This window comes from Schistocerca cancellata, chromosome 3, assembly GCF_023864275.1.
Source record: "Schistocerca cancellata isolate TAMUIC-IGC-003103 chromosome 3, iqSchCanc2.1, whole genome shotgun sequence".
Taxonomy (NCBI): domain Eukaryota; kingdom Metazoa; phylum Arthropoda; class Insecta; order Orthoptera; family Acrididae; genus Schistocerca; species Schistocerca cancellata.
In genome coordinates this window covers 562,511,545-562,627,635 of record NC_064628.1, presented here as the reverse complement: position 1 = coordinate 562,627,635, position 116,091 = coordinate 562,511,545, and the positions used below count along the sequence as shown (strand labels likewise).

The 116,091-nt window shown below is 42.1% G+C and overlaps 1 protein-coding gene across 1 annotated transcript; it reads right to left on the bottom strand.

The window, feature by feature from the left end:
- Positions 1-15,510: 15,510 nt before the first annotated feature.
- On the bottom strand, positions 15,511-77,693 carry LOC126176807 (para-nitrobenzyl esterase-like). Its single transcript, XM_049923988.1, has 10 exons — positions 77,571-77,693; positions 67,622-67,756; positions 64,987-65,260; positions 61,114-61,299; positions 55,742-55,941; positions 39,150-39,300; positions 38,869-39,050; positions 24,663-24,792; positions 17,723-17,855; positions 15,511-15,900 (listed from the first exon to the last, which is right to left on the bottom strand). The coding sequence occupies exons 1-10, from the start codon at positions 77,631-77,633 to the stop codon at positions 15,732-15,734; spliced, it is 1,623 nt and encodes a 540-aa protein (XP_049779945.1). The 5' UTR covers positions 77,634-77,693; the 3' UTR covers positions 15,511-15,731.
- Between the last annotated feature and the right edge of the window lie 38,398 nt (positions 77,694-116,091).

Genomic DNA, 116,091 nt, shown 5'->3' with positions numbered 1-116,091 from the left:
GTTTTTATGACTGTCCATTCCTCTTCAACTGAACTACTCCTTATTGCAACATCCATAGCCTCAGAGAACTTCAGGCATATCTCTTTATTCTGTAGTGCTTCTTTATCCCACTTCTTTGTACACTGATTGTTCCTGATTAGTCTCATTAGTTTCAGTTATGGTTCATCACTGCTAAATTGTGATCTGAGTCATCTGCTCCTGAGTACACCTTAAAATCCAGTACCTGATTTCGAAATCTCTGCCTGATAATGATGTAAGTAGTAGGGCAAAGCAGGAATCACCGACTCTCCATTGTTGCCCGATTTATTCAAGATTGCGGATCCGAGATGGCGGCAATAGATATGGCAACGTTGCAATGACGAGATGGTGGGAAGTTCAAATTTTCGTCGGAAGATAGGCTAGTTTGGCACCTTCACTAACCTATGCCCACCCCTCCCCTCCCCTCCCCTCTCCACTCCCAGAAAATGGTGGGAAGTTCAAATTACATCAGGAAAAGCTACACACCACGGCTACCTCTAGTAACCTAAGAAGATGTCGGGAAAAAAGGGCACTTGGGCTACCTCTGAATGGCAGTTTTTTTTCCAGAAAACAGAGCATATGCACTGCAAATTTGGAGTATGTAGGTGGAGGCGACTGGATACAATCGATTTCAGTGCTATACTACGCTTCCTGATTAGAAAAATAGTGAATTTGCACTAGGTGTTGGCAGATGTCCTAAATTTACAAGCAATTTAGAACATGGAACGAGAGGTTATGTCATTTTCGGATGGGTAGAAGTGATTTAAAAATCAATAGAATGGCGAAAAATGATAGAAAATATGTGTAAATTGAGGGAAAATACGCTGAAATGCAGGGAAATTGAGGAAGTAATTGCATGTTTTCTAGATGGCGCAGAGCAGTTCTTGTACATGGGGAAAGGAAGTGACAGCAAGAGGAATCCGAGAAAACATCGACATGGAAGTGAAGCGAACTAAGGAAACAGGTGCTTTTTTCCCACTGAGGCAGCATTCTACTGTCTGTCTACTGAGGTAACAGTGATACACGCGAGTCTGACGCTTTCAAGGGAAATAGGAAACCATCTGCATCTAAACTTGCATGCATCTGCGTTAAAGGATAACAGAGAGTGGATGGGGTGACCGATTGAGATGGGGCTGTAACTAGGTACAATTTAATGGCAGCTGATGATGCATTCTAGAGAAGGAGGGAAATGTTGGCGCAGGTCATTTGACCATTTTTCCCGCTGATCTGTCAGGATGCATCAGTCATGTAACATAGCTCGCATCCCACTCATATACAACAACATGTTCCATATTTGACTTACAGCACTGTCTACTGGCGATCGTTAACAGCAAACCTCTCTGTGCCGGCCGCGGTGGTCAAGCGGTTCTAGGCGATCAGTCCGGAACCGCGGGACTGCTACGGTCGCAGGTTCGAATCCTGCCTTGGGCATGGATGTGTGTGATGTCCTTAGGTTAGTTAGGTTTAATTAGTTCTAAGTTCTAGGCGACTGATGACCTCAGAAGTTAAGCCGCATAGAGCTAAGAGCCATTTGAACCAAACCTCTCTGTCGGCAGAGGACTTCCATATCATGTGTGAATAAATGTGATAATCTTGTTTCGACATATCCTCTAAACGAACTTAGATCTATGCGATGTACTCCATTCCTTTGTCGCATCTTGGGTATAAAATCGAGACTTCAGTTTCATAACTAAGATGATTCTAAGTTAGCGATAGGTGTTTGTGAGACACTGCAGTCCCCATGTACATATCTTTTTGACAGATGTCGGGTGTTTACAGAGCTAGTGGCGGCATAACGTGTAATTTGATATGTCGGACGTCGCTGCTATGCATTTATCTGTTTCCTTGCAAGAGTTATTCTCTGCTACTATCATTTTATATAGGACTGATGGGCGAGTGTAGTATAATTTCCGAACCGCAATCGGATGTGTACAGTGGACGCTGTATATCTCTGGAGAGCTACATATTACACTGAACCAATGTTTTAAGGACGTAGTTTCTTCGTTTTACAGGTTTTTACCATAGTTTACCGTAGAGAAAACTGCAAAAAGGATGTACGTCACGCACTTTAGATATATTTCTTACATTGGAATATTAACAGCACTATATTCCACATGACTGATAGGTCAGGAACTCAAGCGATCTAACATTATAGCTTGTTTTAAGTGCGGAACTGTGTAGCCTTGGGAGTGCGTGTGTCTACGTTCTCTCTTACCAATACCCTCCTGGTACTGATCCCAAACTCTAGAACAATACATTGAAATTGAGTGCATAGCTGATTTACATAAAATGATTTGAACTCTGTCCATCTGGAGCTCCATCATGCATAAAAATCGCCCATTTCTTGTTCTTCTTAACCATCTGCTATTATATCACAACACTTTCAAATCTGTAATTATGCACCAATAAGTGGTGGTAACCTCCTCGACATGGGCGCATCTGGAGAAATTTTGTGCATATGGAGGGGCGAGGACTCACCAAGCTCCATTCATTCAAGAGACGTAGAATCTAACGCCTACATCTGGTCAGCTGCAGATTAAATCAGTAATGGTGCTGCAGGGAGTGCTGGTCAAAGACAGTGCGACGGGCCCTTCAAGTCCCCAATTTTATCCTAAGACTGCAAGAATGCTCTGTGACACCCATCCGCATAGAGGTAGATCGTAAATTAAGCACTATGCTCGAGGTGTTAGAAATATGTAGAATGCTGTCTGGTATACTTTGATGATGTATGTGTTCGAGAATTAACAATGAATGGACATACTTCACAGTCATCTATCTACATTTACAATGATACTCGGAAAGTAGAGAAACAGTGATTGCGTACATGACTGTAATATAAGGAATCAGTCAAAATGGAATGCAGAGTCATCAGCTATTCCGTCACTGTGACAGATGAGTTTAAATGTAGAGGTCGTCAGTCACCTTCGGACTGCAGTTTGGAAACTCTCCACAACACTGCCAAACTCTTCCAGCTTCCTTACATTGTAACTGTCTTTTATTTAAAATCATCCATTGTATGTGGTGTGTTATGGTAGCAACAGTAACAACATCATTTACACCATGTGACGTCTAGTTTTCTGCAAGGGGCAATGGATTAGAACATGTTAATATCAGTTAGGAACCTGACAGACCTCGAAGTCATGGCGAAAAAAACAAAATATATAGCAGAGTACAAAGCGTGTTACAGCAGAAAAAAACAATGTTTCAAACAATGACACAGGGTGAAAGGGAGCGTCTCTTGCGACTCACAGTATAGTCTGAGGGATTCGATCATCCTCCTACAATCCATATGATGAAACTTTAAACTGGTCTGTGCAGTTAATCGATACCTGTATATTTAATATGATCATCACATGTGCTCTATGCCGGCATACATGCGGTATTTGTTTTTGATATACAGGAGGAGAGAGATGTGGTAAAAGTCTTATCGAGTTCTCTATTGGGTGAATTTAGTGGAGCTTTTATAGTTAGTAATTTTTCTCTGTTGGAGGGTACAGAATAACGAAAGTTACATGTTGCGGGTGATAGATGTGAATGGACCCTGAGGGGCACGGATCTGTAGAACGTAGTTTGGGGATGCACCACAGTGCAGTAGCCAAGTCCTCATGTTTTTCCCAGTTCCCGTTTGTATTGAATGGTCAAAACACAGCCCTGTTGAAGTAACTCAGCTTTGCCTGTTTCTACATGGGTTGTAGAAGCTTGTAAATATAGCTTTCTTCGACTTCTACTCAGTTCCGACTTACATTGGAACGATCACATGTGCAAAGCTGTAGGGACGGTAGCGCTGAGTCTGAGGGGCAGTTGCAAGATGCATAATGACTAACTAAAACCATGATGGAATTTTACTGCAGCGGAGAGGTTCGAGAAAAGTGACTAATTTTGAGATACAAGAAGCAAAAAATATGAGTAATCATTAAAGGACTTCTCCATCAGATACAATGCAAGTCTCTGGTTGAATGGAAAGACTTGATTCCAAATCAAAGACAGCATTTCTACCGAAAGTGTAGCACTAGTGATCTGAAAAGCTAGTGTGCATTTCTTACGACCTCAATCAGCACACCATTTACTACCGTTTGTGGTCCTTCTCAGTCAGCCATGGCCTATAACTCAGTGGATATATCGCAGAACCTCTGACATGGCATCTAGACAGAATGCATTAAAAATACTGGAGAAATATCTAGCGGTGGCATGAGGGAGTTGCAGATACTGGTTTAATGCCAAACTCCTTAGTCAAATCACTTTCAAAATAAGGTAATTTTATTATGAGGGTGTACCGTTGGCGATGTGTAACCACACTGCTGGTCTGATAATATACACTCCGATGATCATTGTCTATATTCGGTGTCGAGGTATTTGTCTGGAAAAAAAATAAAACATGTCGTTTGGAGGTAACGCCATACCTTCATTTATAAAGCCAGTTTTAACAGGGATAATTGTGTGCACCTGTAGAACCAAGACCGCTTGTGACAGTAACATACAGTAATTGTTGCGATTGGGTTTTTTAACATCTGGCGGTTTGTAAGACGATTATGCCTCTTTAAGACACAGTGGTACCACTCGCAAAAAAACTTATGAGTCACCCACGGCTGATTTCCTCTCAGTAATATTTCGTATCGTCAGCAATCATTTATTGGCGAAGTATTATACTTAGTAGTAGACGATGTGTGATAGGCTCACCTTGAGCATCAGTCTTATAAAGTATGTGTTTCTGTTCTGGCATGTGCAAAGGAAATGACTATGTCCAGTCGTAAGGAAGGTATGGATCTGACGTGGAATACTGTGATAGCAAAGGGAAGAGTATGCCAGGTCATAAGAATGGTAGAGATATTTCTATTTCCAGAGCCACAGCCGTCAGAAGAGGCTATTTCTGATAATTTTCTTGTTGTCATATGTTGTTCAATTGTGGCTGCAATCGTAACATGTAATTGTAAGTATAGTGATCAAATATGTCTGCGACCGATTTCCCAAGATAATTCTGTCTAGGGGTGTGTGGTGTGGTGGTGGTGGCCTGTGGCGAGAATGATTCACGTTACCCATTGATGGCAGAGTCTGTCCAAATGGAGAGGCCTGTTGGGGGTGTAGGCATGTAGCTGACTTAATCGTGTTGTAGGGACAAATAGCAAACTAATACTTAGTATATGTTGGGCAGCTATCGTGATCGCATGGAAATTTGAGAAGATTCAGTATGTACACGTGTTTGTGGTGGACCATTATTCCCTCCCATGTAAACTGTCTGGTTGAGTACTTCTGCACACACTTTTATTTAGTTGAGGGAACATCGATTGTGGTGTGTGCATCTTGCAAGTGAAAGACAGGTGGATGACACATTTGCTGGTTCTCTAGACATGAGGAACATCTTAGCTGACTTTGTAAATTACAGGGATGAATTGCAATCTGTTAAATCACCAACATCGGTATTCACAAGTGTAAATATCAGTTTCCTCTATTTTTTCTTCGACTTTTCACATAAAGTTCTCCACAGAAGAGTAAGTTTCCAGTTACTCAGTGGTTTACAGCATGCTCCACCTCAATAAAATTTCGACTTTCTAGGATATAATTTCAAGTCTATATCTTCGGAATTATGATGTGTAAGCAATACTGCTATGCAAGCGATATTACTATGTGCGTGATATCAAGAAGCATCGCGAAAATGGTATGACATTCTGGCAAACCATGTGAAATTACATATGTTCTTGTAATTCCAGAGTCTGGAGATGAGTGTAGAAAAGCAAGCAAGCATGTCTGAACCAGAAACAGTAATGCGTTTGTGGCTAGGGGAAACGAGCCAGTCTTTGCACAACAGTTCTGAGAGTGACTTCATTCCCCTGAGGGCGCTATGGTCATGTATTGGGAGTGGATGATAACCCAACCTTACGGGAAATATCTAGTACAGCGAGGAGTGTACCTATAGTGCACGTCCTTATGCTGTCTGTCTTCATGATTTATGTGTAAGTTTCTGGTGGCTGATGGCTACATGAATGATGTATCAGGAGCGATTTCGGGTGGTGCAGGAGACACATTGTGTGTTTACTACATCGACACAGTACATGGTGATATATTGCTAAGTTGGAGATCGGTTTCACGCTGTAACATTCAAGTTCCTGTCCTCAGTGGCTGACGAGTGTAATTGAGTAAGAGTCTTTCCGTATTTGATAATCTGTAGGTCACTTTGCAGGGTTTAATTGTCGGTGCAGTATGGTGATCTGTGCAAAATAGTTTTTGCCACTGAAAGTCTTGTCTGCAGAAAGAAAAGACAAAAGCGGACAGTGCTTCCACACATGTGGCATCATTAATTCTGCGGGTAAATGCAATAAGAATCAATTATGCTCCAGTCATTCACAAAACATCTTATGTGCTGGGACATAGGATTGTCTACAAATTGATTTGAACAGGATGAAGGCAAGATATCTATGGAAAGTTCTGAGAAACCGAGTGTTCAAAGACAAATTGAAGTAGACCATCCATCTCAGCCAGGATTGCTGTCACTCATTGGCTGGTACGGTATTAGGACATCTCCAGACCAGTAGCTGCAGGATACCGAAAATTCGCCCCATTTTTCTCTCCTGTAGGACAGTGCTTCGAATTCTGTTTGCATAATTGTTATGATTTCCCCCCCCCTTCTGTGCCTAGACAGTGCTCTCTTTCCAAACAACAAGAATGGTTTTATGATTATTCGTGCTTATGTGAGCATGTACACGCATGATGAAGGCTTGTAGTAGTGAAAACATTTAAAGTTTGTGAGAAAAATGTTTATAGCAGGTCGAACGTTTCATGGCGATCCATCTGCTACACTGGTCAGGTAAGCATGTGTGCACAGCTAGATGCAGCTCATATGTCTCATTAGGATTGCGAGGGAAAGATTTCTATGGCATGACCTGTGAAGTCAGTATCCACAGGTTTCGCATATGTGTGCTAGACTGGTCTCACATGTCTCATTAAGATCGCAAGGGGGGAAATCAATAGAACATATTTCTGTAGCGTGACCTGCGATGACAGTATAACATTGTGAACCTTTTAGCTGCTATGCAAACATGTATCTTGGTGTTGGGCCAGCACTGCACTTATGCGTCATCATGTCAGCAATGGTGCCTAGGTGAACATATATTTCATGAGGAATTTCTCAGGTGTCAAGTATGAAAATGATGCCACAGCCTTATTCTTGCAGGACCCAAACGGACATCTGAGCATGGCTCAGTAGCTGACAGCTGTCTTGTCACTTCATGGGGGCTGCCGGTGCATCCTCACTGCAGAGAGCATGTGCGGTATCACCATGTGCAGTCCAGTGGACAGGAGGCAGAGTGTGGTGCGTGTGCACATTGGAGCCTTTTTTACGAATTTTTTGCTTTTCTGTTGCATTATTTTGTGATCAGATCTGTTGGCTGAGATATGGATTATTTGGACAATTCACAGGTAGTGAGCTTGCCTGCAGAGCGTTTTACATTATTTATTTTGATAATTTTCGACTGGTTTTCGTTCCTGCACTTCAGTGTACTGCATTATTTCGGTGATTTACGAGTAGTCTGCAGGTCTGTATATTGTGTAATGCACTATTTCGGTAATTTGCGAGTTGCTTACGTGTCTGTACATCAGTGTACTACATTATTTTGGTAGTCTACGAGTAGTTTACAGGTCGGTATGCAGTATACTGCATTATTTCAGTGATTTGCAAGTAGTTTGCAGCTCTGTAGGCTGGTACTGAATTATTTCGATAATTTACGAGTTGTTTGCTTGCCTGTGTGCTGTGTAGTGCATTATTTGCACAGTTTAGAATAATTGAGCATGTCTGCAGAGCGTTTAACATGCGTTATTCCGGTAATTTACGAGTTGTTTATGTGTCTGAACATTAGTGTACTGCTTTATTTATGAGTAGTTTGCAGGTTTGCAGATGATTTTCTGTCGCCCTATTCATGTCAGGGAGAGTGTTTCGTATCAGTATAATAAATAAACTACATGAAATTCGACCCTAAATAAACTGTTCCAAGATTAAATAAAGTACACTCCTTCCTCTCTTCAGCTACACAGCGCAGGCTGAAGCGTATTCCCGCCATTTTTCCCCCTCCATACCGCCATATTGCATTATGTCAAAGGAGGGATAACAGCAATCTCAGGTGGCAGTACTGTGTACTGTGTCAGTTGGACTCTGAATCTCATGGTGTACACACTGAATGGAGGTACTGCCTCTGTTTAAATAAAGACTGCCTGCCATTAAAGACTTATGTCCATCCTATCCAGCATAGTCTCAATCCTTTTCTGGCCGTTTTTTCCCTCTCCAGACCGCCTTCTTGGATTATGTCACAGGAGGTTCGATGGCGCCCTCTGGTGGTGGTACTGTGTACTAGGTCAGTTGGACTCAGGACCTTGTTGTGAACTCAGTGGATGAAGGCACAGCCTCTAATTGTTTAAATAAGGACTGTTTAAATAAAGACATATGCCCACCCTATCCAGTGTAGGCTGAGTCCTTTTCCCACCAATTCCTAGAAAGAAGTGGTGGTCAGATGACTTAGGCTAGTGGAGGTAGCCAAAGTACCATTTTCTCCCACGATTTTCTTAGATTAGTAGAGGTAGCCATGTTGTGTTGCCTTTCCTGATGGAATTTGAACTTCCCACCATTTTCTGTGGGTGGGGTGAGGAGGAGGGAGGGGAGGGCAGTGGAGGTAGCGCAATTAACCTATCTTCCTGCTAAAATTTGAACATCCCACCATGAGGTCATTGCGACGCCGCCATATCTATTGCTGCCATCTTGGATTTGCCATCTTGAATAAATTTGGCAACAATGGAGGGTAGAGTGACGTCTGCTTGGCCCTACTACTGATGTAATCTCTTGATATCTCTCTGTAACTCCCAGCCTTTTCCTGTTGTGATTCTATAGCAGAGTGTTCGCTATTAACAGCTGAAATTTGTTAGAGAACTTAATTAGACTTTCCCCTCTCTCATTCCTACTAAGAAGCCTATATTCTCCTACTACTTCCACTCCTTCATCTACAACCACGTTTTAACCCACCATGACTATTTGGTTTTCATATCCCTATATGTACTGTATTACCCATTCAGTATCCTCCTATACTAACTTGCTCTATCTCTTCAGCTTGGGCTTGCGACGTCGACATACATACCTGAACTATTTGTTGTCAGTGTTGGTTTTTCTGTGGATCCTGATGAGAACAGCCCTATCACTGAGCTGTTTAGAGCAACTCTCTCTCTCTGCCATATCTTCCTGTTCATAACGAACCCTTCTCCTGTTACGCCATTTTTTCTGCTTTTGATATTACATTATGCTCATCTGACCAGAAATCCTATGAAGATCAATAAAGTTCTTTGTAACTGTTAACACTGTTTGCACTGAGTCTGACGGCCTGTCACCACCACCATTCCTTCATGCCTAATCATGCTCAGCACTGTACAAAATATACCATACATTAGGTCTACTGTAAAACTAATGCATTCTGGATCTGTTCCTTTTCCCACGCAATTTTAACACAGGCGATTTGTCCTGATGACTGTTTGTGGTGTCACCGCCAGACACAACACTTGCTAGGTGGTAGCCTTTAAATCGGCCGCGGTCTGTTAGTATACGTGGGACCCGCGTGTCGCCACTATCAGTGATTGCAGACCGAGCGCCGCCACACGGCAGGTCTAGAGAGACTTCCTAGTACTCGCTCCAGTTGTACAACCGACTTTGCCAGCGATGGTTCACTGACAAAATACGCTCTCATTTGCCGAGACGATAGTTAGCATAGCCTTCAGCTACGCCATTTGCTACAACCTAGCAAGGCGTCATTATCAGTTGCTAGAGATCTTGTGATGCATGTACCGTCAGACCGACGTTCACCATTAACGGATTAAAGTTAAGTATTCCACCAGCTACGTCCGTTTTTCTAAATTCTAATTTCCTTGTCCTGTTCCAGACCTCACGCCAGCCTGCGTGAGCTAAAACGCATGTCTTTCGGCTTCCTCTATTATTAAGGTGTTGGCTCTCCTGCCAACCCACAACACTGTTAAATAGCTTTGTTTGATTTAGTTCACAAATTCCAACACCTAAACTTTTCACTACAATTACGACCATAGGAGCATAGTCGTTTCTGAATGTACTACTAACCGAAAAGCGACCCTGCTTTCATTATGAAATATTTTCATAAGACTTTTCATCCCTTATATCATCCCCTTAGGAGATGAATTTTCAAAAACATTGAGACATGTAGTTTTTGTTTCTAACTGATAAGTCAAATACCAGTTTGCGTTTATGTGGCTTCCAAATTCCTTTAGAGTTCTTTAATAATGATTTATTTTAAAAAAAGCTTTAATCCACTATTTCACTCCCTTAAGTGTTGCATTTCCAAACAAGCTGAACACTTACGTTTTTATTTCTGACCAAGAACGAAATAATAATTTTCGTAGTTCTAGCTTCAAAATCGTCATATTACTGATAGTTTTCAAAAAAGAAGCTTTCACCATCTATTTCACTCGCTTAAAGATGGAATTTAGAAAAATATCCTTCTTTAAAGAAGCCTGCACTATAACATCAACACACACTATGTTTTCATACAACGAAATATTTTCACAACAATTTTCATTCCTTATTTCACCGCTTTAGGGGTTGAATTTCCAAAAACACAAATTTTCATAGATTTAGCTTCAAAAATGTTTTCTTAACGAAATATTTTCATAAAACATTTCCTCCCCTATTTCACCCTGTTAGGGATTGAATTTCTAATAACACTAAATCTTTTTCGATTTCTATCTGAGTAGTCAAATACAAATTTTCATAGAGGTAGTTTTGAAATGCTTTAGAACTTCTTTAATAACGATTACCTATAAAAAAAAAAGTTCATCCACTATTTCACCCCTTTCGGGATGAAACTACAAAATTGCCAACAAGAATTTTTTTTTTTTTTTTTGTATTTCCGGCCGAGAATGAAGTTCCCGTTTCGTAGTTATAGCTTCAATATTACCTAACTAGCGACTAACTTTCTAAATGTTTTCATCACCCGTTTCGCCTCCTCAGGCGTGTAGTTACGAAAAATTCATTTTTAAAGATGCCTGCAGTGTAATATGAACATCCTCTCCATATTTCAAATTTACATTCTAAGCGGTTTGGTCTGAAAGATGATGAGTCAGTCAGGATATTTCTTTTGTACATTAAGATTAAACGTCACTGATATTTTACTTACTTTGCAGATAAAAGACAACGTTATTTGTACCTTCCTTTGAATCGTATGATTACATAGTATTCAGTCCACCAGTAAGAGAATTCGTGTTAGTGAACTTCCAGCTTAGCTTCCTTCCACAAATGCGGGTTTGTTTCGACCTGTCGGCATGACTCTTAAGACATGCATTGTGAAAGTTTTGACACAGATTCATGTTCCTCACAATAAAATCGGTTTTATATGCACTGCAGGATATCACGACTTATTCACTGACTGATAGGCAGTGATGTCGACCGGCTGAGCAGTAAACTCACAGCATGAAATCTGACACTGGTTGGGCACTTGTTCCAAATCGGGGAATCCCAGGCATGCGCATGTGTAAGGCATTAAATTTGGTAGATACAAGTCATAAAGACTGGTGGCCACTTAAAATTGTCTACGTTCTGAATCAATTTTGTAAAACAAAATGTTATTGGTTATAATAATTTATATTCTCTGAATTCAGAGTTGACGTGAAATTTTCATTGATTCCCCTTACAAATGAGATTTGATGAGATTTTGCCGGACCCCCGCCCCCTATCGCCCCCAGTTTGATCTCACGTAATTAGTGGATCTCCCATTATCTCTGCAGTGTTCTACTGAGTATAACTACAGGAACTTGCAATACAGATTCGGGAAACATAACAACAGTGGATTGGCAAAGCTGCTGGTATACAGAAAATTTCAGTGGATGACTGTTTGCACACAAATTTTTCGGGTATCATATGTGTAAGAAAACGCTAACGTAATATTTCATGAACATTTAACACAACAAACACTTCGCACCACTTTCTGCAGTAGCTGGTGTACATCGTTCTTGGTTTGAGGACTGTTAACGTTTAATTATCTCTACACTATCTACATCACTGCTTTCAGTGCTTCTTTGTTCACAGGAACTGAACTAGCTTAAAGGAAATGAAGTCTGGCTTGATACCATCATAAGCACCACTTTCACCAGTTGATAAACCCAGGACTGCAGCCGTTGTAGGAACTTCATGGGAGTCTTGGGCTCAGTCCGCCATAGCCTGGAAGCTCCACTAGCAGCCACCTACTGGTTTAATATTTCTGCTGTGAATCACGCCGATGAGACAGAAGTGCTACGTGTTGCAAACACGTCGTCTAGTTCGCCTGCTTCTCCTACTACAGAAAACGTCATTGGACGGATGGGGATAGGGAGGGGAGAGGGGGGCAGGTGACCGTAGGAGGGAGGGGCACGTGTATTGCTTACCTTGTCCGTAGCAGTGGATCAGTCACAAGCGTCCCTGTTCGTGTTCAGTGTAGACCGCCCCACGGTAATGAGAATTAGGTTGAACACGAGTAACGTAATACGAGGTTTCGAACTGCGGACTGGTGAATGCGGCCAGTCCTCAATAAATGTAAGCTTTTTGCATGCTTCAGCGAAAGCGGAAATAGAAAAAGAACGTCTACTTAGCAGAGTAAACAAAATGATGCGAGTGACTGGGAAACAAAATTGCCGCATTTGTACGCTCCTTCATTCACCAGTCTTACGAGAACACGCCAAAACATGTGAGACTTTGTGCAAAACACACTAGGGGTTTTCAGATGCCAGCACTATAGGGTCAGCGTAAGAAAGCTACTTCTGCTAAATGTGGGAAAGCGGCATATGAACCTCGAAAACCGCGTTCGTTACCAATGAGACTCATACTGTCTACAGTTGCGAATGTTCATCATTTCTTCAAGAAAATACACAGATAAACAAGCTCAAAAGCGCAATCCCATACGACGAAGTGTAAAAAGCTTGTTCGTATATGAGGTCACCGTTACAAACAAATAATGACACCTATTTGCTATCATGACTAAAAATTTAATACTTTACCATTCAAACAAAACTGGAACTTCCAACAAAGATGCCCATTATGCAAGTACACGAGAAAATGAAGTCTTTTGGTGAAGTTGGTTGTATATATGAAATTACACTGAAGCACCAAAGAAACTGGTATAGGCATGCGTATTCAAATACAGAGGTATGTAAACAGGCAGAATATAGCGCTGCGGTTGGCAATGCCTATGTAAGACAAGTGTCTGGCGCAGTTGTTAGATCAGTTACTGCTGCTACAATGGCAGGTTATCAAGATTTAAGTGAGTTCGAACGTGGTGTTATAGTTGGCACACGAACGATAGAGCACAGCGTCTTCCAGTTGGCGATGAAATGGGGATTTTCCCGTTCGACCATTTCGCGAGTGTACCACGAATATCAGGAATCCGGTAAAATATTAAATCTCCGACATCGCTGCGGCTTCAAATAGATCCTGCAAGAACGGGACCACTGACGACTGCAGAGAATCGTTCAGTGTGACAAAACTGCAACCCTTCCGCAAACAGCTGAAGATTTCAGTGGCCATGAACAAGTACAACCATGTGAACCATTCAGCGAAACATCAGCGATATGGGTTTTCTGAGTCGAAGGCCAACTCGTGTTCCCTTAATGACTGCACGAGACAAAGCTTTAGGCCTCGCCTAGGCCCGTCAACATCGACATTGGACTGTTGATGAGTGGAAACAAGTTGCCTGCTCGTACGAGTCCCGTTTCATATTTTATCGAGCTGCTGAACGTGTACGGATATGGAGAAAACCTCATGAATCCATGGACCCTCCATGTATCAGGTGACCGCTCAAGCTAGTGGAGGCTCTGTAATGGGTTGGGGCGTGTGCACTTGGGCTGATATGGGACCCCTGATACGTATACACGCGACTCTGACAGGTGACGCGCAAGTAAACATCGTTTCTGATGAACAGCATATATTCATGTCCATTGTGCTTTCCGACGGACTTAGGCAATTCCGACACTCTACACATCTAGAATTGCTCCTGGAACACTCTTTGGAGTTTAAACACTTCCGCTGGCCACCAAACTCCCCAGATATCAACATTATTGAGCATATCTGGGATGCCTTGAACTTGCTGTTCGGAAGAGATCTTCACCCCATCGGTCTCTTACGGATTTGTAGACATTCCAGTAGGATTTATGGTTTCAGTTCCCTCCAGCACTACTTCAGACATTAATCGAGTCCATACCACGTTGTGTTGCGGTACTTCTGCGGGCTCGCGTGGGCCCTAGGATGGTATGCCAGTTTCTTTGGCTCTTCAGTGTATCTCCATTCAGTACAGACCGTCCACCGTGTATCGTCTGCCAATGACGTTATTCGGATGCAGTATAGAGGGCATGGTGTCAACACACCGATATTTTGGTCTTTGTCAGATTTTCACACCTTGGAGCGGCTACATCTGAGTCAAGCAGCGCTTCAATTGGCACGATGAGTCTGAACTCACCCCGATACAATCCACCTACAAAGTAAAAATCTCTGGCAGTACAGGGAACTTTTTCAAGGTCCAGAGACACAGCCTCCTACACATTCCAAAGAGATAATTATAGTGCACCCTAAGGCGTATTTATCTGTGATAATTACGTCCTTATATGTATCTATTAACCATCGAGTCTCGTTGGTAAACGTGTCTACATCTGCACTGTTACCAGTGGGACAATCGTTGGCGAGAGGGGGAATATCCAAATCCCCGTCTGACCATCCTGATTTAACTTTCCCTCTTACCTCTAAATTGCTTAAAGTAATGCCACGACCATTCTTCTGAATTGAATACGACCGATTTTATTCCTCATTATTTTCCGACCCGAACTTGTTATCTGCCTCTAATGACTTCCCTGTTTACATGACGATAAGTCTCGTCTTCTTTCTTCACCATTGTTATGTATTTAACACACAAACCAACTACTCTAACTTCCCTGCAAACAGTTTGTCGAGAATGCGACAGTCGTGTTGACATACAAAGTGCAGTCAGTGCCAGATATTTATCTTGTTTTCCAAGTTGCTCTTGATAGACGAAGATTTTCTATCTGAAAACTGTCCGCAGCACAATCAAAGCTGAAAACACTGTGACTTGTGCCTGAACTGTTTCAAGGCGCCCTGTGTCCTAAAGCGTTACACTCGCTCCTCCAAGCTATACAATCACTTTCTCGCTGTAGGAGATTACAGTTTAACTTTAATGAAAAATTAATTCGTCTTTGATTGTTTACACACATTCGACGACCTTTTTCACGTTAATTAAAATGTTCAAAACCAATATGGGTAGAAAATAGATCGTGTGATTGGTGATGCGGTAGACAGACATTAAACTTCGACGACGTTGCAGAGGAATTTAAGGCAGTCGTTAGGCAACAATGACGAAGAACCTTGCACCCTGTTGTCTTGATGGTAACAAAAAGAAGTATACATGCAGGTTGAAATTGAGTTTATTTTTGCATCCACATTTTCATTTCGTGTATATACTTTCAAGGACAGGTTCGTATTTGCATTCTGAACGATACGTTAGAGTGTACGAAGTAGCATTACAGGTACATAACAGAGCAATGATGAAAATGAACTTCAGCTGTGTGATATCTACAGAAGTTTTTGGAAAGAATGACTAATGGGGGTATTATCAAACGCATCACAGTATGTTCTATGGTGCACTGCGTAACGCCGTGTGGCCTGTAGTTGTTGAACACATCTCCCACTAGTGTGTGCCAGGGTACGGCAGAAGCGGCACATTTTGGTTCCAGAAGTCCATGCGTTCGCTGTCCTTATTGTGGGCGAGCGTGAAGTTGGCCTGCATCAGCAGGTAGCTGCGGCTGGTCAGGTCATACGGCTCCCAGACCACGGGATCCGCCTCGGGCGTAGGGTTCCTGGAAGAGTACGAACAGAAGTGTCAGTCGTTCCTGGAAGAGTACAAAACAGGAGTGTCAGCCGCACGCTGGTTTCTTATGCTTTTTCAAAGCTTACATTGGGTCTAATATTTCCTGTCTTCACTTCTTACACACCAAGGGAAAGTCGTGTTTTACATTAAATATTTCCTGCTATTTCTACGAAATCATGGTTTCAGTTGTAGTTTTAATTCGTTCACACTTGTGCCGATAGTGCTACAGCGAGCCGCGCGCAGTGGCTGCGCAGTTTGAGGCGCCATGTCAATCCAAAAGGGCATGAGCATTGGCTTTCGGGTCAATGGTGAAAACATTTCCAAAACGGCTAAGTTTGTAAATAGTTCGCGTGCCGCCGTGCTACAAGTATGCCGTGCGTGGCGAAATGATGCTATCCAAAATTTGCATTGAGGCTATTCTTGTACACCACTGGCCGTAGATGACAGGGCTGAACGATAACTTCAGAGATGTATATTGGTCAACAGACGTGCGACTGTTGAGCCACTGACAGCCCAGATGAAGCAAGAGGCTACCAACAGTGTCTCCTCAACGAGTATTTAGCGAACGTTGCTGCGTATGGATGATGTTTGGTTTGTGAGGCACTGAACTGCGCGGTTATCAGCGCCCGTAGAAAATCCCAAGTTTTACGCAGTCCAGTTTCTTTACATGATCAGAATATAGCCACTGTCACGAATGATGATGAAATATTGAGGGCAACACAACCACCCAGACCCCAGGCAAATGAAATCCCCAAACCGGCCAGGAATCGAACCAGGGACCCCGTGATCCAGAGGTAGCAACGCTAGCCGCTAGACCACTGCTGCGTATGGGCCTCCATGGTAGACCCCTGTTCATGAACCAATGCTGACTACTTTTCATCGGCGCCGAAGGATAGAACTTACACTGACTACTGGTCATCGGCATGAAGGATAGAATTTACACGCCAGTACCGCAACTAGATGTCCACTGAGTGGCGAGTAGCGGCATTTGCCGACGAATAACATCTTATGCTCCATCAGACTGGAACCAACCACTCGGAAGGGTCCAGGCCGGAGGAGTGAGCGTTACGGTCTTTTTAATGTTTTCGAGCATTTTCTTGGTGACTTTGTCATGCTGAAAGGCCAAATAGATCAACACAAATATACATCTAGCCTTGAGGATCCCCCTCCCCCCCCCCTCCCCCGTGCAGTTACTTTTTCGTCGGAGCCATGAAAACTACAAAAGTGTCATACGGCCTGAAGTGGACGTGTGTGATTCAAAGAGCAGCAGGATTAGGTCACAAGACTCCCTGGATTTAAACCGAATGGGTAATCAGTAGGGCCACCTAGATCGGGCTGTCCCCGTGCCAAAGTCCTCAACCGAGTTCTACAGCGCAGCTGGCCATGGCCCTGGAATCCAAATGACTCCATATCTTTCTCGCTACTTTCCAGAATCTCAATGAGTACGATCCGGCTCGTCTCGGATCGGTCCACGCTGGAAAACGGGGTTATTGTGGATTTTGAAAGTTGGTCACATTAATGTGAAAGGTGGTCACATTAATGTGAGTGGACAGTGCATTATAGTCTTCTGGGATTAACGTCTTTAAACTTTGGCACTTTTCAAACTTATGATTACTTTCGTGAGAGAGATTGAGTGAATAATGACAGCTTTGTCTGAAGCGGTTTGAGCGAACAATAGAAAGCTTAAACCGGAAATTCCAGACGTTAATATTGTTTTATAACAGACATAACATCAACAATCTCAAGAAAGTAATAGTAGTGCGAGAATAAGATAATATTTCTTAGCTTACACTTATTTTATGGACACATACCCGAATTTTGCAAAGTTGGTCCAAAGGCGCAAAACATTTCTGCGTACTCGGTCCTCCTCGGACTCGGGATCCAAATTATACTCAGTATCCTTCCGCACAAAGAGAGACGGCAATTCTCCGCTATGTATGACGCCTGAAAAGTTATGTTGATCACACTCCGAACTTTGCTAAAACAATATGAGCATGCAACATGACACGTACCCACTTATAAAAAAAAATCTGTGTTCCGGTTCTGCCTTTTACTGACACTATTATATTAAAGCACTGTGGATGAATATTATGCAGATACGATTACATGTTTCAACAGCAAAAAATTCTGAAATAACTCCTCATTTAAGTGATGGTGAATGTTATCAACGGGGGCACGATCTTTGGTTAAGCACAGAGCCTACAACAGAGTAAAGTATGATGTCAAGGACTGCTTAGCTGACTGATTAATTCATCATAATTAAACTATTATGAATTACATGTTGCAGCAAGAAGTAAAGTACCACGTATATTAAAACACCAGAATTTTGAAAGATGAAGTGCTTTCATTATTTTAGCTTTCACATTTGTAATCTCGATAATTAGTACTTCATAAATTACATGCCGTTGTGCAAAGATTTCCATTTCGCTAAGACTGAACAAACAAGTTATTCGAAGGGGTTTCAGAAACTGTTACACATGTCTTCCCATACTAATACCACTGTGCAACCAGAGTAGCACATTGTTCTTGCGGACATCTTTCTGCTGTGATGCCGATAACAAGTGCTTCACAGTCTGTGATTAAAATGGCGTAGCAACTGGAAACAAACTCCAAAGTTGAAGTGCGCTGGCAGTACGATTCATGCTAACAGAAAATTTAAATAGCTCACAATTTCTTAGTTAATTTCTTTCAGAATATGGACCAAATGCAATGTCGCGCCCAGCCATGGGGCCATGGTGCGAACAATTTGACCAAGGACACACTGACATCGGACATGCTGATAGGGCAATCCTGATCTCGCGCCATGCGGTTTCCATCTTTTCCCCATGCTGAATGAATACATGTAGCGGAAACAGATTTTGCAACGATGAGAACGTTCAGCGATTCTCACTTGGCTCTGAGACCAAGGAGGGGATTTCTACCGTCGAGGAATTCAACGATTGTCAGAACGTCCCGGGCGTTTCTTACAGCGCGTTTGTTGAAAAATGGTGCCATACATCTGAGACACTTTGAATCGTAGTACAGCATTTAATAAAAGTTATTTGACCTCTGTAATAATGTGTACCTTACGGTAACGGATCAAGAAAGTAAGGGAATAGGAGAGTCATATAAATAACAGAGTGAAATTCACTACGTTCGAATAGAACAGCACTGCTCAACCACACAGAAATATCAATACGAGGCCGCCGATAGGTGTAAACATTTCGACACATTTAGTGGGTCATTGCTGTGGGGTATCAACTCCTCTATGGGTGACTCTGCGCAAGCTCAGAGGAAAATGGTTGGAGGAGTGCTGGCCAATGTGCCTGCGTTATTCTCGTAACATCATGTAATAAACGCTAAGGAGGACACAGTAATGCATATCGGTGGTTTGACAAAGCAGTTGCAACCCAGAAATAAAGAGGTTAAGCAAATACGAAACTTGTAGTCTAGGGGTAGCGTCTTTGATTAGTAATCAAAACGTCCTCAGTCACGGGTTCGAAACCCATCTACACTTAAACTTCGATTAATAATCAGCATTGGTGGCCACAGACGTCCGGCATAAGAAGTCACTCTCATTCTGCCAACGGCCTTTTCCAAAGAGCGGAGGAGCGCATAGTGGCTCAGTGCACTCTCCTGACCTTGAGGTGGGAAACTGCCGCTAAAGACGAAGGATCAGCAATGGTCAAGGTCGTGAGGATGCAGAAGGCAATGGAAACCACTGCATTAAAGACACATGTCATTTTCCCAAAGGACATGCGGCCTGTAATTAAAAAAAATATCGTGATGATCTCTGCAGTCGCACAAGATTCCGGAATAGTCCCCCATTCGAATCTCCGGAAGGGGCTGCCAAGGGGGAGGCAACCATGAGAAAAAGATTGAGTGGTCAACGAAATGATGACGTTCTAAGAGTCGAGGCTTTGAACTTCAGAAGCATGATTGCGGCAGGGAAGCTAGGAAATCAGAAAAAGGAAATACAAAGGCTCAATCTATATATACTATAGTGAAATGGAAAGGGACAACAATTTGTAGTCTGATAAGTATACGGTAATATCAGCGAAAGCAGAAAATCGTCTAACGGAGTAGGACTTGTTATGAATAGAAAGGTAGGGCAAAGAGTGTGTTGCAGTGAAGTGTTCAATGATAGAGTTGTTCTTGTCAAAATCGACAGCAAACCAACACGACAACGATACTTCATATACACATGCCGACGTCCCAAGATGAAGACGAAGCGATAGAGAAACTGTATAAGGACATTGAAAAGGTAATACAGTACATAAAGGGAGAAGAAAATCTAATAGTCACGGCGAACTGGTATGCAGCTGTAGGGGAAGGAGTAGAAGAAAAGGTTTCAGGAGAATATGGGCAAGGGACAAGAAATGAGACAGAACAGAGACTAATTGTGTTGTGTAATAAATTTCAGCTAGCGAATAATCTGCCCAAGAATCACAACAGGAGGAGACATACTTGAAAAAGACGGGTGACATGGGAAGATTACAGTTAGATTACATCAGGGTCACACAGAGATGCAGAAATCAGATACTGGATTGAAAGGTGTACCCAGGAGCAGATATAGACTCAGATCACAAAGTAGTAGTGATGGAGAGTAGACAGAAGTTCAAGATAGTCAGGAAGAATCAATACCCAAAAAAGTGGGATACGGAAGTACAAAGGGGTAACAAGACTCGCTTGAAGTTCTCTAAGGCTATAGATACAGCAATAAGGAACAGCTCAGTAGGCAGTACAGTTGAAGAGGAATGGACATCTCTAAAAAGAGCAGTCACAGAATTTGGAAAGAATACCGGTACAAGGAAGGTAACTGCGAGGAAACCGTGGGTAACACAAGAAGTACCTCATATCATCGATGAAAAAAGGAGTACAAAATGTTCAGGGACATTCGGGAACACAGAAATACAAGTCGCTGAAAAATGAAATTAATAGGAAGTGAAGGGAAGCTAAGGCAAAATGGCTCCATGAAAAATGTGAAGAAATCAAAAAAGAAAGGATTGTCGAAAGGACTGACTCAGCAGACAGAAAAGTCAGATCAACCTTCGGTGCCCATAAAAGCAAGTGTGGTAACAATAAGAGTGCAACCGGAATCTCACTGTTAAATGTAGGAGAGAGAGCGGATAGGTGGAAAGAATACACCAAAGTCATCTATGAGGGGGAAGATTTGTCTGATGTGATAGAGGAAGAAGCAGGAGTCGATTTGGAAGACATAGGAGACCCAGTATTAGAATCACAATTCAAGAGAGCTCTGGAAGACTTAAGATTAAATAAGACAGAAGGAATAGATAACATTCCATCAGAATTTCTAAAATCGTTGGGGAAAAGGGAAACAAACTTACGTTTGGTGTGTATTGTGTATGAGTCTGACGACATACCATCTGACTTTCGGAAAAATATCATCCACACAATTCCGAAGACCGCAAAAGCTACCGAGCGAGGTGGCGCAGTGGTTAGCACACTGGACTCGCATTCGGAAGGACGACGGTTCAATCCCGCGTCCGGCCATCCTGATTTAGGTTTTCCGTGATTTCCCTATATCACTTCAGGCAAATGCCGGGATGGTTCCTTCGATTGGGCACGGCCGATTTCCTTCCCTAACCCGAGCTTGTGCTCCGTCTCTAATAACCTCGTTGTCGATGGGACGTTAAACACTAATCTCCTTCTCCTCCACTGCAAAAGCTGACAAGTGCAAGAATTATCACTCAATCAGCTTAACAGCCCATGCATCCAATTTTCTGATAAGAATCATATACAGAAGAATCAAAAAGAAAATTGAGGATGTGCTAAATGACGATCAGTTTGGCTTTAGAAAAGGTAAAAGCACTAGAGAGGCAATTCTGAGTTGCGGCAGCAAAATTACAAAATATCAAGACACGTTCATAGGATTTGTCGACCTGGAAAAATCGTTCGGCGATGTAAAATGGTGCAAGATTTTCGAAATTCTGAGAAAAATAGGCGGAAGCTGTAGAAATACACGGCTAATAAACAATACGTACAAAAGCCACGAGGGAATAATAACAGTTACGACCAAGTGCTCATATTAAAATGGGTTGATGGGGAAGTAGTCATTCCCCCCTACTGTTCAACCTGTACAATGAAGAACCAATGATAGAAATAAAAGAAATGTTCAGGAGATGAATTAAAATTCAAGGTGAAAGTAAATGAATGATACGACTCGCTGATGAAATTACTGTCCTGAATGAAAGCAAGGCAGAATTAGTGATTTGCTGAATGGAATTAACAGTCTAATGAGTGCAGAATATTGATTGAAAGTAAATCGAAGAAAGACGAAAGTAATGACAAGTAGCAGAAATGAGGACAGTGAGAAACTTAACATCAGGATTGATTGTTACGAAGTAGATGAACTTAAGTAATTCTGCTACCTAGGCAGCAAAATAATGAATGATGGACGGAGCAAGAAGGACGTCATAAGCATACTAGCACGGGCAAAAAGGGCATTCCTGGCCAACAGAAGTCTACTAGTGTCAAACATAGGCCTTAATCTGAGGATGAAATATCTGAGAATGTACGTTTGGAGTACAGCATTGTATGGTAGTTGAGTAGTGACTGTGGAAAAAATCGGCGCAGAAGAGGATCTAAGCATTTGAGATGTGGCGCAACAGGCGAATGTTGAAAATTAAGTGGACTAATAAGGTAAGGAATGAAGAGATATCGCACAGAATCGAAGAAGGAAGAAATAAGTGGAAAACACTGACAAGGAGAAGGGACAAGATGATAGGACACCTATTAATATGTCATGGAATTAAAAATGGTTCAAATGGCTCTGAGCACTATGGGACTTAACATCTATGGTCATCAGTCCCCTAGAACTTAGAACTACTTAAACCTAACTAACCTAAGGACAGCACACAACACCCAGCCATCACGAGGCAGAGAAAATCCCTGACCCCGCCGGGAATCGAACCCGGGAACCCGGGCGTGGGAAGCGAGAACGCTACCGCACGACCACGAGATGCGGGTGTCATGGAATTAGTTCCATGGTATTAGAGGGGGCTGCAGAGGACAAAAACTGTAGAGGGAGACAGAGGTTGGAATACATCCAACAAATAATTGAGAACGTAGGTTGCAAGTGCAACTCTGAGATGAAGCGGTTGGCACAGGGGAGGAATTCGTGGCGGGCCGCATCAATCCAGTCAGAAGACTGATGAACGAAAAAAAGTAAAATAAAATAAAGCAAATGTAGCAGGAAGATAGATCGCTGACAACTCGTAAAAAGCGGAACCGATTCGGTTATAACGATAAACGTCTCCTTAACACCAAAAATACTCCAACTCGCTGTGGTAGAGGTAGTCGATCAGTAGGATCGATGGCGTTCACATCTTTCGCTATCGATTCTCGGATTATTGTGTTGTGACACCTTGTGAATGAGATTGTTCCTATATCGGTCATACTCTTGCCACCTTACAAGATGACCACTGATCCGTTACGACGGATGATAGAAGTCAGCGTCGAGTACCAGCTGCCGCTGATGGATGGTCCAGGAACCTAGTATCGTCTCGCCAGCCCGGGGAACAAACTGCTCCAGCTCTAGCGTCGCTTGGGATAGACGGCCTACCGAACCTGCGGTTAGGATCAGCATTCATCACGATCTCACAGCATCAGACATAGCAGTCCAATTGGTGGAAGAACTCGGGCAGTGACCTAGAAAGAACAAACTATTGCAAGAGCGGCATGTGATACACCACGTACTCGCGCTGTGGCCACCGTCGCCTGCGCCATAACCCTCCGACGGGGCCTGCCTTTCGCACCACGGGCGGCAGCCCGTTTACTAAAAGTCACTGACCTGAGCACAGGGCTGATGCAGCGAAGTGCCAAGACACCAAATTCCGACAAAGATGCGGCAACGAGTTGTACGCAGAGGAATAAGTTCTGTTTTATTGCGTCTAGAGACGCCAGAAATGCTCCTCGGTCATCACCCTAACAAAACACTAGGGGCTTCCAGCCAGCAAGTGGATGACCCTTAAATTACTTTGAGAAGTTTCCTCGTGGATGGACATTTTTCCTAAAAGAGACAGCAAATCAGTAGTCTTACGTTTCGTAAGCCCTACTGCCCGACTTAGCGTTAGTTCCCTCAGTTTGCTCGAAACTGTTGCTGACGTCAGATGTGAATCTAATTTTTGCAGAAAGTGGAAATTAATAGAAGAGAAATAGACGAAAGAAAGAAGTAATGTCGGATTATAGACGGTCCAAAACCATGGATGTCACAAGAATGGGGAAGAAATCGGACCTGTCCTCTTCCGAGGATCGAAATGTAATTCGTCGTAATCGATTCAGGGTAACTATGGTACTCCTGCTTGTCCGAGACGGATTTTAAACTCATCGAATCACGATTCCAGAGGCTTAAGCCCTCCACCACATTAAACTATGACTGAAAAAAGTTACAATCTCTGTGTCAGAGTACAGCAATTTGTAAGCAAAACATTTTCTGCCTCAGACAAAATCTGATAACGTGTGGGACTACCTACTCTCGTAAATGGATAAATGTCATTTCGTGAAACCACGTCACCAACTTGGACAGGTAGTACACGGAAGTGACGCGTAGCTATGGGTACGTGTGGCTCTATTCTGAAATAGATGTTTCATCTACATTCACAAACATTTTTATTGCTTCAACGACATGTTACTATGGATAAAATAAAAAGGCATATTTTATGAACAGAAAAATAATTTAAGTGTCAACATTAAGATATAATGCCATGCGTTAAATTATCACTGAAAACATGTATGTAGTCAACCACTTACCCCATTCATTTGTAGGAACGTTAGGCCCATGATAGTCGAATTCGTAGTAATACACTGGTACGTCAGTTAACTGGGTCAGTTTTCTGACCAAGGAATCTGTCGGCTCGAAGAAGGTGATGTCTTCGTTCAGCTGATGCAATAAGGGAATCTTGTTACGAAATGATACTCAAATATTTAAAAAATGCTGCTACGTTAACGAAATAATTAGTAAGTAAAACGTGTAGAAGTGAAAAATCAGTTGCATTTAACGTCTCTTGGTTCTGCAATTTCAACGATCCTGAAATAATCTCGTGTTTAGAAGAGTATTCGACAAAAAAATGTAACATCTGCTTTATAGCTTTATAAATTTAACGTATGTTCTCTAGGAACCAGGTAGACAGTAACTGGGCACTTTGGTATTGACAATAAGCGACTTTTTTTTATTCCTTACTTCAAGCTTGAGTGAGTTTTCATGTACTCATTATGTAATTTACTCGAGTGGAGGCAGAATTTTGAGTTGATCACGTGAAACAGTATTTTATTTGAAACAGAAGATTAATGGTGACCGGGAGAACAACATGGGAAACGTGAATAATTCAAGAGAGTTCATTGGTGATTTGGGTAAGAGATTGTTTTACTGAGTCGTTAGAGAAGCATTATTCCGATCAAAAATAGCTAAAAGATTAATGTTGATAATTACACTTGAATTATTAGAATAGGTAATAGCCTTACACGTTTCAAATAAATTTCGTGATTTTGCGGAGAACTGTCCAGAACGATAATAATCACAGTGAAGTTAGTATTATTGTATCAACACCACAAATACGAGTGCGAAATAGGGTTGATAGGGTTGAAAGGCTCATCAAATGATAAGTGACTGTGTTTGTGAGCTCCTATTTAGCTCGTTCTGTTTTACTTAACATGGCTATTGTCATACTGTTGACTGTCATTGTCATAATGTTGTAATTAAAAGTGCGACCTATAACACCAATAATTACAAGGTTGCTTAATGCAAAGAATTTGCAATATCGTCTGTAAATTTAAAAGAAAATTATTTAGACGAACATTCGTGAAACAAAAAATCGAAGATGATAATCTTGCAATTGACAGTTAATGGCAGATGTAAATGCGCATACAAAATTATTAAAAAAAAGTTAATTTTAAAAACTACAGGCTGCGGAATCGCAGACACCGGGTGATAATTAGATACATTTAAAGAACAGGTGTGCAAACAGTAAATATATGGGAAATTCTAGAAGTACACTGCCATATCACAAATTAGTTACATTTAAATAGGAAACGCAAGTATACAATAATGTCTATGTGGATACAGTGGTACTAAGAGCAAAGCAATATCAGCCACAAAACAGCCTTATTACAGCGAATAATTTAGCGCTGTGTTGTAAACAGTATCGACGGGTTTGCCGCCGGATAACGTTGTACAAATTCCATAATACTCGTATTTTCTCGGAGTCGCTCTCCGACAGTTTCAGGTGGTCCAATCATGCTGGTGGCTAGGTACGACGGACGGTATCGCCACATCGACGCCCCTGTATATAGAACACGCGCGCCAAGAAGTCCCAGAAAGATGACGCTGGGGATAAAACTTTCGTCTTTTCGTAAATCATGGCCTGTACTGTATTCAGATAGTGTTCTGCAATTGCCGACTTCTCCGGTTGGCGTAGGCGTGTGTGACGCTGATGTTCATAACTTCTTTTTCCATGATCAATATTCTGAACAAGTGGACGGTGTCGCCATGTGTAGCTCTCTGTCTCTTTGTGATGGACAATTATTTTACGGAGGACTGGAGAAAAATCATTACAGGCAGTCACTCTCAAACCCTCTTTTTTTTCGGCGGTATGTCGAAGATATATTATTGATGTGGCCACATGGACTTGATAGGTCTCTTCTACATTTAAATTCGCCCCATCCGCATATAAATTTCACAACGGAAGTCACAAAAGATGGTACTTTTACTTTTCTTGATGTTTTGCTACGAAGGAAAGCAGATGGAACCTTGGGACACATGGTCAACCGCAAGCCAACGCATACAAATCAGTATTTGCAGACCAGAAGCTGCCATCACCCGGCTCAATGCGATGGTGGATCATGCGCGTTCAGTTAATAGAGTGCATGTGGTATCGGATCCTGAAAGCCTGTCGACTGAGATACAACATTTGAAGACAGTGTTCCGACAAAACGGTTATTCTGATGATGATGGTTTGTTTACGGGGCGTTCAACTGCGTGGTTATCAGCGCCCGTACAAAGTCCCAACCGTTGCTGATTCCAACCTCACCAATATCATAAATGATGATGAAATGATGAGGATAACACAAACTCTCAGTCATCTCAAGACAGGTGAAAACCCCTGACCCGACCGGGAATCGAACCCGGGAACCCGTGATCAGGAAGCGAGACCGGGACCGCGAGACCACGAGCTGCGGACGGTTATTCTGAGTGACAGATACGTAAGGCATTCAGACTCAAGCGAGTTCACTCTATGGAGCAGAGTAAAGATAGGGAGACGCTCACCACTTTGGCCTTTTTGCCGTAATTTGGTGCCATGCGTCAAGAATCCGAAGAGTCCACGGAAGATGTGGCATATGGTGTGTTACTCAGCCATCTGCGAAAATCAGAAACCTGTTGGGTTTGGTTAACGATGATCTTGGCGTGACTAAAAGTGGTTTGTATAGAATTCCCTATCTTTGTGGGGCGGCATATATATCCCAGATATGTCGCACAGTACAAGAACGCTGTGATGAACATCAGTGTCGTACACTCCTACGCCAACCGGAGAAGTCGGCAATTGCAGAACACTGTCTGAACACAGGAGATTGCACGATTTACGAAAAGACTGAAGTTTTATCCCCGGCATCATCTTTCTGGGATTGCATCATTAAATAATCAATACATATTCGTTCAGCTGATAATCTCATCAATGGGGATGCAGGATTCAACTGAGCACAGTCTGGAAGCTTGCATTGGCTACTATTAAATCACGACGAGAAAATACAGATTTTTCGATAACAGGTTCGTCATAACGTTGGTCTATTACGGTTTTTTAGTGAGTAAGATCTGGCCGCACTCTTAGTAAACATAGTGTACAGCGCACGCGCAGGAGGCAGCCTCTGTAATTTGTGGCAGAGGGCGTTGGAGTATGGCGCCATCCATTGGCAAATAACTGGGTATAAGTCATCTCCACCCCTGCGCATTCCTCGCGCGCGTGTTCTACATACAGGGGCGTCGACGAGGCGATACCGTCCGTCGTAACTAGCCACCAGCGTGAATGGACCACCTGAAGCTGTCGGAGAGTTGCTCCGAGAAAATATCGTGGAATTCGTACGTCATCCAGCGGAAAACCCCTGAAAACTGTTGTATTTTATATTTTGATCTTCCTATTACTGAAAAGCCAATGTGCTTACTGCTCATTACGATTGCAATGTGTTATCGCTCTGTGATTCATATGTATGCACTTTAAATTTCCGAAGGTATGAAATTTATTTTATTATATACTACTGTTTTTGTAAAACTGTTCTTTTGGCATATGTTAAAATTCGACTTGTACTATCACTTATCCTTTGTTATGTTTGTAGATCAGAAGATGACACCAAGTTGCTTTCGAAACCGGTCGTTCTGGAGTAAATAATATTTAGCGATCTTGGTTGCAGAAGAAATTTCTGTCCGTTAAATTGACAGATCACTCCCATCACACAAATGTGTGTAACCTATATTTTACTTTTTGTTGCGCGTTTACTGTATTTTGTAAATGGATGGATTTCCTCTTATGTCTTTCGTTTTTGTTTCATGCTTGACAGTAAGCTGTCTCTTTGGATCAATGTAGTCACTACGACTAATATCTCAGTTCATTAGATCGATGCTTAACTGTGGTTTTTTTTTTTTATCTGGATTCTATCTACGGCACGTATGACACGTAAAGTGTACTCTTTCAGTTGATCCATCTTCACACCAACTGCAAACTGACTGACAGCAGCAACCTACTAATACCACAAGTCTTCCTTCGTACTCATTTTCCTCTCTATCTTCTGTTGCAGGACAGCTGGTCTTACTGGATAAGAAAGACAGCTTCTGGAGAGTTCATAGACGGAGTAAAGCTTGTCAGTACTATAAGTCATTTTCACAGCGCCGAATGGTTCAGTTGGAAGAAAAAAATGGTTCAAATGGCTCTGAGCACTATGGGACTTAACATCTATGGTCATCAGTCCCCTAGAACTAAGAACCACTTTAACCTATCTAACCTAAGGACATCACACAACACCCAGTCATCACGAGGCAGAGAAAATCCCTGACCCCGCCGGGAATCGAACCCGGGAACCCGGGCGTGGTCAGTTGGAAGATTAATGCATACAATATACACTAAGGTGAACAAGAAATCCAGTGCAGCAAAGAGTATTAACTTGCTTCAGAAATAACTATCGCTGATGTGCGCGATTTGGATACCGTGCCTGTCACTAGGGGGACCAATTCCGAGATACCATTACAGTTAGTAATGAACTTGTCAGAGCTGGTGTAACAGTAGTGCATTGTTAGCGCACTGTAGACGGGATCACATATGGCAACCTACTAGGTATCTTAATAGTCACATTGAACGCTAATAATCTGTGTCGTAGGACTTACAGTCGCACCACAGTGACATTCTGTCCCTTGTTGTCAATATGTAAAACTGTTTGCTATCTACTGCTCAAACGTCCAGGTGACCGTATTCGTTGTTCGTCTCTTTCTTTTGGTCAATATTGCACGGCAGCACGTCACTGTCACTTTAGTACTTTCCGTTAATGAAACCATTGGCTGGGGTAGCTGCTGTCACTGAGATAACGATTTGAATTTATGTAAATAAAGCTACTTCCTGACGTATTTTCTATATATGATGGGGTTACCTTATTAGTATGTTCAGTCGCTTTGTAATTACACTATTGGCCATTAAAATTGCTATACCACGAAGATGACGTGCTACAGACGCGAAATTTAACCGACAGGAAGACGATTCTGTGATATGCAAATGATTAGCTTTTCAGAGCATTCACACAAGTTTGGCGCCGATGGCGACACCTACAACGTGCTGACATGAGGAAAGTTTCCAACCGATTTCTCATAGACAAACAGCAGTTGACCGGCGTTGCCTGGTGAAACGTTGTTGTGAGGCCTCGTGTAAGCACGAGAAATACGTACCATCACGTTTCCGACTTTCATAAAGGTCGGTTTGTAGCCTATCGCGATTGCGGTTTATCGTATCGCGACATTGCTGCTCGCATTCGTCGAGATCCAATGACTGTTAGCAGAATATGGAATCGGTGGGTTCAGGAGAGTAATACGGAAAGCCGTGCTGGATCCCAACGGCCTCGTATCACTAGCAGTCGAGATGACAGGCATCGTATCCGCATGGCTGTAACGGGTCGTGTAGCCACGTCTCGATCCCTGAGTCAACAGATGGGGACGTTTGCAAAACAACAACCATCTGCACGAACAGTTCGACGACGTTGGCTGCGGCATAGACTATTAGCTCGGAGACCATGGCTGCGGTTACCCTTGACGCTGAATCACAGACAGGAGCGCCTGCGATGATGTACTCAACGACGAACCTGGATGCACGAATGGCAAAACGTCACTTTTTCAGATGAATCCAAGTTCTGTTTACAGCATCATGATGGTCGCATCCGCGTTTGGCGACATCGCGGTGAACGCACATTGGAAGCTTGTATTCGTCATCGCCATATTGGCGTATCACCAGGCGTGATGGTATGGGGTCCATTGGTTACACGTCTCGGTCACCTCTTGTTCGCATTGACGGCACTTTGAACAGTGGACGTTAAATTTAAGATGTGTTATGACCCGTGGCTTTACCCCTCATTCGATTCCTGCGAAACCCTACATTTCAGGATGATAATGCACGACTGCATGTTGCAGGTCCTGTACGGGCCTTTCTGAATACAGAAAATGTTCGACTGCTGCCCTGGCCAGCACATTCTCCAGATCTCTCACCAATTGAAAACGTCTGGTCAATGGTGGCTGAGCAACTGGCTCGTCACAATACGCCAGTAACTACTCTTGATGAACTGTGGTATCGTGTTGAAGCTGCATGAGCAGCTGTACCTGTATACGCGATCCAAGCTGTGTTTGACTCAATGCCCAGGCGTATCAAGGCCGTTATTACGGCCAGAGTTGGTTGTTCTGGGTACTGATTTCTCAGGATCTATGCACCCAAATTGCGTGAAAATGTGATCACATGTTAGTGCTAGTATAATATATTTGTGCCATGAATTCCCGTTTATAATCTGCATTTCTTCTTGCTGTAGCAATTTTAATGGCCAGTAGTGTACTTCACATAAGGGGTAATCGTAAAGTTACAATTACTATATCGTAGAAAAAAGGTAGTTACATAATTAATTTTCAGTTTGTTTGGAGGTACGTGTCTATAAACTTGGTACACTCTGAAATATCCGTGTTACTGTGCCGTACCACAGCGTAGAGGACCCAATAAAAAGCGGTACAGTCCATGTACAAAGTAGAGTGCTGTACAATAAATCGTTTTGTGAATTTGTAGGAGAAAAAGGGTGAAAAAGTCGATGTTGGGCTGTTGGAAGTGTTCAGCAATAATGCAGTATTATAATACACCATTGGTAAGGTGACTTAGATGCCTCCGGTGAGACCAGTTGCCAAGAATACGTGTTGTTGTAACTACTGTTTGTAACACAGAAACGTCGATGATCCGAAATTTATTGCCGTTGATGACATTTATGATGCTTTACCTTTTCTTCTAAGTATTGATCAATGGTATTCATCGTTTACTGGCTTAATTGTCAACCATGCAGCTATAACAGTGCCATCTTTGACTACGTGAAACCACAGCAACTTCCAAGCACTGCTGATTCTTTTTTATGTTCAGGCTAACATTATTTTGATATTTAGGGAATGTGCATCTCACTAGTATTTCCGGTATTAATTCTTTTAAATCGCATGATAATAGTTACACATTTTTTGTGCCAGTCCAGGCAGTTGATGACAAAGTTACAAACTGTGCATTTGCAGTAGGAGATTGGAGCTTCCAGGGAACAAAAGGATGGGGTACATAAAGCTCTGAGGAAAGACTGAATCCGTCCTAAGCACATTTTAAAGCATGGACTAGCCCAGGGTACTAAGTAAATGTTACATACAGAACAACTGGTTGTTGTATCTAAGGTGGCATACTTTGTGGTGAACTCTCTTTAGAGGTGGCAGTGTGAAGGTCAACATACGATTATAATTAATATCTAAAGTTCCTGACTTCTGGTTAATGTACAGTGTAATAACACTGAAATGCTGAGAAATATGACAATCATCCTCTGTAGATATTAATTTAGCTTCAAATGTCAGGAGCAGTCAACAGTTACCTAGGTTCCTCATCAAGCAAGCTGTAATATTATAATGGTGCGTGAAAAAATTGAGAGAGCTTGACCCGGTAAAATGTCATTCACATTACATCACATTTTACATTATGCTTCTCAGCACTTCATGTGACAAAAAGCCAGTGTACGCATTCTGAGCTTCCATCAGAAATACAAAATCTGATGTGGACTTCAAGTATACAACATCTGTGCAGATTGTTCTGATACTGTCTGAGCTTTACGTATGTTTTTAGATGAAAATTAGCGCTTGATGCTGCAATAACTGAACGTTGAATGGATGTAAGTTGTAACAGAGTTCTGTTTCAAAACTCACAGATGAATGAATGAATTAATGATGACTGCATTAAGGAAACGAAGTGTGACCAAACAAGACTGAATGACGAAGTGGTAATGCGTCCCTTTGAGAAGATCGCTAGAGAAATGAGGGTTCTGGCGGTTGACGCCTGGGACATCACAATCAAGGCGATAGTGGGGAAAATGGCAAATTTCAGCATCTTCCGTGGCATTTTGCACGTGGGTTCTGTGAGCGCTGCACCGGTTCAAACAGACCAGCGAACCGAGGTGACAGAAGGAATGTCGCAGTTGTGGGAAAATGCGGGTTCAGCACCGCCGAGATAGCTGAAGACCTAACCGTCATCGAGCCAGACGATGCTGAAGTTTTTTTGTTGCCACAGTGTGCCGCTAACAGATTACGCTCGTAAGGGGCGTACCGTCACAGGAATTTAATACTGACTTCTCCTGATAGGTTCCAGGAGACTGACATGACAAAGCGTCGCATGACGTTGTTATAGATTTGCTTCCGTTCCACAATAACGCTTCACTTCTTTGTGCACAGACCACGATCACATACACAGCAGCTTTGGGCTATCAAATTTTACGTTAAACCCCATATTCAACTAGTACGGCACCATGTAACGTCTTCCTCTTTCGCCGGATCTAGGAGCCACTGCAAGCCACGTATTTCGAGAAGAACAACGAGGTGATTTTCGAGGTGGAACGTTTTCTACACAGCCAAGACATAAACTGCTGCAGATAAGGTCTCCGCCAAGGTAACTATCGCTGGAAAGTATCTTAATGTGTTTATTGATCATTTTGCCAACAGTTGCAGTATTTACATTAGGCGACTAGTTTCAAATCTCACAGGTTCATTTTCAGGCCTTGCCCAGCGAAGCTGCACTGTCAGTGCCTGATTTTTATAATAAACATCAAAGTGGCAACACATGCTTTATAAATGTCTGCAGAATGAATTCCACAATCCACATGTGCCTCTTACCAGCTCAAAATCGAACTCAGTATACCAGGTTTGAAAACGAATTAGCTGGTTCCCTGTCAACGAAGTGCTGAAACTGAAAAAAAGCTGGGGAATATGTCATAAAGAAGAGTGCGAATGTGGAGGAGAACAAACAACATCGACATGTATCATGATCCTTTCGTGCTGAAACAGCGTAAATGAAAATTAAAACTACGTGACTACCCTTCACTACTGCTGCTACTACCACTTAGTACTACTAGGATTTACAGCCCTTGGAAGGCCTTGGCCTGCATCACAATATCCTGCTATTCTATCCTGTCCATAACTTTCCATTCTCTGGCACCCAACCTTTTTCATGCCTTCTTCAATTCCGTCCACCCATTTTTTTCTGGGACGTCCCTTCCACCGTCTGCCTTGAGCCTTGCCATCAAAAATCTTCTTACATGTTCTATCTTCCTCCATGCTGACCACATGTCCTGCTCATCGCAGTCTTCTTATTTTAATGATAGTGACAATGTCAGGTTTATCAAAAAGTTGTTCTAATACTGCATTCGTACGGACGCGTGAACCTTCTTGATCGCATATTGGGCAGCATATTTTACGCAGAAACTTTCTCTCCAAAATGCTAAGGATGCATTCCTCATTTGCAGTCATGGTCCATTCTCGGCACCACACATAACAACTGGCCCTACAATTGTTTTGTAAATAAGGATTTTATATTTTCGTGATTGAAGTGTGCTCCTAAGCATGGGTAGTGTGGCAAAGTAGCATCTGTTGCCTGCTGCTATTCTATCTTTCACCTCGCTGCTGACGTAATTTGTTTCTGTGATAGTCGATCCGAGGTACTTGAAGTCTCTCACCCTTTCAAACTTCTTGTAGGCTATCCTGAGATTTGGTAGGTTTCGCTGGTTGGTCTTTGCCATATATTTGGTCTTTTCGACATTGACTAACAGGCCAAGTTCCCTTGCACCTCCCTCCAGTTGTTGAAAGGCATCAGCCAGCACAGCGATGTTTCACCCGAGAAATGCGAGATCATCTGCGTATTTTAGGTACAGCTGTGAACGATTACAAATGGTTCCCCCTCTATTTATCTCTATCTGACTTATGACTTTTTCCAGGCAGGGGTTGAATAGCAGTGAGGAGATATTGTCACCTTGTCTCAGTCCCTTCTTCTCTGGGGAATTCGCCCTGTATTTTTACTTTAAAGTTGGTTTTACTGAGGGTCATCATAGAAAGTTTAACGAGCTTTGCCTCTTCCATCACATTCCGCAATGTCACTCTTGAGATGCTACCGTAGGCTTGTTTAAAATCGTTATAAAGCTGATGTATGGTTATTTTTCAAGTAGTATGCGTAATGTGAATATTTGGTCAGTTGTCGATCTATTTCTTCTAAAGCCACTCTGATAGTCTCCAATTCTCTCTTCCACATAGGGAGTAAGCCTCCTAGTTAGCACATATAGTACTTAGCAGGGATATTCCTCGGTAATTCTGACAGTTTAACTTATCTCCTTTTTTATATATAGGTCACATAATAGTCGTTTTTCACTCCAATGGCATGCTCTCCTCCTGCCATATGTTCAGTATTACTTTCTGTATTGCTTTCCACCATATTTGAGAAGTTCAGCCTGGATCTGATCTTCTCCAGGTGCCCCATTATTTTCTAAAGCCTTAATGGCTTATATCACTTCCTCCAGTGTGGGTTCTGGTGTTAAGACCTCTGGCCCATAATAAGTTATTTCCAACAATTCTCCTTGTTCTAATCTTTCTACTTCTGGGTTCAGTAACTCTTCGAAGTATTTTGCCCATCCGTCGAGTATTTTATTACTCCCCCCTATCAAATCCCCTTCTTTATTTCTACATATATTTGTTCTGGCCTGAAACCCAGCCTTTCCTTCTTTAATCTTTTGATACATTTCTCTTCTACTAGCTATTCAATTTCTTCCATTTTTTTTCTTTTCTAGTGCTCTTTTCTTATTTCTGCAAACCCTTTTAGCTACACGGCACTTCTTATTCTAGTCATTCAGATTTTCTCTAGTTCTTCTTTGAAATAATTTCATTCGTGTTATGTTACGCTCCTCAATTCTTCTCATACGTTCTTCATCAAACCAACCTGCCTTCATTTGGGCCCGTACAAGTCCTAAAACCTCCCCAGCTGCCTCGAGGATTGCAGTCTTACATTTTTTCCTCATTATTTCTATATGTTCATTTGATGTGTTGGTATCGTTCTTAATCTCCTCTTCTATTTTCGTCTGATATGCTCCCCGTATTTCTTCTGACTTTAATTTCTTAATGTGAAGACTCTTCTATGTGTGACCTTTATGTTTACCAATAGTGAGATCCTTTGCCTGCACTTCATTCTCACTCTGTGATGGTCTGAACTGCAGTCCACGTTGGCTCCTAACATCCATTACGTCTGATCCGTGCCTCCGGTCAATCAATATAGTTTGTCCATCTGGTGACATTCATGTTTCTTTGTGTATCTTTTTGCGTGGAAAACATGTAATTCTGACAGTCATGTCTTACTTACAGCAAAATCTACAACCCTAATTCCATGGTCATTGAAATATCAATATTTCATGGAGGTTATGTCTTCCTATAGTTAATTGAAATGCCTCTTCTTTTTCTATTTTTGCATTCAAGTCTCCTATTAAGATCTTAACATCGTGTTTGGGAGCCTGATCACACAACTGCTCTACCTTGCTATAAAGCTCATCCCTCTGTTGTTCATTTTCCTCCTCTGTGGGTGCAGGTACGTCTATAATTTTTATGCTGAAAAATTTTCCCCTTAATCTTAATATGGACATCCATCCGTTGATTGGTTCGAAGCGCATTGTAGCGTGTTTCAGTCCTTTAGCGACCACAAAACCTACATCAAAGGTATTCGTCCTCACGCCCTTGTATATCTCAATTATCATTTTAGTAGTACAGGGTGATTATAAATGGGTGATCGTAGGACAATGAAACTTTGTGGAAACATTTATAAGAACAAGCGGAAGAGAAATAACGAATAAATCGTTGAATGAAAACATTTCTGTTTCCACAGAAGAGGGTAACACTTGTTAACTGCGTACCATGTGGTGAGTGCCCATCGATTCTGCCCGGTGTTGATTGAGACAAGCAAATATATTGATACGTGGCTCCAGGCAAAAGGATACGACTCGCAAACAGTAAGTATAAAGTCTGAAGTCAGACGTGATGGACAGAGGTAGGCGGCTGTAGTGAACCGAGGGCACGCTGCGGGTGGCTAGCTTCGGAAATTGGTGTTGTGTACACGGTCGTAGGAGGACAGCGCGAGGAGAGACGGGTGGCCGCTGTCAGCGGAAGACGTATGCTGCAGACCGAGGAAGTCTGTCGGCGCGGGGCTCGTGGTTGTCGCACCGCGTTGTGATAAGGTCTGATCTCTGGCTTGGAATACTCCTTGCCTGTGGAACTAGGGTGAGCATTCCCGAACTTTACAAAGACGTTCTTTGACTGTCTCCCAGATCGTCGTAACCTTGCTCCGTGTTTAAGACTTACATCTGCTTTGGGTTGTGAAGGGGAGGGAAGCTCGAAGACGAGAGTGTGCTCTGTTTTCCCACGCGTAAGTTAGTATCGAAATTTTGGATGATACTGATGTGACTCGGAGTGTCTATGTTACACGCATTTGTGTACACAGTGGCGTTCGTTAAGGTTGGCTTGTGGCAGATGAGCAATGTAAATTACGCAGAATCGTTTTTTTATGCTCTCTGTGAATTACCTACAGTATGGGGAGCCATCTTCAACTGGAAAATGGGGCCTAAAACATCGGCTTTCACTGTTTGTAAGCTTACTGAAAGTTTGGCGTGCCACGTATGTATACCGCTTGGCTCATACTAGGTTACATTTCTTGTAAGATTGGATTTAATTGTTCTTGTACTGGTCAATTAGGCCCGCTGGTGTCTGAACAGTATTTCATTATTCATAACTCATATTATCAGTTGTTCTTGGGCGTTCTCTCCGTATAATACCTGTTATTGCGTCAGTAAGTTAGCTGCTGGGCAATAATCGGTTCTTCTTTGATGCAGTGCTATTTGTTTTAAATATTTAATCGAATTGTTTCTTTTACTCGTCAGTTACGGGCGTGTGTGCTTATGAAATATGTGCTTATTCATATACTCATATCGCCAGTTGTTCTTTGGGGTTCTTTTAGTAAATCACGTCTCGTATAGTAAGTAAATTTGCTGCTGGGCAGTAATGGTCACTTTGTTAATGATGTGTTATTTTGCTTTTAAGTTTTTAAAATAATTGTTCTTTGCTTGGTAAGTTACGACTACCGTCGGTCAAAGTATATTTGCGTATTAGCTGGTAGTTAATAATGGAAGCTTGCTTGAGGCTGTGTTACTTGCTTTAAGTATTTAACCTAACTGTTTTATTGAGAGTCACAGTTGCGTACTCAAGGCTATGAGGTTTTCTATCAATTAATTAACTGTATCACTGGTCAGTCATGAACGTTGTGACCCCGAATTGTAACAAAATAATTAATAAGGGTACATGCAGTTAACACTGACACGACTCTTTGTTGGAATTAGACGCCTTCAATTTCTCGAAAAGAAAAATTGTCTAGAACTTATTGGAGTGAAAGATACTCGTGAAACCCATTTAATTGAAACTGTTCTTCCTAAAGCAAGAGCTCTGTTTGTGCCGTTCACTGCAATTAACCATCTTGGTGCCTTGTCTTATTTAAGAAACAAATGTTTTAATAATCTACGTCTTTTATTGTATTGCTCCTGTAGAGCTCAGTGCTTCCAACTCTGTGACCCCTGTTTCCAAGTATAACAGCCACAAGATTAAGTACCACACAACTTCTGCCCCCCCCCCCTTCCAACCCGACCCTCCACATCCCCTCACCCTTTTATTCTTTCTTGCTGGGTGCGTTTCACCACGTTTACGTTTAAGGCTACACGCGCTGCTCAGTGTGACGACCATCTGCATCAACTACAACCTGGAACCGCACTAGACTTTGCTCTACTGCTGCCCGGGAATGGTGGAGCGTGGAAAGTTCAGCTGCTTGAAGATCACACATTGCGTTTACCATTCTCAGCCCTGGCAGCAGTAACTTTTTCAACAATTTGTGGCGTAATTGTCCGTCGGCCCCTCTCATGAACAATTCCCAGGTAGCCAGTTATTCGAATTTTGGGATCATGTTCTTCAGCTGTGGTGCGCAAAAAGCACCCCTTTGCATTCCTTTAATGCCTCAAACTTAGTGCCTGATACTCGCTAAGAGCAGCAGCGCTGTTGCGAACAGCACTGAGGACATTTCTCAGACTCATGTTAAAGGTCTCCGCTTGTAATGGACGCTGATGCTTGTATTTCAATCCTGCGTCGCCGTACCCGTACCGGCGCCTGACAGAGAGTCACGACACTAACACTACTAACAGCGCAAATCGCGCAGCACACGGTCTGAACATCATTCCTATAAAGGTGGGTACCCGTATAGCAGCATTTAAAAAGACAACCAACCTCTCAGGTTTTCTACAACCAGATCGTTAATTTTCGTGTCACCGTTTTGTTACAGTTATCGTACAGTAGAAAAAGATCACTTAAGTATTGACTCACCTGCACTAATGGCTCTGGATTTTCTGCAGAGATAGTTTCGTTGACAAAATAAAAATTTCTAATTCTCAAGGCAGCTTCTGTCTGCTCTTCGGTTGTCGGTAGGTGAAGACAGGGGCCCACGACTTGCTCAAAATTTTCGTTCAGGTTGGTGATCACCTCTGACTGGCTGAGAATGCTGAAACCTGAAGACAGAGGAGTTAGATCCAGTAAGCGCTCACTTCAGGAAGTAAATTTTGTGCATGTGCTCCATTTGTACTAATGCATAATCATTTCACACTCACCAAGTTCAGCAGAAGTGACACCGATCATGAGAGGCACTTTCGCAAAACGGCCTTCGTTCAAAATTGAAATAGGAGATTCCGTCAGGAAAGCGCTCTCTGTTGGTGGTTCTATATTTGCAGTCCATACGATGGTTGACATATACAGCTTCTCCTGCAAATAAATCCAAAGATCTATGTTACTCTTTTTCTCAGCATAGCATCAAGTGACTGAAATTGCACTAAGGATATCATTATGTTGTGAATTTTTATGAAGGGATCTTTGTCATAAACCGATTTGCATCTCTGCTTCTTAACCCACCAAACGACGTGATATACATTGGTTATTTAGTTCCTGGAACGAAAAAACTTACCACATAAGGAACTTCTCTTCTGTAGTATGGTATCACAGGTAAAATAAATTAAATTTACAATGATACGTTAGTAATATTCAGATAAAATTGTGGTGCAATATAAGAAGGAAGGGACCTCTGTAAACACTTGGTTAATCAATTCAGCTTGTCAACAAAGTAATGTCAAACATAATTCTATAAACAAAACATAAAACTAAAAGACAAATAACTTGAAAAAACTTAGAAAAACTGCAGAAAAAGTTGTAAGGGTGAGAATGAATGTTTACTCTACAGATTAGTGTACGCTGATTTGAAGTTTTCTGCCAGATTAAAACTGTGCTGGAGCAGGACTCGAACCGGGACTGGACAGTTCACAAAAGTTTCAAATCAGCGAACACTCCGATAAAGAGTGAAAATTCATTCTGCAAACAATACCGCAGACTGTGGTTAGCCGTTTCTCCACAGTAACCTTTCTAAGAGTAGAGCTAGTCCCACAAGGTACTTGTGGTAGTAAAACTGTAAGAGCGGCTCTATAGAGCACTTGGCCATAAATGACACTTGTCTCGGATTCAAGTACGGATGGTACCCATGGTTTTAATGTGACAAAGTTTCGAATTATGGCCGCATTACAACTGCAAACGATAGTGAACGAGAAAACGACAGTGGATGCTGAATGATAGAGAAGTTTGTATCGCGAAACAGAATTAATTGCTTAAAACAGGTTTAGAAGAGACCATAACTTTACACGTACAGGGACTGGACGACAGTACCGAGAGAAACTCGTGTTTAAAAGTAGAGAAATTAGTTAAGCCTGCAGATCACGTTATTGCATTTGACCATAAAACACCTGTCTAGTATCTACATCTACATCTACATACATACTCCGCAATCCATCATACGGTGCGTAGCGGAGGGTACCTCGTACCACAACTAGCATCTTCGCTCCCTGTTCCACTACCAAACAGAACGAGGGAAAAATGACTGCCTATATGCCTCTATACGAGCCTTAATCTCCCTTATATTATCTTTGGGGTCTTTCCGCGAAATGTAAGTTGGAGGCAGTAAAATTGTACTGCAGTCAGCCTCCAATGCTGGTTCTCTAAATTTCCTCAGTAGCGATTCACGAAAAGAACGCCTCCTTTCCTCTAGAGACTTCCACCCGAGTTCCTGAAGCATTTCCGTAACACTCGCGTGATGATCAAACCTACCAGTAACAAATCTAGCAGCCCGCCTCTGAAATGCTTCTATGTCCTCCCTCAATCCGACCTGATAGGGATCCCAAACGCTCGAGCAGTACTCAAGAATAGGTCGTATTAGAGTTTTATGAGCGATCTCCTTTACAGATCAACGACATCTTCCCAAAATTCTATCAATGAACTGAAGACGACTATCCGCTTTCCCCACAACTGCCATTACATGCTTCTCCCACTTCATATCGCTCTGCAATGTTACGCCCAAATATTTAATCGACGTGACTGTGTCAAGCGCTACACTATTAATGGAGTATTCAAACATTACAGGATTCTTTTTCCTATTCATCTGCATTATTTTACATTTATCTATATTTAGAGTTAACTGCCATTCTATACACCAATCACAAATCCTGTCCAAGTCATCTTGTATCCTCCTACAGTCACTCAACGACGACACCTTCCCGTACACCACAGCATCATCGGCAAACAGCCACACATTGCTATCCACCCTATCCAAAAGATCATTTATGTAGATAGAAAACAACAGCGGACCTAGCACACTTCCCTGGGGCACTCCAGATGATACCCTCACCTCCGATGAACACTCACCATCGAGGACAACGTACTGGCTTCTATTACTTAAGAAGTCTTCGAGCCACTCACATACTTGGGAACCAATCCTATATGCTCGTACCTTAGGAGTGTGCAGGGGGGCACCGAGTCAAACGCTTTCCAGAAGTCAAGGAATCTGGCATCCGTCTGATACCCTTCATCCATGGTTCGCAAGATATCATGTGAAAAAAGGGCGAGTTGGGTTTCGCAGGAGCGATGCTTTCTAAAGTCGTGCTGATGCATGGACAGCAACATCTCTCTCTCAAGGAAATTCATTATATTCGAACTGAGAAAATGTTCGAGAATCCTGCAACAAACCGATGTTAAGGATATTGGTCTGTAATATTGAGGATCCGTCCTTCTACCCTTCTTATACACAGGCGTCACCTGCGCTTTTTTCCAGTCGCTCGGGACTTTACGTTGGGCAAGAGATTTGCGATAAATGCAAGATAAGTAAGGAGCCAATGCAGTAGAGTACTCTCTGTAAAACCGAATTGGGATCCCATCAAGACCCGGCGATTTATTTATCTTCAACCCATTCAGCTGCTTCACAACCCCAGGGTTGGCTATCACTATGTCCTCCATACGGGAATCTGTACAAGACTCAAACGGCGGTATGTTTGTACGATCCTCGTGCGTGAAAGATTTCTCAAATGCTAAATTTAAAATCTCAGCTTTCGTTTTGCTGTCTTCCATTGCCAGGCCAGACTGATCAGTGAGTGACTGGATGGAAGCCTTCGAGCCGCTTACCGATTTTACGTAAAGACCAGAATTTCCTTGGGTTTTCAGATAGATCTTTTGCTAAGGTATGACGGTGGTAGTGGTTGAATGCTTCGCACATCGCTCTTTTTACAGCAGCGCGGATCTCTACTAACTTTTGCCTGTCCTCATTCTACCGATCTTTCTTGTACCGCGAGTGCAACTGCCTTTGGTTCCTGAGCATTCTCCTAATTGTGCTGTTAAACCACGGTGGTCTTTTCCGTCTGTAACCAACATTTTCGGCACATACTTGTCCAATGCGTGATTTACAATGTGTTTAAAATTTGCCTATAATTCTTCCACGTCCATCGTACCGGAAGTAAATAAAGTCGATTCATTTACTACGTGGGATGCTAACAACTGCTTATCTGCTCTTTCTAGTAAGAATACTCTCCTAGCCTTCTTGACCGACTTTTTAACTTTCGTAACTATAGTCTTAATGACAACATTATGATCACTAATCCCTGTCTCAACTCTGACATCGTCGATGAGTTCTGGTCTGTTCGTGGCTACCAGATATAAAATATTTCCATTATGCGTTGGCTGTCGACAGTTTTCGGATAATGTGTTCAAAAGTAATTCACAAGACAGCTTGTCTGTACCACCTGTAATGAATCCATAGACATCCCAGTCTATAATAGGTAGGTTGAAGTCGCCTCCGACTAATATAGCATGATCCGTGTACTTCTGAGATACAGAATGTATACTCCCTTTGAATGATTATAGAACTGTCACGGTGGAACCTGGTGACCGGTAATAACACCCCACAATTAACTTTATTTCCCCTAGCCCTGTTAAACGTGTCCAGATAAATTCACAATCACACTCTACTTCGATCTTAGTAGACACAATATTTTTGTCAACTGCAATGAAGACACCACCTCCTACGGTGTCTAATCTGTCTTTCCGATACAAGTTTCAAACCTCACTAAATATTTCAGAACTTCATATGCCAGGAGTCAGCCAGGTCTCAGTCCCGAGAATAACTTGCGCGCCACACGCTTCCTGGAGGATAGTAAATTCAGGATCTTTATTCCGAACACTGAAAATTTACTGCTGAAATCTTGATAGCTGAAGTGTCTTTACACTGAGCGAGTCCTGATTTCCCTGGCTGCACGTCGACTAGTGAGTGTTCATCAAGACACCTCGCACTACTGCCTAGCCTAAAAAAATCCCATGTGCACGCCACAAGTACTCTGCTACCCGAGTAGCCACTTCCTTTGTGTAGTGCACCCCTGACCTATCTAGGGGCGTCCTACAATTCCCCACCCAGTAGCTCAAGTCTAGAAATCTGCAGCCGAGACCCTCACAGACGAAGCCTCTGGTTGAGACCCTCGGCTCCAAACCAAAGGACCCCGATCCACTCTGGGAATGATGCTGCAAATAGAGAGCTCTGCTTGCACCCCGCGTGCGAGGCCAGCGGTCTTCACCAAATCCGCCAGCCGCCTGTACGAACTGAGGATCGCCTCAGAACCCAAGCGACAGGCATCATTGGTGCCGATGTGAGCAACTACTTGGAGACGACTGCACCCTGTACACTCGATAGCCGCAGGCAAGGCACCCTCCACATCTTGGATGAGGCCCCCCGGCAGACAGACCGAGTGCACGTTGGAATTCTTTCCGGCCCTGTACGCTGTTTCCCTAAGGGGCTCCATAACCCGCCTAACGTGGGAGCTCCCAATAACCAGCAAGCCTTTGCCCCCGTGTGCCTACCGAGCGAGATGGCGCAGTGGTTAGCACACTGGACCCGCATTCGGGAGGACGACGGTTCAATCCCGTCTCCAGCCATCCTGATTTAGGTTTTCCGTGATTTCCCTAAATCGTTTCAGGCAAATGCCGGGATGGTTCCTTTGAAAGGGCACGGCCGATTTCCTTCCCCATACTTCCCTAACCCGAGCTTGCGCTCCGTCCCTAATGACCTCGTTGTCGACGGGACGTTAAAAACCACTAACCTAACCCGTGTGCCTGCTCGGGCCCTGCTGATGCCCCCGTGTGCCTGCTCGGGCCCTGCTGAAGGAGCGGCCACCTGCCCACTGACAGAATGAACAAGCGAGGCCAGCCGGCCAGCCTCCACATTGGCCCTCCGCCTCGAGCGACGCGAACGCGTTGCAGTCCGCCACTCACCCTGAGGTGAGGGCGGCCCAAACGCGCCGGCTACACTAGAAGGTGCCTCGGCGGCTGAGTCAGCGGACGCAGCAAGCGACACCTGGGGTGTCTCAAGCGTCGCTGCACCTCGAGGTCGCAGGCTGAAGGGGCTGACCGTGGCCAACAGCACGCACAGCTGCTCGCGAACCGCGGCCAACTCCTTCAGCGCCCGCACACAGCACGCACACACCCTATCCATCCTACTGCTAATATCTAACGACTCCGCGAATTTATACTCTACAGCTACCAATAAGCAATATTACTCCTGTCAGATACGAGAATACGATTTTATGTAATTAAATATGCAAGCACACAAACACTCGGAAAGAAATTAAGAATCAAACTACAAAACAAATATGAAAGCTAAATATGCGACTCGCTACTGCCCTACTGCTGCACTGATACTTCACCAGCGGCTGCAGTCTTGGTCAGAACAGTGTTCTGTGCAGATGTGAGCACATTATGTAGGATCTAAGTGAATTAGAGTGTGGGCAAACCGTTGATGCTCATATCGTCGGTGCTTCCGTAACCAAGGTATTCGAAGTGTTTGGTGTTTCAGGAGGCACGATATCGAAAATTTGTGCCGTATACAGGGAAAGAGAAAAAAAGTCATCCGCTATGTCAAATCGCTGATGATAATGTGTGTTGAATGATCGTGACAGACAGTCATGTTAGACGATTCTGGTGAAAAACAGGGGATGATAGTTGCAAAAGTCACTGGGCGACTGAATGCCGTACAAGCGACCCTTACCAACACCAAAACAGAACGATGGGCGTTCCATCAGCAAGGAACTGCGAGGTGAGCTGGTAATTCCAAAACCCACACCAGCGATTCAGTTGCATTTAACCGGAAAACTTAGTGCTGAAGGCATAAAAACTGGATTATGGAGCAATGGAGGAAGGTCATTTGGTAGGATGAGTCTTCTTTCATACTGTTCCCAATTTGCGGCCGAGCTTACTTCCCGAGGGCGAAAAAAGGCAGGGGTTCGGTGATGATTTGTGCAGTCATATCGTGGTATTTCTTGGCCCCCATTGCTATTCTGCAAGGTTGGATTACTGTCTAAATTTAATTCACCTTTTAGGCTGATCAGGTTCATCACAATGCAACAATGTTTGTTCTCCTATGCCGATGTTGTATACCAAAACAAGAGGGCCTATGTTCACACAGCTCGCATCTTCAAGGTCTGGTTTTGTGAGCACGAGGATCAGTTGTCTCACCTCGCTGGCCACCTCAGTAACAACATCTTAGTACTACTGATCCTTTGTGATCTGCCTTGAAGAGAAGAATGCGTGGTCGCTATCCACCTCCATCTTCGTTACCTGAATTTGCGACTATTTTCCAGGAAAAATGGTATAGGATTACCTTGAGAAGCATACAGACGTAAATACATTACCCATTCCGAGACGTCTGGAAGCTGTTTTGAATGGCTATCGGTTGCCTAAACCGTGTTAGTGATGGTGATGTATCGTGTTTTCGGCGTTTCCATATTTCTGTTGAGTGGAATACTCTCTTTCAAATTCTAAAGGTGGCAGGGGTAAAACACAGGGAGCGAAAGGCTATTTACAGTTTGTACAGAAACCAGATGGCAGTTATAAGAGTTGAGGGACATGAAAGGGAAGCAGTGGTTGGGATGGGAGTGAGACAGGGTTGTTGCCTTTCCCCGATGTTATTCAATCTGTACATTGAGCAAGCAGTAAAGGAAACAAAAGGAAAATTCGGAGTAGGTATTAAAATCCATGGAGAAGAAATAAAAATGTTGAGGTTCGCCGATGACATTGTAATTCTGTCAGGGACAGCAAAGGACTTGGAAGAGCAGTTGAAAAGAATGGACAGTGTCTTGAAAGGAGGATATAAGATGAACATCAACAAAAGCAAAACAAGGATAATGGAATTTAGTCGAATTAGGTCGGGTGATGGTGAGGGAATTAGATTAGGAAGTGAGACATTCAAGTAGTAAAGGAGTTTTTCTATTTAGGGAGCAAAATAACTGATGATGGTCGAAGTAGAGAGAATGTAAAATGTAGACTGGCAATGGCAAGGAAAACGTTTCTGAAGAAGAGAAATTTGTTAACATAGAGTATAGATTTAAGTGTCAGGAAGTCGTTTCTGAAAGTATTTGTATGGAGTGTAGCCATGTATGGAAGTGAAACATGGACGATAAATAGTTTGGACAAGAAGAGAATAGAAGCTTTCAAAATGTGGTGCTACAGAGGAATGCTGAAGATTATATTGGTGGATCACATAATTAATGAGGAGGTATTGAATAGGATTGGGGAGAAGAGAACTTTGTGGCACAACTTGACTAGAAGAAGGGATTGGACATGTTCTGAGGCATCCAGGGATCACCAATTTAGTACTGGAGGGCAGCGTGGAGGGTAAAAATCGTAGAGGGAGACCAAGAGATGAATACACTAAGCAGATTCAGAAGGATGTAGGTTGCAGTAAGTACTGGGAGATGAAGAAGCTTGCACAGGATAGAGTAGCACGTAGAGCTGCATCAAACTAGTCTCAGGACTTAAGACCACAACAACAACGACAAGGATGCTGACATGGTGTTTGTGTGTGGAAATGCTGCCAATGTTACTTGTAGAGAATATGGTAGACGATATCCTAACCACGGAGTGACAGGTTCAAGAGTGTTTACTCTGTGTTTTCACTAAAGGAAACTGCGAGAGAGTGGGGCAGTGCCCAGCAGAAATGCCTCATCTGAACGAACGAATGAACTGGGTGTGGAAGAAGTAGGATACACTACTTCTTTGGCAGAACATAGTCCTGCAACAAGAGCACATAGAATTTCTACACGTATCGACATTAGGCATACAAGAACATGGCGTCATTTCGTCTGCATGGCATCACTCACAGCAGAAGGAGTCGAAGACAGACAGTTTGTAGTTTATGGTTGCCTCATTGCAAGTCGCCGAGTAGTCCTACTGATACTCTTCACTGGGGAAGGTAATTTACTCATGAAGGTGTCAATAACACAGAATGGTAATCTGATAAAACTCAAAAGTCTTTGAGGAGAGAAATTTACAGGAACACTCCTCTGTAAATATGTGGAATGGTGTGATGGACAATTAGTTGATTGGGCTGTTGTGTTATCACTGTGAGTTAGAAGGCGCCGCTATCCAGGCTTTTTTGAAAACGTGCTTTCAGCTCTATTGGAAGACGTTCCTTGGGCTACAGCGATGTTTATGTTATTGCAGCATGACGGGGCCCCTTTGCACATTCTAGTCGTCAGGTGTCAGATCATCTAACATTCCCCGGAAGATGGATCGGCAGTAATGATGACGTTTCCTGGCCTTACCTCTTTAGATTTCTTATCTGTAGGGCTGGGTGAAAGGCGAGGTCAGCAGAGAAAAGAATAATCACATGAGAAGAACTGATAGTTCATATTATGAATGTTGCTGCTCTCATACAAGAACGTCAAGATAACCGCAGAAGAAAGACAAGTGATATTGTCAAAAGAAATCGGAAGTTCGCTGCAGTCGCAGGTGGCAGTGTTTGTAAAAATCAATGTCGAACTTAATCACCTGCCTTTGCTTAAGACCACCTGTGTATATTTGTTTGGGTTATATTCTAACAGCTGTGTCTCTTAACCAATAAAAAATGACGACGTCTTATGCGCATTATTTATATGATTTTGTCCATAATATTATCTGGGGAAACTGGACAATTTTTTTATTTCGGCCGTCTCACTTGCACTGACATAAAATTCAGCTTTAGTGTTTACCGGTATCGGACTGACATGTCTATTCTCAAAATACACACCTTGCTATTAACCGTTATCATTCATACAGCATGCTTCCAAAGGCACAAACAGCTTCTATACAGTAAAATATACACTGGGCAACAATTACCCTCATGAATCCCACCCTGTGTGTCTGTTACAACCAACTGACACAACCAACTACATCTTGAAATAGTTACTATTCCTATTGGAAGAAAAAGTATTTAGAACCTCAAAAAAATCACTGACGTAATCCTAAATAACAACGACCTGTCGATACACATATGGGCATCGCAATATCTGTCTGAAACATAAACTGGAACTAGAAACAAAAAGAGATCAGAGCTGTAGCCATTAACACTACTTACAACAGAGAAAGAACACGTTGACAAAAAACATTTCCAAGACATAAAAATCAATTTTTCTTTACACTACATCAACAGCAAGCAAGCAGGAAAGGCGCCTTATTGTCAGAGCCAGAGACCAACAATACAAGAGATGACGTATACGTGGTCGCAAAATTCCATACAACAGTAAATGCCCATGGTGAAACTAGATAAGAGTAGTAAAGATCAAAGGTTGACTTATTCTCTAATGACGCAGCAAGAATATGCGAAGTGAAAGAAAAAAAAAATCACTTCTCACAGCAATAAATAATCGCAGTTTCAGAAAACAAAATTTCGTAATTAATACGAGTGACCAAAGACAAACACTTAACCAGACAAACAAGAATCATAACAAAAATAACAAACCTTGATATACAACACAACACTGCCTACCCAAACCACCTTCACAGCCGTTCCTACATTGTAACAAACATAAAAACAAGCGTGAATGTTCTCAAAATAGATACCGTCAGAAACGTAATTGGAAATCGAGACATTTCCTTTGCATAGCAAAAGGCTCAACCAAAAAACGAACTTCGCCACTCCATCTGGTCAGACTGAGAAAAGAGCTAGCAACCAACTGACATTTCAGAACAAACAACATTTTAAACAATCGGCATTCTAATACTGAAAGAACGACTGAATATCAGCAGATCGTCAGGACACCTAAAATTCCTATAACAACACAGTACATGTCTCTCCTTTTCCATTAATATACAACAGAGCACAATAAATGAATAAGCATGTAGGACAAAAGTAAAATTCAATCAAGAATTCCCGATTTGGTAACACTTCAAATCGTTTTATATAAGTACATGCAGTCATCATCATCATCTTGGACAGTTTCCAGCCACTGGCTGGGTCTGTCGGGAACACAAGCCTCTCCATCGTGTTCTGTCTTTCCACCATTCCCCCTCCTCCACCTTCGTCCAGTTCTCTCCTCCTCTCATCACACATTCTTTCTCTCCCTTCACCCATCTATCCCTTGGTCTTCCTCTGGGCCTCTTCCCCTCCAGTTGCAGATCAAACATCCTCTTTGGAATTCTTCACTCATCCATTCTCTTCATGTGTCCATACCACTGCAGTCTCGATTTTTCTATCCTGTCCTGTACTGGTTCCTCCTTTAGTCTTTCCCTCACATACACATTTCGCAATCTGTCTCGTCTTGTTATACCCAACCTGCTCCTCTGGAACTTCATTTCACTAGCCTGTATTCTACTTTTGTCACTTTCGTGAATTACCCATGTCTCACTTCCGTATGCCAATATGGGGACAAAGTAGGTTCGGTATATAATTCCCTTGGATTTCTGTGGCACCTCCTTGCTCCAAATAAGCCCCCTAATGCATTTGTAGAACTGCCCTGCTTTTCTGCACCTTTCATTTATTTCCATTGCGTTTCCCCCCTTACTTTCAATCACGCTTCCCAGGTACTTGAAGTTCTCTACCACTTGCAGTTTTTCCCCTCCACAAGTTATATCCACATTTGGCCTATTCTTCTTCCTTGTTGTGACGATTATTTCACTTTTCTTTGCAGAGAAATGCATTCCATATTGTGCTGCCGTTGCCTCCCATGCATCTAACTGCTCTTGCACCTCCTTCTCGCAATTTCCCCATAACATCACGTCATCGGCAAAAAGCACCGCTTTCATTTTATGATCTCCAATTGCATCTGATACTTGCTGTAGGACTTCATCCATAACAATAATAAACAATAAAGGCGAAAGTGCACTTCCCTGTCGCAGCCCATTTTCCAGCTTGAACCATGCAGTACGTTCCCTCCCCACTTTCACACAACTCTCACTTCCCTCATACATTTTTCTGACTTTTCGTGTTATCTCTTCATCTACACCTTTTGCGTTCAGCACATCCCAGAGCTTGTCCCTACAGATACTGTCATACGCCTTCTCAATATCCAAAAAGGCCATGATTAAGTCCTTCCCGTACTCATAGTGCCTCTCCTGCAGTTGCCTTACCGCAAATATGAGGTCCGTTGTTGATCTTCCCGGTCTGAAACCGTACTGCTCCTCTTGCAGTCTACTTTCAATACTGCTTCTTATTCTCTTCTCCAGGATCTTTTCATAGATTTTTCCACAGTGGCATAGCAGGGTGATTCCTCTGTAGTTCTCACATCTCCTTTTATCCCCTTTCTTGAAGATCGGGACTATAATTCCTTTCTTCCAATCCTCAGGAATTCTGTTCTCCTTCCACACCACCCTCAGTACTCTGTATAGCCACTGGGTTCCTACTTCTCCCGCTGCTCGTATCATATCCACTGTTACTTCGTCCCAACCTGGTGCCTTGCCCCCTTTCATCCTCTTTATGGCTTCTTCCACTTCATTCCAAGTTAGATCATCAATTTCCCCACTATTATAATCGTCTGCTGCCTTAGGCTCTCCATCGCTGTTAGTTACCCGCTTGGCGGCATTCAACAGATCTTCAAAGTACTCCTTCCAAATCTTTTTGAGCTCATGCATTTCCTCCACAACTCTTCCATTATTATCCATGATCCTCAGGCACTCGCTTCTGTCGTTCCTCTTATTTCTTACCATGGTGTAAAGTACTTTTCTGTTCCCTTCACTGTCCTCTTCTAACATTCTTGTCCATTTTTCCAACCACTTCTTCTTCTCCGCCCTTACTATGGTCTGTGCCGCTTTCTTACTTTCCTTATATTTTACCCTAGCTTCCTCTGTTCGGGTCTGGAACCATTCTCTGAAGGCTTTGTTCTTTCGAAGTACTGCCTCTTTACATATGTTGTTCCACCATGGGGTTTCCCTACTTCTCCTCTTTGTGCTAGTTCTTCCGCACACAGTCTCAGCTGCCTCAACTAGAGCCCTCTTAAAATCTCCCCATTCTTCTTCCACTGTTCTCTGATCTTCCTTTGGCAGCTTCTTCCTGATCAGTGTCTGGTACTGGGTCCTCCGTTCATCCTCTTTCAGAATCCATGTCTTCAACCTTTTCTCCTGTATTTCTGTTGCCCTCCTATCTTTTTTCTCTCTCAGGGTGGCTACCAACAGCCGATGGTCACTGTCTAAGGCCTGAGATGGAATGGCCTTAACATCTGTGAGGCTGCTCATCATCTGCCTATCCACTAGTATATAGTCTACTACTGAAGTTTGGGACCAGTCCCCACTGGGGACTACTTCTCTTCTTGTACCAGGAATTTGCGATCGCCAGCCCATTCCTCTTATATAAGTACATGCAGTAAATTACAAAAATAGTAGAAGAGATAAAATTATTGGAATTTAAGAAATATATCTGCAAAATATCAGAACTGACTTAAAAAGTGTAGCGTTTGGAAGATTTCAACAGACACATCAACGACAAGAACGTATGAGCACAAGTTTTTACCTATTTTCTTAAAAGACAGCGAAAAGTTTTGCTAGTGTTTCCCACGCAAATATTGTCATTCGTTACCTTGTCTTGCGTTCACGACTATTCTACCTCTCTATGGTGTTCTAAACTGGCATTCTAACTCGTTATCTATGTTACTAAATCCTTCATCTTACATTACAGTTAATGACTGCAAAAAATTTACGTCCTATTTCCATAGTAAGCGGTGTGCCAGGATGAATGCCTTACGTAATCATAAATGCGCAAGTGTTTACTCCTTTTGTTCTTCACAAATCAAGTGTTCAAGATAAAAGGTTTGGGAAACTGGTAGCTTTACATCGCCAATGTAATCAAGGGATTTTTTAACGGACTAACCTATAATTTACGATTGCAATCAATTTTTAATGACCTACACTCACTTATCGTGGTGACAAACGGTATCTGCCCGTCGTGTAGTCTGTAGACTAATACTCGAGGACAGTGGTACAGTTTAAAAGTATTATATCGGACTGTTATTACAGTGATTAAGTTCAATGGACGTGCTTCTAACTCATGCAGATTTATTTAATGTAATTTAATTTAATTAATTAATTAATTTATTTATTTTTTGAAAGACAACACGTTTGTCATTGACTATAGAAAATAAGTTATTTCAATCCATGATTGCAATTCCAACCTATCGATCATTATCAAGTGCCACTGCAAAAGCTAAAAAATATACACAATATTAAGCAAAGGGTGTATGTACAGAGCCGCACAAACAAGCCATCAGACAGTAGTACGTTACAAAAATTATGAAAATAACATTACGTACATTTTACTTCAGCACTTATCAGGCATCTAAAAGCTGTGTACAAAATCGTGTAAGGGTTCTCGCCGGTTTCTATTCGATTGCAATTTTGATACGTGATAACGAGCGGAGACAAGTACACTCCCACGCATTTTACATTTGTAATTTCTTTTTATCTCCTGTAGTTCATTCTATCTTCAGAGTGCCTTTCGTCTTGTACCGTCTACTTTAGTAGCGCATCATAACAAAGCGTAATTGATTTTCATATATTTCTCGACAACGTTTTAAGCACCTAGGAATAGTATTACTACTCATACATAAGCTTTCACATAATTTAATTTAATTTCTCATATCAGAGCTTAGCAGTGAGACATATCCTATATGTACACGGTGGTGCCTTCTTTTTTTTCTTATTTTCTTGCATTATACTGTAGGCCGTTTCCGGACAAGCAAATTGTGCTCTCAGTATTTTTTTTAATATTTCATTGTAGATGCAAACAAACTGATATGTAAGATTACTGTTGCCATGTTCTACATGAGCACCCAAAACAATGTAAGGCCCTTGGGACAGATAACATACGTATTTTCACATCATTCTGTTATAAATAAATCTTTCAATTCTGTTTTTTTGCCTCTTAAGGCTATACTATCACATAGCTGTCATGAGATGTAAAATGGTGTCATGACATGAAACTTATAATTGTTATCGCTGGACTGCACTATCTCTGTCAAGTGCACATAAAATATGTATTTTCGCCCCAGCGGCCTCAGTTAATATGTGAACAGTGCGTTAGAACATCGCTTTATAGCGATTTGTGTAAAGGATCTAAACACTGGTGACAATTTACGTAATTTACATCATTTCACTACGTACACAGCTTCGAGCACATTTTATGTTATTGTAGTCCTATACTGAAAAGACTGAGCTCTGACGTCATGTGTACCTTCCTCCACATGGATCCTCTATCCTCTCTTCACATTCACATCCTTCCTTCCCCACATCGAACACCTCTGCACCTCTTACAGTACCGGCAAACTAAATTGTAATAAACCCACTTTCTCCACTCTTTTCACCAACCTGGTATGCTGTCGCGACCTTACAAATACGTCCCACAGTCCCTACACCTATGCACTCTCCATACCCTGTCCGAACGCAACTTCAACCGACTCCTTTCCAGGATAATGAAGTCCGCTTCGATATTTATCCGTCCTTTCAGCTATAGCATTCCCCCTATCTCCATTCATGTCAGGGTTTCCCCCCTGTTTCCTTCTTCATTTCACTACCTCCTTTCCTGTTCTGACTCCAGGGCCTCGCCCACCCACGACTCATTCTTCCTTTCGTCTCTCTCTGTATCCATCTTACTGCCTGTCAACGGATACCATCCAGAGGCTTCTGAACTTATACGCACCATCATCCAAGTGTTTAATCTCCCCCCGGGTTCTTCCCCTAGCGTAGGCCTTTCAGCTCTTTAGTGACAGTGTAGTGCTTCATTTTTACGAAAGTTGTTACTCATTTTAATTTTTAAATTATAATTTGTCCGTTTTTCTCTTTTGTATGTCCACCTGTGAGATTTTTTATTTTCCTTTTAAAACTTTAAATCATGAAAACCACTCTTTATATTTGCAATCACCTCTACATTGCATGTAAAAATCTTGTAATTTTTTCATCCATACACACATTTCGTCATTTCTTTATTAATTTTTGCAAACGCTTTACAGCTGGCAGCCCACACCACGCCCATATAGAGCGAGGGGTATGAAATAACAATAACGGGAAAAAGGATTATTAATCTTATCCAATGCGGATATTTTAGAACCGGTGACTGTATATAGTATTCATTACGTGCTTTAAAGGATAACTTGACATTTTACAGTATTTTTAAGCTAAAAACTAAATGACCGTCTTGATTTGGATACTCTCCTGTATTATTGATCTAATGTATGATACCACCGACCGAGACGTACACGATTAGGATACACATCCAAACAATCACCACAGTCTCACGAAGGGATTGATCACGATGTCTCTTGAACGCTTTCCGTGTGTCGTGTAATCTGCTCCTTGATCCTTCGCCGTCGTTATCAGGATTGAAGGGAGCGGTGTACACTACTCGGCAAGTGTCCCACATTCACTTGTTAATGAGTGCACGTGCATCATCTAAAAATGTTGCTATTCTGTTTCTTGTCGGTATGATGAAAACAGGCTTACATTTTCAATAAGGATTTTCTTCCTTGTTCTGTCAGTGAAATTAGAATTAGAATTTAAGTAAGATCTTCCAGAAATTGGAATTATAACCAAGATTCTGCAGGACAGAGCTGCATTCAAAACTTTATTCGACAAGCATAACTTTGAAGCTAAATCAAGTGTTACATGTAAGAGAACACGGGCAGATGAACATAAGAAGAACCAAAGTTAGAAGCTGAAGTGGTCTTGGGTTAAACAGAAACATCTGCAAAATAGGGTCGAAAAGAAAACACGAAGAAGTACAATGCAAGCAAGAAAGTGAAGGAATAAATTTCAGAATAATATTCAGCCATTAATTGGGTAATGAGGAAATTTATTTAGCTTTGCCCGTTTCAGAGGATTAGATTGATCTCCAAAAGCTTAATATGGGTTTAGTAGGCGGCAGTATCTTCTTCACTGAATAATGCCATGGCACGTCAGAAATGTAAATATTATATGTGATAATTGGAGACACATTGCTGCTAGCACATTTTCTCTATTTACATAAAAGTGATTCGCTTACTGGAAATTATCAATAAGTTTTTATAATTATGACAAATGATGTAAACTTTACGGCATGTCATGACATTATAATTCTGTGAAAACCACATGACATACATTAAACGAATATTAATCTGCTGAAGATGACAGATTAATTAATCTGTTGAACCCGGTAAAGCGAAATAGATTCCCCAATTGAGTAACTGATGACTGAATTTTATTCTGAAATAATACCTCAACTGTCGGTTAAATAGCAGCCACCAGTAAACCGAGCGAGGTGGCGCAGTGATTAGCAGGCTGGAGTCGTATTCGGGTGAATTTCCGTGAGTTCCCTAAACCACTCCAGATAAATGGTTCCTTTGACATAATTTGAGCTTGTGCTCCGCCTCTAGTGACTTCAATGTAGACGGGACGTTAAACCCTAATCTTTCTTCCTTCATTTCAGCTACGAATAAAATCATGAAGAAACGAGATATCAAACACATAACTGTCCAGGCATCAAGGTTCTTTTTATTTCATTATTTGCACCTAGTACTTGGCTTGAAATGGGAATAGGTCTTCAGCGTGCGTGTAACAGATTGTGGCATACACGTACCTCGTCCGTTGTGAGAAGTGCGTCGTCCACCAGTAAGTCTGAGGCGTTGACAGAGCGCAGGTAATCCACGAGCTCCTGGGAGTCCTCCGTCTCCAGCCCCAGCGCGGCGCCCAGCCTGAAGGCGTGGTAGCGGGCGTCCCTCGTCCCGGAGATCGACGCCACCAGAGTGCCGCTCTCGTCGATGACCCTCGAGAAGAGGCCTGCAGCGAGAGAGAAAATACCACACTCGAGGGCAGATTTCTCCTCGTGCACTGCCTGTTGTTACGGCGTAGGGTAGACGCACAGTTATCTTGCGATACCCAGAAGCGGTAATTATATGTGGAATCGACATCCTGTCGTTGAGGTCTCGCTATAGTGATAACTCAGAAGGCTATGGTACCATTTCTGGTGATATTAATGTTCTGCCGGTCATCTAAAGCTTTTAACTGCGACAACTGAAAACGTAAATCAGCTCTCCTAGATACAAAACAATACTGATCAGTATGCCAGCTCACGGGACGCAGAAGACAGCAAATTTTGTACGAAACGGCACCTTGGTTCAATCAATATCTCTTGCTATTTTATTCAGGTTCACTTCGTCTTCTTAATGTTTCTGCTGGATAAGAAATCGTCATCAGGAACTGGCCAGCTTAGTTACTGATCTAAAGGAAATGGAGCGAATGTGAACGGAATTTTTCGCTTTCTTCTCAGTTTGCATGTGATATTACAGAAGACTGTCCGACATTAAATGTGCAGTCGGGTATCATTCACAATGATTTTCGATGGAATGCACTTAAAGTAATGAGGAACCATCAAATGTACAGGAAGTAACCAGTACCTAATGGAAAATGAAAATATATGTACCTCTAAATATGCACGAATGCTGTCTCTTTCGTCATTGTGAAATATGGAAGTGAATCTCCAAGCAACTGTAACATAAACATCTCTAATATTTTTCTACGTAATTTATCTTAATCAGAGAATGGTACGAGAGATCTACATTTACTTTAAGGAACGTTTTAATAGCCAGTATCGCATTCATTATTGTTTATTCCTGACGACGAGTTTCTACAGTTAAGACTGTCATTTTCTGATCTTCAAAAAACCTGTTGTAATATGCATTGCTCCAGTATACCTGTATGACAAATGCCATGTCGATATTGTAGTTGACAGTTTAAAATAAGTTTATCGCAAATATGAAAAATAAGTGCCTTTTAACAGCATTTTTTTATTTGTGATAAACCTGATTTTATTTTAACAAACCTGTGTGGAACGTGCTACATACTATCTATCTACACTAATGTCGACACTGTGTGTGTGTGTGACACAGTCATAGAGGAACAAGACGTAGCAGACCAAGTCTGTTGAGGATCGGAAGATCACAGTCTTAATTGTTGAAACCAGGAATAAATAATATTGAATGGGATCTTGGTTATTAAAACTTTCTTCAAATATGTTTTTTAGTTTCAATGAACAAAGGTTAGAAATCTTTTAGTGACGTCTTCTTAGCTGTTGAATCTCATTAACACATAAATAATAATTACTAAGCAATCAAATGTAGCAGCTACGGAACTGGTGAGTCAAGATGATCCAAGTCCACGTTAGGCATAAAAGAGGACGTAAGGTTGTTTGGACCTGTGAAGGACTTTGGTGTCCTATGAATCGAAATAATTTATAAAATCTGTTTTCTGATTTACAAATTTTCTTCACATTTAAAAATGAAAAACAAGAACAGAAACATATTAGTAGACGTATGAAACAAAACATGGACTTATCAATTGTGCAAATAAAATGAACTAACAAAATGAAGGCATCGACACGCAGCCGCTTAGTACACAGAAGAAGAAGAGTAGGCAGTGCATATTTATAGATTTAGGAATGTTTACAACGCTCCGTGGTAGCTTCTCATTTTAGAGACCAAATTTTGATATGAATTCTATTGGAATTTACCAAACAGCAATATTTAGACTTATTGTGGCACTAGTATGCATTCATAGACCGTAAAATTTAATCTAAAAATATCACTTACATGTAATGCTGGTTCATTTGCTGTTTTCATGAAGAACATAAAAGTGAACAAAGTCTATACACAAAAAACAAGATAGCGCCATATTGAACAAGATTTAAAAACATGTTACCAGACTATTTTCAACATCTATGTAAAGAAGAGCACTTTAGCGTTTTTTTTCTTTTTTTCCCAAGATAAACCGACTACAGTTTCCCAAATATACACGCATCAACAAAAGTTTTGCATCACCTCGTTTCCGAGAGTTCCGTAACCTGTGCAGAAAATTGGAATAGAGATCAACATAAAGATCGTATCTGCCCTTTTTATTGCTCATGAAAACCACATATTGCATGTTGTATCACCATACAGCGAGACCTTCAGGTGTGGTGGTCTAGACTGCTGCACGCGCTGGTACCTCTAATACCCAGTAGCACGTCCTCTTGCGGTGACGCGTGCCTGTATTCGTCGTGGCATACTATCCCCAAGTTCATCAAGGCACTGTTGGGGCAGATCCACTCTTCAACGGTGATTCGGCGTAGATCCCTCAGAGTGGCTAATGGGTCGCGTCGTCCATCCCAGGCATGTTCGATAGGGTTCATGTCTGGAAAACAAGCTGGCCACTCTAGTCGAGCGATGTCGTTGTCCTGAAAGAAGTCATTCACGAGATGTGGATGATGTGGCCGCGAATTGCGTCCATGAAGACGAATGCTCCGCCAATATGCTACCGATATGGTTGCATTATCAGTCGGAGGATGGCATTCACGTATCGTACAGCGCCGTCTTCCATGACCACTAGCAGCGTACGTTGGCACCACATAATGCCACCCCCAAAAGAGCAGGGAACCTCCACCTTGCTGCATTCGCTGGATGCTGTGTCTAAGGCGTTCAGCCCGACCAGGTTGCCTCCAAAAACGTCTCCGACGATTGTCTGGTTGAAGGAATATGCGACACTCATCGGTGAAGAGAACGTGATGCCAATCCTGAGAGGTCCATTCGGCATGTTGTTGGGCGCGTCTGTACCGCATGGTGTCGTGGTTGAAAAGATGGACGTCGCCATGGACGTCGGGAGCGAATTTGCGGAGCATGCAGCCTATTGCACACAGTCCTGTGGCTGCACTAAAGGTATTATTCAACATGGTGGCGTTGATGTCAGGGTTCCTCCAAGCCGCGGTATTGACAGTCTAGGCATAGTTAACTACAGATAACATGAGCCGTGTAACCCCGTCCTGGTGGAATGACTGGAACTGATCGGCTGTCGGGCCCCCTCCGTCTAATAGACGTTTCTGATGCATGGTTGTTTACATCTTTGGATGGGTCTAGTGACATCTCTGAACAGTCAAATGGAATGTGTCTGTGATACAATATCCACAGTCAATGACTATCTTCAGGAGTTCTGGGAACCTGGTGATGCTAAACATTCTTTACGTGTCTATATGTAACCTTTCCATATCATAAACACAATCTGCGGTGCGTTGTTTAAATTCCACATTCCATAGTCCAATCGCACCAGCGCATAGAGTAGGCAGTTACCGTGGAGAGTGAGTGATATGAATTGATTATTTTGTTTGATTTCAAATAGGTAAATTCACACACTACACAACGGATGGATGAGTTCCTTGTTGAATTAACTTTTCCAATTCAAAAGTTAACAGATCTGTAGCGTCGCGGAATAGTAAAGAGTTGGAAACATGGAATATTGTCAAAGTTTCGTTGCCTATGCCGAGAGCCAGCCTGTGTTATGTGGATCACATTGTACTCGGCAGGAATAAAGGTGTCATGAATTAATAATGTTTCTTTGGCGTTTCTGACGCGTCCACAGTCATTTCCTAGCGTCCTGACAACTGGACAGGTCTCCGCTCGGCCTCCTGTACACTGTAGGCTACCGAGACTATCGGGGCATCTACAGACCGAAAACACTTCAACTGAAAACAATGATTTGCAAGTAACATAATAAAGATATTGAAAACAAGTACAGGGGTATTATAAATGATTGAAGCGATTTCATAAATTCACTGTAGCTCCATTCATTGACATATGGTCACGACACACTACAGATACGTAGAAAAACTCATAAAGTTTTGTTCGGCTGAAGCCGCACTTCAGGTTTCTGCCGCCAGAGCGCTCGAGAGCGCAGTGAGACAAAATGGCGACAGGAGCCGAGAAAGCGTATGTCATGCTTGAAATGCACTCACATCAGTCAGTCATAACAGTGCAACGACACTTCAGGAAGAAGTTCAACAAAGATCCACCAACTGCTAACTCCATTCGGCGATGGTATGCGCAGTTTAAAGCTTCTGGATGCCTCGGTAAGGGGAAATCAACAGGTCGGCCTGCAGTGAGCGAAGAAACGGTTGAATGCGTGCGGGCAAGTTTCACGCGTAGCCCCGCGGAAGTCGACGAATAAAGCAAGCAGGGAGCTAAACGTACCACAGCCAACGGTTTTGGAAAATCTTACGGAAAAGGATAAAGCAGAAGCCTTACCGTTTACAATTGCTACAAGCCCTGAAGCCCGATGACAAAGTCAAACGCTTTGAATTTTCGGTGCGGTTGCAACAGCTCATGGAAGAGGATGCGTTCAGTGCGAAACTTGTTTTCAGTGATGAAGCAACATTTTTTTCTTAATGGTGAAGTGAACAGACACAATGTGCGAATATGGGCGGTAGAGAATCCTCACGCATTCGTGCAGCTAATTCGCAATTCATCAAAAGTTAACGTGTTTTGTGCAATCTCACGGTTTAAAGTTTACGGCCCCTTCTTCTTCTGCGAAAAAGACGTTACAGGACACGTGTATCTGGACATGCTGGAAAATTGGCTCAGGCCACAACTGGAGACCGACAGCGCCGACTTCATCTTTCAACAGGATGGTGCTCCATTGCACTTACATCATGATGTTCGGAATTTCTTAAACAGGAGATTAGAAAACCGATGGATCGGTCGTGGTGGAGATCATGATCAGAAATTCATGTCATGGCCTCCACGCTCTCCCGACTTAACCCCAAGCAATTTCTTTCTGTGGGGGTATGTGAAAGATTCAGTGTTTAAACCTCCTCTACCAAGAAACGTGCCAGAACTGCGACCTCGCATCAACGATGCATTCGAACTCATTGATGGGAACATGCTGCGCCGAGTGTGGGAGGAAGTTGATTATCGGCTTGATGTCTGCCGAATCACTAAAGGGGCACATATCGAACATTTGTGAATGCCTAAAAAAACTTTTTGAGTTTTTGTATGTGTGTACAAAGCATTGTGAAAATATCTCAAATAATAAAGTTATTGTAGAGCTGTGAAATCGCTTCAATCATTTGTAATAACCGTATACATATATCTGTTACTGAATCTATGGACGAGTCCAGGCTGTCTGCGAGCTACAGTCGCGGTCCCTCACCTGCCGACGTGTTCGCCACGAGGTGGTAGGACACGGCGACGCCACCAGCGCTCTGCCCCTGCAGTGTTACCAACTGCGGGTCCCCGCCGAACCTGGCGATGTTCTGCTGCACCCACAGCAGGGCCTGCCGCTGGTCCTTGAGCCCAGCATTGCCAGGCACCACGGAGTCCTCAGTGCTCAGAAAACCTGGACGACAGACAAGATACACGTGGTTTTGACGCTCTTGTTGGACAGCTGGTGAATATTTCTCAATTTCATCCAAAATTAGGGCTCTAACTTATATATTCGTGAAGATTTGGTATTAGCTCTCGAACACGGCGTCAGTTTACCCAAAATTCAAATCATTGGATCCTTTAGAACTTTTTTCAAAATTTAGGTCGTTCGGATACTTTAAACATAGGACCAGTTAACGCAAATTCAGATCGTTTGGAAACTTCTAAACACATTGCTCCTTGAAAGACTCTCACATTTTAGATACGGTCAGTTTTTAGGGAGAATGCGCTTTAGAATTAATTTTTACGTCGATATTTTACAACATTATTCAAAACCATCACAAGTTTAATATAGCCAACACTGGAGGTTCGAAGCAAGGGGTGTTCAGCCACATATCCAGATCATAGCTTCAGGATTGTTCTTCCAAAGGAATTCATTACGGCAGGTGACGTGCTTTCGAAGCAAAAAAATTTTTCATCTACTTCGAATCCATTGGCGCCTAATAATCATTGTACCTAAAGTACGAGGTTTGTCCAAAACGTAATGGGAATTTTTTAAATATACCCGATTTTCAATTTTTTATGTTGTTAGTACAAGTGCTCTTGATGTATATTTGAATTTTCAGCTGTTTTGAATATTCAATTTACTAGTTACAATAGAAAGGTTTCTACGTGTTTTCTTTCGATAAAAATAGCTAATATAATTTTCATTAAATTTTTCTTGATAAATGCAATAAAGTGGAGCTCGCCCTTCGAAATATTGACTGTGGCCTTTGTCTATAAGGCATGAGTTTAAGAATGGTACAAATTTTTGAAAGAGGACCAAAAAGACGTAGACGATGACCGCCCTGGACGCCCTAGCATGTCAATTATTGACAGTAAAGTGGAATAAATAATGAAAATATTTCTCGAAAATCGCCGGATCACCTTCAGAGAGGCTGTTGATGATGTTGGCATATGCTTTGCTCATGCCAAATCATTTTCTCAGATGTCTTAGGTATGAAACATGTAGCACCAAAATTTGTTCCAAAAATGTTGAGTTTCGGTGAAAAACGACGTCGCGTAGACATCGCTCAAGAATTGCTGAAAGAGGTCGAAAACGGTCCAGAAATTCCAAAGAAGTTGATAACAAGTGACGAAACGTGGGTATATGGGTATGACATCGACAGCAAGGGCCAGTCGTCGCAACGGAAACTACCTGCGGAGTCAAGACCGAAAGAAATTTGTGAGTTCGGTCACATGTGAAGATTCCTGTCGCTGTTTTCTTCGATTACAATGAGATAGGGCATCATGAGTTCTTCGATTATAACTTTTCGGTCAATAACAAACATTTCGTAGAAATTATGCGCCATTTGCGTGAGGCAATCCGAAGAAAACTATCAGAATTGTGGCAAAACCACTAGTGGAAATCGCATCAAAATAATGCTTCCCCTCACACCTCAATGCTAGTTCGTGATATTTTTTGGTAAACAAGAAAACCCTGTTCTTGCCTCAGCCACTGTATTCCCGGACATCCCCAGTACAACTTCTTGTTATTCCCGAGGCTGAAGGAAACCATGAAAAGACGTCGTTTTTCCACCTTTTATGAGATAAAAACAGAACCGAGGAAGGCGCTGAACACCATAACGAAAAGTTAGTTCCAAATGGGCTCCCTAAAGAGCTAGCAAAATTAGGAAAAAAACTGGCACAAGTTGTTATATCTGCAGTGGTTATTTTCAAAAGGGTTGTTGGTAAATAAATAAAACTTCATTTAGAAAAACAAAAATTCATGTCACTTTTTGATCACACATCGTATGCAGGGGAGAAAATGACGCAAAATATGCAGGGCACAGTTCTTCTTCATATTCTCCTCCTCGTCCTCCTCCTCCTCTTTCTTCTTCTTCTTCTTGAGAAGTGCTTATTCCGCTGGTCTGCAAAGCCCACGAATTTGGGGTGCCATAGAAGCTAACCAAATAGCCATGGAGGTTGTAGAACCACAGCATGACACAATGCGCCATTCCCCTGGACATTGTCGCCTGATTGCTTAGTCAGAGAACAATGCAAAGGTGGAAGGATGAGTAGCTGGCAGTGAGGAAAAAATAAACTGCAGTCTCGGAAGTCGGCCACCTGGCTGCAGTATACCTCTTGTCGATCACTTCGGTCCTCCTCTGGATAGGACACTGTCCACTGAAAAGTGAAATTACACGCCGGTGAGACGCGCACTCAGTTTGTGATTCTTGTGCCGTGAAAATCACTAAACGCCACATTTTAACCGAATTCGTTTCATATTTGGACGAGAGTAAAGACGTCGAGAGAAAGTGGGGTAAGGCTTTTAAGATTTTGTGTAGTCTCCATATGAAAGTTTTATGCTGTAGATTTTTGTTTGTTTCCACGTGACTATATCATCCTTTTTTAGTCCAGTGATCAATTATCCACAGTAATTCATTCCAGTATTTTTTTTTGAACTTCTTTATGTGTGTGTGTGTGAGTGTGTGTGTGTGTGTGTGTGTGTGTGTGTCTGTGTGTCTGTGTAAATTGACATGGATTTTATGGAGCTGTAATACTGTTTGAATCGTATCACTCTTAACAACAACAATCTCAATATTACTTTTCTACCGAAGGCAAGCAGGCAGATGTCGTACGCTCAAAGAAATGCTTCCCCATCATCATATTTTGCACCTCTAGGAACATTGAACATAACTTTCCTGCCAGATGATATCGATTATATCATCTTCGGTACAGCTAAACTAACTTGCCGTACACCTTAGATTGACGTTTCGTTTCTATTTTGAACTGGTTCATATGTATATCACACACAGTAACAAATATTAATTTTATTAGCATCTACCTTTTGTCCCCTTCCAGTAGATCCTTCAACCATCCCTTTCGCTCATCTTACGTCATACATAATTTTAATTTTAAATATATCATATTGTTTTTCTTATCTGTCCCTGACGACAAGTACTTCACACGTTCTAATCTCCTATGTCCAACACTACATAGCCTAATTTCAGAATATATACGTCTACGACTGATTGCACCGAGCGAACTGGGGCATTGGCGAGTCTTTGGACTCGCATTCCAGAGGACGGTGGTTCAAATCTTCATCTGGCTGTGCTGATTTCAGTTTTCCACCGTTTACTTTAGTCGCGTAAATCAAATGCCAAGGTGGTACTTTCGCCAGCTTGAACTTATGGTTCGTCCCTGCTATCCTCGTCATCGACGGGACTTTAAACACTAATGTTGCCTTCTTCTTTCTTCATCTATGGTTCCGTTTTAAGCTGTGGTTTCCCTGCTCTCGTTTAGATGTTCTGGAAAATCTGAAAATGAAGGAGCAGATTGCAATCAGTCCTTCACCAAGCGTGGCTCAAGTTTAGTTGATAATCAGCCGTAAATCACTGGAGAGGTTGCAGTATTGTATCCAATATATTTCAAAGAAATTACTTTACCGTATGAGCTGAACTATTCCACAGAAATTGACCTTTATATTATAGCGTAACATTAACGTAACGAAAAATTACATTTTGTTTATAGCAGCCACAATTTGTGCCAAGCCGAGAAATTTACTCCCTACCTTATGAAGGACGAATGCCGCGCTGCATTATATCCACTGGCATTTTAAAGATCATAAGTTGTTTGTTTCGTTACGTCGCCTGTTCAGTGGGGAGAATGGTCGTATTACCGAGTGGGCCTAGTCGGTAGTTGATGGTGACCAGGATGACGCCGTAGGAGACGAGAAAGTCAGGTCCGTGCTCCTGGTCAGAGCCGCTGCCGGCGGAAAATCCTCCGCCGTGCACCCAGAAGAGCACGGGCAGCCCTGCGCCCTCTTGCGGGACGCCCGGCACGAAGACGTTCAGGTAGAGGCAGTCCTCCGAGCCGCCGCTAGACTGCACGCAGTCGCTGCCGTACTGGGTGGCATTCCGAATACCCTCCCAACTAGGTGGAGGCTGTGGAGCCTGGAACAACAGTGCCAGTCTGAGTAATATTAACCGCAGCAGCACTTTCAATTATCTTTCCATGGCTTACACTGGACGTGCCTCGGTATTACAATCCCAGATCAATATAAATATAAATCGTATGTACAAGTATTTACGTACTTTTAAGTCTACTTCGACAAGGCTTGAACGCAATGGCAGGTTTGACCTTACGGTAAGAATCATCCAGCATTTCCCAGCGGTACTGCAGGGAAATCATGGCAAATCTAAATCATTACTACCGTACAGATATTGTAGCCTCCATCCTTCCGTACACAATGCTTAACATAGTGCAGCCTCGTTCCGTTTATACCTAGTGAAAAAAATTTTCCTGTTTACACATTCTTGCAAACACGTTATTTCATAGCACAAATGCCTGACGACGCTGTCCACGCAATTTTGTACCCTCCTACATCTATGCCTGTACTTGTTCAAGAACAAGAAACTACTTCCTTTTCCAACGTATTAAGATTTCACTTTTGTTGACAGGGCAACATCTGGAGGAGTGTTATTATGTATGTCTCTAGGCTAGATGCTGTTATTCTTGTATTACCTTCTGTCTTCACGTTGATACAATGTAAAAGTGGCTGAAATCCGTAGGTTCTTCCCTAATACCCAGTTCTTGTAAGGGACAGTCAAACGAAAATAAGAGAGACACGGAAAAGTAGGTAAATAGCTTATTATTTCAAAAGTAACTGCCGCGACCTATAATATATTTATCCCACTGCGAGAAAAACACTTTCAATGTCATCACTGAAAAATCTTCTCGGTTGTCTACGGAAACTTGACTATATCCATGCGCGCACCCGCTTTGTCCAAAACAAATCGACGGCCACGAATGTCTTTCTTCAAGGCTCCAAAAATATGGAAATAGTGGGATTGTATGGAGGATATGTAAGAGCCTCCCAGCGATCTTTGCAGCGTGGGCGACGGATGTGGGCCCGCGCACGTGTTGTCATAGCTGTGCCGAGTACGCTGCCGAAGTGTCCGTAGAAAGCCGTTCCACATCCTTCGTATAGCCCGATTGGGCCCATGTGAGTTCCACGTTTTTGAATACCTGGCCGTCGCTTTGTTTCGGACGAAAAGGTGCACGCCTGGGCACAATCATGGTTTCATAGGCAACCGCATACATTTTTCCATGGAGGCTTTCACCACCTAGTCTCACAGTGTGATAAATCTGTTAAGAGTTAGGGCAATTAATTTTGAAGAAATAAACATGATATACTTTTTTCCCATCAATCTCGTTCCTACTGACTCCTCCTTGTATCCTAACTACTTTTTTGCAAGACAGGAATATTAGGTGTGCTCACAACTTACATTTTACAACATTTGTTTCAAGCATTCCGGATAATGAAATACGTAATCCTTCTAATTTCACTCGATGTTCGCTGTTACTTCAACAGGCTTTGTATCCTAAACCGATAATAAAGCTGCAGTGACTAATCGAGTAACAAAACCCTTTTTACATTATGATTCGTGCAAAGTTTTGCAATGAATTCTTAGTTTATAATACGTCAGCTCTGTCATAGTTACCATATTTGGCTCGATATTTAACAAAATTTGAGAGAGTAATAGCAATTCCCAGCATCAGTATTGTATGTTGGCCAGTCTCTATGCTATTTCTATGAAATTCATAGGACACTCTTAATGTCAACAAGCTTCAGCAAATTGCAACTGGCATGTATTAATTATTTAACTATTCTTCATTGTACTGAAAGAGAATTTAAATATTCGCATCGCAAGGAATGTAATTTAATGAATGAATTATCATTAATTTGGCTCACACCGTGGTGTACAGTAATTCAATGGTCGTTTTCTTTAGCACTACGACACCACGATATCACGAAATGTGAAAGTTAAAAAGTTTCCTAGAGGTTTGTTAAAAGACAGATATTTCATTCCAGTAATCTAAAAACGAGACTACAGAGACGATCGTGAAGCTTGATGAGCATCAATGTGGAAGTACCCGACCGTGTACATGAATGGCTCGCTGCGTATTTGTAGCACAAAAGTGTTCTTTAGTAAGACGTTTGTATCTTCGACAAAACTTCTAACCTAGTTAATTTCAACCTGCTCTGTAAGTGATACGTAAGTGTGTTGCTGAGTGTACCTGAACAGAAGCCAAAATTCCATATTTAAACTGCGACACAAATAATTAATGGAGAAACTGTTGTTTCATTGATCACTTTTATTAGATTTCCAACATTTTTCAACATTTTATTCACTTAACTTTCGGCCGTTCCAGTTATATTGTTGTGTATGCCACTGATATTTCGGATTTTTCTGAGATGTCGAGTTATAACTGGCGTGGTGCGATATTGCCATTCATAATTCAGAGCTCACCTGAAATCGCAGTATCCCAAGAGGGGGCTCGGCATACGGGATTCCCAAGAAGGCTGTGTATGTTGTGTTGTAGAGGCTTGTGGCTGTTTGCCCGAGCAGTGTACCCTGCTCCACGGTCACCAAGACTTCTTCTCCCTAAATAAATAAGTAAGAGCTTATTATTTAGTTCATGACAAAATATCAGACTTGCTATGCAACTAATAATTTCACTGACAATAGCTGAGTGCCGCTCCTGATAAACATTCTTCCTACATAATCATTTCTGTAAAAGTTAGTACTATGAATTACCACGGTGGTCGCGTCTGTAAATTCATACGGAAACTGTTAGTCCAAAGCTGCCAATGCAAAGAAGTTTTAAGGTTTTATCCTATTTAATAGGGTCTAAATCATGTCATTGTAGCGTTGCGCTGTAATTATTACAGCCGGCCAGTGTGACCGAGCGGTTCTAGGCGCTTCAGTCTGGAACCGCGCGACCGCTACGGTCTCAGGTTCGAATCCTGCCTCGGGCATGGATGTGTGTGTTTTCCTTAGCTTAGTTAGGATTAAGTGGTTCTAAGTTCTAGGGGACTGATGAATTCAGCAGTTTAAGTCCCATAGTGCTCATAGCCATTTGAACCATTTTTGTAATTATTACAAAGGGTCTATACTCTGAAGAAAAGTGCAAACACAATTCAACCATTATGATCCAAATTCGAGGCTTTCCTTTATACCATTATCACATGTTTTTTGATGGTGGGAGCTATTTCTTCCTGTACACAGAGAATAATTTTCTTGGTGGGAAAATACTGCTGACCTTTTACAATCATTCCTCATATCTTTCCTTCCTGTTCTCATTTTCTCAACATTATTATTAACCTCTGAAGTCTAGTGAGCATATTCCAAATGGTTCAAATGGCTCTGAGCACTATGGGACTTAACTTCTGAGGTCATCAGTCCCCTAGAACTTAGAACTACTTAAACCTAACTAACCTAAGGACATCACACACATCCATGCCCTAGGGAGGATTCGAACCTGCGACCGTAGCGGTCACGCGGTTCCAGACTGAAGCGCCTACAACCGCACGGCCACACCGGCCGGCGAGCATATTCCATGTTAGATTTTAGTTCACTGAAATTATTAATCGTTGAAGCCTTATACGTAACATTTTGTTAAATAATTACACAGACAGACAGTCTATTTCATGTTAATATAATCTAAAGGTGCCCATTTCCTTACGAACTAACGTCATACAATTGCGGAGATGAGAAAAATTACTTATAATGACTTAGTAAAGTATCTACTACACAAAATTTATGGACCTAGAATTATATAGTTCATGTGTTAAGCAAATCTCGAAAGTATGGGCAACAACTGCAATTTATTTCGGTGTAAAACTTGGGAATTTCTGAACTGTACTGTCTTCGAATATTTGAATATCAGGTTAATCGGGTTCTAACATTATGATTAATAGTGTTTATGCATGATTTCCAAGCAGATACCTCTCAATGTCGTTAGACAGAAATATAATCGTCATCATATTCTGTAAGTGTTCGCTGGGGACTAAATGGTTGCCAACATTTTCTTTCCCATTATTTACTTCGCAGTTAACATAATAATTTCAGCTTTTCTTCACTAGTTCCAGTTTTTGTAATCACAAAATTAAAAATTTAGCGAGCATTTAAACCGTGAAGCATTCAATATGATCGCATTTAAGCAGTGAAACAGTTAATGTGATCGGTGGGAGGTACGACTAACAATATAAACTGGAACTGACCTTGAAACTTAGTAGATTAGAGAAAAAGGATAAATATCAGATAGTACAGAGGCTGACAGATCCCAAGGCTAACAGCTTGTCTATCTACCATCTAACAAATAGGCGTAGATCAGATAATTCTTCGCTCTGATGAACAGACAACAGACACCTAATAATAAGGGCATTAGCAAACAAACTGAATGAGACCAATTTGCCAACATTAGTGTAAATGTACACCAGTTTATGTGCTTTACGCTTTCGACCGAGTGGACCACGTGTTCCTTCGAGGGGTCATGGAACAAGTGGGAATCCGCCTCATGTTTGTGGACACGATCTTGATTAATGGCGCCAACTCTAGAGTCTTGGTGAACGGTGTTAGCTCAGAAAATTTCACGATCCAATCCTCAGTGCGGCAAGGTTGCCCTCTTTCGGCCATCTTATTTGCAGTCACTCTTGAACCTGCACTACGCAGCCTCCGACAACGACTTTAAGACGTCCAACTACGGACCGCATATTTCCAATGCCGCTCATACACCGACGACGTCGTTCTTTTGATCTAGTCAGGAGACGAAACTCAGGAGGCGGTGGAATGGTTTTGAGCAATATGAAGCGGTGGCGGGTAGTTTCATCAACCTACGAAAGACCGATGTACAGTCGTGGGCATAGGGCTGCCACCAGGGACAGGAATGCCCAAGGTTGGGAGTAGTATTCCATAGAGACATACGACGCACAACAGCGGATAATTATCGTCGGCTACTGCGACAGTTCGCGCATGAATACCACAACATGCTATGCGCGCCATAGATATGTTCCAGCACGCATGTTATGCCAACGTCTATTTGGCACCGAAAATAAATCACTTGGTACATATACTGCCATTGTCCACCACGATCGTGTCAATACTACAGTCGACCTTCGGACATTTCATAAGTGCTGAGCTCCTCTTCAAAATCCGCTACGATACCTTGCGCTGCCACGGAAAGGAGGAGGAATTGTACTCGTAAACGTGAGGAACAGGGCGCGTGCGCTATTTCTTAGTACGACGCAACGCTATTGGAGAACGGAGCACGTCCCCTCAATGGGCGCTGTGATCAACGAAGTGGCTCCACAGTCACTCCGTCCACCAGTCGATGTTGGCCACACAAGGGCACCGCTCGCACACATTCTGGACTACTTCGTCGATTACAGTTACTTTCAGGACAGTTTGCCGGAGACCAGGCCGCCCACAACGAAAGCCATATCGAAGCTTCCATCAGCAACAATCTTGCAGTGTGGCCGAACGGAAGTACCCGGCGATGCAGTGGCAGAGCATGTGGAGAGCAGCATCTTCCCTCTCTCCCTACATAGGTACGTGCGTTGTGGTATATAGTGGTGAACGACAAATTCCCGAAACGTCAAGGACTGTACTCTGTTCATCTGGTGGACACGCCGATAAGCTCTCACTGCCGGTCGTCGACTCCTACGAGCACCGTTTAGTTTGTTGCACGGAAATCGACTATTGACTTCTAACGAGGAAAGTGTTGGCCCTTTTACTGTGCACGCCGCACACGGCGACCAAAGCCGACGACCTGCTGTTCCCGGACTGAGTATACTTTTTACGGCCAGGACAAACGCTGTAAACTGGATAAAGGTGATGGCGACGTATTATTTGTATCGCACCGATGACAGGTACATCATAGACTTCTGGTACATACTGCCACAGCCACATGATATCTTGCGGCTACACGTGAAACATAGAACATTTTTTTCCCATTACTTGGGTTCGTTATTCACGGAATCTCCAGATAGTTGGGGTGTTCCGGGTATGAGAAGTGAAATAAAGAGACAGCTCAACATTCAGGAACTAACATTCATGCCTGATGTATTCAGGGGACCATATATCGTTTCTAACTTAGCGAGAAGCCGACCAGGATACAGGCCAAAAGGACCGCTGCATAGCCACCGTTTTCTTTTCTTTCTTTTTTTAGTGAACTCTTTAAGTCTAGACGGCGTTAGCAGCCGTTTTTACGTTTGGATGTGTTGAATGGTACCTTTAGGTTCTGTATGTTGTGCTTAGCGCCTATGAAAGGCAATGAAAATCAATAGCCACAAAAAACACCTCAATTAAAAATTAAAAAATACTAAACAAATAATTAAAACTAAAAAAATAAAAAAAATCCCTTTCATACCTTGGACCACATCCCCAGAAAAAGGAGGGTGGAGACACTGTGACCAGGCCTCGGGTTGCGAACACTGCCCACTCAGCCTCCGCCAGCCCATGACCCGATCCCCCCCCCCTCCCCACAAAAGCAACAACAGGCTAGCTTTGCTGCCTCTGGATCACGGGGTCCCGGGTTCGATTCCCTGCGTGATTGGGAATTTTCTCGGCCCCGGCGCTGGGCGTTTGTGTTGTTATCATCATCATCATTCGTGAAAGTGGCTCGATTGGACTGTGAAAAGATTGTGACTCAGCGCCCGCTGATGACCGGGCTGTTGCGAGGCTCACAAACCAAACAACATCATCATCATTGCTCTCCTAACGTTAATTTTCATTTCGTTAAACTTTTGGTTGTCAGCTTGCTATCGACTTCTCTATAAAGCATTATTATGCGAAGACAAACGACCGTTGAATGGTACCAAACTACCTACATGGTGTTCAGATGAAAGCTGTCATTAATCGGAAATGTATCAAGACATACCGCGTCTCAGCATTGTCTGTATTGTACACTACGTCGAATGACAACGTTAATCAGACAGATGATGAAGAACCGACACTATCCGTACTCTTCCAGTTTCACTACATTTAACACATTTTGACCATTCTATACGAACTACCGAACCCTACCATGGCCAGCAAGGTTCCGGATCTCTCCCGAATTGAGAACGTTTGGTGAATTAAGGGCAAGGCTCTCCAGTCAGCTCTGGATTTTGGACAGAATTTGGCTCGATATCCCTCAAGAGGACATCAACAACTATCAGTCAGTGCCAAGCCAAATAATATCTTGCATAATGGCCAGAGGAGGACCAACGCATTACTGACTCGCTGAGTTTGTGAAGCTTAAATAAATCATCCATTATTTTTCTGAAATGGTAATCATTCGTTTGTCTGTACATGTACACAACATCAACCGATTTCAGTCTTTTGCCATAGAGTTTATAGTGCGCGTCGCTGTCAGTTAGGCATTTATTGGTTTTGAGACAATCTTGGTGGCCCATAATGAGTTCCGGCAGCTGAAACCATCACTTTCTAGGTCACTTCAACTCCATAAAAGAATCTTCGCTAACAAGATAGATGATATGTATAAAATATTCTCGGTATTCTTGCCGCGTCAGTTCTAGATAAAATCTCGAGCTTTCGACGATTACCTCCATCGTCATCGTCAGGAGCTGACTGTCTCTACTGCTGCTATGGTAGCCTCTATATAGCCCGAAGACGGCTTCTGATTGGTCGGATTCTGATTGGTCGGTGATTACGTGCTGCTGTCTCAGACGGTGTCACTGTGTGCGCCGGTGGCGCCACCGCTTCCGTTTAAACGTAAACCTTGGAAGGAACGTCTCTGCTGCTTCTCTGCATCAAGCGCTCGTTTCCACGCACAGCTCAGATGGTATCCGCTATCGCGGTTAAAGTTCTTTTGGCTCATTCTGATTTCAACAGCCTCCTTAATAACAGAATCCCAGTACGTGGAGGCATGGGACAGAATTTTAGTTTCATCGAACAATATTTTGTGTTTGTTCGTGAGGCTGTGCTCCGCAATTGCCGATTTCTCAAGCTCTCTATTTTTAATGTGGCGTTGGTGTTCTGCACAGCGGTCGGAAACGGTACGAATAGTCTGACCTATATAATTGCTTCCACACTCACAGGGTATATTATAAACACCGGGGACCCTGAGGTCGAGATTGTCCTTAACAGGGCGCATCATCTCCTTAATTTTCTTAGGAGGACGAAAAATCGGTCTAATACCACGTCTACGCAGGACTCTTCCTATTTTGCTGGAAATTGCGCCACAAAAAGGAAGAACCGCAATCGGTGTTTCATCCTGTGAGGTTGCAGCATTATCACGTTTCCTTCTTTTGGAGAACGCTGCCTTTATATCGCGTGCACTATAGCCGTTCTTTCGGAACACGTTCTTTAGGTGATTAATCTCGAACCTTAAGTGGTCCTCGTCAGAAACAGTTTTGGCTCTATATACCAACGTGTTCAAAACGGCTCTCTTCTGAGCAGGGTGATGGAAACTCTGTGCGTTCAGGTATAAATCGGTATGCGTCGGCTTACGGTATACAGAGTGGCCAAGACGCCCGTCCGTCTGTCGTTGTACTAAAACGTCTAAGAAAGGCAGTCTCCCTTCCTTCTCCATCTCGACAGTGAACTGGATGTTCGAATGGATGCTGTTCATGTGTTCAATGAATTCTTTAAGAGCTTCTTCGCCGTGTGGCCAGATCATAAATGTATCGTCAACGTAACGATAAAATAAGGACGGACGAAGGGGAGCCGAATTTAGTGCACGTTCTTCAAAATTCTCCATAAAAAAGTTAGCCAATGATGGAGACAACGGAGAGCCCATTGCCATACCGTCTGTCATTTCATAAAATTTATTACCATACAAGAAGTAGGTGGTCGTCATGACGTGCCGGAACAACTTTATAGTTTCAGGAGGAAAAAGATCCGCCAGCATTTTCATAGTGTCCTCCACAGGAACTTTTGTGAACAGCGACACCACGCCCAGGCTGACCAAAATGTCATTTGGACCAACTCTAATATCTTTGATTTTCTCAATGAACATCTGGGAGTTTTTGATGTGATGTTCACACCGGCCAACTATAGGAGTCATCAACTTTGTTAAGTATTTGGCCAGCTTATAAGTAGGAGAACCAATTGCACTGACAATACGTCTCATGGGAACATTCTCCTTATGGAGCTTCGGTAGTCCGTACAACCTAGGCGGTCGAGGAGCTCGGACTCTGAGATTTTTTGTAATATCGTCTGGAAGCCCGGAATTCTTCAGTAACTTCATGGTTTTTCTGCTGTACGTCAAAGTTGGGTCCCGTTTAAGACACTTATACGTACTGTCCTCCAACAGTGAAGTCATTTTTCTATGATATTCGGAAGTATTAAGGACCACGGTGGCATTTCCTTTGTCAGCTGGTAATATGACAAGATCTTCATCCTTCTGAAGGAAACGGAGCCCCTCCCTCTTCTCTCTACTGATATTAGACCTGGGAGGCTTAGCTGAGGCCAAAAAGCGACTGGTAACAAGTCTCACTTCGTCGGCGTCGTCCTGTGCAAGATGCCGCACAGCCTGTTCTACTCCACTGATAAGATCCACGATGGTGTAGGAGCAAAGTTCAAACCTTTATTAAGGGCCGAGATGGCACCTTTGTCCAGGTTCTTGCCCGACAGGTTGACGACAGTGCGTGCTGTTTCATGCGCTGACTCTGATCTTTGCACAGCTACAAGACGCTCAAATTTGTTTACTTGTCTAGCAGCTGTATTGCTAAGATGAGCTCTTTGATGAGCAGCCGTCGTCATATCGACCCACTCCCAGTCAAACGGCGAGAGAACTGTAGATAACAAAAGATGGCAACTGTATAAGCTTCGTGCATTAAGATCCAGTTCGTACCTTGTGTGTCGTAATCTTTCTCTGACGATCGCCCGACTTGTCTTCTGTAATATATTCTTCATTCCAACCGACTTGATATGGTGTTTAACCACAGCAAACTTAGGCACAATCTCCTTATCGCGACAGCGTTGCAGAAATGCCAAATTACTCCGCAACTGTGCATATTTGACGCGCAGCTTCTCCAGTTGACGAACCTGGCGTGCGATGTCCTCCCCGTAGAGGAAAGTAATATGAGAACGAAGTTTTTCGCGGCGGCACTTATGTATAAAATATTCTCGGTATTCTTGCCGCGTCAGTTCTAGATAAAATCTCGAGCTTTCGACGATTATCTCCATCGTCATCGTCAGGAGCTGACTGTCTCTACTGCTGCTATGGTAGCCTCTATATAGCCCGAAGACGGCTTCTGATTGGTCGGATTCTGATTGGTCGGCGATTACGTGCTGCTGTCTCAGACGGTGTCACTGTGTGCGCCGGTGGCGCCACCGCTTCCGTTTAAACGTAAACCTTGGAAGGAACGTCTCTGCTGCTTCTCTGCATCAAGCGCTCGTTTCCACGCACAGCTCAGATGGTATCCGCTATCGCGGTTAAAGTTCTTTTGGCTCATTCTGATTTCAACAGCCTCCTTAATAACAGAATCCCAGTACGTGGAGGCATGGGACAGAATTTTAGTTTCATCGAACAATATTTTGTGTTTGTTCGTGAGGCTGTGCTCCGCAATTGCCGATTTCTCAAGCTCTCTATTTTTAATGTGGCGTTGGTGTTCTGCACAGCGGTCGGAAACGGTACGAATAGTCTGACCTATATAATTGCTTCCACACTCACAGGGTATATTATAAACACCGGGGACCCTGAGGTCGAGATTGTCCTTAACAGGGCGCATCATCCCCTTAATTTTCTTAGGAGGACGAAAAATCGGTCTAATACCACGTCTACGCAGGACTCTTCCTATTTTGCTGGAAATTGCGCCACAAAAAGGAAGAACCGCAATCGGTGTTTCATCCTGTGAGGTTGCAGCATTATCACGTTTCCTTCTTTTGGAGAACGCTGCCTTTATATCGCGTGCACTATAGCCGTTCTTTCGGAACACGTTCTTTAGGTGATTAATCTCGAACCTTAAGTGGTCCTCGTCAGAAACAGTTTTGGCTCTATATACCAACGTGTCCAAAACGGCTCTCTTCTGAGCAGGGTGATGGAAACTCTGTGCGTTCAGGTATAAATCGGTATGCGTCGGCTTACGGTATACAGAGTGGCCAAGACGCCCGTCCGTCTGTCGTTGTACTAAAACGTCTAAGAAAGGCAGTCTCCCTTCCTTCTCCATCTCGACAGTGAACTGGATGTTCGAATGGATGCTGTTCATGTGTTCAATGAATTCTTTAAGAGCTTCTTCGCCGTGTGGCCAGATCATAAATGTATCGTCAACGTAACGATAAAATAAGGACGGACGGAGGGGAGCCGAATTTAGCCGAAATCAGAATGAGCCAAAAGAACTTTAACCGCGATAGCGGATACCATCTGAGCTGTGCGTGGAAACGAGCGCTTGATGCAGAGAAGCAGCAGAGACGTTCCTTCCAAGGTTTACGTTTAAACGGAAGCGGTGGCGCCACCGGCGCACACAGTGACACCGTCTGAGACAGCAGCACGTAATCGCCGACCAATCAGAATCCGACCAATCAGAAGCCGTCTTCGGGCTATATAGAGGCTACCATAGCAGCAGTAGAGACAGTCAGCTCCTGACGATGACGATGGAGGTAATCGTCGAAAGCTCGAGATTTTATCTAGAACTGACGCGGCAAGAATACCGAGAATATTTTATACATAAGTGCCGCCGCGAAAAACTTCGTTCTCAAGATAGATGATAAAGATAACAATCCCCGAGGATTAAACCACTGGGAACTTAGTTTGGTCATACACTAAGGATGTGCTGATGCTATACACCAATATCACTGATCGTTCCGATAATGGAAAGTGATGTGATGTCAGTGAAAGTCACAAAAATCTTCAGTGCTAGGAAAGTGTAACCAAAATAGAATTATCGAGATTACCAATTCTTGTTTTGAGGATGACTCATATTGCCAGAATATTTCGTTGACTCCTGAAACAAACGGCGTTTTCAGTATCTCATGCACAGTACTATTGCTTATATAGGTATGATACACTCATTATTTTCAATCAATTATTTCAGGACTTCATTTATCTACAAGAAATCAAACGAAAGCACTAACTTCTCGTCGCAAATATGAACCAAGATACTGCAATAAATTCTGTAACACCCATATAACAGTAATTGACGATATGCATTACGGCTCATTTCATTGTTGCTATAATTGCTCCTCCTATATTAATAACGCTCGTTGTCATAACAATAAAACGTCGCAGAATTTTCTAGGAAATATAGCCCAAAATTGAACAATACACACTACAGAGCAATTTTTTCTAAATCACTTATGACTTAAAAAATGTACTGATCCAGATTTTTAACATCTATGCGCATAATGAACAAAAGCGCATGCTTAAAATTTCATCAAAGGCTATTTAAAGTAGATGAAGTTCTCGAGCGTCGTGTAGTTCTGTGTAATATCTGTAAGGCGTGAATGAATATGGAGGAAGAGTGGCCTTTACCTTGACGAAGGCTGCAAAGATGGTAAGCAGTAGTGACACGAGTGGTGAGCTGGGGAAGTTCATAGCGGCTGCTTTAGCTACGACGGATAGACAGTACCGCTTGAAGCTAACTACCTACAGTGCCGGACTGTCGCCTCTAAACCTCCATAGCGCACCTGATATTGTCATGAAGTTGCTCAAAGGCCTCTCTTGATTAGATTATTTTGAGTGTCGTATGTTAACTCAGCAGCTCTGGCAGATACCTAACAGTTCGAGAGGGCAATTACGAGAGAAAAAGGGAATGACAGATACAAACTTTAATCTAGAAGGTCATCTCTAATAATCTTCTTTTCTTTTGATGTACTTCAACTCGTCAATTCTTTTCTTAAGATTTTCATTATCAGCGTACTACTGTCAATTTTTTTCCGTTACGGGAAATGGGTCTTCGTAACCTCAGATTTTCCCCTAATGTGCTTGACTCGCTCTGTTCCTCAACAGTTCTGTGGTGTCCTGCCACATTTGAGCTCACGGCCAAGCTCACAGGTGAAAAACACACAAAGACGAGGAGATCATAATCATGTCGCCATACTGTTAATAGTAAGTATTTTTTATGTTTATATACGACACGCAGTAAACTAAGATAAGAATTAACGTAATCCTTGAAATGGATTTCCTTATAGCGCTTTCTAAAGTATTCGAGTGATGCTGATTGGGGACTCCATTGATAATTCCGCCAAAACACAGTAGCTACATAATTATAATAGCTCCGAAACACTATTCGGATGTGAAGAATCTATAAGACTATGTACAGTTATCATATAATATACTGAAGGCAGGTCCTCACAGGTTGTTCCGAATTTTTACCACTTACAGCCCTAATTAATCACTTGTCACCTTGTCCCTTCCTAAACGTTGCGAAACTCTTAGGAATGGCAGCAGGTCCAAGAGTTGGAGTAGATTATTTTAATATATGTCTAGAGGACAAGCTCTCTAATTCTATTAAATTTTATTGGCACCGTAGGACGTTATGATTTTCATGACTTCTAGTTCGCTGGAAACCTTAATTTAGTAATTAGAGTTAGATAGTTAGTTAATGTTGCGTAGACCATTTGAACGATTATTTTAGAGAAATGATACGGAACGAGTCAGTTTACTGGATATGTATACAAGAATAATGTTAACTATAATGATCATCAAATTTTTAGCCCCACTCATAGAGCTACACTTGAAAACAAGTGTATTATGCTCTTTCCTACAGTGTACCAGTTTTTAAATATAAATTCGTCCTCGGAATAGAAGTAGATGGCCAGGAGAAATGATTTTAGGTTCTATTTAAGACTTGTTTTGCTGCTTGTCAGACATTTAAGTTGTAGGGCAAATGGACAAAAATTTTAGCATACTGAATTTATTTCTGATCCACCGACAGCTTTAGTATTAGGTAATAAATGCCATTATTTAATCTACTGTTATAGGTATGGACATCACTGCTCTTTGTATATAGTGACTGATTATTTATGACGAATTTCATGAGCAAAGGTATGTACTGTAATGGTACAGCTTATATCCCTAACTCCTTGAAGTGGAATCTACATTGTTTAACACATCTTATTCTTACAGTTCGGAGTTGTGCAGTCAGTACTTTCTTTCTAAGTGGTGAGTTACGCAAGAACTATTCGGTTCTGACCAATCAATACTTTCTTTCTAAGTGTGGAGTTACACCAGAAAACTATTCCATAAATCGTTATTGAGTGGAAGTATGCAAAATATGTCAGAATTTTGATTCGCTTGTTTCCAAAACTCTCAATTAGACAAAGAGCAAAGTGAGCTGAATTTCATTGTTTGAGCTCAGGAACATGTTTTTATCAACATGTACAGTCAAAAATGTGGAGCGTTGTACCCTACTTACTGAATCTTGTTTATGTCTTACATAAATCAAGAGTTGGTATAATTCTATTTTATCTACAGAACAGAATATAGCGCATTTTCTCCAAATTCAGGAAGGTCCGGTTTCAGAGATCCACTTAATAATTCCGCAATTAACATCGTTACTATCTCCTGTTATTGCCTCTAAGGACAGGCAAGGAACTCCAACCCCAAAACCGACAGCCGGCACCTGATCAACACAGTGCATGCACGTTTGCATACTTTCATTCAACAAAATGTCAGGACCACCGATTAATAATCTACCAGCATTGCACATTTGCAGGGGCGTATCTCGCTCTTACATTAATCTGTATTCCTGCAGTTTTAGGCATTTAAATATGTTTCCTCGACAAATGTAGTCCAAAAATGTCGTTACTCCACATTAATTATTTTTTTGATATTACGAATTTCTTTGGTCATAGCATTTGCCTTAACTGTAAAGTCATTTTGTCATTAATATTTGCTCTGTAATAAAGCCTTTGTGATAAAATAGGATTTCAAGAAATTTTTCGTAATGTGGATTCTTATATAAAGGTGCAAGTTTCAAGTGACCAACATTACTCACCTACTGAGATAAGTCCCCCCCCCCCCCCTGAACCATGGACCTTGCCGTTGGTGGGGAGGCTTGCGTGCCTCAGCGATACAGATGGCCGTACCGTAGGTACAACCACAACGGAGGGGTATCTGTTGAGAGGCCAGACAAACGTGTGGTTCCTGAAGAGGGGCAGCAGCCTTTTCAGTAGTTGCAAGGGCAACAATCTGGATGATTGACTGATCTGGCCTTGTAACAATAACCAAAACTGGCGTCCTACGGATCAGAGCGTGGAATGTCAGATCCCTTAATCGGGCAGGTAGGTTAGAAAATTTAAAAAGGGAAATGGATAGGTTAAAGTTAGATATAGTGGGAATTAGTGAAGTTCGGTGGCAGGAGGAACAAGACTTCTGGTCAGGTGACTACAGGGTTATAAACACAAAGTCAAATAGGGGTAATGCAGGAGTAGGTTTAATAATGAATAGGAAAATAGGAATGCTGGTAAGCTACTACAAACAGCATAGTGAACGCATTATTGTGGCCAAGATAGACACAAAGCCCACGCCTACTACAGTAGTACAAGTTTATATGCCACCTAGCTCTGCAGATGACGAAGAAATTGAAGAAATGTATGATGATATAAAAGAAATTATTCAGATAGTGAAGGGAGACGAAAATTTAATAGTCATGGGTGACTGGAATTCGAGTGTAGGAAAAGGGAGAGAAGGAAACGTAGTAGGTGAATATGGATTGGGGCTAAAAAATGAAAGAGGAAGCCGCCTGGTAGAATTTTGCACAGAGCACAACTTAATTATAGCTAACACTTGGTTTAAGAATCATGATAGAAGGTTGTATACATGGAAGAACCCTGGAGATACTAAAAGGTATCAGATAGATTATATAATGGTAAGACAGAGATTTAGGAACCAGGTTTTAAACTGTAAGACATTTCCAGGGGCAGATGTGGACTCTGACCACAATCTATTGGTTATGACCTGTAGATTAAAACTGAAGAAACTGCAAAAAGGTGGGAATTTAAGGAGATGGGACCTGGATAAACTGAAAGAACCAGAGGTTGTACAGAGTTTTAGGGAGAGCATGAGGGAACAATTGACAGGAATGGGGGAAAGAAATACAGTAGAAAAAGAATGGGTAGCTTTGAGGGATGAAGTAGTGAAGGCAGCAGAGGATCAAGTAGGTAAAAAGACCAGGGCTCTTAGAAATCCTTGGGTAACAGAAAAAATATTGAATTTAATTGATGAAAGGAGAAAATATATAAATGCAGTTAATGAAGCAGGCAAAAAGGAATACAAACGTCTCAAAAATGAGATCGACAGGAAGTGCAAAATGGCTAAGCAGGGATGGCTAGAGGACAAATGTAATGATGTAGAGGCTTATCTCACTAGGGGTAAGATAGATACTGCCTACAGGAAAATTAAAGAGACCTTGGGAGAAAAAAGAACCACTTGTATGAACATCAAGAGCTCAGATGGAAACCCAGTTCTAAGCAAAGAAGGGAAAGCAGAAAGGTGGAAGGAGTATATAGAGGGTCTATACAAGGGCGATGTACATGAGGACAATATTATGGAAATGGAAGAGGATGTAGATGAAGATGAAATGGGAGATACGATACTGCGTGAAGAGTTTGACAGAGCACTGAAAGACCTGAGTGGAAACAAGGCCCCCGGAGTAGACAACATTCCATTGGAACTACTGACGGCCTTGGGAGAGCCAGTCCTGACAAAACTCTACCTTCAGACTTCAAGAAGAATATAATAATTCCAATCCCAAAGAACGCAGGTGTTGACAGATGTGAAAATTACCGAACTATCAGTTTAATAAGCCACAGCTGCAAAATACTAACACGAATTCTTTACAGACGAATGGAAAAACTAGTAGAAGCCGACCTCGGGGAAGATCAGTTTGGATTCCGTAGAAATACTGGAACACGTGAGGCAATACTGACCTTACCACTTACCTTAGAACAAAGATTAAGGAAAGGCAAACCTACGTTTCTAGCATTTGTAGACTTAGAGAAAGCTTTTGACAATGTTGACTGGAATACTCTCTTTCAAATTCTAAAGGTGGCAGGGGTAAAATACAGGGAGCGAAAGGCTATTTACAATTTGTACAGAAACCAGATGGCAGTTATAAGAGTCGAGGGACATGAAAGGGAAGCAGTGGTTGGGAAGGGAGTGAGACAGGGTTGTAGCCTCTTCCCAATGTTATTCAATCTGTATATTGAGCAAGCAGTAAAGGAAACAAAAGAAAAATTCGGAGTAGGTATTAAAATCCATGGATAAGAAATAAAAACCTTGAGGTTTGCCGATGACATTGTAATTCTGTCAGAGACAGCAAAGGACCTGGAAGAGCAGTTGAACGGAATGGACAGTGTCTTGAAAGGAGGATATAAGATGAACATCAACAAAAGCAAAACGAGGATAATGGAATGTAGTCGAATTATGTCGGGTGATGCTGAGGGAATTAGATTAGGAAATGAGACACTTAAAGTAGTAAAGGAGTTTTGCTATTTGGGGAGCAAAATAACTGATGATGGTCGAAGTAGAGAGGATATAAAATGTAGACTGGCAATGGCAAGGAAAGCGTTTCTGAAGAAGAGAAATTTGTTAACATCGAGTATAGATTTAAGTGTCAGGAAGTCATTTCTGAAAGTATTAGTATGGAGTGTAGCCATGTATGGAAGTGAAACATGGACGGTAAATAGTTTGGACAAGAAGAGAATAGAAGCTTTCGAAATGTGGTGCTACAGAAGAATGCTGAAGATTAGATGGGTAGATCACATAACTAATGAGGAAGTATTGAATAGGATTGGGGAGAAGAGAAGTTTGTGGCACAACTTGACCAGAAGAAGGGATCGGTTGGTAGGACATGTTCTGAGGCATCAAGGGATCACCAATTTAATATTGGAGGGCAGCGTGGAGGGTAAAAATCGTAGATGGAGACCAAGAGATGAATACACTAAGCAGGTTCAGAAGGATGTAGGTTGCAGTAGGTACTGGGAGATGAAGCAGCTTGCACAGGATAGAGTAGCATGGAGAGCTGCATCAAACCAGTCTCAGGACTGAAGACCACAACAACAACAACGAGATAAGTCCAGTTGAAATTGGCTGTGTCAGGAGTTCAACATGGAACACATAAGGGTCACTGGTGGCGGAGCCCCATGTTCCGCAGTGTGCACTAAACGACGTGCTCCGAAAGAATTGTGCCTGCACCACCTTTGTATTTTGTAGTCACACCGACCACAGATCACCGCGTGTCGTGCGAAACAGTGCGGGTAAACTTCTAAGCTCCACGTTTTGTGACGTGGCGTGGACATATCACACAATGGCGAATACTGTTTCCCATCTTTCAACCGTAGTACTCACGATAGTCGAACACCAAGAGTAGACCAGGTTCGCTCTTCTCGAGATGATCGTTTCCAGGCGCCACGTCATAACTGTCTTCCCTTTCATCATATCCTTTGTGGATTGGGAATAGCAACTGTGATTAAATTTGGTGGTTTATGTAGATGGAAACCGGTAGCTCTTTGAATTTAAGACGATTTATTGTACCATTAGCTAGTTTTCGAGGCACAATATGCTCAACATCTGATAAATGTCTTTAGGAACATCATTATCTGCACAACGTACAATTAGGATGGTAGTGCTATCGAAAACTAACGGAAATTTAAAGTTAAGTTAACGAAGTATTAACAAAACCTAAAGGTTTTTATATTTTCGGATACTTAAACTGCACTGTCTCGGGATACCGATTACATGTTTATTACGATAATGCACATTTTAGCCAGCGCGCGCGCGCGCACACACACACACACACACACACACACACACACACACACACAGTATTTAGGTACACTTCGTTTCACAGTAAACAAAAAAAATTACTTAGTCGAAAAGTATGAACATGTCCAAGTAAGGGCACTGTAAGACCCCCAGAAAGAGCCTTTCGTTTCGTATATAAAATGACGCAAAAAATGCATAAAAATTATTGATGTAACTAATGAAATTTCTGGAATATATTGTCTAGGTAAGATATTTAAGTGATTAACATTGCAACATCATAAGTACATGTAACCGCGAGATAAGCCGTTGCAAATGTGAGATGCTGATCATTAATAGACATTTGAATGTTAATGCAAATATGCAAACGTAAATACATTTTGTTACAGAGACGCCGGATGTCAGTTTGTGGGATGGAGTTCCATACCTGTTGCTCTTGGTCGATCAATACACGGACAGTTAACGCTGTTTGTGGATGACGCTGGAGTCGTCGTCTGATATGTCCCACATGTACTCGATTGGGGACAGATCTGGTACTTGAGCCGGTCAAGGTAACATGTCCACACATTGTAGAGAATTTGGGGTTACAACAGTGGTATGTGGGCGGGTATTATCCTGTTGGAAAACACTCCTTAGCGTGCTGTTCATGAATGGCAACATAACAGGTCAAATCACAGACAGTCGTAGAAATTTGCAGTCAGGGTGCGGCGGGTACCACACCTGCTATCATACGAAGTCGCACCCCAGACCATAATTCCAGTCGCAGGTCCAGTACGTCCAGCATGCAGACAGGTTGGTTGCAGGCACTCAACTGGCCTCCTCTTAACCCACACACGGCCGTAATTGGCGCCGGAGTAGAACCAGCTTTCATCAGAAAACACAACAACCTACCGCGTCCTTCTATTAGTCCCCGCTTGACACTAACGAAGTCACAAATGGCGGTGTTTTGGGATCAGTGGAAAGCACGTTGTAGGGCAACTGCCTCTGAGTTGTCCTGCTGCTTAATAATTTGCTGTTGCAGATGCAGTACGAAGCCCCAGAGCCATACGCCGAACATCTCTTCTCTCGTGCTAGTGCCACGTGGCCGTCCGAAGCCCGGTCTTCTTCCGACTGTACATCCTTGTGATCACCGCTGCCAGCAGTCACATACTATGGTTACATTGCTGCCAGGTCCTTCTGCAGTATCACAGAAGGAACATCCAGCTTCTTGAAGCCCTGTTAAAACACTCTTTCAAACCCAGTGAGGTGCTTTCTCGCTCTAAAGCCATTCTTGACCAACATCAACTCACCACGCCAGTCTCAAAGGCAGCTAACGCTCGCTATCAGCGTGTGTTTAAAGCATATGTGATTTCCAGCCTTATATGACGCTACTACCGCCACTCCTATGCAACAGGTGCCATAACTGAATACACATCTTCTTTCAGCTGTATATACACGCCTACCAACTTTCATTCATGTCGCAAAACGCCTTCTGGGTGTTCTGTTCTTTTTTTTCCAATCAGTGTATTTTCGAAACGCATATCAAAATTTCCGTTACTTCAACGAACTACAGGACATTAGCCTCTAGCTGTAAAACGCCCAGAAAAAAATATTCCTGCAACGTCCCTATCTGATGATGGCTCTAAGAAAATGGCTCCAAGCACTATGGGACTTAACATCTGAGGTCATTAGTCCCCTAGACTTAGAACTACTTAAACCTAACCAACCAAAGGACATCACACAGATCCATGCCCGAGGCAGGATTCGAATCTGCGACCGTAGCAGACTCGGGGTTCCAGACGGAAGGGCCTAGAAGCGCTCGGCCACAGCGGCCGGCGATGATGTCTCTGCATGTACTCGAAAACTAATATTGTATTTCATTTTATTACATTCTTTCAATATTTAAAGACCTACTCCAGATATTTTAAAAAGGAAATCGTGCGTTTTACAATTTTATCTGTAATAGTAGCAACATTGTTCCACATTACTACCAAAATTTGTTTGAGCAATGAAAGCGTTAGTACTAGAAACAAGTTACAAAGAAAATTAAGTTAGTTCAGAAAACGGAATGTTAAAATAAGAAATGTTATTGACTTGGAAGAAAGGCAGGAAAGGGACTATCTTCAGATTTTGGTGTACTGTTAAACTGATATGAAACATAAACATTAAGGTTCGTGTTGTCGCTATTTCAGGTGGGAGGGCCTTGGCGGAAACATTTATTCCGTAACATCTGACATAGCATACTAAATGGTGTCTTCTTGCATTACTAAAAGAAATGCTTCATGATTGTGCGTATTTGTTTCTACTGTCTGAGAACTAGTCCTTGTTATTACATGTGAGTCATACTCATTGCACTAATTTTGTTGATATATGTAGAGTTAATTCTGCATGTTGTACGTATGCTGTTATGTTGCAAGTTTGTGTGCATTATGCTGTTTCCCTTAACTATTGCCATAGGCTGAAGGGAAGCCTCGGAACTTAAAATTTGAGCCCCACCTCCCCTTATGGCATATTAGATAGAAATAAAGATTGCCTCATTATTTTCATTAGTCATTTTCCTGTACATTATTTAGTTATCACATTTAAAGTGCAGTTTACAAACATGTACGAATCACTTGATAAGTGTGCTTTTCTTACTAGTTTTTATTTACCTTTTTAAGGTACTCCTTATGTTATGAGAATGTCTAATGTTGCTGTGTTTGTGTCATTTTGTGTGTCTGTGTCTTCATCAGCTTTTGTGTCTGTGGCCGAGTTTGTGTTCTCCCAAGGATCTTCTTGTCGTGTTTGTTGTCTGCCTGTTCGACATGTCATACGAATTTCTTGGTCTGTAGTCATCATGCAATGTTCTTGAAATCTTATGAGTGATGTTCCCTAGAGCAAACCATTTGTCTGAGTCTCGTAACATATCTTTGATATCACTGTATTCTGTTGCAGGTCGTACGTGTGTAGGGGTGTTGTAATGTAATTCTACGTATTCAGGAGACCCATATGCCACAAATGTCCATGTAGCACTCTGTCTAAAACCCAAGCGGATCAGATATGCTGGGGACAAGCTGTAGCCGGTCAAGGAATGAACAGTTCCATTGGTCTGGATTCGCATGCTTCAGATTCAGTCGTTACCGCATATTGCGGTAGAAGCAGAAAACGCGACGGCCTTTGTCCGTCGTCCTCCAACCCTGTTATGTTGCCATGTGTCAAGGCGCCAGCCGTTAATCATGTATGTCTACAAATTCAAAAAGCGACTAATTGCATATCGCAACTGCATAAACCACTAATGTTCTTTTTGCCAAAGTTGTATATGCCATGGGATTTCCCCTGTTTGCGGCTCTTGAGGCTGCTATAATGATTCTCCTTTCGTCTCTGCTCCACGTAAGTTCTTTCCTTACCGCATCACGTGGCCTCAACACCACCACGTGGCATTCTGTCTCGTGGTAGGCAGTGGCCATAGTGTTTTTGTTCATCAGTCCATGCCAGCATCTTGTGTGCTTGTCCACAAAACAGTACTTATCAACATTATTCTTTGCGACAGAATAATGGCCGGAAGACCTAGGTATAAGAGACATCTTTTTGTAACTTTATTTCCATGTATAGCATCACTCAAGTGTCAAAGACTGTTCCAGTCTGCCGAAATATGATCGTCAATGTAAGATATACATTTTCACAATTTTTAATAGTAAACTTTTTAATAATAATTTTAATTCATTAATAATAAGATCTCTTGTTGCAAACTGGAGATGTACAACAGGTCACTTGAATACTGACGTGTAGGAAATGAAAAACGTTCACGTTGTTTTACTTAACGCAAGCAAGAAACCAGTTTAAATAACGTTTTAAAAAGAACATGTTTCATTACGTAACAAACAGATATTTCATATGCTGTAAAATACAGAAAGACACACGCATAATTCTAGTATTCCCCGAAAGCAATTTCTGAAGAACGTACGAAGTGTTTCCATCTGTCTACCCTGGCAGCATACTTCGGTAAATGGAGGCTTAGGCCTAACACCACAAAGACAGTTGTAACTTGCTTCCACTTCAATAACAGAGAAGCCGACAGATCTCTGGTAGTATACCTTGACGACACAAGCCTCAACCACAACAAGGAGCCAAGGTGCCTAGGGGTCACTTTATACAGAACCTTGTCATGTAAATCACACCTTACAAAAGCAGCTACCAAGGCGAGAACAAGAAATAACCTCATCCATAAACTCTGCGGAACCCCCCGGGGATCAACGGTGACGACTCTGAGGACGTCTGAGCTGAGCCTGGAATACTCCGTGGTGGAGTACCGTGGACCAGTATGGCTTAGCAGTAGTCACGTGAACAAAATCGATGTGGAACTTAACAACACCATGCGCATTATTTCAGGAACCGTTAGGTCTACATCTAACTTGTGGCTACTTGTCCTGAGTCATATACCACCCCAAAAATACGACGAGAAGCAACCTTGGTCAGGGAATACAACAAGATCCAAACAAACTCTGAACTACCGGTACACATCGAGTATCAAGAAGGTTCGTTCAAGACATCCTCCTCTTGCTATCGACAGCCTCACTGGGGCTGACATCAACTCTTGGAGAAGAGAATGGCTCCAAAATGCCCCAACAACTGGCCATCTAATGCTCTGTATTACTGAGGTAGTTCCTGGGTTTGATCAGCCCCGCAAGATCTGGTCAACTCTGAACTGACTAAGAACTGGGCATGGAAGATGTGCTGAATCACTCTTCAAATGGGAACGGTTGTCTTCGCTAGCATGTGACTGCGGCGCGCCTAAGCAGACCACCTAACACATCAGACAAGAATGCAGTGCCAGATCGTTCAGTCGGGACTTTGAAGAATTCCTCATGGCATCCCAAAACTAGTTTGACCCCTACTATGGACACTTACTGCATCTAAATAATGAAGAGCACTTTAACATTGTATCTTTATGTTCTGGAACAGTGAATGTTACTCTTTTTTATTAATATTTCCTCAATCACAGAACATAATCCATCATGTGGCTTCTGAGGCTATGTACATGCCACACTGATTGTTGCACTAGTAGCCACTTCCTGTGTATAGTACTCCTGTGACCTTTAAAGGAGACCTCTATAGTTCTCCACCGCATTTCAAAGGTCAAGAAATTCGTATCCAAGACCATCGCAAAGTACACAGCGCTTCTAGTTTAAACCTTCTCATCAGTTGCCCTAGGTTCTGTGCAAGATGCTGAAAGTAGTGTCACATTCTTTCAACACCTGTGACATGTTAGCTATCTTCACAAATTCCTTCAGAAGTGTAAAGAAACAGAGCACGAACTCAGAACCCACGTGACAGACGGCATTCGCCAAATGATTCAGAATTTATATGGCCTACCTCCCCGACAAGCACGGAATTTCCCTGAGAGGATAATTTCCCGCCTAACTTACAACGACCAACAACCAACACACACTCCTCAGAGTTTGTCCAGACTTTTGTGGAAAATGGGGGTAGGTTCAACAGCGTCCTTTGATGGCTGATACATACTCGTACTATCACTGAGCAGTACTTCACACCTGTTGTTAAGGTACAACAGGTGAGCAGATCAACTAATACGCAAATTCAGTTTCTGCTCAAAGATACACGAACCACCCATTTACCGTCAAAGGGTGAGGACGAATCTGCCAGACCACTAATATCGAAAGGTACAGGTATATCAGCGTTTCCCGAGGATTCCACAGACATTGGTACTGCCACAGCGGTAATTTCCAAGGATGATTGCCTATCGAAGCTGAAGGGCTCAAAACGATACATATCGAAGATGCGATAGTAAATCGATTATGGAAGTCTCGTGGTGCGAGTTACGAGTATGTTTGAAGGTGTATCTACAGAAATCTACAGAATGACAAAAGAAAAGCTATTGAGAAGCACTTGTAAATTGAAAGGAGACGACTTACCTTACTCGTCGTCGGTGTTATCGTCTTGTGGTAGTCCGCGTGATGTATAAGCTGCAGGGATAATTCCTTTTTTCCCGTACCCAGGGTAAACTCTGCCAATATCTCACAGAAATATCGGCAGAGTGTCGCATGCTTCGACTTTCCCCTGCAAACGCAAGTTGTGAAAGTACAGGTACAGGAACAAATACAGTTCGTCCCTCTGGCCTGGACGCCCTTCTCTTTTTGTGGTAGACTTGACGGACTTCCACAGCCGTTCTATATTCTGGGTATGGGCACTGGCGTTATCTGAAGAGACAGACTCCACAGAGTGGTTCACGAATTCGTGCTCGAACCCTTCAGCTTTGAGAGTCTGGTACGACTGAAACCCGTCTGCGATGGCTTTTGTTCCAGGCAGTATGAAATTGTTTATGAGACCCACTAAAGTCAACTTGTCTCGGGACAATACCCTCACAACGAAACACTTGCGTGACTCTATCCCACCAAAAACCCAAATATGATCTAGTTCACTTCTGGAAGGTCGTCCTCTCTGATTCTTTCGTCTAGCACTATGAGACTCGTCTACTTTTACAATTTTATTTGGTTCGCCAATTGGCTCACTGTCATTTGTCACTATCATGTAGCACATTTCTCGGCAAAACCCGAAGTAGTCCCATACGGTATTTGCCGATAACTCAGTTTCTGATGCTGTGGCTTCCAACGTATAATCTCGAATCCAGCACGACACAAGAATTACGCTCGTCTGAAACGATAATTTAGAGGACTCGAACCACTTATTTTTCCTGATGCTGGTTCACTTTCCGCAAAGTCCGCAATGAAATTGCAACGACCGTCCGGCAAAAAGTCAAACATTTGTCTATACTGGATATGCATGGAATTAGAGTTTTCCATGTGACGCACTCCGCAGAAGAAACTTGAGAAGCAGCACACACTACACTTGCTATGAAGAGAAACTGTGTCGATTTCCCAATGAAATCACAAACAATTACGGTGGGAATGTAATGTACTCGAACTGAAGAAACAACGCAAAACTGATAAAAATGAAGATCACAAATAATTTATCATAATGTGCGCCACGAGTCTTCCATAATCGATTTACTATCGCATCTTCGATATGTATCGTTTGAAGCCCTTCAACTTCGATAGGTAATCATTCGCTGCATGTGTCCCAACGTCGTTCCAGCCCAAAAGTGCGAAGCCTGCTGCTTTTGGCCAACACTGCTTGTAGCAGCAACCAAATTTCCTTCTGCACCCACACACTAAATACACTCCTCACGCTCTTACTTTTCATCCAGAACCGTACACTAACCCTTCGTCTAGGGGCCCAGGGGTAGCGTCTTTGATTAGTAATCAAACCGTCCTCGGTCCCTGGTTGGAACCTTGTCACAGCTTAAATTTTGAATAAAAGTCATCATCATTGGTGGCCGAAGGTTTCCTGCATAAGGAGCCACACTTATTCTGCCAATGGGTTTGTCAGAGAGGGTGGAGTAGCAGACAGGAGTGGAGGGCACAGGGGGGAAGGGGAGGGGGAGAACTGCCCCTAAAGACGAAAGAATCAGCAATGATCAACAGCATGAGGATGCAAGGACATTAAAGACACATAATGTGCATCCACAGAACATATGGCCTACAATTGAAAAAAATGTCGTGATGATTGGCAAAAGATTCCGGAATAATCCATATTCGGATCATCAGTAAGGGACAGCCAAGGGGGAGGTTTCCGAGAGAAAAATATTCAATACCCAAAGAAATGATAACGTTCTACTAATCGGGGTGTGGGTTGTCGGAAATTTGAACGTCGTAGAGAAGCCAGAAAATCCGAAAAGGGAAATACAAAGGCTCAGTCTAGATATAGTGGGGAGTCAGTGAAATGAAATGGAAAAACGAGAAGGATTTCTTGTTAGATGAGCATTGGGTAATATCAACTGCAGCAAAAAATGGTATAGCTGGAGTAGGTCTCGTTATGAATAAGAAGATGAACAGTACAGAGACAGGGTTATTCGCAGCAGAACCAACAATAAAACAACACCAATAACGATAGTTTAGGTATAGAAGCTGGCGTCGCAAGCCGGAGATGGAGAGATAGAGAAAGTACGTTAGGATACTGAACGGGTACATAAAGGAAGATGGTAATGTAATAGACATACGTACAAAGAAGGTAGCTGTGAAGAAACCATGAGTAAAAGAAGAAACACTTCAGCTGATCGATGAGAGAAGGAAGTCCAAAAATGTTGAGGGAATATGGGGAATAAAAAAATACGAGTCACTTACCAATGAGATAAAGAGAAAATGCAGGGAAACTAAGGCAAAATGGCTCGTTGAAAAATGTGAAGAAATCAAAAAATAAATGATTGTGGGAAGGACTGGCTCAGCACACAGAAAAATTAAAGCGACCTTCGCTGAAATTGAAAGCAAGGGTGGACAGTTGACAGCGACAGCTGACAGCTGTAAAATTTGTATTGAAGGCCTCTTGAAGGTAAAGACTTGACTGATGACACGGGAGAATAAGAGAAAGGAGTCGATGTTGAAGACATAGCTGATCCATTATTAGAACCAGAAATTAAAAGAGATTTGGAAGACATAAGATCAGGTAAGCAGATGGGTTAAACAACAGTCCATCAGAATCGTTGGGGAAAGTGGCAGCAAAACGGCTTTTCACGTTGGTGCGTAGAGTGTATGAGTCACGCGATATACCACCTGACTTTCGGAAAAATATCATGCACACAATTCTGGATACCGCAGGAGCCGACAGATGCGTCATTTACCGCATAATCAGCTTAGCAGCTGATGCGTCCAAGGTACTGACAAAAATAGCTGCAGAAGAATAGAAAGAATATTGAGGATGTGTTAGATGACGATCAATTTGGCTTTAGGAAAGTTAAAGGCGCCAAAGAGATAATTCTGACGTTGAGACTGATAATGGAGCGAAGGCTAAATGAAAATGAAGACTCGTTCATAGAAGTTGTCGCCCTGAAGAAAGCGTTCGACAACGTAAGATTGTGCAGGATGTTCAAAATTCTGAGGAAAATAGGGGTAAGCTGTAGGGAGAGATGAGTAACATTCAATACGAACAAGGGCCAAGAGGGAATAATAAGAGTGGAAGACCAAGAACGATGTGTTCGAATTTAAAAGGGTGTAAGACACGGAGGTACTCTTTCGCCCCATGTGTACCATCTACACATCGAAGAAGCAGTGTTGGAAATAATAGAAATTTTCGGTGTGGAATTAAAGTTCAAGGTGCAAGAATATCAATGATACCATTCTCCGATGACTTTACTATTTTCAGTGAAAGTGATTAAGAATTACAGGTTCTGCTGAATGGAATGAACAGACTAATGAGTACAGAATACGAGTTGAGAGTAAATCAAAGAATGACGAAAGTACTGAGAGTCAGCAGAAATGAGATCAGCGACACACTTAACATCATGATCGACAATCACGAATAAAAAAAAAAAAAGAAGATGAAAAAGGCATTCTGCTACCTCGGTAGCAAAATAATCGATCCCGGACGGAACAAGGACAACATCACAAGCAGCCTAGCATTGGAAAAAAAAGAGAGCATTCCTGGGCAAGAAAACTGTAATGGTGTCGAACATACGTCTTCATTGAAGAAGAAATTTCTGAAAACGTACATTTGGAGCACAGCATTGTATGGTATTGAAACATGGACTATGGGGAAACCGGAAAAGAGGAGAATCAAAGCATCTCATATGTCGTGCCACAGACGAATGTTGAAAATTAGGTAGACTAGTAAGGTAAGAAGGTTCCGCGCAGAATCCGACAAGAAAGTGATATATAGAAAACACTGAGAAGAAGAAGGGGTACGATGACAGGACATCTGTCATGGCATCAGAGAATAACTTCCACGGTTCTAGAGAGAGATTTGTAGGTAAGAACTTTAAAGGAAGGCAGATATTTGAATACATCCAGCAAATAATGTAGGGTATATGTTACAAGTGCTAATCTGAGATGAAAACGTTGCGACAGAAGAGGAATATATGGCGGGCAGCGTCAAACGCGTCAGAAGACTGATAACTCACGAAGGACACACCCAATCCAGACGGAGAATAACTGAGAAACCACACCCAAGAGATTGAATTACATGACTCTGATGTCGCAAATGACAGAAATGAATAGGCAAGCTGCTAAAAACTTAAAATAAAAGACAATTAAAGACTAGCCCTAGTCACATCAGTGATAAAAAAAAATTCACAAATTGCTGTATGAACATGTACACTGAGCTCTGGAGCACTGCACAAGGGCAAACAGTAAAGTATAGAACTACTGATACCTTCGTTGTAGGTATCTTCAATTGAGCAATGAGATGGACGACTCACGTAGAATATCGTATGTCCTTCCTCATCATTATTACATACTGAAAATATTGAACTTACATACCAACAAGTTTTAAACTCGTATTAGAAAGAGACGAAAACACATGTATATACTCAGTGGTCCCATCTTTACAGGGTACTTGTCACCGTGTATTTCATGTTGCCATACAATGACGTACAAAAGGGCATGATCATTGGCTTTTTGGTCAAGTGTGGAAGCATTTCCGAAACGGCAGAGTACGTAAACTTTTCGCGTGGCTCCATGCGTAAAGCACAACGTAAAGACAAAATGGTGCTATCCAAAACCGGCGCAGCGGTGACTGTGGTGTACTATGGGTGATACACATGAGGGTTGCAAAGATGTGTACGGGCGAATAACGGCGCAACTGTTGAACAACTGACCACGCAGATGAACCAATCGGCTATTACCATCATCTGCTCAATGTCCGTTCAGAATAAAATGCTGCGTATGGGCCTCTGCACTCATGCTGACCGCTGTTCATCAGCAACGAAGTCTGGAATTTCCAAGCATACACCAGAACTGGACGTCCACTGAGTGGCTAGAGATGAATCACGTTTTATACCACATCAGGTGGATGACCATTGACGTGCACGGGGCGAAAAATCTGAAGGCAAACATCCTGCATGGCCGGAAGGCATTCCCCAGGTAATCTCGCTATTCCCGAAGGATAATGGATCAAAACCAGTATGCACCTATCCTTGGGGACAGCGTCCACCCCTAAATGCAGTTTGTTTTTCCTGGCACGATGGCACCTACAGGCAGGAAAATCCAACAGGTCACACATGTTGAAGTTTATGTGCGTGTGTTGAAGAGCACCCGCATTAGTTTACCGTACTCTTCACAAAACTCTGGGGAATTCAGCCCAATCGAGATTCTTTGGGGCCACCTCGATCGGGCTGTTCGCGTCGTGGATCTTCAGCCGAGAAACCTAGTGTAGCTGCCCACTGCACTAGGGTCGGCGTTACTCCACATACCTGTACGTACCTTCCACAACCTCAGTGACACTCTTACTGTACGTCTCGCAGTGGTCAGCACGGCAAAAAATGGTTATTCAGGCTTTTGACAGATGATTGGGCAGTGTACGATCAAATTTGACAGAGTATGTAAGTTCAGCAGTGTCAACATCACGATTCCTGAGACTAATGTACGACTCATGACAGATATGGTATACTCACAGCTGATATATGCTTATGAGACTATAACAAGTGATAAATGTTTATGGTCCATTGTCCATATCGTACTGTGTCCATTCCACCACAGTACTCGCTCTGTACTGATCGCTGTTGCTGCATCAATTAGGTTACTATGCGATCTTACGTTACATTTGTGAACGTATCACTAACCAAATTAGACAAATTTCACTATCACTGCATTTAAATGTGGGTCGGAGAGGAATTCAGCGCCCCTTTATTAGAAGTATCAACGACGCCGCTTCAAAATCGACCTCAGATCCTGGTGACTATACGCATATTACGGAGAATTCAGACACTGGAGCACCTAATTATTCAAAAATCAATTAAAGTACAGTAGGGTCTTCGTAAAACTACTACTTCCTTCTAAGGAAAACAGATGGATGGGTGGCCCAACTTGATGTGTCATTCATCATTCCCAGACAAGTATTTTTATTCAATAACAATTAAATCATGATTCAACTGACAGTTATCAAGATTCTTGCGAAATATATACAGATAGTTAAGATTTTTCATTTAAATTCACGATGTGAAATGAAATTATCTTTATACATAAATTACAAATAATATTAAAAAACGCCAACTGTGCAACACTATGGTGAACCCACAACAGACAGTTAATTAAATAAACAAAGCTACGGCACACACTGTGCCCCAGCTAGATCACAGCTGTGGGCTAATCCTTCAACAGGGCTTGATCGTAAGTCTAACAAATATTGAATAAAAAACATTAAAATGCATTCTTCTTCACTGGTTATTCTGCTTTCATATAGATAAAATAATGCCGAGCTGCCCAGAGCTACCCAAATGTAAAACTGGAGCAACAGTTGTAATTATTAGATAATAATTGAAACAAAATTTAAAAAATTCAAGATATTCTTTTACTGGGGCTTCCTAGGGGCTAATAGACACTCCATCTGGGATACGCACCGAACTGTAGATGGCCAGTTAAACCTTACACGTATAACCCGAAAGTCTCCTCAACACGGAGTGAGAGAGTGCGGAAATACGAGCACGCACACACATATGACCCACACGTGCATATCTTTAGGCTGAGCACACACAACTTTAGATACAGGTCAAATCCAATGTCTCACCCCAGGAGGACCCAAGAGGCCTTCAACGAACAGAAATTACAATCAGTAGTATCAAATACTTGATAGTAACAAATCGTGATCTCAAGTACAAGATTAACACTTGAGCCATCCAGAAACCTCCAGATTAAGACACACAATGTTAAAGTGATCACCAAAAGGCATAAATAAACTGGATTCCTGGTGCGATGTAACTTTTACATTTCCTGTTTTTATGTTTTCGTTTTGTTTAAAAGCAAAGAGAAAAGATGAAGCGGTAGCCCAATGTAGAGCCTGCGCCTACCGTCATGAAGTTTTGTTTTTCAAATGTTAGAAAACATAAGATTTTTTTTCCTGTTCCTCCATAAGAGGAAGGACTCGCTCTTCGCTAATGAACGAATGGTAAACGCAAGTTATTTTGGAGCGTAATCGGCGGTAGCCATTTTGGTTGTGAGAATAAGTATAAAGTCTGTATTTTTGATGTGTGTGGAAGAAATAATACAATCGTATTTCGTTAGTGAAAAATTGAGTTATTATTCAAAGTAGTACTGTAATATAGAAGAATTGAAGAAGCCTACCTGTGTACTTCGGAGTTATCATTAAGATCCGACTACTACATCATGGACACAGTCAAGATTGTGTACATGGATACGGCAATCGGACGTACTATTATTAATTGGTACACATAAATCGAAGGCAAGAGGAAGACTATTTCGTCCATTCATAACTAATATGAACTAATATGAAGCAATTTACAGGCATTGCCCAGCTTATTGTGCTTGTCTGAGTACCGAAAAAGTCATCTTATTATTTCCATATATCTAAACATTTTTTAACTATAGATAATATTTTTAATACATTATAAAGTGGCAACAAGTGATAGACACGGTAAGTAGTGGGCAAAACTGTGAGTACCAGTATTGTTAAGAGAATGAATATACATGTAAGTTAATAATTTCTTTATGTTCCATGTACGCTGATGACATGACAGAGAAGATGATGTAACACCGGAAAAAAACTACCAGAAAGGAAAAGAAATTAATAAATAAATTTGAAGCAAGAAGACAACAATACGAAGAGTGGACAACAAAGTACAATACAGGGAAGTACCAGTTACAAGACAACAATAAGGTAGGACGCGCAATGCATGTAGAAAATGCGTTCCTAGTAGACCTATTAGAAAATCCGAGCAACTGTTTCCTAAAATCCACAACCAAAAGCTTCAGAGGTTAACGCAATTGTAATCAAGTAGAGAGAATGACATTTCTTTACCATTATGAGATGCATATAGAGTGAACAACAATTGAATTCACAATTACATATAGTTGTATATGCTGTCTGTCGCGCGAGACATAGCACGGAAGTAAAACCCAAACAGAGAAAATATTAATTTTGGTAACTGCAGAGGCGTAAGAATTTCTATAATGGATGGACAAAGCAGTAAGGAAATATCATTTCAAAATCAATATGTCAATGTAGCAGGCTTACGTTTGCAAAACGTAACAATGAGTGGTTTGGAGGCGTCAAGCGGTGATTATTTGGATGCTGGGTGCGACATGCCATTGTTGCATTCGATGCCAGTGAATACGAAACATTTCATTACAAGCAATACATTGATTACAGTAGACGAAATTAATGACATCTCAAGGCAAAGGAATATTTTAAATGAAAGTAGTACGCGTAGTACAGATGCAGATGCTGACAGGCGTAGGCCAAAAGTAACTAGGGAAGATTTGCAAGCCTTATTTCGAGCGTTAACAGAAACAATACTAAAACATATGAACGCAATGAAGACAGACATAAATTCAAAAATGTCGCGTTTGGAGACTAATTTGAACACAGTAAATTCAAAAATGTCAAGTTTAGAAACAGTACAAGCAGACATGAACACTATCAATTCAAAGATGTAGAGTTTAGACATGAGCAATATGAAAGCAGTCATGGCCACAGTAAAGTCCGAGATTAATAACGTAAATACAAACATGATACACATTTCAGGTCAGGTAAAAAATTTGGGCACAGAACTCAATTGGGATACGAACTTCACACAGCAGATTTAGCCGATCTCTGTGGAAGTGGATAACAAAATTAGCGAACAAGTTTAAACTTCAGTATGATATGAGTGACAAATTAAATGGCACAGTGAAAGAAAAATCTGAAACACTGACACGCACGTATGGACAGCAGCTATCCGGAATCAGAGAAACTCAGGATAATTTACAGATAATGCAAAAGAATACGCCGGTTAACATAATTAATATTCAATCAGAAGTAGCGAAGCTGCATTCTTTTTGTGACGACTTACTATAAAAAGAAGAGAAAATCACAGTAGAGATAGGATTACTTAAATTAGCACATAAAAGAATCAACTCAGACATTTTGCAACTTTACGATACAGTAAAGGGTAATACAAAAGAAGAAAACACAGCGTTAGTGGAAAAATGCGTTCGCCAGCAGCGTACTTATGTGGAAGCGGTAGAGGAAGTAATGGGAAACAAGGAAGAAGAAATGTTAAAATGCGTAGAACATGATATCAGACAGGTAGAACAAAGATTAATGGACGAAATAGTTAAAAAACAGAGTAAGGTCATATCATCGCCGGGGGCGGTAAGCGGAGCTATAAACAGCCGTCTGCCGGTGAGAGAAATCAGTGACGCGGACAACAATGCCCTACGCACGCCGCGCGGCCGCATGCCGACGCGCGACGCGAGGAACGAGCCAAATTTTTATGAGACAGATATGTCATCACTGCATGTAAATGCTGTTCCGCCATGCTGGACAGCGTTGTTAATGGTTTCCTGCATTTTCAAAAGAAACAAAGCGAACGCACCCGGTAGCGATTGTCCGAGCCTTTTGGAACATACTGGACAGAAGCTCAAAAGATCAAATATGTGGTAGGACACATAGAAGGGACGCCATTTCGTGGGCTACCGAGATGTCGGAACTCTGTGACACATATGATCAATTTGAGAATTCATTTTTAGATATATACTGGTCAACAGCTATCCAGGAGGGATTAAGACGAGAGCTACTTAACCCATTATCATATCATCCAAACTTCGGTGGGCTAAGAAACTATTTTGAAACATATCTAAACAAGACCCGCTACTGGAATAATCCGATGTCTCATGTCGATGTATTGAAAATCTTAAAACATAAACAATAAAATGTGTGGGAAATCTTATGGGATTTAACTGCTAAGATCATCAGTCTCTAAGCTTACACTCCACTTAACCTAAATCACCCATGTCCGAGGGAAGACTCGAACTTCCGCCGGGACCAGCCGCACAGTCCATGCCTGCAGCGCCTTAGACCGCTAGGCTAATCCCGCATGCTCTTAAAGAACAAGTTGCCTGCAAATTTTAGGGAAAAATGAGTAACCATTCCCGAATACGATCTCGAGTATTTTCCCTCAGTGCTCATGACGATGGGCAAGCCATGCTTAGTTATCGTAACGCTAATGAACACAACCCAAATGGGAGGAACAACTACGGTAACCGAAACGGCTTCGGAAACTATAATGGTCGTGTGCATATGAATGAATGAATGGCATCCTTATGCACAGCCGCGCCACAACGGAAATCCGTACAATCGGTTTACCTATGAGCCACAGGGTGACCGGAGGTACGAAAATAAATATCAGCCCCATTGGTATGGCAATGGCCGAGATAGGAGAAATTCGAGAGAAAACTTTGATACTAGGCGACAAGGAAATGCAAATTACCAGGACCGGAATCTGGAACACAGGGATCCGAGAGAGAACTGGCAGACCGTACAATGAAACCGAAACAACCGGGACACGAACTGGCGAGCACGCGAACATATGATGAAAATAGCAGAAGTGACGGCGAAAAATGAAACAATACATTACATTACATTTATCGTTTCCCATGGATCCCTTGGAGAGGAGTCTCTGGGATGTAGAAAGAGTCAAAGTTTTTTTTAGATAATTCTTTACTCAGATATATGGATAATGTACATTTCTAATGCAGACAAAGTTATAAGCTACAATCCTGGTGAAGATATTCGACGATAGAGCAGAAGGAATTGGCCAACAGGAAGTTCTTTAATTCAGTCCAAAACCGATCTTTATCACGTGATATGCTCTGATAAGTTATTGAATATGTTATTACCCGCGTATTTGACTCCTTTCCGTACTAATGTTAAGATTTTTAGTCCTTATACAGATTGTTTTTGGTTCTGGTACTATAATCATGTTTTGCACTATTTTGTGTAAAAAGAGACATTTTGGAAATGGCAAAGGATATCTTTGTGTATATGTACTGAGAAGTAGTAGTTAAAATACCAAGTTTCTTAAAGAGGTCTCTGCATGATGATCTAGGACTGACACCAGATATAATCCTAATTACTCGTTTCTGAATTTTGAAAATCTTCTCTTTGGGAGAGGATTTTCCCGATAAGATGGTTCAACAACTCATTAGGCCGAATAAACTAACTTCCTAGTTTTTAACTCTCCTATTTCTGCTATCATGCGTACTGCAAATGTAGCTGAAGTAAGACGTTTCATTAAGTCTAGAGTGTGAGTTTTTCGATTTAGGTAGTGATCAATTTGTAGCCCTAAAAATTTGAGACTGTCTACACATTTAATTTCATTGTTTGAATACATTATACTTATAGGGTCAGCTACTCTTTGTAAGGTACGAAACTGTACGTACTGGATCTTGTCAAAATTTCGTGACAATCCATTTGCTGCGCACCACCCATTGATACTTACAAATATTTCATTAGCTGATTGCTCACTGAGATCACGGGTACTGTTTTTATAACAATACTTCTATCATCTGTAAATAAGACAAAATTTGCATTTTGTGACACTGCATGTGGAAGGTCATTAATACACTCCTGGAAATGGAGAAAAGAACACATTGACACCGGTGTGTCAGACCCACCATACTTGCTCCGGACACTGCAAGAGGGCTGTACAAGCAATGATCACACGCACGGCACAGCGGACACACCAGGAACCGCGGTGTTGGCCGTCGAATGGCGCTAGCTGCGCAGCATTTGTGCACCGCCGCCGTCAGTGTCAGCCAGTTTGCCGTGGCATACGGAGCTCCATCGCAGTCTTTAACACTGGTAGCATGCCGCGACAGCGTGGACGTGAACCGTATGTGCAGTTGACGGACTTTGAGCGAGGGCGTATAGTGGGCATGCGGGAGGCCGGGTGGACGTACCGCCGAATTGCTCAACACGTGGGGCGTGAGGTCTCCACAGTACATCGATGTTGTCGCCAGTGGTCGGCGGAAGGTGCACGTGCCCGTCGACCTGGGACCGGACCGCAGTGACGCACGGATGCACGCCAAGACCGTAGGATCCTACGCAGTGCCGTAGGGGACCGCACCGCCACTTCCCAGCAAATTAGGGACACTGTTGCTCCTGGGGTATCGGCGAGGACCATTCGCAACCGTCTCCATGAAGCTGGGCTACGGTCTCGCACACCGTTAGGCCGTCTTCCGCTCACGCCCCAACATCGTGCAGCCCGCCTCCAGTGGTGTCGCGACAGGCGTGAATGGAGGGACGAATGGAGACGTGTCGTCTTCAGCGATGAGAGTCGCTTCTGCCTTGGTGCCAATGATGGTCGTATGCGTGTTTGGCGCCGTGCAGGTGAGCGCCACAATCAGGACTGCATACGACCGAGGCACACAGGGCCAACACCCGGCATCATGGTGTGGGGAGCGATCTCCTACACTGGCCGTACACCACTGGTGATCGTCGAGGGGACACTGAATAGTGCACGGTACATCCAAACCGTCATCGAACCCATCGTTCTACCATTCCTAGACCGGCAAGGGAACTTGCTGTTCCAACAGGACAATGCACGTCCGCATGTATCCCGTGCCACCCAACGTGCTCTAGAAGGTGTAAGTCAACTACCCTGGCCAGCAAGATCTCCGGATCTGTCCCCCATTGAGCATGTTTGGGACTGGATGAAGCGTCGTCTCACGCTGTCTGCACGTCCAGCACGAACGCTGGTCCAACTGAGGCGCCAGGTGGAAATGGCATGGCAAGCCGTTCCACAGGACTACATCCAGCATCTCTACGATCGTCTCCATGGGAGAATAGCAGCCTGCATTGCTGCGAAAGGTGGGTATACACTGTACTAGTGCCGACATTGTGCATGCTCTGTTGCCTGTGTCTATGTGCCTGTGGTTCTGTCAGTGTGATCATGTGATGTATCTGACCCCAGGAATGTGTCAATAAAGTTTCCCCTTCCTGGGACAATGAATTCACGGCGTTCTTATTTCAATTTCCAGGAGTGTATATAATAGGAACAACAAGGGACCTAAAATAGAATCCTAGGGCACCCCTTGTCTGATGATTTCATATTTGGAATGACTGTTGTTATGTGGTAAGCCTGATATAGACACACATTGTTTTCTAATAAAAAGACAGGATGAGAACCATGAGCCTGCTACTCCTGTTATCTCATAATATTTTAAATTTTATATGAGGGTAACATGCTTAACACAATCAATAGCTTTAGCTAGATCACAGAATATTTCAAGTGGTAATAACTTTCGATTTATTAATTCTAATATATCATCTGTAAAAGTGACAATCCTTTCCAAAATCCAAACTGATTGTCAATGAGAACATTTTTCTGTACTAAGTGTTTATGAAGGCTATTGTACATAGCCCTTTCAAACAATTTTGAAAACATTGCCAATAATTAAATGGAACGGAAGTTTTCCACTGATGATTTGTCTCTTTTTTATGTAGGCTTGACAATAGCATATTTAAGGCTATCTGGAAAAGTACCACTGTGGAGGTATTCATTACGTAAGCAACTCAGTATGTTACAAAGTTCTGAGTAGCACCATTTAAGTATAGTAGTGCTGATTTCACTGTCACTGTGCCACAATAACAATATTGGTGAAATAAACACTAACACGAACAGAAATGGAAAAGAGGATGTAGACACTGAAACAAACTTTCACGTACAGCACATCCGGAATCTATTTTTAGGGTATGATAAAGAAGAAGATATGAAAGAAGATTTGTTCACTGAAGAGAAAGAAACAATACGCGAGGTAAGTGAAATTCCTCAAGCAACAATGAAGGTAAAGGTGGGAAACATCTGCATACCAGTTGTTTTGTATACTGGCGCGTCAAGAAGCCTGATGTCAACCAGCTTGTTTAAAGAGATAGCGCGGGAAGTAAATGTACCCACGCTACCCATAGAGAACAGTAAGATCGTAAATGTGATGGGAAGTAAATCTAAAGTTATAAAATTAAAGGCCAGCATACCCATTAGCATATGTGGTGTAATTTTGCAGTATACTTTCTTGTTAGTAGACAAACTGATACTGAACAGTATACTTGGTATGGAGGTTAGCTTTTGACAATGTTGACTGGAATACTCTCTTTCAAATTCTAAAGGTGGCAGGGGTAAAATACAGGGAGCGAAAGGCTATTTACAATTTGTACAGAAACCAGATGGCAGTTATAAGAGTCGAGGGACATGAAAGGGAAGCAGTGGTTGGGAAGAGAGTAAGACAGGGTTGTAGCCTCTCCCCGATGTTATTCAATCTGTATATCGAGCAAGCAGTAAAGGAAACAAAAGAAAAATTCGGAGTAGGTATTAAAATCCATGGAGAAGAAATAAAAACCTTGAGGTTTGCCGATGACATTGTAATTCTGTCAGAGACAGCAAAGGACCTGGAAGTGCAGTTGAACGGAATGGATAGTGTCTTGAAAGGAGGATATAAGATGAACATCAACAAAAGCAAAACGAGGATAATGGAATGTAGTCGAATTAAGTCGGGTGATGCTGAGGGAATTAGATTAGGAAAGGAGACAATTAAAGTAGTAAAGGAGTTTTGCTATTTGGGGAGCAAAATAACTGATGATGGTCGAATTAGAGAGGATATAAAATGTAGACTGGCAATGGCAAGGAAAGCGTTTCTGAAGAAGAGAAATTTGTTAACATCGAGTATAGATTTAAGTGTCAGGAAGTCGTTTCTGAAAGTATTTGTATGGAGAGTAGCCATGTATGGAAGTGAAACATGGACGGTAAATAGTTTGGACAAGAAGAGAATAGAAGCTTTCGAAATGTGTTGCTACAGAAGAATGCTGAAGATTAGATGGGTAGATCACATAACTAGTGAGGAAGTATTGAATAGGATTGGGGACAAGAGAAGTTTGTGGCACAACTTGACCAGAAGAAGGGATCGGTTAGTAGGACATGTTCTGAGGCATCAAGGGATCACCAATTTAGTATTGGAGGGCAGCGTGGAGGGTAAAAATAGTAGGGGGAGACCAAGAGATGTATACACTAAGCAGATTCAGAAGGATGTAGGTTGCAGTAGGTACTGGGAGATGAAGAAGCTTGCACAGGGTAGAGTAGCATGGAGAGCTGCATCAAACCAGTCTCAGGAAGACCACAACAACAATGGGGTAAAAATAGACATCGGCAAAGGGGAATGTCAGTTTCACGTAGGAGAGCGCAACCTGACAGTAGACTTAATAAGAACTACAATGACAAATCAGACTAAGGAGACTCCTGACATTAATGTCAAACTTATGCACCCTCAAATCTTAATGGCAAATGAAATGGAACTTGATGATACTGGCGGGGAGATTGTCGATGAGCAAACAATAGACAGTTAAATAAGTAAATTCACTTGTCTTAACAATTAACAGCGTAGTGAAATGACAAAATTACTCTTTAAATATCATAGTATTTTTCGTAAACAACCCAAAGTTATTAAGGGATATGAATATAAAATGGAAGTGTACCAGCATGAAATCTGTTGTAGATCGTCTAATGGCATTCTTTAGGCAAAGAAAGTGGCAGAGAACAAGAAATAGAGCGTATGATTTAATGGAAGGTTGTTGAAATATCACACTCACCTTACTGCAGTCCGATTCTCGCACTTGGTTAAACGGAACGGTGCGGTTGGTGTTAGAGAAATAAACAAAATCATCGTTCCTATAAGAACAAGGCGAGAGAATTTAGAAGAGCAGTTATTAAAGTTTCATCGCGTTAGGTACTTAACATACTTCGATTCTAAGCCTTCATACTGGCAAATTTTATTACCTGAAAAGAGTAGAAAATATAAAGCTTTCGTAAATGCCGGAAGGAGCTACCAGTTTAGGGTGCTATCTTTTGGATTAAACATGAGCGTTGGTGTATTTATTGGAGCATTAGACAGAGTACTTGGACCAGAACTGCTTAGCTAGGTTACACTCTACGTTGATGATCTACTAATTGCGACCCAAACATGAAATGAACATGTAAGTATTTTGGAAAAGGGTTTTCAAAAATTTGTGAATACGATGTCACAGTTAACTTTAAAAAGTCTGAATTCGGAAAAGACAAAATAAAATTCTTAGGGCACATCATTTCACTAGTAAGAATTCTACCTGACCCCAGTAAATTAGACGCAATAATCAATTTCCCCACACCCTAGACAAACAAACAATTAATTGGTTTTCTGGGACTAGCCTCGTTTTTCAGGAAATTTCTGCCACAACAATTGTTGAACAGTAATTCACTGTTAAACTTACTGCGTAAAAACCGCAGTTGGTTGTGGACTAAAGAAGGCGAAAATGATTTTCAGCAGATTAAGCAGGCGCTGATAACGCAGCTATCCTTAAACACCCAGATAAGGAGTTGGACTTCTGTTTAAGCACCGATGCTTATTATCAGGGGCTCGGTGCGTGTCTGTTTCAAATAATAACAAAAGATGGTAACGATGAAGTCAATATAATCAGTTTTGCTGGTAGGACCCTCACGAAATGTGAAAGATTTTATTATGTAACTAAGTTAGAAGCGTTAGCGGTAGTATGGGCGTTTCGCAAATTTCAATATTACCTTTCGGGAAAACGTAATAACGTTTACTGTGATCATCAAGCTTTGTCCTTTCTTCTTACGTTAGCGAATAGGAAGGTTATGCGTTATGTTCAAGAGTTTGATTTTGAAACAGTGTACACAAAAGGGGAACGGAATGTTTTGGCAGATGCACTATCACGGTTACCCCAAGGCCTCACCAATTTCCAAAAGTTAGAAGAACAAACGTCAGATTTCAGAATACTTTTATTAAATTATGGAACTCCTAAACCATAGTATAAAACATGCAACGCTTGCAGGAAGAAGACCCGAGATGGAGCAAGGTAATAAAACATTTGCAGGCTAGAATACACGAACATTTAGAGCAGTATTACAATGTACATATTAGTTTGCTTTTTCATAGAAGAGATCGATGAATGGATAAGTGGTTTCTGTGCATAGCTCAGGAATATGTGGACTACTTTATTTAAGACACGCACCGCACATGGGGACGCTATGGGGTGTTAAAGTGTGCTCCCAAAATTTCTGCGTATTGTTATTTCTGTAATATGAAGCGCCGTATATAGCAAGTTATCAGACGCTGTACGTTTTGTCAAAAGGTCAGGTATCAGAATAGAACATGTCCTAACGTACGACACCAAATGATAACAAAGCAACCAAGGGATCTTGCATCGATGGACGCCGCCGAACCTTATCCCCAAGCCCGCGGCTGGGCCAAATACATCGTAGCCCTGTATGACGTTTTTTGTAAATATCTCCAGCTGTAAGCAGTCAAAACAGTTAGGTCTGGACCAATTATAAGACGGAATCTGGAAGACTACATACCACGCGTTGGGAATCCCGGCGCAGTACTAACTGGCAACGTATCAAATTTTGCAAATGACCAATGGAAATCATTTTTGAAATCACAAAACATACGTCATATTTTAGTATGTAAGTTCCATCCGGAAGCAAGTCCCGTCGAACGATGATTTCGTGAATTTAATAGATTTATCCCCACATACGTACCACAGAAACAAAATAAATACGTATATAGAATACCTGGGTCCGTTTCAGAATATAGTAAATCACTTACATCACATATCAACAGGGTACACACCGGCCAAACATATGTTTGAAAAGGTGGAACTAGGTGAATGGACAAAACCGATACCTGAATTAGAGCACAAAGACGTAGCCTTAGATGAGAAAGTACGACGAGCACTAATAACATTGGAAGAGCAAGCTCAAATAAGGAAAGAAATTTACGATAGTAAATTGAAAAACATAACAGAATTCCAGATTGGAAGGGAGGTACTACTAAGAACTCATCCAAAATCATCGAAGTTAAAAGCATTGAATAAAAAATGGCAATTGTTAAATGTTGGTCCATATATAATTGTTGACAAGCCACATCCTGGGTGGTACTTGATAGAAAATATAAAAAACGGTAAAATAAAAGGCATGTATCACATAAAGATTTGCGGAAATTTACTAAATGAAAATTCAAGTATCGTTCTTTCCCCATCTGTTTTATCAATAAAACACATGAAGGTAGGAGGTTTGTCGTGCTTTGATGAATAAACCGATTGGTGCTCGGTTCCTCTCCAGCTAGATGGTACAGTACTCGTATTTCTGGTACCCTCTATCCCTACTACTATCCTGTTTAGCCAATAAGGAATGTTCAGTTTCCTTCTGCTATCCAACATGCAAAGAATGAGATGGAACCTAGTGAATAAAATTTTCCTTGTATTTTGATGTTGTACTTTCTTAAGACTTAAATATCTACAGATGCAAAGGAAACACGGTATAAACAAAAAGAACTAACTATATTTCAAAGCGGTTAACAGCTAATTGTGGGGGTGGAATATGCAAAATGCAAAGTTAAGTTCAGTGTGCTCTTCAAGATGCGCAAAGATACACTGCGCACCGCAGAGGAAACAAGTTTAGAGTTTAAGCTAAGTGACATCTATGGTCTGCAGCCAACTGGACAAAATAGAAGCGATACGAATTGGAGTGCATACCAGCTTATTACTCTAACGTAAATCAGTTACACAAACAAAACGAATAGAGACATTTACTCCCAAGTCGGGGATTATACTGTAAAGGGCACAAATGTTAAGAGTATATCATTAGGTTAATCATACGTAGTTTTAAGAAAAGGAGGGCATCGACGGAAGTAAACTGTAAGGAGCGTAGAATATGCAGAATTTGTAAACTTATCATAGGCTATTGAATGTACATAGTAAGAAATAAGTATAAAGATTCAAAGTAGGGCAGAATATACACAGGGAATGACCTATCCGACTATATACAACATGATTAAAATAAGTCTGAAAGAGAAATAACAACATGTACACTTAAAAAGCGATTAGCAAAGAACTTGAGAACAAAACGACTTACATACAGCACACAAATAAGCGACGATGAGAAAGATAGAAGGAAGTATAGACACAGGAAAATGAGTGTGACTGAGATGTAAACTATAAAATAACATATGGTACAAGATTGAGTGAGTGGAGCAGTTGTGCACTTATAGAACTACACTTCTTTACAGACTACATTAGAAGTAGTGAGCTTAAGGTACAGGGAGAATACATGCCTGTAAATTTGTTATTATAGAACTCACTTCCGTTAGTTGCTTATAGAAAAAGCATAAGCAGCAAAAAAAAAAAAAACTGCAAACATGAATCGTATAAGACGTGGAATATAAGCTAAGTGAATACAAAAACCAACCAATACGTACACAACGTAAATACGTTAACTTAAACAAAATAACTGAGGTAAGTACCGTATGTTTAAAACGCAATATGGAGAAATAAATGAAATTTCACAGCTTGATATACTAGTAAATAGAGAGTGAAAGATTTTAGAGTCAACTGGATGTATTAATTAGTTAATCTACGTATGTGGTGACGTAGCATACATGGAGTGAAACAAGGAAGAGGATGAAAGTGTATTAGAGTAACATGATTTTATTTACGTATGTGGGAAGAAGTAAATAGGGCGGTGGTGCTAGTGCGAGAACCCCACAGGTAATACATGGGTGTAAATGGAGATTTATGTGGATAATTTTTAATGAATAATTGTATGGTTATACAGCGATGAATATGAAGATGGGTATTACAGGGACTAGGAAAGGGCAACGACTGTCACGTAAAAAAGAATAGATTATGTAGTTTTAAGTGTCAGAATGAATGATTGTATGAGTGTGGAAAGCGAAGTATGGTGACATATTTACGGTAAGTAATTGTGAGAACGAACATCTCGAAGAAGCAGTGAAGAGTAAAGAAGAAACAGTGAGGTCAATAATAACAAAGGAACACGGTACATTTAACGTACACCAAACAGTAATTGGCTACATATACATCAGAATGAAAAATAACTGAGAACGAAAACACTTCCTTTGCGACTAACTGTTACAGCTTGAGCAACTATAAGGTGAATATAAATGAAAACATGATATACAATTCGTACGAGAGATGAACACAAAATGCAGTAAAACAACATTTTCTACACTGAGTTCTTGACACACGCAGAAGCGAAAGTAGTACATTTAGCATAAACACCTTCTTCTTTAGCGGGAATGAATTATTAGTGGAATTACACATGACAAAAATACAGTAAAATTACCGGTCACACGTTACGAATGTAAACATATGTATGTCGTAGTACCAATCAGGCAAAAATAGGGCTTGAAGTATGTGTAGATGAATGTGAAATATTACGACGATTAACCAGCAGTGATGAAGTCACGATTGTCAAGGGATAAAACATTCCCCATAGTCGTTCACAAACGAGCACTTGTTAAATATTAGACATAGCATGAAGATTTATAAAATGCCAAGGATAAAATAAGTACACTAACGACGCACTAGAAGTAGCAATCCTAGAAGTAGCTTGACCTCTGAAGCAAACCATAACTAATTCTCTTTTTTCCATGTAGTGAGCGATGCTGGAACGTATTTTGTATGTGTAGTCGTGAAGGTAAAAATGAGCAGGAGGTCGGTCTTGGAAGACAAGAAAATAACATATAAATATTCAGAATAAATGTAAGATTCCTTCTGATTTACATATTAGTGCATAAGATGGTGCATGTCATGGAGTCCATATATGAAATGTGAATTGTAAACTTATTTCTCAAGTTTATTATTGTCACTGTCTGTGTCTATGTAGAATATATGTAGTATTGTCAATTTTATGTGAAACTTTATTCTTGAAGGAGAACCATTTAAGTATATATGTATGTGATGTGAAACGCGATGGACGAGTAAAATACTCTCACGTGTGAAGTGATACAAAAATAGTAAGGCCTGATAATAGTGAAAAAAATGGCTGAGCTGTGATAAGAGTAAACGCTACAGTCTAGCGAAGTGAATACAGTGAGTGTGATGCGTGTGCGATGGAGAAATCAGAGAAAATCCCTATAACCACCAATTGAGGTGTGGGGACCGCCGAACTGCAACGCACAACGGAAGTTGATGCCGAGTCCTGCGTTGGTGCCCTTACCCTCAGTTTCACTGGCCGAAAACTTCGTCCAGGTGCGAGATGAGGCTCTGGTGTTCTTCGGGTTGAGCGTTGGAGCTGAATCCGTCGCGTCTAGTTTCCGGGCTGGAGGGCATACACAACACAGACTTTATAGTCTGGAGCGACATTACAATGGATAGGCTGTGCTGGTGCCCACGTGACGCTTGGGTCACTACGACGGGCGCGTTAAACAATGAGCTGCTGCCGACCATGAGTTCAGCGAACAATCAGATAGCGTGTGCCGAAAGGACACCTTCTCTGAATTGCCAAAGAAACGACCAGCCAGTAACTGTTAGCAGGGGACTAAGCAAACTAAAACACGAATTCTCCACTAATTTCGCTGCTACAGCGTGGAGCCTTTTATTTGCTTGCATAGATAGAATTTTCCCTTATCACATCTTTGCGTTATTACTTAGCGACGAGTATCATAGTGCTCCACTAGAGGGCACGTGATGCCTGCACCTGCCTGATTCACAAGGGCAGACCTCCAGGCTTGCTTTCGGTGTGTTCCTTATTGAATGTGTTGGAATCTTCGTGCTGCAGCTGACTGAGGCAGACAGCCGCACGCCGAGGAGCAGTGGTGCGCCCGGCATTTCCCACTAACCAGTAGGGGGGACGAACTGCATTTAATGAATGGCTCTGAGCACTATGGGACTCAACAACTTAGGTCATAAGTCCCCTAGAACTTAGAACTACTTAAACCTAACTAACCTAAGGACTTCACACACACCCATGCCCGAGGCAGGATTCGAACCTGCGACCGTAGCAGTCCCGCGGTTCCGGACTGCAGCGCCAGAACCGCTAGACCACCGCGGCCGGCTGCATTTAATGAGATGTGCTGTAGTCTGAAGGGTCCAGGCAGGGACAGACTGAGCTCAGCTGCACTTCAGGAACTTCACTGGTGAGAAAAACGTAAGGACAACAGTAACTTACACATTATGTGACACTGCCAAGTAAAACAGCTAGATGAAATCTATACCATAAATAGAAAGAACTGCTGCAGTACAGTACAAAATGTAACTCAAAGAAATGCGACTTTTATTGAAAGGCAATCATGATGCTCTCCTGGATATTACAAAGTTGAGACGTGGTACTTAATACGGTGTAAGATCACGATGGATAGCAATAATAGGGTAACAGAGTATTTTCTGGTCAGAGAAGAATTGATATCAGCGTCAGCATTCCTGGAATTCCCTCGCGCTCCCCTATTTCCCGGAATTCCATCCCCCTTCCCCAGATCTGTCCTCCCTTCACCTTCCCTGTGGCCAATGGCATTTTGTGTGTGCATCAACGTCATCATGCCATCAGTCAATTGCTTTGCGGCCGTGGCCACTGACGTTTCGACAGTGCGAGCTCAGTCCACACACATCCATGATTTCTGTGCGATATGTGAATCTTACGAGATAGGATTGGCAGGGGGCGTCTAAAAAGTTCAAAGAAAGGCAGCTTGTTTTGTATTATCACGAAATAGGGGAGAGAGCGTCACGGATACGATACGCGAGTTGGGGTGGCAGTCATTAAAACTAAGGCGTTTTCCGTTGCAGCGAGATCTATTCAGGAAATTTCGGTCTCCAACGTTCTCATGCGAATGCGAAAGAATTTTTTGACATCCACCTACGCAGGGAGAACTGAACATTTTAATAAAATAAGATTATTCACAGCTTACATGGAAAGATTAAGTGTTCGTTCCTCACATGCGCTTTTCAAGACTGGAGACGTATACAAAAACATTGAAAGTGCCTGGATGAACCCTCTGCCAGCACTTAAATGTGAAATGCTGAGCACGTTGGCGTTAAAAATAGATTCCAGTCGTTTCAGAATGAATGAGTACAGCTCTTGTATGGTTTTCGAGGGAATCTTTTATCATTCTTCCCGCAAATCAGGTTGTGTCTGTAGATGTAGGAAACCGATTGACATTCAAAACAGGTACCAATCGTCACAGGATGGATAAATACAGGTCTTGTACTGTTTTTAAAGGCAATTTTGCGCCATTCTTCCTGCAAGATGGTGACATGTTTCGGTAACAATGACGGAGGAGGATAGCGATCACGCAGCCACTCTCCAAAGTAGACCAAAAAGGCTCAGTAATATAAAGATTTGGAACTGGTATCCAGGGCAGATGCTATCATTCTCGTGCTCACAAAACCAGTTCTGGACGATGCAGGTCGTGTCTGCAGTGGACCTCCCGTCTTGGAATACTGCGCCACCACTCGGAAACAAACATTGTACCATGGGACTCGCCTGATCAGCCAGAATGGTCACATTATGCTTACTGAGTAACGAAGGGTCCCATGGTATAGCACGATATGGTTACACAAACCATCGATCCACTCCTGCTATGTTTCACTCTTAGGACGTAAACTTGGCCAGAAGTGTGAAACAAAACTAATTCGACCAAAGGGTCTTTCTTCAATTGCTCTATTGTCCAAATTTTACGGCCTTCACAGCACGTACCGCTGTTGCGGGCATATGCGTCACTGGTGAATGGTTTTGAAATTCCAGCTTACACTGCAATTCCCTGTTCATGGAGATCCTCTCGCTTTGCTTTAGTGCTGACGTGGTTCGCGACTGCGACATTCCGTTATGTACTGACTTTTGCAACTGTTGTCCTCTTATTTGTTGCCATAATTGTCTTCTGTGATAATCTCTCACAATCACTCAACACACACTGTCGTCCACGCTGTGACCTAGTGGACCATGTTTCTCCGCTTTTGGTGTATGTGGTATAGATCTTCGATACGGTGCGTCTTGAAACTGTTATTCCAGTCTCACAGCCAAACACTTCGTCTCTCTTGCTTACGGAAGCACTCACTATACGAGCACGAATAATTTGCCCACTTTCGATTTCATTTAGCTCCAACATAATGCACTCAAAATTACGCTGAACACTGTTCTGAACGCGACTGACATTAGCAACATACTGTTGATACTGGGAAGCTGCTGATCGTGGTTAAATACAACAGCGCAACCTGCAGGCTTGTCTAGGATCTGCATTAATATTTAAGCATGTATTTCTCTCACTGTTTCCGTATTTTTGACGCTCCCCTGCGTAAGTGTATCATATTGAATAAATAAAAATGTAAATCCTTCTCACCCCGTACGTACGAGTTCCAGAGCCTTCAGCTTAAAAACTGTACCTCACTCTACTGTGATATTCACTTTAAAGCTGAAACCTAACCCTCTGTGACAGATCGCGCTCAAACTTCCGAGAAGGTACTCTCTGCCACTATCATTATTGCTGTTATTTCAATATTATTAACATTATTGTTATCACTATTAGGTGCATCAGCAGCGGTAGTAAAAGTACTGCCAGAATTAACTTTATTGGTTCATAGTCAAAAGTATTTATGCACTTTATTATTATAGACGCTCAAGTAATTTTGATGGTATTAGTCACATTAACACTGTTATATCTTAAGTAACTTTGATGTGAAGAAGTACTCTATGTGTGAAATCCTGGTCTAATGTTAAAGTGTACCAGATGGCCCTAATCAGATCAGGTTTTAAAATTGATGCAAATAAATATAAAGCACTGTTTAGATGTGTGTCAAAACTCAATTTCGACGAACTTGTGCTCATTTTCGACCTCGCGTACCAGTACCGCCCACTACTGTATTTCAGATTCTAGCACTAAATGGTCATAAGTTGACAACGTCAGGAGATACTTCTGCTGAATGGGGGCTCACGTGGTCTCGGGTTCGATTCCGGATGGATCGGTATTTTTCTCCCCCCGGGGACTGGGTGTTTGTGTTGTCCTCATCATTTCATCGTCATTCAGGCGACCGGCGAGACTGGATAGTGTCAGTATTGGGAATTGGTACGGCCGCTGATAACCACACTGTTGAGCGCCCCACAAACCAAGATAATAATCGTCGTCATTATTGTCAGAATGTGGGAAAGCGTCATATGTACATGGAACACAATGTTTGTTACCACCGTTTGTGTAAACTGCACTGGGACTCATGTTCTCTAGAGCCGCGATTGTTCATCATCCCTTGAACAAAAAAATGCAGGAAAGGAAGCAGAAAACCCCAATCCAATACGAAGAAGCGAAAATATCTGTCAGGTCGTGAGATCACCAGATGTTACCACGTCATGACTAAGAGGTTAACAGATATAAGCAACTACTCCATGCAAACAACATCGATGTAAGTTCCAACGAAGATGTCTGTCATACAAGTGCTCTTGAAACTAAACTCCTGTTGTGAAACCGGTTGTATTTATGAAATTATCTCCATTCAGTACCGACAGCCCACCATGTATCGTCTGCCAATGGCGTCATTTGGGCGCAGTATGGAGGGCATGGTGTCAACACAGCGCTCCGGCCCTTATCAGCTTCTCAGATCTTGCAGCAGATACGTCTCATTCAATCAGATCCTGGAGTGGCATCAGGAATCTGAGTGCCTCGAGTTCCAGTCCTCCCACAGCGGAAAAATATCTCGCAATACAGGATACCTCTTCCGGGTCCGGAGACATAACCTTCTAGATTACCGGAAGAGAAAACCGTTCTTCCAGCTGACGCGGGATTCATCTGTGATGACGAAGTCCTTGTATAGATCCAGAAACCAGTCCGATTCCTTTGTAAACGTGTCCCTGCGTCTGTTTTACCTTCCTGATCTAGGTTCCCCTGGTATGTCTAAATTATTTAAGGTAATGCAATGACCATTCTTCTGAAGTGAAAACGACTGATTTTATTCCGCATCACTGCTCGCTTAAGTTTGTGATACGCCTCTGATAACTTACCTGTCTAGGAGACGTTAAAATCTCTTCTCATCCTTCCACATTTTGGTGCATTTAACGTACAAACCAAGTGTTTTTAGCTTCATACACATAGCTTGTCGAGAAATCTAATTTCGTGTTTCGTATGCTGTACAAAAATGCTTTGGTGACGTAGCTATATTGCATCGTGCAGTCAATGCCACATATCGGTCGTAATTCCAAGCGGTTACTCTTGATCGACGAAAATTTTTGATGTAAAAGTTTCCCCAAAGGCTCGTAAATAAATTTTGTAGCACAAGCAAATATGTCAACTCTATTACTTGTGCCTGAGATGTTTCAAGGGCATCTGTGTTCACTAGCGTTAATCTCTTCTGTCTCATCTGCAAGAACACGTTATCACTGTACCAGATTTCCGTTTAACCTTAATGAGAAATACATTTGTCTTGCAGTTAGTTTTTAGATATAATCGACGACTTTTTCCACGTTAATTTGAATACACCAAACCAAAACCTGTAAACTTTCTGCATGAAACGCCGCGATACGTTAAACAGGGACAATAAATGCAGGGAATAATTGTAAACCCTTATTATTTATATTAACTGTTTTAGAAAATACTCGATGTGAATGGTGATGTCGTAAATATTAATCTTACAAGATTCTGTAGACCGGCGGTACCCAACTCTGGGTAGTTACCCTCTTAAGTGGTAGAATGTAATTTTCTGAGTGGTAAATACAAAAGTG

Coding starts and splice junctions, on each gene's coding strand:
- LOC126176807 (XM_049923988.1), bottom strand. CDS start 77,633: ATGAACTTCCCCAGCTCACCACTCGTGTCACTACTGCTTACCATCTTT. Junction 39,051..39,149: donor TGTCACTTCTGCTGAACTTG/GTGAGTGTGAAA, acceptor CTCTGTCTTCAG/GTTTCAGCATTCTCAGCCAG. Junction 24,793..38,868: donor ATCCAGAGCCATTAGTGCAG/GTGAGTCAATAC, acceptor TTATTGCATCAG/CTGAACGAAGACATCACCTT.